This window comes from Telopea speciosissima, chromosome 5 (genome assembly GCF_018873765.1).
Source record: "Telopea speciosissima isolate NSW1024214 ecotype Mountain lineage chromosome 5, Tspe_v1, whole genome shotgun sequence".
NCBI lineage: Eukaryota > Viridiplantae > Streptophyta > Magnoliopsida > Proteales > Proteaceae > Telopea > Telopea speciosissima.
The window spans coordinates 58270260-58411227 of NC_057920.1; the positions used below are offsets into that span (position 1 = coordinate 58270260).

The 140968-nt window shown below is 38.8% G+C and overlaps 4 protein-coding genes, 2 long non-coding RNA genes and 1 pseudogene across 7 annotated transcripts; 2 read left to right on the plus strand and 5 right to left on the minus strand.

The window, feature by feature from the left end:
• Positions 1-4769: 4769 nt before the first annotated feature.
• On the minus strand, positions 4770-10730 carry LOC122661129 (protein NONRESPONDING TO OXYLIPINS 2, mitochondrial-like). 2 transcript variants are annotated; one of them, XM_043856449.1, is made up of 3 exons: positions 10563-10730; positions 10339-10457; positions 4770-4900 (listed from the first exon to the last, which is right to left on the minus strand). In XM_043856449.1, exons 1-3 carry the CDS (start codon positions 10706-10708, stop codon positions 4881-4883), a joined length of 285 nt encoding a protein of 94 aa, XP_043712384.1. In that variant the 5' UTR covers positions 10709-10730; the 3' UTR covers positions 4770-4880. The 2 variants fall into 2 exon arrangements, with proteins under 2 accessions (XP_043712384.1, XP_043712383.1); XM_043856448.1 differs by lacking the exon at positions 4770-4900 and adding an exon at positions 9867-10041 and having other exon boundaries at positions 10563-10729.
• Positions 10731-11690: 960 nt separating this feature from the next.
• LOC122662669 lies at positions 11691-12174 on the plus strand. Its single transcript, XR_006333071.1, has 2 exons — positions 11691-11722; positions 11857-12174. It is a non-coding gene; the product is annotated as an uncharacterized LOC122662669 (long non-coding RNA).
• A 14681-nt stretch (positions 12175-26855) lies between these two features.
• LOC122660889 lies at positions 26856-28285 on the minus strand. Its single transcript, XM_043856143.1, has one exon. It carries the CDS (start codon positions 28116-28118, stop codon positions 26883-26885), a length of 1236 nt encoding a protein of 411 aa, XP_043712078.1. The 5' UTR covers positions 28119-28285; the 3' UTR covers positions 26856-26882.
• Positions 28286-41244: 12959 nt separating this feature from the next.
• Positions 41245-83682, minus strand: LOC122661932 (annotated as a pseudogene).
• A 20744-nt stretch (positions 83683-104426) lies between these two features.
• LOC122662374 (O-fucosyltransferase 9-like) lies at positions 104427-120768 on the plus strand. Its single transcript, XM_043857994.1, has 10 exons — positions 104427-105001; positions 107930-108002; positions 111408-111484; positions 112578-112666; positions 114583-114780; positions 116122-116326; positions 116433-116600; positions 118287-118454; positions 118667-118857; positions 120405-120768. Exons 1-10 carry the CDS (start codon positions 104594-104596, stop codon positions 120565-120567), a joined length of 1740 nt encoding a protein of 579 aa, XP_043713929.1. The 5' UTR covers positions 104427-104593; the 3' UTR covers positions 120568-120768.
• On the minus strand, positions 119403-119718 carry LOC122662375. The gene is made up of 2 exons (XR_006333009.1): positions 119679-119718; positions 119403-119459 (listed from the first exon to the last, which is right to left on the minus strand). It is a non-coding gene; the product is annotated as an uncharacterized LOC122662375 (long non-coding RNA).
• An 11670-nt stretch (positions 120769-132438) lies between the features above and the next one.
• Positions 132439-135391, minus strand: LOC122663141. The gene is made up of 5 exons (XM_043858842.1): positions 135176-135391; positions 134762-135094; positions 134441-134629; positions 133326-134357; positions 132439-133056 (listed from the first exon to the last, which is right to left on the minus strand). The coding sequence occupies exons 1-5, from the start codon at positions 135389-135391 to the stop codon at positions 132439-132441; spliced, it is 2388 nt and encodes a 795-aa protein (XP_043714777.1).
• Between the last annotated feature and the right edge of the window lie 5577 nt (positions 135392-140968).

Here is a 140968-nt window from a genome sequence, read left to right on the forward strand (position 1 = left end):
CCCTTAGATACATGTAAGCAATTAATGGACTGTTGTAAGTAATTAATGAACTGGGGTTTTTTTTTTTTTTTTTTGATAGAAATGATTAACGAATATATTAAACCAAGGATAAGTCTGAGACGTACATCCTAGATCTATTACATCTGGGTTTTATAGCCATATCATTTGCATATTGAATAAAAGTCCTATTTTTGTTACAAATACAAAAAGGAAATCTAGAGTCCAAAATAGATTTAATGTCTCATAGATCTGTGAAGAGAGCCCAAGGCCAGTGTTTGGTGGGTTGAGTGATCCAGGTAACCAGGTCAATACAGTCAGTCCAAATGTTTAGAAATATGCCTTGCAAGGAACCTATTTGTTGCAGTCCGAGTAGAAGCCCTTTTGTTTCTGCTTCCTGTGCGGTTCCTGTATAACCAAAATCCGAACAAACACATAGAAATTCATTGTTAAGGATAATAAAAGCAGCCCACCCTGCTTCACCTGTTTCTTTTATAAAGCTACCATAACATATGATTGTCGCACTTTGGGGTGGAACCATCGTAAGGAATTCCTTTATATGGATAGGATCAACATTAGAGTGCATTGTTGCTGGTTCGATAACAGTTGGGATGGGCTGAAGTTCTTCTATCCATCTATTCACATTCTGGATTATAGAGATGGGATTGGGCTTTAAATGATTTGCCCAACAACGATTTCTTTCAACCCAAATAAAATAGCATGTGATGGATATGACTGAAAGTATATGTTTAATATTGCAAGAAGGCCATGGAGGAGTTGACAAAAAAGAATGTCAGAGGTTAGGGAGAGAATGGGCTTTGAGCTGTTCAGTTTTGAGTCCAAGGGGCCCATAGAGCCAAATGTGTTTGGAAATTTCACATGTTAAGAAAAGGTGCCAAGCTGTTTCTCTGTGAGAGCCACAAAGAGCACAAGATTCATCAATGTTGATGAAATGGGAGAGGGAAGTCCGGGTTGGAATTCCCTTATTTAGGATTTTCCAAAGGAAAAGTTTGAATTTTGGGTAAATAAGAAGAGTCCAAAGAATTTTCCAGATATTCTTTGATGGTTGATGGGGTTGTTGAGGTGGAGTAAGAGATTGTAAAGAAAGGAGGCGGGTTGCAGTTTTGGTTGTAAAAGTCCCATTTTTAGTAAAGGAGCAGATTAGGAGATCATCGTGTGGGGAATCGGAAAGAGGAATTTTAAGGATTTGTGTGGCAATGAGGGGTGGGAAAAGAGACATGATAAGGGATGAGTTCCATTCTCGGCCACACATGAGATCAGAGACGAAGGAGAAATGTGGTAGAAGATTCGAGAGGGTCAAAGTGTAAGGAGGTTGGAAGTCTGGAATCCATTGAAAATCCCAAAGAGGAATAGAGGTTCCTGTGCCAATCTTCCAAAGGGTAAATTTCCTGAGCATTGGGAGAATATGAGAGATATTGTTCCAAATTCATGATCCCTGGTTAGGTTTGAAGTTAATGCTTAAGGGTGAAGAATGTGGAAAATATTTAGCCTTGAGAACTGTGCTCCAAAGTGAAGCGGGATTTTTGATCATACGCCAACCAAGGCGAAGGAGGAGAGCTTCATTTTGGGTGGAGGACAGTCTAAAACCAAGGCCCCCAGACGATTTAAGTTGACCGATGGCTTTCCAAGGGATTAAGGATAATTTCCTAGCATTGAGTGTGGCGCCTTTCCAGAATCGACCATTGATTGAGTCAAGGGATGAGTGAAAAGATTTGGGTAGTAAGAAACATGACATGAGATAAGTGGGTATAGAACAGATCACAAACTTTGGAAGGATAGTCTTGCCAGCTTGGGACAGTAGAGATGCCTTCCAAGTAGAGAGTTTCCGATTGATTTTGGATAATAGGGAGGTGCAGTGAGAGCTTTCTTACGGGATGGGAAAGAGGAGTACCAAGGTAGATAGAACTGGATGCCATTTCTCTTAGATGGAGTCGATTGCAAAGTTGGGTACGGAGGTCTGAGGAGGTATTTCGGTTAAAGAAGACTTCACTCTTAGACCAGTTAATGGAAAGTCCAGAAAGATCTTCAAAGAGTTGAAAGATAGCTTGGATTGTGTCAATATCTTCCAAAGAAGCCCTACAGAAGATCATAGTATCATTAACAAAAGGAGGTGTGTGATTTTCGAGGCACCTGGCAATACGAATTCCTTTAAAGAGATTAAGTTCTCGATAGGTGACAAGTAATTGAGAAAGACCTTCTATGGCAAAGATAAAAAGATAGGGACTTAAGGGACATCCTTACCTAATACCTCTTGAAGGAGTACAGAAATCAAAAGCCCCCTTGTAGTTTGATGGAGTAGGAAACATAGGATAAGAGGTAGAGAATGATGTCGCACCATTTGCGAGGAAAGCCAAGGAAAGAGAAGAGAGAGTAGATATAGCCCCATTGCACTTGATCATATGCTTTAGACATGTCCAATTTAATTGTCACCTCATCCTTGATTACCTTTGCACTTTTTCATGTATTGAATAATTTCATGGGCAATGATGATGTTATCTTGTATTTGTCAGCTTTTAACAAAAACAGATTGGTAAGGGGAGATAATGGTATCAAGGTGAGTCCTAAGTCTGAATGCAAGGAGTTTAGCCAAAATTTTGTAGAAGATAGTACAAAGACTGATTGGTCTAAAATCCACAGGCAAAATGGCATTTTCCTTTTTTGGGATGAGATTGAGAAGGGTATGATTAGTTTTGGGGGGAAGAGTGCCTTGTAGAAAGAAAGACTCAACAAAAGATATGATGTCATTTTGAATCAGGACCCAAATTTTTTTTATTTTTTTGGAAAATAATTGCTGAAAGACCATCATGACTAGGAACTTTGTAAGGTCCGATACTAAAAACAGCATTCTTAATTTCTTCCAAGAATGGTGTGTCCACGAGACAGTGACCATCATTATCAGATAGAAATGAAGGGAAGAGGGGTTCAATGAAAGAATGATCAAGAGGATTGGATGAAATGAACATTGAGGAAAAATGGGAGGAGAAAACAGAGGCTATAGCATGTAAATCAATGACACTCTGACCATCAGAGTTCCTGATGGACTATTGGTATTCCCAACTTAGTGGATACATTGAACCTCACCCCCAAGAAAACTACATACTTGTTCTAAGACTTTGGAACTAGAAACAAGAAAAATAATAAATATGCCTAGGAATATGAAAAGCACAAAATAAAGCCAGCCTCTGTGGGGCCAGTTTGACAGCTCCAAATAATGCACGTTTTGGGCTGGTTGGGTCTAAAGTGAGACTTAATTCTTGCTAGGCCCAATAGGTAACTTGGGCTGGAATTTTTTGCTGGTCTGGGCCTTTGGCTGCTGCTGGGCTGTGGGCTTGGACTGGGCCTTTAGCCGAATATATTTTTTAGCAAAATTATGGTCTGGCCTCCTTGGTACTGATGGATCAGTAGGATGTTCTGCATCAACTCTCCCGAGTGAGAAACATTCGTCCCCGAATATAAAAATGACATTTATTGATCACAAAGATCCGAATCAATGCTCTTAAAATTATCGGCGTGGATCCATGTGAGAAATGTAGGTGGGTGAACCATCCATTTAATGAGAAACTGATGATAACCTCCACCATTGCGAGTCTTAACATACTTATCGTCCACAACATCTTCAATATGTTCTTTGGGAAGTGCTTTAAATTGTGGAAGTCGAAGAGATTGCTCGATAGCAGCTTCATTCAAGTGATGAACCGTGTAAAGTGTTAAATCAGCAACATTGAACACTTTCTAATCAAACAAGATCTCCTTCGCCTTTGCTACTCCGTCCTCTTCTAGAGGATATTGTGATGTTGTCTCCCATTTATAAAGCATTAAAACAAAAGAAGATCCACAACTGCTCACAAGTCCAAACAAGAATATATGAGTCTTCGTGTAAGGTATCTTCCCATTTTTAGTTTCTTGTAATTTCATTTATGTTCCAATGTAGCTAACTCCGGATTGGACTCCTCTCCTTGGAGCGCATGCCCAGTGAGGCATCCAACAGTTGGACTGTGCCTCACACCCAATCAGCCATCGGGATGTGTGGGCACACCTAAGGGCTCAGCCATTGAAAGCCTCATTGAGCAATCACTGGGCAATGCCCTCCAAGGAGAGGAGCCGAATCCGTTAACTCCCTAGCTATGAGTGCAGTACAGTCTAGCCCAATTCTGATCCATATATTATGGAGTTGTGTTCATCCATGAGCTTTTCACGTTGATTTCATAAAGCATCTTCTGAACACAGCCCACCACTTCCCCCCCCCCCCCCCCAAAATAAAAAAAACCCCTTGTTGTAACTTGTAAGGACAAGCAATTTTCTTCACGATGCACGGGAGGCTTATTTTTTTATAGAGCCATCTCTATTTTCGCTGACAATATTCATTAACAGCACCTTCTTGTGGACATGGCAAATTTATATCTGCACAGTTAATTAGCTTCAGTTGTTGGAACAAAGATTCCAAAGCTCAACTCTTTTTGTTTTTTTTTAACCGAACTAACAGTTCATCCAGTGATCTCTTCCCATCAAACATTCTACCAGAACATGTTTTTCAGTTCTGCTGGTGTCTTGACATTTTCTTGTAGCAGCAAACTTAGTTCAGGAATGATAACTAATCTAGCACCAAATATTATCAGAAATATCAAATACTTAAACAACACAATATAGAAGAACGTATTGAACCTGCCATAGTTCTTTCCTTTAATATGTATGGGGTGAAAGACCCTTAAACCAACATGTTCATTTCTGCGTTACCCATTATGCGAGAGAACAAATGCAAAACGGGAGAGAAATGAAGAAGTTTCAGGACTGACAGAAATTCAAATAGAAGCTTTCAGGAGCAAACCAATTTGGTTTCAAGTTACTATGGCCTTGGGTCTTCATCACCGAGGAACTGCAAAGCCTATGTAATAAACAGAATGAAATATAGAAAGAAAATCAGTACTAGAAAAAGTTTCACCTAATGACAGGATCAAAGTCCGAATACAGGTACCAAACAAGTTGGAAACATAAAGGCCAAGATGGGGACGACAATACAAAAATTCCAGGTGAAAATTAAGTCGGAAATCAAGAATACATCATGTACTAGCTACGATTTTTTGAAAATATTAGAACCAAAGTTGACTCTTAAAATGCACAAGAAGCCTGATTGTATTGTTCGACTGCAATTAGAAAGACAGGCCATGAATTTTACAAGTTCCTGCTACAGGAAAATACTTATCAATCAAATTAACTCCCAGTTTGCCAAGTAAAGAAATTAAAAGGTATGATGTGTTCAATCACTAGCTAATCTTCAGAAGCAAGTGGATAAAGATTTCTTGTTTCACAGTTGTGCCAAACATCAGTCATAGAAATAGATTATAGGTTGCTATTAAAAACGTCATCCTGGTGATGGAAATAAAAACGCGATAACAATATGAAATTCATTATGAAGGAACAAAAAGCACATGCAGTGCACATAGGAAGAGAGAGTAGCTTAATTAATTTGAAGCTGAACGGGTACAGGGGCTGTTCAATTTTCTATACGCAATGGGCTAGTGGCTTCTTTATTAGTTCAAACTACAGAGAAATGGAGCAAAGAAATTGAGTTGTAAGACTTCTCTATTTCAAACTCAAAATATTTCTATAGTATGATGTTTCTTCTTCCACATCGAACAAGTTCCTAATGAGTTATGAATTGGCAGTACATAAAATAAAGCCATGAATTTATGTGCCTAAAGGACACGCATTTGACCCAATCCTTCCCTGTGCTTTGGTATGAGCTGGATTCATTGGATCCTGATTATTATCACTAAGGAAATGGCAATCCTAAATATGAAGGAACATCCATAGAGTTGTACCTCCCCTCAACTAAGCTCCTGATTCAACTCACAAGTAGGCCTGTAAACGGATCGGATTCAGCTTGGTTACGGATCGGATGTAATCGGATTCGGATATTTCCTGGTCGAATACGGATACCTCTAAACGGATTCGGATGGATTCGGATGCGGATCAAATTTGGATTTTCGATCATCCGTTTACACCTCTGCCTTGTGTAACCTGAACCTTCCTCCCCCTAGTGGATACAATTCACTCTCAATTCATAGTTTTAGATCATGATTCTCTTCTCCTCATATTCTAGAACTTGTTGAATCTTCAAAAACCCTCTACGATCGTTATTTACTTAATTTTTTAAAATTAAGTATTCGGATTCGGATTTTTATCGGAGTATTCAAATTTTTTTCCAGATATCTCTAATCGAATACGGATGCCCCTAAACGGATACGGATGTGGATCGAATTCGGATTTTCGGTTATCCATTTACAGCCCTACTCACAAGTGCCGCCCCAACTGAACATCAATTAATTAATTAAAACTCTTCATCCTCATTTTAGAAAGCTCCTCATGCAACTCCTTAGAAATCCTTCCCCAACCCCCCACCCCCATTCCCCCCTCCCCAACCAAAAAAAACGGATAGATAAAGGATGGGCATTATTTGAGTAACTGGTAATTTTTTTCACTACTAAGGAAGAAGAGTACAAGGATGTCAGAGAAGCCAGAAAAGAGAGAACAGACAACAACAGACTTCAAGGTTTAACTCTTGAACATAGTAGTCAAAGCGTCGCCTAGGCACCACTTAGGTGTCTGGGTGGAAAATCTGGGCCAAGGCAAGCTGTCGCCTAACTGCCCAAGACATTTCGGTGTCGGCAGCACATGCTTACCCCTGCGACTCGACTCCCCCAGCCCCGATAAGAAGGAAAGAACAACAAAAACGCTGCCGCTCCCACCGCTAGCGCCATAGCAACAATAGCAGCAACGTAATAAGTAGAAGAAGATGAAGATTGAAGGAGGGGGTGGAGGATGAATAAGAAGATTGAAGAAGGAAGCAGTAGCAGTGGCAGCCACAACAATTGTCGCCGACGAAGACAATTTGCAGTGGCCACCGCCACGTCACCATTGCTACCATAAAAGGGAAGTAAAAAAAGAAGAAAGAGTAGGGAACATACATGTTTGAGTTCCAGCACTGCTGCCACTCCCTTCAATGTTAACGCAGCCTCATCGAGAACAGACAGCTACAAAGTTGCGATTCTTTCGACGTTGTGCAGAGAGCATGTTTCTAGGAGGACCAATGGTTTTTGCTCCGCAATTCAACCAGGATTTGATCTGAATAGGTGAATCAGTTAGGTCAAAATAGTGTTTTTGGTCAAATTAGGGTTAGGGTTTGATGTGTGGGTTATGTGAAGTTGGTGTAGGGGAGTCTATCAATGAAGGTCCTGAGATGTTTTGATGGATGGAAGTGTGTAAACTTGAATGGGCAGCAAACTAGGTTTAGGGTTTCGGGTGTTTTAAAAGTGGAAATTGAAGGGATCTAGGGCTTAGAGTGAGGGGATTGGAACCAGGTTTGGATCGAGTGTTCCCTAGGGGGAATACAACACTTGTCCAGCTTTGCGTGAGGTTCTGATAATTAAGATGGGCTGGGCAGAAATTAGCGTTTGGGGTTTTGATTTGAGAAGGTGAGATTTTGGATTGAGTGTTCCAAAGGGGTAGGGGAGTAATCGATGTAAGTATGGACAAATTCTGATGGTGGGTTTGGTCTGTGCAGGTTTTAAGTTACGGGAAACTTAAAAACTAAAGGGGGAATGCTAGGGTTGGGGCTGTAGAGGGTTAGGAGAAGAAGTGGGGGGGGGGGATGGGGAATGCTTCCAACTTACTTGTAGTTGCAGAAAGTTATTGGCAGCAGCTTGTTGTTGACGTAGATTGAATAAAAATTGAATCTTTCACTGAAACTAGAAAGTAGAACTTGAAGAGAACCACCCGGGCTTCACACTGCAAGGTGTTGATTGGATCAAACACCAATTCCACCAGCCTTGATCAAAGACAAGACAATCTTCAAAAGAAGAAGACAAGTAGCAGCAGCTTGCAAAGCAGATTTAATTTTCAATAGTGGAGTTGTGACTTGTGAGTGCTCCACGATTTTCCTTGCTTATATAATGGCCCAAGGGCCTTATTCCTATTCAGCCTAGGAGTATGAAAACTCCTAGCCAGCTAACACTACTCCACCTCCCTTTCTAAATTCGTGGGAGTATGGACCCAAAAGATAAAAAGAAAAATTACAATAATTAAAATGGTGACTTAAGTCACTTAAATTGAACCACTGATTCAACTAGGTTGCGCCGGTTCAATTTAAAAACAAAAAACACTTTAAACTACTACTACTTGGGCAGCAGCTTCTTGTTCCTCTTCTTGCGGATGTAGTGCTTCAGCTCTACATCACTAGTATTTGTGGAAAGATCCATCGAGAATGCCCTCAATGCCCCCTTTCTTTAATAAGATATTTGTTTACCTTATTTTAATATATTAATACTCTACTCTATTATAACCAAAAAGAACATGAGTAAAAACTAAAAACTTAATGTATAAGGCTTTCAAAGTCTTTTTCAACATTTTAAGATTACAATGATGCCAAATCTTACGAGAATACATTAGAAAATACTAAAACGCCTAGGGCACCTAGTCGTCTAAGCGCTTAGCTGGCCCTCGAACACCTTGGATCGCCTAGCTCTTTGACAACTATGACTCTCTGAGAAAAAGTAAACACAACTATTGACATCTTTGCAATTTAGCTAAAAAGTTGGCCACACGAAGCCCACTATTGGGTTAGGGTGTTCAGCCTGGCAGAAAGGAAGGAGCCTCTGTAAAGAAATATGAAAAATTCAAAGGGAGACCACCCAAACCCTGAATAATCATCTAACAATTATGGAAGAGGCTCCCTTACCTACAAAGCTGTAAAATGCCAGAGAAATGACTAATCCAACTCCAAGTAGAAGAGCAAGAACCCTAAATCTTTCCATTCTAACAGGCCCTGAGTAGACAAAAGCTCCCCTGCTCCCAAATTACCCCTCAATGCTCGCTTCAATGCCTAAATATTCAAGACTCTCCAGAAAGCACTATTAACATTTGGATTTAATGGAATTCAGTACAAGGGAAAACCTGGTATACTTCCATGGAATTGGTTCTAGAGACTTCATATTAGACCGTCATAATAATGTTTGCTGAAAAGCTCCAAAGGCCTGAACATCTTCATGGAAAAGTGTCAATGAACTACCCAGATTTTTTCAACTACCTCCTAAGTAGTGAAAAACTGTCCCTGAAAAGCCTAAAGGTTTTTAAATATGCCCCAGCACATTACCCCTTCAACAATTCTCATGATTCTGATATAGAAATCCTTCCATCATTTGGTAAAGCTCACAAGAAATTAACACAATATTTTGTATCACATAGACTTCATCTCATCAACCATTCCCAAACAACAACCAACTCCAAAAAAATTATGAAAATAAGTCACAAACTGAAGACTATCAAACCATATCCCACAGAGGGAGGTGAAGTGCAGTAACATAAAAGGAATCTTACCAAAGAATTATTGACCAGGAAAGATATCAATAATTTGTACAGACAATGGTAACGAGATAATTTCAAAACTTATTGCTGAATAAGAGATCAATGATGTATCTTGTAGCTATAAGCCTATAATGCATGTCATGGATATGGTTGAAAGAATAATACTTCATGAATTTGATTGTACCTTTTTTATATATATAAAAAAGCATTTAAACAAAAGAAGATCCACAACTATTCACAAGTCCTAACAAGAATATATGAGTATTCCTGTAAGATACTGAACTTAACCAAAATGCTAAAGAAATAAATTGTGCCTAATAAAAATATTAAAAGTAACTGTGGAAGTTGACATTATCATCTTCTAATAGTGTTCTTCACCATCTCCTCTCGAATATTACCAACAAAATACAACATGCCCAACAAAATCCAAGGGACAAACTAACAAAGGGAAAGGAAATCCCTGGAGAACTAAGAAATATTCCAAAAAAGAGTTGAACAGCAAATATTCTCTCAATAAAAGTAAGAGGCAATAGTTTCTTAATAAGATGTCCAGAAATCCTAGGCTTGATGGACTTTTTCCAATTCCAAATTGATTGAGAAAACTGAGATGCATTTATTGCCCAGATAGAACCAGAGGGCCTTGTCACAACGGCAATGCAAGTCCTATACCATGAAGTAGAAACAAACATGTCAGAATAACGAATTTGACATTAAGTAGGACGAATCCATTGTTTCTAAACATTAAAACACTAAATGATTGGCATTCCTCACACATCAATGTTATTGGAGAAACCCTATACGGTCAATTATTCTAGTTTTGAAAATTAATTGAAATTACTTCCATCAAATAAACACAGCAATTCAAAAAGCAACAGAAAACAAACAGTTAAACTGCTCCAAATATTCAGCATTGATTAGAAACCATAAAAGCATCAAACACATATAAGTTTTAGAAGATACCTTGAGAGAGCCAACTCCAGCAGCTTGAGTCAACGGCGATGATGGATACGAGACGAGTAGAAGCGATGGCACTGTGAAGTGGCATCAGAGACTCCACGCTTCCTAACGCCATAACCATCCTGAAAGTAATCGGCGAGGCAAAACATGGAAATTATTGACAACCGTAAAGAACACAATTAAACACATGCTTAGGGTTTTACAGTCGAAGGAAGCATCGAGTTTACCTTGAAGCACGAGGATTGGTTCCTATGGAAGGAAGGGAGGTGGAATTCATGGTAGGTTTGGGTGAAAGGGTTTTAGGGACTAAATTTCGGGAACGAAATGCAGCAGACCTAGCACCCGCCATCGCTGTTCTACAAAGCGAAGCCATCGCCTCACAGGATGAGAACTAACAGACGAGGGAGAGGCGCGACTAGCCGAAACTCCTTAAACCCCAAGGGCTTTGGTAGAGATGTAAACATTTTCCAAAACCAGACCCGGTTTAGTCTTTGATCGGTTAAACCACCGTTTTTTTTTTTGGTTATTGGGAGCTTTACATATATAGTTGATAGAAGGGGAGGGGGGGGGTCGAACCGGGGAGGGGATAAGATACCAGCAAAGAGACTCGAACTCGAGACCTCTTGGTGAACATGGGTATGAAACGCACCACGGCTCACCAATTGAGCTAAGCAGTTGTTGGTCGCACAGCGCACGCTGCCCTTGCACCAAGACACAGAAGCATGCGTAATGACCACCGCAAGTCCGCAACCCAGGAAAGATGGAAATGACCAGGGATGTGACGATCATTTCATGTGTCCCTTGGCGGTGTCGAGTGGTGTTCTCTTTCTCAAAAAGTTCAAAACAACTAAAATTTAGGAAACATAAAAAAATAAAGGGTAATTTACACATATCACCCCTAAGGTTTGACAAGGATAATTTTACCCCTTAGTTTTGAAAATTTCTACATACCCCCCTGAAGTTTACAAATAATAACAAATAAGCCCATTTCGTCAGTTCATGACTAATGGTGTTAAAAATAAAAGGTGAACTGACAAAATTACCCTTGCAAAAAAAGAAAAAGAAAAAAAAAAAACCTGCAACTCATCTTCCCCAATCTATTTGGGGAAGATGAGTTGCAGGTTTCAAAACCCTTTCAACCCTTAAGGAATTTAGGGTTTCAAGTTGGGGAAAAACCCCAAATCAAAACCCTTTTGTGTACCTGAGATACTCACTGCCATTGATTCCTCCCTCAGCAACGCAGGCTCACCAGCCCTGCTATCGACTTCCCCCGCCTTCTAGGCTGCAAAAAACCCCCACCGCTACACAAGGTCTTCCAATTGGCTTGCAACTGATAGGCCGTCCATGAGCTAAAGCTTCAATCTTGCGTTTGGCTTTTGCAGTGGAGGTACCACATCTTATTTGACTGAGATAATTTACGAGATGCTGTTTGTGAAACATTTTGTAACTTAACATTCCATCACTTCTTTTTTGCAATTGAAGAGCACACATTTAAGATATAGCATGTCCTTCAATTTTTAGGAGCTATCTGCAGATTCTAGGAAGCGGCCCTCTACCTTTTATGATATTCTGAAGGGGAATTAGAGCACTTTAGAACATTTATGCACTGTGCCAGTTTCCTCTCTGGAAGGTTGTCTCACATAATCATCATAAGTTTGAAGTATCTGGTCATTCTCCATCGGAGTGTGAGCACAAAGGCACTTGTATTTCACAAAGTTTGATATTATAAATGCTTGGATGATCCATTCCTCAGTGTGCTCTCAAATAATCTGTTTTCTGTTGAAAATTCTAGGATATGTCCTATAGAAAGTCAATAATTGATCCCTCTTTTGGGTTCTACAAGGTCGTGGCTTGGTGCAACAAGGGGAAGAGGGGCGCCTAGTCAGGGGATTAGGGGTGGACGATGGCAGCCAGTGGCGCAACTGGCTGCGGCACATCGGTACCCATTGATCGCTGAAGAGGGCCCGAGCGCTACTGCTCCCACTGGGGCTTTGGTCTCGGTGGGCCAGGTGGAGGGTGTGGTCCTTGAGGAAGGGGTGCTTGCTATGGGTGGTGGGGCTGCCCCCCTTCCCTTAGAAGAAGGGGAGATTCCTTGTGTAGAGGTGGGGGGTTTTTGCAGCCGAGAAGGCGGGGGAAGTCGATAGCAGGGCTGGTGAGCCTGCGTTGCTGAGGAATCAATGGCAGTGAGTATCTCAGGTGCGCAAATGGGTTTTGATTTGGGATTTTTTCCAATTTGAAACCCTAAATTCCTTAAGGGTTGAAAGGGTTTTGAAACCTGCAACTCATCTTCTCCAATCTATTTGGGGAAGATGAGTTGCAGGGTTTTTTTTCTCTTTTTTTGCAAGGGTAATTTTGTCAGTTCACCTCTTATTTTTAACACTGTTAGTAGTCATGAACTGATAGAATGGGCTTATTTGTTACTGTTTGCAAACCTCAGGGGGGTTACGCAGAATTTTTCAAAACTAGGGGGTAAAATTATCCTTTCGTCAAACCTCAGGGGTGGTATGTGTAAATTACCCAAAAATAAATTTGATGAAAAATTAGAAATTACTTGGGAGGAGGAGAACTGTGACATGTGGATCACGGTTTTAAGAATTGGGAATTGGATTGGTGGGATAAGATTGAATCGTTATCCCCTCCAATTCGTTGTTCCTCCAATTCCTCACATAGGGGCTGAAATGACCACCCTACCCCCTACCCGAAAACACTGCCCAAGGTGGGATACACTCCCCCCCTATTAGAGTAATTGGAGAAATTGGAGGTGCCCACGAATTGGAGGTGATAATTATTCGATAAGATTTGGATCAGAATTGATCGTGTGACGACTGATTTTTGGGTCAAAACCTTGGAAGTGGGTTTTCAAATCTAAGGACCAATTTTTTATTTTAGGGTTTTCAAAACAATTGCAGCCACCTTTGGTTTCTGATGAGCCATAATTTACCCCCAACCAGTCTCCAAGCAACACGTGTCATACCAGACCACATCCAACATGTTCACCCGGAACTCGGGTCGGGACATGACCTCAGGATAAATTAATCTCGCCAAGGAATGGTTAATTAACCTAACCCAACCATGGACCTCGGTCAGGTCAAAATCACACTTCCTGTGTGACTACAGTCATGATTTCGGCATGACCCTAGTTGATACACGTGTCAACGAGAGGTCGTGCCACCAAGGATTACATGAAATCAATACTATCGTCTAAGATCAAGAAAAGCTTGGATATCGTATATAATCCAGAACCTATAAATAGACACACCCAACCAAGGTAAGGGGACTGAATTCATTCTTTCTTGCTCAAGTTCTTTAACTTGAGATTCCTATCTGTTGCAAGCTCTGACTTAGGCATCGGAGTGTACTAACCGGCTCAGGCCGGCACTTCTTTGTCTTCTGTTGTTTACTTGTGCAGGACGACCCGACCAAGTATAGAGCAGCTCGAGTCAGAATCTATCGCAACAGTTTCAAATAGTCAAATTACAAATACAAGTAATTTAAAATAAAGTTTTCCTCCACCAATAGAGGACAGAACACCCACCATCTTAGGCTTCTCAAATCCCTCCTAAGATTTTGGTTTGTTCCAAAATATCCTCTCGATATCCATTCCTGCCCCTCGGTGAATGGGCTCGGTCCTTACAAAAATGCTATCCACTTTCATTGTAAGAATATAAGTTAATGATTAATTTTTTTTTGGTAACAAAGTTAATGATTAATTTACAACTATCTTACTTTGGAGTCACATTTTACTCACATGGTATGCTCATTTTCGTATTGAAATTTGACTACTCATATCATCATATGAGTAGAGAACTCACCAAATGTCTTAGCAATTAGTGTTATAATGGAGAACATGACAGTCTCATCATCAACAGTTTTGGAAAGTTAAGGAAGTGAACTCAATTAGTGTAAAAGTTAAAACACATAGGGTGAGTCATACGATTGAAAGACGCCACCAAAATAAAGATGCATGGTCCATTAGGGGCTCCTAGATCTATTTAACAGCTTACCAATAGAAAAGGTTCCCGGTAGAGGCATGATGGAAATTTTTTTTCCCTATATACATCTATATTTGTTGATACAAAGTATTCTGATGATCCCCATTATCCGAGTCCGAGCTGTTGAAATGGGAATAAGTTCAGTAGCAGACCACGAAACTAGACGATCTTCTCTATCTAATAAATGGAAAGTCCTCTTTGAAATCCCACATATTGTACCTATCCCCGGAGTATGTGTTTCAATAGGAATCAAACAAAGATAGATAAATACAACAGAAACCTATGGTAAAATGCCCGTCTGTAACCCAACAGATAAAGTACCATTGCCTCTCTTTTTTCTTTTTTCTTTTTTTTTTTTGGGGAGGGGGGGTTGTAAAAAGTATAATTTGGCATGGTCTCCACATAATGGCTATTTTTTTTTTACAAAAAGTTCATGGGTTTTCTGTTTTTCGATCTGGCCAGCCCACAGAGAATTGCACTTGTTTAAAAGAAATTAATGGGTGTTTTTGGTCGCCTAGCCCAAAAACAATGGCATCCTTTACAAATTAATGGGCTTCTATTTCTTTTGGATGGGCCCATCTTACATTTTAATCAATGTCGAGAATTTTATTGGTATAACTTCACCCTTTTTGAGTGAATCCCTTGGGTATATATATATTTTTTAAGTGATTCTGCCAACCGTAAAAAGATTCTTCAGTTTTTAGCTATTTCCAAGTAAAGTTTTGAAAAGGGGAAAGGTTTCATGCACGGTTGCACATGGTCATTGAAATCATTCGTCAAATGGGGGGAGGGGGATTTGGTTTTTTCGACTGCCTATGATCTCCATCTGACATTTTGTGTGTCACTGTGCACACAATCTTTGGCCTTTCGAAAATAAGAAAGGATAAAGTTTTCTTCCATTGTGGGTAAAGGAAAAGAACACCCATCCTGGTTCATTATTAATATACCCCCATTGTTCCGATGCCCATCCCAAGGCACCCACTCTTATTGGTGAAGGAATTCCTCCTTCGTCATGGGTGTAGGGAAACTACCTTCAATAAAAAGAAAGTTTTCCTTCACCAAGCGATGAAGGAATCATACAACCATCAATGGCTGGACTTCTTTGCCCCCCATCTACAAATGCTTAACATACCTTTGACTATTGCAGGATACCCTATGGACACTGATTGAAACATCGATCAAGAATTCTCCTTTGATCGTGGCTGAAGTTTTCTTTTGGTCCATAAAATAATAACATAGAAGCAACATATTCCATAGGATGCTTTGCTTTGCTTTGGTAAGGCCATCTACAAAGCTTATCATTTTGATCCAAATAAAGGCTGAGATATATGGTCAAACCAATTATTGATGGTGTGCATCCTTTAGATCAGTTACGTCAAATTTTGAGTCACATCTCATGTATAAAACGACTTTTTGACCCTTGTATTACTAGTGTTTAAATCCAAGGTCGTAAGTTGACTTTTCAACCACTTTTGAAATATACATCTCAGGCAACTACTATCATTCCTCTAGCCTATATTTACTAAAATTCTCTTACTTTAAACTTCTTTTCTAATACTCCCCTGCTTTTTAACTTTTATATCTCCTTCTCCCCTCATGTTTTTAAATACATGATAGTGTAAGGATTAAACATAATGGTGGAGTGGCCAGAGAATGTGTGGGATGGAGTTTGCAGATGGAGGGGGTGAGTTGAGCTACGGAGAACATGGTGGGGCGATGGCAGTGGCAGGAGGAAGAAGAAGACAGGGAAAGGTGTAAGGGCATTTTGGTCACAATAGGTATTTTACTCACACCATTAACAGATTGGGACTAAGTGAAACTAAGTTTGAAAAGTAAGGGAGGTTTGAGTAATTGTCAAAAATGTAGGGAAAGTTCATTGAATTGTTAGAAAGGTCAGGGGAGGTCAGAATAATTAACTCTAGTTTTTATAATGACAAAGTGATAAGTAGCTTTCAAATTCTTTTAAAAACTCTCATTTTTTTACTCGGCACTTAAAAAACTTTTGAACATAATACAAAGACAATCAAGAGAAGGTTACAAATCCATCCCTGGAAAGAACTCCAAGCTGTAACGGATCAGTCTACCGCTGGCGCCCCTCCCTTGAAATCCACCAAACTATTCTTACGCCTAGATTAGCTGGTTTCTCTAGTGGCCTGGGCGAGCGAGAAGAAGTTTATCCTCATCTATCTGATTTATTTCCAACTCCAAGAAAGCCTCAAAGAAATAAAAAGTCAACTAAGCACTCACTTAATACGTTTTGGGGAAGAAGAAGAGAATCACCCTCTCCCCGCCCGCTACAAGCAAATCGAATCAACATGAAAACGTTACCAATAAAGGTATCATTTAGACAATCCCTAACTACATAGAGCAAAATGTTGGTGGGCCTGGAATGAGAATGAGGGAAATATTAGCTCATTGATCCTAGGAATCATTTTCAGAGTAGCTCAAATTTGGGACAAGGCCCATTAAGGGTTTGAGTTTTGAAGTGAAACTCTCATGAAATCCAACCAAACTATTTAAACCATAACCAATAAATGAATTAATAATAGGTTCAATTTGATTTTGAACCACTTTGATAGGCACCCTAGGCAGGAATAGGCCTAAGTAGAGTGTCCTTTCCCTCCTCCATTAGGTATAACTTTGAGGGAACTAATAAAAGAGATGTGAAGAGCATATACTGATTCTCATTAGGTCTGCAATGGTTGTTGCAAGTCTCTATGGCGATATATATATATCTTCAATTAAGAAAGAAAGGAAAAACACAAAAGATTTTTATTCAATTCTTCTGTATTTCATATTAGTGGACTACAAAAGATCCAACAGAAGCAGGGGAAGATAGTACTGGAAATACAACAGTTGTCCTCTTCCCTCAATAATAAATTTCAATGGATGAGGACTGTTTCCAAAGATACAACATCAGAGTCCGGATCATCCACCCACATGGATAGAGAATTTTCCAGCCCTCATGCTTCTTTATGTGACATCTGTCTGTTCTAAAATAGAACCAAACGGAGTGGTTGAGGCACCGTTACCTCATTTTTTTCAAATATTTTTCTTTTCCTTTTTATTTTACTTTTTCCCGCTCTTACAAAAACGTGTCCAACACGGACTCCACGGTCTCCACTTCCATTCCTTCTCCCAATCTCTCTCTCTCTCTTCCCCTCTTTCTCCTTTGTGTCTCTGCAAATTTAAAGTCGGAGAAAGATAAAATCGCCGCTGCTACTACCGGGCTTAGATCAAGTCGTCTCTACAACTGTCATACTCAAAAAATTGAAACCTCTAGTGTCTTCACATACTAGAACCAACTTATTCATCTCTGTTTTAAGCTTAACGATTGTCACTTAATTTTTTTCTTTTCTTTTTCTCCCTTTTCAGCAAATCAATTAAACAAAAAACGGTTCAAAGAGGAAAACCCAAAAGGGCATCTCCACTTCATCTTTTGGCGAAACTATGACATTGATCAAGAATTCTCCGTCATCGCCAGTATGCTCTCAACAGTTGTTATTTACTTCTTTTTTTCCCTTTCTTTTTATCCCTTTTTAGCAAATCGATTAAACAGAAAACGATTCGAAGAGAAAACCCAGAAGGGCAACTCCATTTCGTCTTTAGCAAAACTCTGGCTTCGATTGATAATTCTCCGTCAAATGCGTTGAAAACCCTCGACATCTCTGTCATCTCGGAGTGCAACTCCACTGTTTCTAGGGATTCCATGAAGTGCACTGTCTCCATAATGCTTGGTTTGTTTCCTTCCGATTAGTTAGGAATGGTGACGAAGAACTAATGGTGAGCAATGCAATCCAGAGAGAATATATATGTTCTAAATAGCTTTCCCATTCTATGTTAATTCTCCATTCTAAGAATCGAAATGCATACCAAACAGAGCCTCAGTTTTACAAAGAAACTCTTTCACCATTCCCTGCCATAACAACTCCCTGAGTTGCTTGGATTAGCTCAAAACCAAAATGAGCACCAGATAAATTCAGTTCATCATTGGGATAAAAAAAAAACCCTTTGTTCATGATACTTGAAGCTTGTAGGAAGGATTGTGAGGTCTTGAGTTTCTGCTATAATCAATGAATATAAGATAATAGGCGAGTTTGAAGACCAACATTTTTAAATCTCTCTCTTTTGCATATAGGCGGATTCTAGGTTTTGTGCTACGAATTATTTTGACTGTCAAACCGATTTACTAAAAAGAGAAAAAAAAAAGGGGGTGGGGGGGGGGGGGTAACAACAATGACTGTTAAGCCCAGAACGGAGACAACATTAATGGAAGAATAATGAAGGTAGATGTTTAAATAAGGGAGCAACAGTTGATGCTCGAGGTTTTTCAGCATGTACAAAAACAAGTTGGTTCTAGAATGTGGAGGCACGCACAAGACAGGAGAAGTTTCAATTCTTCGAAACGGCAATTGCAACAACAACTCAATCTAAGTATAGCAGTTGCAATGGCGATTTTTATCCTCTCCCACTTTAGATGTACAGAGACATGGAGGAAAGAGATTTTTCGAGTATGAAAGTTAAAGAGATGACTTGATCTGAGTCCGGCAATAGCAGCGACGATTTTTATCTTTCTCCGACTTTAAATTTGCAGAGACAAGACGGAGAAAGCGGGGAAGAGAGAGAGAGAGAGATTGGGAAAAGGAACGAAAGTGGAGATAGTGGAGTTCGTGTTGGACACGTTTTCGTAAGTTAGCGGGAAAAAGTAAAATAAAAAGGAAAAAAAAATATTTGAAAAAATGAGGTAACAGTGCTTCATCCACTCCGTTTGGTTCTGTTTTAGAATGGACAAATGTCACATAAAGAAGCATGAGGGTTGGAAAATTCTCTATCATGTGGGTGGATGATTCGGACTCACAACATCATTCAATGAACATCTACAAGTTTACCAAAAAATCAAAAAACAAAATGAACATGTAAAAGTTGTATACTATACTTAATACTATCCCACACGTCACACAATCATGGAATGAGGTATCGGTATCGGATTGGTAGGATGGCGGACGATACTGATTAAGGATGTCAGTTGGTTCGATTCGATTCTTGTTATTTGGTCTGGTTTATATTTTGATAAGGTGAAATCAAAACCGAATTGGATAGAAAACAACAAAAATCAAAACCGTTTTGCATTCGATACGATTTTACTGGTGTTTATTCAGTTTTCATTATCTGCATGTGTAGTTTGTGGTGCCACTTTTAGGAAACGATAACGAAAATAAGTTAAATACTGATTCCTAGCTGATAAGGGTAATATTATTATATAAAAAAAAATAGATTTTTAATGAAAACTAGAGGTAAAATCGACAGGTTTGAGTCGATATAGATCGATCCAGATTGATATCAGTGGAGATCGATACTATCCCTGATACCAATCTCTAAAACCTTGTCACACACACACACACACACACACACACACACACACACCCACCCATGCATCCACCGAAACTATTAATGCCATGGGAACATGTTCTCTGTCAGGGAGTGTGGTCCTTACATTAGCACGATGACCAATGAGAGCCTACAAAAACATCAACAGGGACAAGATTTCCACCTTTCATAGGGGGTGGGGCGATAATTTAACCCCATGTAGTATTTAGATGCAGGTGCCACACTTTCAGACAAAATCCTGTCCCCTAATGCTATTCATAATACGATTATTTTTCCATGCCCTCCACCCACCCAATGTAATCTCCTCAAGAAAATAGATGATAGAGAGGGAGTGAGAGATGATCATATAACAATTTTACATTAATAATACATCTATGTGAGAATCACCTAAGAAAGAGGGTTACACATATCACTTGTATTGTCCCTCTTTGTGAAACAACACCCAATGGGGTGTATTACTCTATCTAAACTCTTGATTTGGACACTTTAATCAGTGATGACGTATGGCAACTCTAATAATTAGACACATGTCCCCAGATATCATGAATGAAACGAACAGAGATGACACATGTCACTCAGAAAATGCAACGCATTTCCCCAACTCCCAAGTGCTAGTGTCCTCTCTTGGACAGACAAGCGAGAACCCATAAGACCATGGCCCACAACCCATGACCCACGGCCCATGCCATCTCTAACAAAAAGACAAAGTAACCATCAAAGACACGGTCACCTTCAAAGACTTTAATGGTACAAGATTATAAGCAAGCAAAACTGATTAGTTTCTCATTTTGTTTTGAGATCTCTAGTGGCCCAGACATCATATATCGGGTCCAGAGTCCAGACCCGTTAGATTGACCGACCCAATAACCCCACTAACCATTACCATTAGTCATGGATCCAAGAAGTCAAATCTTTGCTAATGGGGAAAGAAAATGATCGTCAACGGTGGCCGTCTACCACGATAATGGGGGTGAAAGCCGAAAGGCACGTGAAAAACCGTCAGTGACGGTTCCGCATGTGGACGTTATTGACCGTTGAGGTTGTGGTGGTGGTGACCGTTGGAGCATTTGACTCTCAGTCAGATCTTAGTTAGCATATTCCAATGAATCAATTGGTGAATCGGGTTGGAGCAGCCGAATTCGGATCCTTTTCACTTCACTGATTGTTCCAATATCTAAATCGGGACCCACCAACCAGGCCCAGCCCGGCCCGGCCCGGACCAGCCAATCCTTTTATATCTACGGTCAGCAGAGGAAGAGCTGCAGAAGCCAGAAGATAAGATAACAAGATGTTCCTCTCCGAAAACGAGATATTGGGCTCTTAAAAAGAAGCCCACGCTCCATAGTAGCATGATACGTTCTGGTCGCAAAAGGGATAAGGTTCTCCATGCTGACAGCTTGGAAAGGAATCGCCAAAACTAATGAAATAATGAACCTCAGATGGGGAAGGAAGCATCTTAGGGATTGAGCTCCTCCTCTCCAGGGACTCCAGAGCCTAGGGAGTGCCCATGGGGCATCCAGCAGTTGGGTTATGTCGCACATATCCCGATGGTTGACTGGGCATGCGACACAGCCCAACCCTTGGATGCCCCCTAGGCACTCCCTGGGCACTGGGCTCCCTGGAGAGGAACCGAATCTACATCTTAGCCAATCATTACCACATTACTACAACCATGATTCATCGTCGCTCAAACTATGGATACTGATGTACATTTGTTTTTACTTTAATTAAGGTTTATGTTGTTCATAAAATAAAGATGTTATTTTTTGTATTTTATATTCCTCTCCATTAGATGTTGAATCAGAGTTTGAGCAATTTTTCTTACTTACTTTGGACTAAAATTTGGCCATTGAGATTTGTATATCACGTAAACTAAATCATGTATTACCAAGTGACGGATATTGAAGCGATATACTTCACTAAGTAGAGACACATAGAAAAACCTTATTGGAAAATTGAGACCTTAGATGTATGTATTTACCAATTGTATCTCTCAACCTAAGCTTGGCTTTTGGATTGGACTCCTCAACTAATGACATTGCAAAATGTCCCCACATATCGTGAAAGAGATATAAATAGAGTTGACACATGTCAACCTAGACAACACGACACATGTCCCCACACAATGATCCCTAGAACACAACATATGAGAAACACCAGTGAAACCCATCTCTGCAACAGCTTCCAGCAACCCTCAAAGTCCATCTCCCCCTCCCCTCTCCCTATCCGTTGTTCAACGTTCAACCGTGTGGTCTTATAACAGCGGCTTTCGTCCAGGCACAATCACATTAAATCGGACCCCCAAGTGCTACTGTCCTCCCTTGGCCAGACAAGGTAGCACCCACATAAGACCATGGCCCATGGCCCATGGCCCACATCCCAGTCCTTCCCAAGCCCAAGCAAAAGACAGAGAAACCATCAAATACTCTCAACCCCCAGAGAGAGAGGGTTTTAGTTCCTCATACCCGGTCTGGACCGGTCCAAACTCCAAACCCGAGAGCTTAAACCGCACACCCACCCCACCACCCACTCTAATGGGGAAGTAATAATGATCAACGATCTGTCAGCTCCGTCTATGGCGAGATAATTACAGAGGCGGTGACGGCCACGTGTAGAAATGGAGAGTCTGGAAATGCCAAAAACCGTCAGTAGCGGTGGTGGCATGTGGACATTGATTGAAATAACGGTCGGTTCAGGTAGTGGTGGGGGTGACCGTTGGAGGATTTGATTCCCATACTCTATTTATGATCCTCGACCCGATTATTCTGTTCCTGTCAAGTCGCAAGTTACCCAAAAAAAAAAATCATAAATTTTGAATGTTTTTTTAATCCAGTAATAAAATGAGGTTTGAGTTCTTCAAGTCTATTGAATAAAAAACAATTCTAAAAAAAATTTAAAATAAAACATAAATTTTGAAAAATCTTTGTTTCTTCTGATTTATATTTCAGAATTAATAAATGTCGAATCATTTTCAGTTTTGTATACTTGAATCAAGCCACTGGTGTGAATCAAATGAATCCAAACAAAAACCTTATGTTATGTGTCTAATAGGCTCGATCTAATATGCTCGATACAGTAAAAATCTTGATTTAACGGGTTACATCAGTTCTGTAACTGAAATTTTTACCGTTTTGATCAAGTGCCTACCAGCTTGACATTTGCCCATGATTCCCATTCAATAGATTTTGATTTGAAGGTTCATTTTTATTACATCATAGGTCTCATGAATTATGACTATTGACCGGACTTAACTAAGTCCATGGAATCTACATCACCTATGGAGAGAAGGGGACAGTGAGGTGGGACCCACTCTAATAGTTAACAGTTGATTGGACTCATTGGAATGTGAGGTGGGACCCAAAGCCCTGAACTGACCTGGCGTGGAGCGGCGGCCAATCCAATCATCAGAGGCAAAGCATCAGAAGAAGAAGAAGATAAGATAGTAAACATGTCCACTTTTAAAAGAGGAAAAGAAGGTAAAAGTGTTCTTTGTATGGGTTGCGGGATCCGAGTCTCAATAACGAGATATTGGGCCCTTCAAAGTTAAAACAGGCCCACACCACCCAAATTACAACTCTACTCTGGTAAGTAAGCAATGTTACCACCGTCTTACAAAGGTAAAATCTTTGATGGGTAAAGGAAACCGGGAAAAAGCACCAACAAAATTATTCAATGTTTGTCAGAAATGGTGGCCCACGTCTCCCATGAACCAACATGCATTATTGTAGAATTAGATTTTGGGCAAGGGATCTCTGTCTAGACTTGTACCACCTACAACAATGCAGGGCCAATGAGAAACCGTGCAGGGGAATCTATTTGATTGGGGAATTATTATTTCATTGAGGGTGAAACGTTATTTCATTGAGGGTAAAACGATAAAATCGCATGATCCTATGTCTGGAGCAGGAACCATGCGACCGATTAGTGTTCTTTTTCTCATTAGATTTTTAATTCATACTCCTCAAAACTGAGTGGTTCAAACAAATTTAAGATTGAGTCATTTGTTTTTCCTTTCTAATAATGCATTAAAGGGATAGGGGTGAAAATGCCAACAATTTTTGGTAAGTTAATGGCATACATCAATCACACGACTGGACACTAAAGGGCAAAGGATCTTTTCCAAACTGTTAGATATCCTTATTTTCCTCTCTCCCTCCTAAGGGGTAATTTTTGTAACTATATTCAAAGGATCCATTTTGGTTTCGGTTTCTATCGATTCCATAAAATCCTAACTTGAAACCAAACTGATATGGGAGCAATATTATTTGGATCATACTAATACTCTCTAGAACCAAATTGAACCCAGTTCGGACCGATTTACACCTTTACAAGGAAGAAGAGGGAAATAAGAAACAAGGATGTCTACCATCCGATGGGGGCAAAGTCAAACCAGCAACTTCTCCCTTAAACTTAGGTTAGTCATCAATGAATTCGATTCTCCTATAGCTGTGGTGGGAGCTGGAGGATCCAGCTCAACTAAAATAGGGGGGTCTTGGTCATTTCACAGGAGCTCACCTATCAAATGACCCAAATACCCTTATTTTTTGCTGGGTTGGATCCTCCAACTCTTTCCACGGATCTTTATCTCCTTCAATTCCCTGTCCAGCCTAATTCCTCAATTCCTTTAATATGGGAGGTTGAAAATGACCACCCTAACCCTGCTCGAACACTCTGCCTAAGTGAGGTCCACCACCCCCTGTTAGAGGAACTGGGGACCTGGGTCGGGCAAAAAACTCGAGGAAATAATTTTCCCTCCCTCCACGGCTGGAGAAGAGCCAGTTCAGTCATCAATGCCCTGTTTTAACACCCTTAGATCCGGATTCGGCTCCTGTCCCGCCGTGGCCAGAGCTGGATCGTCCAGCACCCCCCCACAGATCTTGCCACGTGGATAAGAGACAATCGAACGGTTTTTGCTTCTCTATGCCTTACTTAACCCATTTGTAATATTCGTCCTCTCTCACCCTGTTTAACCCGACCCGTTTAGTTTTGGAATTTTAGAAACCTAAACGAAGTAAAACCCCTTTCGTCTCCCACTTTTCGTTATTCCCTCTCTATTTTCTCCGTCCAACCTGGCGACGAACCCTAGCCAGCGGCGACACCTCATCTCTCTGCAACGAACGGCGGCGAGAGGCGAACGACGGAGAGCGACGAACGGCGGCGAACGACGAACGGCAGAGAGCGACGAATCCTAGCAGCGGCGAACACCTCTCATCTCGTTGCGATACAGGGGAGCTCCACTGCTTGAGCGACTAACGGCGGCGTGCAACGAGCGGCAGTGAAAGGTTCTTCACAGACAGAGGTATTCATCACAAGAGAGCTTGTTGTCCAGCCCTGGATTGTTTGGTCCTGACTATCGTAACAGATCCATCACAAATACAGAGTTCAGAATGATTTAAATACAGATGAATGGAGAATCTCATAAATTTTTAAAACCTTGTACAAACTCCTTTATCCTTTTGAGTTATTAAATAGAACAATGCATTGAGAGTTCATGTTTCAGGATTTGGCTGCATGTTGTTTGGTATTTCAAATCACTGCCTCATCAGAAATCAATTCCAAATGCTGAATGCAGAAGTTGCTTAATCAACCAGTAGATGTTCAGTCAGATGTTCTTGTTTCTACAGAATTAAGAATATACAATTTGAGGACACTGGCAGCAAATTTGATACAGAGACCTTATCTCAACACCCCTCTCCTTCAAAAAAAAATAATAATAAAAAGAGGCAAAAATGAGACCAAGAAAAAAAAAAAAAAAAAAAAAAGAAGAGAGCAAAATTCGTTTCTAGTAAGAGTCATATACAGAAAACTCCAGAGAGTGACCAATTGATTAGCTACCACATATTAGTTCTCTCCTGAAAGACATCTGATACTGTGAAGAGTGTGAAGCCCCTCTGCAGATATACTCCTTCTGACTCTACCCTTTTGCACCACACTACGGGGAGGTGGGTCTGAGTGGAAACATATTAACACGATTGTTAGATTGTCTGTTGCCCCACGCTTTATCGCCTCATCCACCATTTCCTTACAACACAGCTTCCCATCATTGTGCTCCTGGAGTCTCCTCCTAGTGAAGTCAACAGCATTTTGGTTTGAAAATACATCCCATACTCCATCACTACCGATGATCAAGAACTCAGGTTAGTGTAATCATTTTTAGTTCTGGTTCAGCACTCAAGGGTCCGCTTTGCTCACCAGTTTCCTTCATCCCTTGAAGGTGCCAATCCCCGAGAGCCCGGGTTAAACAGGGTGAGAGAGGACGAATATTACAAATGGGTTAAAGTAAGGCAAAGAGAAGCAAAAACCGTTCGATTGTCTCCTGTCCACGTGGCAAGATCTGTGGGAGGGTGCTGGACGATCCAGCTCCCGCCACGGCAGGACAGGAGCCGAATCCCGATCCATTAGAGAGATCGAAGAAATTCCAAAAACCCTTTTTCCCATTTTACACAGTTACGCAGTTGCACCTCGTTGTTATGTCTTTCCCAAACTTCCATAAACGACACACGCGGCCTCACCATTATTCGCTACCCGACATCACATAGAAACACTCCACCCCCTGACTCACCTTCTAGTTTCTCTGAAAATCTTCTCAAAAGCAGAGATTTTTCTTTTCACCTTCAGGTAATTTCGAGTTCAGACTTCAGATGTTCAGTTACCAATTTACCATTACAGTGTAAATCACTCAATCCCTCTTCCCCATAAGCGCAATTTAGCTACTATCATCAGCCAAAAGTATTCTGCTAATGTGGGTCCCCAATTAACGTGCCTTTTTAAAAAAAAAATCTGACAACACGTGCGTGCGGTATTGAAGGTCGCACCCATGGATTCCCCAACCCCACAGAGACGAAGAAGAAGAATACAGAAAAGAAAAGAGAAAAAATTGCAGAGAGTCTGAGATTTGTAAAGATCTTATAGTTTGTATTGAAAGGAATATTTATCTGTTACGATTTTACATATCCATTAATCTATATTTTCTTTCCTTAATGAAGACTCTTTACGGTTTCTTAGGATTACAATGCTTTTCCCAATTTTCTTCACTCCCAAAACGAGCGAAGCAGACACGAGGGGCTTTGATATATGGGGAGATTTAGATTATATCTAATAAAAAAAAGGTAAAATTAAGTAAAAAACCATAAAAGAATCTCGATGCGGGACCTCTGTAATCTTTGTTCATGATCGGGAAACTGACTCTGCCAATTTTCCGATCTTCTCTACTAGCTCCGGCGACAATTTCTTCAATGGTTTCTTCTCTTTTTCCGGCCGAAAATCGAAACCCAGAGCATCTGTTATCTCCTCAGAGTTCCACCCTGCTTTTCTGAGGGTATCCGAAAACCGGTCTGCCTTAAGAAGCAGAGCATCCAACACAGCTTGACTATCTAACAAAATCATATCCTCTTCGAAAAAACCAGAGGCCGATACCTGAACGATTTCTTCCACGTCAGTCTCATTCCACCCACCTTTCCTTAGAACAGTTCCGATCCGTTCCAAATACCCTTCTACCCATTTCGGCAGTTTCCCACGAAATATCGGCCGAGGAATCTCAAAGTACCGATCCGGTGATGAGGAAGACGAAGAAGAGGACGAATTCCTTCGTCTTCTATCGACGGCCGCGTCGCTCCAGAACTCAACCCATCTGGGTGTTCTTCCCCCTGCGGTGCTACCGGAATCTAGGCTTCTGCGGGAGCAATTTGAAGAAGATGAAGATGCTGATGATGATGAAACTGATGTCTTCTCGCTAACGGATCGTTGCCTCTTGAGGACGCAAGGATCATTGTCGCATCTGAACAGGGATTCACGTTCGAAGAAATCCGATAGATCTGATCCGCAGCAGAATACCCGATTCTCATCAACGAAGAAGATGGGGTTTCCTGCTAAAGAGGGGTTGCAAGGGATGTAGCAGTGATTGAAGAGAGGGATCAACAGTGGTGCCCTCTTGAGTGCATTTCGAGCTACACGAAGAGCCTTCTCTGGGTCGGAAGGACGTGAACCCCAAGACTTGGGCCATAGAGCGTTACGTGCAATCTGGAACGAAATCGCTGCGATTGGGAGGTCGAGAGATGCGCGGAGGTGAAGCCGTGATCCTGCGCTGGCACGCCAGTCCGGGAATCCGGGTCCAACCGGGAGCCCAGCAGAGAGAACGGCACGGAGATCAGGTGGGAAAACGAAGCCGAACTCGGCTTCTGCTAAGGCGAACTCGGCGTCAGACAGGCCTAGCTGTACCGAAATGCCGGAGCTCCGGAGGTGGGAAATGACCTTAACAGCGAGGGAAGAGAAAGAATCGAGACCAGTCCGGACGGGAGTGGAAGTGGTGGCAGTGGAAGCAGCTGCAGCACGGGCCGAGAGTCGGCGTAGACCGGCTACATGGCCCGGGTTTAAACTGGTCATTCTCCTTTCGACGTCGACCATGGTGGTCGGAAAGTTGAAGATCTGTGAAAGAATCAGCGGCAGCGCTCTCTTGTAGAGAACTTAAACGCGTCTCAGTCAGTCTCCTCTCTTGTGTATCTATTTCTTTTTCCGAGGGAAAAGGAAAGAGACAGTGGAGAGACAGAGAGAGAGAGAGAGAGAGAGAAAAAACGATGCTTCTACGGGTGGAGGTTTCAGAGAGGGTGAGAGGGTTTAAATGTGTTGGTTTTGTTGGGATGTGAACTGTGAACAAGAAAAGGGGTGAGGTTTTTCTTTTCTTTTATTTATGGGGAATATATATATAGCTGTGAAGGGTGGGACCCACTGGAGATCTTCAGTTGGAGACTTGTTTTTGGAGTGGGGCCGAGCATTTGGTGGAGGAGTTGGATTCCTCTCGCTATAAAAGGCATAATGAGTGAAGTGTTATTACCTATTTACCCTTAGCTTACTACCTGGGCTTACTACCTGGGCTTTTTTACGTTAATGGTTCCCATGTCACACTGCAGAATGCGCTGTGTCACTTCGTGGGCTTTTTTTTTATTTTTATTTTTTATATATATAACAATATTACCCTTTAGTCATACAAAAGTTAAGTCGGTCTATGAAGAAATAAGGACACTAGTTTGGTTTTAGGCTTTTTAGCATTGTTGGTGAAGTGAAGGACAGGGTACCGAGTACAGAGTGACCTTTTGGGTGAGTAGTGGGAAAATTAAGAGCCTTTGACGTGAAAGTAACGGTTAGAAACATTCAACAAAGATGGGGAGTAGTTATATGTGTTCCACTTTTTCAAGATTAATAATAATAATAATAATACGGGCGTTGTTCTCTGTGCCTACATGGGCCTGCCACTCAGGGGATAGGGAGGTCATTGTGCCCACCTAAGGATGTCAATTGGGACGGTTTTCGGTACTTGGGATGGGACGGTATCGGTACCGGTATCAAAAGTATCAATCCCAATATCGTCCCATTTACTTAACGGGACCAAACCTAGATCCCAGTACCGATTACTAGCAGGACGGGACGGTACCAGTTCCTAAACAGTTCTAGGCACTGTAGAAAAAGGAAAAAGTTTAATTGTTCCTAATGGAAAAATCCGATTGTGTTTTCCTTTTTGATTTCCCAAACAAAACCTTATTATCACACATGTTACTGTCACATGGTACTACTGAGTGGAAAAAAGAAAAACTTGGTACATGAAGTTGCTTGCAGGAAGATAGAGTAGCACTGAACCAGGATTTTGAGAGGCGAGACTTCAAGAGCTGCGGCTGTCCCATCCCTAATGCATCATAAATATAATTCTTATACCCTATTTTTTCTCCCCAAAAAAAAAAGATCTTATATATTTTTTCTTTTTTAAAGGGTACTAGTATGTCCGGTACCATTCCGGTACCTTATTGGTATTTTGGTACTGGTACCGTTGGGAATCCCGTCCCAAAACCGTCCCGTCCCATTTATCATTCGGTACCAAAATCAGATACCAGTACCGTCCCATTTACTAATGAGACGGTACGGTACCGGATTTTAGCGGGATGGTTCCCGGTTCCGGTCCCAAATTGACACCCTTATGCCCACCCCATGTGTTTGGGCACAGTTTGCACCCCCAGCACAGAAAACATTCTCCCTAATAATAATAATAGGAAAAATGTTCTCTGTGCTATAGTGCAGCCTGCGCCTAGGCACATGGGCAGCCTGTGCAGGGGGGTAGGGTGGTCATTGCGCCCACCCCCATGTGCCTGGGTGCAAGCTGTGCTGTAGCATAGAGAACAGCACCCCATAATAATAATAATAAGGGATAAAGAATGCCACCCTCGCATAGTCCACACTGCCCCTACGTCCAACACAAGGGCACGCAAAATGATCGTCACACCCTCCAGAAAGATGGAAATGACAAGCGAAGCAGCGGTCATTTTGCGCGCCCATGTGTCTGAACGCAAGGGCATGTGCTACGCAACCAGGTGGCGTTCTTTCTCCCTAACAATAATAAGGGAGAAAGCACACCACCCGTTTGCACTAGACACACCGCCCCTACATCCTGATCGTCGACCCCTGGTCATTTTTGGGGTTCTAGGGGGTGCGACGGTCATTTTCACTTGCCCATGTGTCAAGGTGTAGGAGTGACGTGCACTGTGCGACCAGGTGGAGTTCTCTTTCCCTAATAATAATAATTATTATATGGGCAAGAGATTGTTGTATGGGCCTCTAAAGCCAGCATGCCCACGATAGCCAATGGAAACGTGCACGCAAGCATCGACCTAGGTGAAATTTTTGCATTTCCATGAGGATAGGGTGGTACTTTCCATAGAGGCAGGGCGGTACTGACATACTGTGTCTAGGGTGCAGGAGCCACGCTAGCCACATGGTCTTTGAGAAGCTATTTCTTCTCTCTTTATTTAATAATGTGGTCTTCTTTGTATACAAATTAACATCTATCGAAATTCATCTCTTCCTCTTCGCAAACATGATGTCAGTATAAAAGGGTTGCATATCGATTCTTTTCCTTTATTTTATGAGTAGGGGATCGTTGCTAGGTCGCATAGCCTTTGGGTCCAAACACAAGGAGGGTGAAATGACCACCCTGATCCCATGAACCCATCCCTATTAGATGCATGTGCATGCACTCCTAGCGAGGGGCCACGTGACCTGACAACCTTCCTTTTCCCTTATTTTACTTATGGATGAGAATGTATTTTTCCACCAGATTATCACTTTTGGAGGAATTGAATGAGATACAATAATTAATCTAAAGGTATTTCGAACATTTCATATTACCATATTACATAAGAGTATTTATTAGTCCATTTAGTCTAAACTATTGACTCTCTCCTTTGCTAAGCATAGCAGAAAACTTGTCTAATTTTGTTTTACATTTTCTTAGTAAGAATCCCAAGGGACAATGAGAGGTAGAATAGTCAATTCAATTTATTTTGGATTACTCATCATGGGCTGTTTGACAGAATGATTTTCCAAAGACTTTTCAACTCATCATAATCACCATTTTTTTTTATTTTTTTTATTTTTTACAATGCAAAGTACTACCGGCAAACATGGGATTCTGTTAAAATGTTGGGTCTCAACCCCATCTAAATGCCACGTCATCTCCTTATTATTGATAATTATGAATTCTATCATCTTCAATCCAACTTCAATGGTAGATTTTTGTACTCTTTTTTACTAATTTTTTTTTACCTGTTGTGGTTGTGGGTGGTAAAAAGGTAACATTGTACTTTGGTGAATGTAAAAATATTATTCCAAGAAGGAATAAAATCTAAGGAAAAAAACGTCCACTGTTGGATCCTTCACCGTTGGTGCCATCATCATTCGATGGGACCTCAGGGTTTTTTTTACGTCTTATCAAACATATCCGGTCCGTTCTCTACCCCTTCGCATTGACCCCGAGTGAACCATTGGTTGACGGCTGCTTCTTGTATCAAAATCAAGAAAGTATTGGTCTGATCTGGTCTGATTCTGGTTCTGATTTAAAAAAGAGGTTACTTACGTCCCACGTGCCTGGTGCATGATGCTGTAGCACGATTTTGACCAATTGGTGTTGGGACTTAGGAGTTGGCTACACTCCAAAAGGAGGTGAATTCAAAGTCATTTTAATCAGCCTTTACTCACATGGAAAGTCTCCCTTTCATATTCTTATAATAAGGAACACCTACAGAGGGCTCTACCATACCTCCAACTGGGCCCTGAGGACAGGGACATGGTGGAATTTGAAATGAAGGTTTAAAAAAGCTCGGTAATTGGGTATGAGATCAGTCTCCAATAGGGTTTGAAAAATCAGACTGGATCAGCTAGGCTGATCAGGATCGGAGTAGACTTTGAGGGGATTCTCCGATGCTTAAGGTTAATTCTTTAAACAACAATACAAATTGGCATAGCGATATGCATAAGAGATAAAGATTGATCGATCCCCTTAGATTCAAGAGGCAATCCTAAGAATCGGTGTTGAGAGACTAATAATAGGAGGGAATTTAGGGAAGGAAGTTGAATCATTGTAAGAGTTTAATATGAAAGGAGATTATCGTTGAGAGCTCCTAAGGGAAAGTCCTGATATAGCACGATACCTCGGCGAGCCAGATAGAAAGTTTCCATATAACATGACAACCTAGCATATCCCGCGATCAAACCGATCTTGTATGGAAACTAGGTTTTGGAGGGGGAGAAGTTGTAGATTTCCACTGATACTGGTCAGGATGGATTAGGATCCTGATTCCTATTTTTCAAACCCTAGTCTCTACCGATTTCAATTCAAATTGAATAAACCTGAAATTGATCAATAATTGATCAAACTTGGTGGAACTTGGCCTAACTGATCGGCTGAAGGTACTGTTTACATAAAATCGGGTTAATCAAATCAGCCGATTCAGCCAATTTTGGTCCAAGTTAGAAAACCATGCTTGGAAGTGTACACATCGCAGGAACGATTATTCCTCTAATTGTGAATTTGTGATTGGGGAAAAGGCTAGACACACTTCCCACATATTGTGAGCTAAAGTCCGTTGTGTCTATCTCTCTATTCCCCCTTTGAAATGATCTCTACCCTTCTTGTATGATACCTTGTTCCACACCCTCATTGGTGCCATCCTCTAGCTTACTGTAAGGAAGTGGTGTGTCTATCCCTCTCCCTTGTGATAATTAGATATAAGAAACTCTTCTGCCACTGCACATAGATTCTAAAGCCGTTTGTTTAGGAGAAGGTGGGATAAGATTGTTGGGAAGATGGAACCCACATGTTGGTGGGGCTTTTTAAAGGTGAAAATATTGAGGTAAAATTACTTTTCTCATGAACAAAGGAGTAGGATTTTGAAGTGTCACATCAACAGACAAAATAATTTATGATGCCCCTTTAGCTTTTGTAAGTTCATCCCCCCAAATTAAGAAGTATCGGGTGGAATTTTAAAATGCCACATCAATAGTTCTCACCCCAATTCTCCATCTCATGAAAGTCCCCTCTAAACAATCGGGGCCTAATAGATGAGAAGAGGGAGAAAGGGCCAAAGGCAGAGGAGCCCATGCCCACCCACCAAAAATAATAGTGAAAGGTCGCTGTCCTTGTTCATACACCCTCATGCCTCAATACACTAAAGTACAGAACACCCCCAATTGTCCCACCACCTCTTATTCAATCCTTGGCACTCATAACAAGGGTACTACACTATTGCCCTTGCCCACCTCTTCCTCTATTTGGTCATTTCATTCACACTAAGCTACTATCCATTTGAATCCAAACACAAAGGGTTCCTTACTGAAATTTTATTTAAAAAATCACTAAAGTGAAGCTTACATGATAATTCTTGATTCTTAAGTACTATACCTTTACTTAAATTAACACTAATAGTTGAAATCTTCTTAAGCTTGAGATTTGAAATTGGGGACTTTGCTTGATTCTTTTGACTTTTGGGACTTAGGGATCAAGAAAGAAGATTATCATGTGAACCCTTGTGTCTTGAACCTCGTTCCTCATTTAAGACTAATTCCCTTGATTTAATTTTTAATTTTTAAATTAGAACCATGGTTAGGGGCTTATAATCATTTGGTTGGTTGGTTGGTAAATTAGTGGTCAACGACTTCATTTTTTTAATTGATTAGTTAATAAAACTCTTTTTTACTTCATAAGCTTACGTATGCGCGTTATTATCATATAGATTATATAATATAATTAAGGCTTCTACCCAAAAAAAAAAAAATTAAGGTGGAAATTTTCGTCAGGATGGAGAGAGAGAGAGAGGGTACAGATGAGTTTCTCCACCACACCAATCTACTCTCCTTTAGCTATAGAAATTTAAGTCAAATTCAATATTTCAATTTGCTAGGGTTAAGGGTCAATCCTCCAAAATTAAACATCTTCGAATCCATATGATGAAGGAAATCAATGGTCAAAAATATCGACTCTCCTACTGTATGAAATCGATCGTTCTCCTAAAAATCCGATCCAACAATAAAGAAGGTAGGGTATCCTTTCACCATTGGTGAAGGGAAACTCGGTCCTTTTTTGGCTCTCACTCCCCTAATTGGTTATTGAGGGAGCAAATTAAAAGATGAGTTTTGGAACCCATAGGAATATGAATATGAATATGAATGAGAGAAAGAGGGGATTGGATTTGTAGGACATTAATATTGAGGAGTACATGGGCCATGGAGGCAATTAGGAAGCTTGTCTTAGCTTAAATGTCCTACAAATCCAAATCCAAATCCAATCTAGGAAACATCAACAAAGGTGGAACCTTTGGGATCCCCTAATGGATGATGGAGAGGACACTGGGACATGGTTGTCCATGGGAGGAGTGGGCAAAGTTGGGTTCCACTCCCACCAAGAGAACCAATGGAGATAAGTTACAAGCCCAAAGGTATGAAATGGAAGGGTACCCAAGTCTTCTCAAGTGGTAGTGGTTGCCAACACCATTGCTCCCTTGTCTTCTATACCTCTGCCAACAAACAAACATATAGAGTCATTTTTATCAATCCTAATGAAAATAACAGATTTGGGTAAGTCCCAATCCCAACACCCCATAGGACCTCCTCCCTCTTATGAGATGGTTGATAGGCTCTCTCTCTCTCTCTCTCTCTCTCTCTCTCTCTAATGCTATTAAGAATTTTAGTATTAAATTAGTTAGGTTGGGTAGCCAAAGATTTTGAGAGAAGAGGGTTTTCACCATACCAATACTTGAGCCTTAGTTTCCAAAGTACCACACAAAGATTTCACAGTCAGAGACAGTGACCAACCTAATATATAGTAAAGACAGTGTTAAAGCAGATCATAAATTTAAAGAAAAAACCAGAGATGTCTGGTCCTATATAAAGCTGATCATCCATCATAGTTATTGCAAAACAACATCTCCATGAAATATAGACATTCATGCACATTGAAATAATTTGGGATCCTTTGTACTTTTATGTTCCCTATTAATGTTGTGGAAGAGTATTGGTAGGGGTAGCTAGAAGTATCTCTAATCTAGGGCTAGATTCATAAATAAAGATTTATAAATACTTTTAAGATTTGGTTTTGTTTTAATGAGCTTATGAGAATGATTTATTATTTTGAGCCACACGGTAGGATGATGTGGACAAATTTATCCATTTGGTAGATAAGCTAAGATTTAAATTTAGCCCATGTCAAATTCCAAGATCAAATTTAACCAAATACCCTATAATTTATTTTGGGAAAAAGAATTCTGTCTGGGAGTGTGGCCTAGGCCAATAGTCTCATGAGTCTATCTTTCTCATCCCTATATGAAAAGACATCTATGCCCCCTTTGTTTTGATGAGGAGAGAGTTAGACACATGGGAGTGTTGGCGTGGCCACAAACACTTATGTATATTCTCAGCCATCTATGTCCCAAACAGAAAACTACATCTCATTTAATTTTATGCATCCATGTATATTCTCAGCCATCTGTATATATCCATGCACCTCTCACTCAGTCACGTCTTTTTTACTTGGCCAACTCTGTTTGTGCTGAAACTTAACATGTGTTAATATGCCTAGTAAAGTAAAACACTTTACTATTTGCCATTTGACAGAACATGGATTAGTCCATTTGATAGAGGACACCACATACATCTTAATGGACAAATTTTTTAATCCAAAGTAAGCTAGGAGAGGTACTCAAACTCTGATTAAGTTTTAATAAAATTACCAAAATGCCATCTAATGGAGATGAATATAAAATACAAAATGGCCAATTTTATAATTGTAGCTACTCCCTCCACTCTTTTTAAGCTAAAATTGTACCAATCAGATGCTTACATGGTCCTCTATCACATGGATTAACCCATGTAGTGTCATGTAGAAAATAGTAAAGTGTTATACTTCATTAGGCATAGTAATAGAGAAAAAAAAAATTCCATATATATGTATGGACCAAGTTTTCCTTTACCCACGGTGAATGGGATCCCATTCACCGTGGGGCGGTAGAGGGTGAGAATGGGTATCAAGACGGCATTTTGGAACATACAAAAATCCTAAGTGGGTTTTGTGAACCCTAGGATGGTAGGTGAACCATCTTGGGTGGAGGGAAGCTTAATCCTATATATATACCTTTTTTTTATTTTTGATAGCAAGAGAATTCATTGCAACAACGAGTCAGTACAAACAATGGCTTCTGCTTCGGACAAACGGAGAAGCCAAGGAGTGGTGAGAGGCCAAATAATCAGGGACTCAACTGAAAAGGCCAACCTGACGAAGGAATCGGCCACAAAATTGACAAACCTTGGAATAAAAAATAAAAGAACAGTCATCAAAAGATTTTAAAAGATGAATAATATCATGAACTAAACTATCAAAAGCAATATCCGGATCCGAATAATCCTATATGTATACAGTTGCAATACGATTTGTCAGAAATTGGACAAGAAAATTAATTATACCTACCAAGTTTTCTATAAAAAAAATTCAGATTCCAAGTTGAAGTAGATGGGATGAGATAGTGACTTGTTATTTGACAGCAGGTACTCAAAACCTCAAACACAACTAGACGACAAAGATAGAGAAACTAATTAATATATAGCCATTAAGTATCATGGACATCATTTGAATGCTAAACCCCCTCTCCCCCCCCCCCCCCTTTCCCTTCCCAAAAAAAAATCTTTCACTCATCATAAAACTACCTCTCTAGCTACCATTAGTGATGAATCCTATTCCTAATTGGAAACACATAGGTATAAGCATTGATGTTCCTTTAGGGCTAAAGTTAAAAGCCAAATTAAATTACACCTTACCTTTCCCTTTATAGGCATTTAAAATCTAAGCTTACCTAGCCGTCCTATCTTTCCTCTTTTAGATGTCAATACGTTGACCACTTATTACTCCGTGTAATTTTAATGCTATTTAACTCTAGGTGAGGGAAATCAAAGATCATAATCATCCCCCCCCTCAAAATATAAAAGGTTGTCTTTTCTTCCGGGAGTGTCCACTCGAAAGCGCTGATCCTGTATCTGATGAGAATAGCTTGATGTGAAAACTTATAAGAATTTAGGCACTCTCTCCTTAACGGCTGACTTTTAAGCATGAGTTCTTCTGAAGTCTCAACAAGTGGTATATGATATACTTGAACACTCACTCCTTCCTCCTCCTAACAAATCTTGCTATGAACCTTAAATGTTAGTTCTTCACACCTAAATGATCTTTAATTATTAGTTTTTCACGATATGCATATAACAGTGACGTCAGTTGTGATGAAGTACTACACTAAATATGCATATTAAGCACATAATACAAGGTTTAAATATATTAAGTGTACGCATGCTGAGAAGAAAGGAATAAAATTGTTTTGTAATTTGTAGGGTAGAGCCTTTGGCTGCTCTAAGTCCAATATAGTTTTTTGTTAACACTTGTGGATTATTTTAAGGTCTTCTTCTAAATTAACTTTTTAAGCTTAAATTAATTAAAGATGTAACTCAACAACCCATGTGCTTCTACAATGTTCCATAACATTTTCAAAAGAACAAAAAAAAAAAAAAAAAGAGTGATTCTTTACTTAAGAGGTTGTTAGCTAACTAGGGTTTGTAAGTTGTTTCCATAGGGAATAATAATTGGGAGTGTTTAAAGGGTTATTATAAAAGTGAATTTGGAAAAGAAAAGGTATCATAGCTGCATTAAAATAAAAGATCAAAAAAGTTGATAAAGAGATGGATAAGGTTCTGATCTATAAGTTTGAAACAAATAAGAGGAAAGCAGCTTTGTTATATACACATAAATCAGCTATATAAGGATTAGGGAAAGGCTTTTCTTCTTTTTTAAAAACACTTAAAGATGGATGGATCAATCGATCAGATAAAGTGATAGGTATGGAAGGTTGAGAGATAATCACTCGTGTGGGGGACATAGCTTTTGAATGGAAAGAAAGAAAGAGAATATAAATATTTATGTATCATTCTTTTTCATGAGACGCGTGCGTGTGATGGTGATGGAATAAAGGGGTTGGTTTGGATGTTAAACTTCTATGTTGGTTTTGCTTTGATATGAACTTTAGAGCATATGATATAAGCAGTAGAGATCCCGTGTAGTTTAAGGGATTCAAAGTAGAGATGGAAAGAGACCCACAACCCCAAAAAGAAGAAGTAAAAAAAGGCAGCAAGAATATAGGGCAAACAAGTTGAATATATATAATTTTCATCAATAGAAGTTCAGTAAAAAAAAACTCACCTCCCACCCTACCCCCCACCCCCCCAAAAAAAAAAGTGATTACCATTGGGGGGGGAGGTAGAAGTGCAACTGAAGATCACTGTAGTGAGAGAAGGGCTCAAGCATAAATTAGTCTTTCTTTTGCTTCAGATTCATCACTTTCATGTTTCTGGGTGTCAAAAAAAAATACATCACATCGATTACCTAATAAAGCAGAGTGGAATCACGATCTGGTATGGTTACGAGCCTCACGAATTTTGGTTAGGTTTCTCTACAGGAGGGTCCACACCACAAAACCTTGGGAGACAATGGATTCCCATAGAGAACACAAAAATAACAAAGAAGTAACGTAAAGAACAAGACTGAGAGTGAGCGAGCAAGATTTCAACTTAGGTTAGGAGGGCTTATGATACATGTATGTATAGCAACACCCCCCCCCCTTCTCTTAGAACCCTGGTGGGAATACAACAAGCGGGCGGGAAAGGCCACCCGACATCCTCAAGCAAGCGGGTCGCTGCCCGCACACGGGTGGCCGTCCAAACTGTGTCTAACCCGGTTCGATTACACTGGGACTTGAAACCAATTAATAATCGATTTCTATCAATTACAACATCAATTGAATCGACCCATTTAAACTGAATGGGAGTCAGAGTTACAATGTATTTGTCACCATGTGTTGTGACAACAAGATTTTCCCATGGTTGCTATATGAGAATTTGCTCAAAATTTGGTGCACAGGTGGAGGAACAATGATCCTTTATTTTGCCTATCAAATTTTCAACCCCAAAGGTTTATTGTACGTATAACAAACTTAGTAAAATGACTGATGTCCACACATCTACAGGATTAGAAGGCCGAAGTTTGAACCCTAAACCGACCTGAGTCTCAAAAAAGAACTCATTTCAAAGAAAAGACATGAAGATCTTTTCCCACTTGTGCTGATAATTTCTGAATATCTTGAGACCTTGCCATCTATGAAGCTATTAAGTGATCATTAAACTAATCAACAAAGACAACCAAACCAGAACCCAACCCCCCCTAGAACCAGCTTCCCTATTAATTGGAAGCAATACAAGCTATCAAGCCCTTCTTTTCCTGGGGTTAAGAAAAGGAAACCACCCCTGTTATCTATTCCTTGCAATTTTCTTAAAGATAATAACAATTCATGGCAAATTTTCATTTTGATGACCTAGTCCATTTTGAGCTTGTGAGCAGCTGTTTTGGCTAACTAACCATTAGATGAGTTGCAGACTATTATGGATTGCCCATGTATCAAATTTGGTTCCCCAACTTAGTCATATGATCCACTATGTATTAAACTTTAACTACCATATTTTCAATTGTCAAAACACATTGTTAAAGTCGAAATTTTAACTAATTCTCAAAGCTTTAAATAAAATTTAAAAATGAAAAAGAAATAAGGGATAATGGTGTCGATTACAATTAGAGGAAACTTTTTCATCCCCCTCCCCCCCCCCCCACCGGCCTCCATTGCATCCACACACACCAACACCACCACATATACTGTGAATATGAAATAGACCTTGCGCGAAACATTCTTCATTGTGCCTAAGAATGTAGAAGATAAATGATAAATCAAAGCTAGCTCACCTACTTGACCAAGAACCACAAAATAGCAGCTGTACTGAAACACCAAAGTTGTGTTTGGCATGCATTTCGATACCTGGTAATAAAGAAAAATCAAATTTCAGAATACATTCTAGACCAAGAATTTATTCTGGTAATGCCAACCAAACACACCCGAAATTTGAATAAATTTTAGGTATAATGCTACTGCTAGAAGAGCAGCTACTCCTGCAACCAAGTCCAGTTCAATTACAAATGATGAAAGCTGCTACACTATTATGAGGCCTGCGAATATGAGACCCAATGTGCAGGTTTCATTAACAACACAGATGGAGAAGCATTAGCGGAAAAAGAGAGTTATCAATTAGCCATAGCGATGTCTTGGGATTGGGGCATTATTGCAGGTGTGCTGCTGGTTTTCATCTAACCAGTAGAGGTCTTGTAAACAAGAAAAAGAATTCCCAATTGCCAAAAGATCATTCCATGGAGACAAAACAGTGATAATTTTTTCACAACAATTGCCAAATATTACAATGGAGCTGACCCTCTTAAAAGTATCACATATGCAATTAACTCAAAACATGGGCAACCGGATTTCTCTAAGAGTAGGAGATCTTTCAGGGCAAAAACCTAGTTTGTTATCTCTCAACTTTGACATAGTTATTATCTGTAGAATGGTGGCACTTAAATATTGTACAGCCAAAGTCATAAAATAAATAGCTGGATCTTAAAGGAAAAATCACCTTGATTGTACGCAGGCTTTGGCAGTATCAAATATAACCTCTAATAGAATTTACTAGAGGACAAGGATCCATATAACCGACCACATTTAGTTGGGACAAGGCTAAATTGTTGTTGTTGTAGTGGAAAGATGGTGGAAAAATGGGAACAGATGTTTCCAGATGTTATCGTAAACCTTCACAACTTGAATCCATGAGGCGAAACAATGCTTATTCGATTAGCTGTTGCCAAGCCAATGGTACATAATCCTTTTTTGTGAAGACAATTCAGGCAAGTATCATGTGCCTGCAGTCCACAATAGTATCATTGTACCTCTTGCCCCCAATAGAGTATAATAAACGGCAATATCAAATAAGACCGGTCTAATGCAATCCAAATTATTATCCCATTTCTGTTCTGTTTTTAACATTCAGTGGATGATGGGCTAGTCTCTGTGGAAAAAATGACTTTTTGGTCCAGTTTCGGCCTGATACTGACCAGTATGGATCGGTATCAGTATCGGTATTGGCAGTGACTGATACCAGCCCTGATACTGTGAATTAAAACCCTGATTAATATTAACACAAGGTCAACTTTGGGGTTTTGGTGACCTGAGAAATTATGAGATCACATCCCTCCCAATTTGGCCCATCTTAACCATCGAAGCTAAACAATTTCGTTGCAAATATATAGGTTTGAAGAACTCTCTTCACATACAGCACTAACATTGAACAATGGACAATATTTGTTTTTGCAACAGACAAAAAATATAAGGGCATCCTACTAACCTACAAAAAATATAGGATTATATCCACCTCACGCCTTTACATGCCAAAACATCTCAGTATCTGGAGCGGCTCCTTACCCTGCAATAATGCCACACCATATTAGTCTTCATTACAAGTAGGCACACCACACATGCACGTGCGCGTGTGCATGCAAACGATTGTTCCAGTACACTATAAATCAATTAGCCAAGGCATATGAAGAAAAATTAACAAGTTACATTACCTTGGTGTTCCAGTATACTATAAATCAATTAGCCAAGGAATATGAAGAAAAATTAACAAGTTACGTTACCCTGGTGATTGGGAATGTTAGCGAGAAGAGGAACGGGAGCGTGAATAATACCTCCGCGGGCTACTTCTGCTTCGGCTTCTGCTACGGTGGTATCTTCTGCATCAAGAAACAAGATTCAAATTAATCGTACAGTATTTTTATTTTTATTTTTATTTTCGACAGATACAAACTATTTTTGACATTTGGATGATTCCTCATATATTGATGCATAGTTACTATTAAAGATAACAGATGGCATACCAACTTCATACAATATTGACGCTCTTCCCGACCCAATCCATTAACAGAGTGTAACATGTGTTGTTATTCCTCAAAAATCTTGGATTGAATAAGTCCTTGGAATGCAGGATTGACATTGATCTCATATAATCTCAGATTGGAAATGAATCACCGCAGGTCTGAGGGGGTTAGAAGATCACAAATCATAATTTTCATATCAGTTCTACGTGATTTGGCTGATATTGGTTGTAAACTGAAGGGCTCGATCTCTTATGTGGGAGATTTGGAATGTGTCAATCGGTTGAGATTAACTGAGACCAAAATCTCCTCATCAGCCTGTTGAAACTTTTTGGTGCAAACCAGAATCTCCCTGGATCACCCATTGTCTCAGAGAGAGTAGCCCCATTGTGGATTACCTCTCCAAGGAAGCTGCAAAAACTGGGACCTCCTCTTTAGTTGAGGATTTTCCTTCCCATATTAAGGAGGAAAATTAGAAGAGATTGCCTTGTTTTACCTAGATACCGATTTGGTAGATAAGTTTATTTCTGTCGGAGGTGGGCTATCCCTGCTGATGGCAATGCCAAAGATGGCGAACCCTCCCTCTCGTCTTTGTATCCCCCCTGGAAATGCCCAGGATTCTTTGAATCAAGAACCTCGGCGAGTTTCAGTCTACAAAACGTCAGGAACTGGTGCTTTTCCAAAAATATGGAGGTATTTCACCTGAGTTCAGTTTCTGCACCTCTTACAAGAACTCCATATCAAAAACTGCGATCTCACTGCTGAGATTCTGCAGAGTTCGAGCTTTCTAACCATAAAGCTACTCTGTGGTTCAACAAAACTCCATGCAGATTTCAGTCTCTCTTACGAAGACTAGGGATGAGGCCTATGATTCCAAGTCGCAAAACGGGCTACTTCTTCGTTCAAAGATTCCTCTTTCATGTTTTTACTTTGTATGTTTGTTTTGTTCTATCAGAAACAAACTCTCTCCAGTCTTAGTATCAAATGTGAAAAATAATGGAAGGGACCTTCTTTGAATTGAACAGGAAAAACAGGGCACTCACCATTCTCCTCTGCAAAACTCTACGGTCTACTGTGGACCAATGAGATTTCGTTGTTAGGAAGATTAATGGAGATCCTCAATTTTGATTTGTGAACTTCTGTTAATTGGAAGCATGATCACGATTGTTTGAGAAGTGGGGAAGTAGGGGAGAATGTGTTTCAGTATTGATGCGATCCCGGGGTCAAAATACCCTATTTGGCTTCGCTATGGGCCCACCCAAATATATAATAGCCAACAGTAGAGAGAAAATGACAGTCCTAGTAAATATAACAAAGGTTGCAAAAGGGGAGTGGCAAACTGGTAATAAACCAGAATTTTAAAGGCATACTTGGAAGGCAAAGAAGAAAGGACAGAGGAGGGATTACGAATTAAAGGAGAGGGACAAACTAGACATTAGCTTAAGGAGGGTATTCCTCGAAATAAAGTTGAAGGCTTGTGTTATATCATGGGAGAGGTTGTCTTCAACCTCTAGAACACCGTCCACCATAAAGGAGACCAACTTGCGAGGGTCTCAGCTTTCCACACAAGAGTCCAGCCAAGCCAGGATTTAGGAGTGATTAATCAACTCTAAAGCCTCCTGATTCCAGTCAATCACAGCCCTGCAGGTCGAAAGATAAGGGATAGAAAATTTCTGCAACCTAGGTCTGGCAGTAAAACTAGGGAAGTTCTAAATTTGGATCTCTCACAACAGTAGAGGACTTCCAGAGTGAGATTCAAGGGCTTGAATCACCTTAGGGAGGACCGTTATGGCGTTATTGCCCCAAATCTCAGGTTGATTGGGCTTGTAACCAGGGAGTTTTAACGATTTCTTCCCAGTCCAAAGGTGCTACCAATCACAGGGAAAGGGAAAAGAACAGTAGCAGAAATCAAAAGTAGAGGGAGGAAAAGGCAAAGAACAAGAGGAAAGAAAATAATGGAGGAATAAAAGAGAACAGAGAAACCACACAGGAAGAAAAGAAGAAGAAGAAGGCCACTGGCCTCGCACCATACTCACAAACCGTCAGACAATCTCAAACTCAAATTTCATCAAATCTGTCCATCATGCTCCATTGCATTTTACAGTTTACACACACACAATATTATATATATATAAACTCTTAACTAAGAAACTGAGAACAACTCAAACTGGGAAATCAAATATCCTATGTATCTAAACTACCAAAATAAGAAGATTATATATAATCCTAAAAAAGAAAATAAATATCTAATTATCCTACTAGACCCAAATCCCAATTCAAGCCCGGTTCTCAGTCAGGGCTCTCCAGCAAGTTCAGCCCAGTCCAAGGAAGTGTCTCTGCATCAAGTATGCTCTTGGAACGATAATTTTGCTCAGATATCCCCCATGGCCCATCGTACTTTGAGACCATCTTGATCTCCTAATCAAAGATAACAGATTTCTCAGACTAGGGACAGCAATAGGGCATGGAGAACATGACCGCATTGAAAGTCGCAAGTCAAATTGGGCTTCCGAGTGCCCAGTTGACCATTTTGATGGATGACTGGTCCGTTGGTGGTGAGTTCTTTGGGCTGAGGTTTCAGGTTGCAACTTCCTGAACCTCCTGATGACGACTTTGGTATTTGAATGCCTCCTCAATGGCCAGTATAGTCTCGAGCAGAGGCGACGGAGTTAATGGCTGAGGATGCTTAGCATTTGAAAGAGTTGGGTATTGCAGGAAATCCCTCGAGTCCCTCTTAATTGCTTAAGAAGAAGAAGAATGAGGGAGATTTTTTTTTTTGCATATTATCTATGTTTTGTCGGACATGGATTACACGGGAAAGTAAGCTCAGTTTAGTTTGATCGATCATGATTGGAAAGAAGAGAGCAGACAAAGGAGTCTTCTGAGAAATAAGGCTGGTCGACATTGTCACACAAAGAAGGGTTGAAAAGGGGAGGTGGGGTTTTCTGAGAACTTGCGGAAGAGATAGAAAAGGAGTCATAGAGAGAAAGGACAGAGATCCCAACTGCTCAGAGGAGTGAGGTGGATGTTTACTGGACAGTAAAGAAACGTCGTGTGTGAGTAATCCTGCTGCATCTGGAATCTAAGTCCACATCCTCTTAATCTCCAGAGGAAGGAGAGAGAGAGAGAAGGATTCGACTCATGATCGAAACAGAGGGAGGAAGAAAAGAGCATGAGCGATGGAATGGGCAAATGGGAGGTACAGAAAATGAAAAAAAAAAATGTCTACAGTGCTATTTTTAAATTACATCATGTGCCCATCAATCTAAGTAAAAACACTTTATGTTAGGGGCAGAGAAAATAAGGTTACAAAAAGATGGACCCTAACAAAAAAAGAAATCATCCCCAAAATTTTGATACGTAAAACAGCCTTAAGGACAACTAAATCTTTGGCAGGCCTGATCGCACATAAATGTTAGGAGCAATTACTATCACTCCCCTATACTCACCCTATATTTACTCAAAGTCCCCTACCCTGAACTTTTTTTTCTGATACTCCCCTGTAAGTAAAGTTCTACCTCTCCTTTCCCCTGATATTCTAAAATACCTAAATTGCCTCTCTGTCCAAGTAACCCTGTCTCTCCTGAGCGGCTTGCCCCATCACCCCCCCCCCCTCCCTGCAACTCCAGCCCCACGCCCTTTCCTCCCATATCCCCCTCCTGCAGTTCATCCTCAATCTGCCACCACCCCCTGCCCACCTCCGTTCCTCTATACAGAGGTTAACAAAGAGAAGCACGTACTCCCCCCCCCTCCCTTCCTCAGATGACATGAGGAAAATCGTCTCATATTTGCTCGTCTCAGAATTCTGATTCTCCCCTGATGGCACCATGTTCACCAGAATCACTTGCTCCTTAGGAACGGCAGATGATCCGTAGGTGCTACTGTTTCAATGGGTCAGCCCACTGAGGGGCCTGTACGCAGATCTCTCGTGGATTAGATATCTTTCAATATGGATTAGAGGTGGTGGTAATTCATGTTGGCGTGACACCAACTCTTTTCCAAACTTCATAATGAATATGCTCTGTGATATCCCTTTTGATCAGCATTAACCACTGCACTGTTTTCTCAAAATGTAATGCTTTTTTTCTCACACTAATTAAGCACTGGAATCCCTCTTCCATTTTATACGAAACTTGAAAGAGGATAAAGGGGTCAAGATTCTCTTAAGAAAAAAAGTTTTTTGCAAACAAAATCACCAACAGCTGTTTTTTCACTTACCCTGCCTGTGAATTTGTCACACTGGTTTTCCTAGGTTGGAATGGAGTTTTGATATCTATGATAATTGATAGTATCCTTTCGAGATCAACTGTGTTTGATATGAAGCAGAAGCAGGAAACCATTCATGTGGAATTAATTGCTGCTCCTAATTCCTACCAACATGAATAAAGGTGGGTTATGGTTGTTGTCAAAATGGGTCCTGATATTTATGCATACCAGGGGACGAAGATGGGGATGGAATGCAGTCTATAATTGCGCATCCCCATGTCCTATTTGGTCCATTATCAATCATCATTTTCATCTGTGATGCAGAAGAGGAACGGTTAGGTACCCAGACATTGTTTTTATGTGTCCATCTGTAGGGTGAAGCATGATGGAGGTCCTGGAGGGGGTAGTGGCGGATTGGGGATGAGCTGCAGGGAGTGAGGGAGTGACGGCTATCTGAAATCTGAATGAGGGTGATGGGGCAAGCCGGTTAGGAGAAATAGAGTTACCTGGTGATGTAGATAAGTCACTCGGGTCTTATTTTAGTGGAAATAAGCTTTGGGAATTTGATCCCATGGGTTTACTTTGTAATTGGCTAATTTAATGAGCCTAAAATATGGGTAGAAAGTAGGAAAACGGGATTTACTTCATTAGTTTAGTTAGAGTCTTATTTTGATTCTGTTTTCTTTATTATTTCACTTTCCTAGTCAATTTAGATTACCTTATTAGTTAAGGATAGGGTTAGGCCGTCCTTTTAATGTCCAAGTCTATTTTTGGGTCTTCTATATAAGTTTGTAAGGGAGGCCAGCATTGTACACGAATTTTTATTAATGAACATTGGCTTGAGCCTTTGTGAAAATCCTGAGATAGGATGGGTGAGATGCCCAGGCTGAGACAGCCATCCCCAACCCCATTCCATTGATCCCCATTCAAGCTCTAGTTCTGCCCTAGCCGATCTCTTGAAGATACATACTCAGCTGCCGGAAATTCTTTGCAAGGGTCAAGAATACTTTCAGACAAGAAGTAAGTAAATCATCCCCAACCCAAACCCTTCTTCTTCTAATCCTCTAAACTAAACCCTAGCATCCCCTCCATCTCTGAACATCCCATAACCCAAATTCTGCCCAGACCAAACCAACCATCAGAAACAGCCCAAACTTGGACCGAACCTCCCTCTCACCCTTAGGGAAACTCGATCCAAGCCCCTGCCCTAAACTCCCATCCTAAACCCTAGAATTCCCCATTATTCTCTTTTCAAAAACCCAAAAAAACTAAACCTAACCTGCTGTCCATTCAAGTTTGCATACCTAACTCCATCAAAATATCTCAGGACCTTCACTGGAAGACTCCCCTACATCAACTTACCCTAATCCTACCATCAAACCCTAACCCTAATTTTACACGTTCACCTATTTTAGCCTTATCCGAACTACCTGTTCAGATCAGATCCTGGTTATTTGGCTTCTAGTTGGTCTCCTACCAATCTAGAACTACATTACCTGGACAAAGGGGTAATTTAGGAATTTTAAAATAACAGGTAAGAAGAAAAGGTATAACTTTACTTATAGGGGAGTATCAGAAAAGAAATTTAAGGTAGGGAACTTTGAGCAAATATAGGGTGAGTATAGGGGAGTGATAGTAATTGCCCCTAAATATTACAAGCTAGATAACAGACTAGTAATATAATTAAGATATGTACTGTGGAACTTGCTGCTTTAGTGATGGTGTTGGTAGTGTTGGGATCAGCCATCATGCAGCAGCAGTAACCGAAGATGAAGAAAAAAACTTTAAATCACCCAGAAATTGGGTGAAATATAGTCGCAACAAAATTTGAAGTCAGATAACCTCCATATTTGGATCGAATGATCCTCAATAACAAGGGAACAATGTCCTACAATTGCAACCGGATCTGATATACAGATTTATAAAAACTGAAGTAACCGACTTAATGAATAACAACCCAAAAAACATAGTACCACAGGCTGTTATGGAGAAAACTGATTATCACCAATCAGAAGCTCTGATTAGCTACAAAATAGGATCGAGTGGGCTATTGATGAAGGGCAACAATGCCTCAAAAAATAACAGAAGTCTGCTGGACAGATTAGAATTAATTTCAGATTCAACAGATCTGAAAAATTACCCTAAAACAGGTATCACATGGAGTGAGATATAACCTCAATTTCAAAGGATTACCAAGGCCTATCAGCATCAAAACATGGACCAAGTGCTCTTCTGGAAGGGTAAATCAACTCTAAAAACCTCATGTAGAATCAATGGACTGATATCAACAAAATAAATCTCCAGACACTGCCGTCAGTCTTGTAGATGCAATTAAATTGTCTTCAGTGGATTAATCACTCAAAAGAGACCCTGGTTTGTCATCATATCACCATTAACTAGGATCTGATATAAATATTGTGCAGCCCAAGTTGCTGCAACACATGAACAAGAAACTCCTTAGACTATCAAAACCAGATTTGATAATACAGTCTGACTATTGAGAAAGCTCCAATACCATGAGACAAAACCTAGCCTAACAAACCAGGACCTGTAGAGGAAGAAGAAGAGACCAGAGAGAGAGAGAAAATTATGTGCTTCCTATTGTGAGCTTCATCCATTATTTATAAAATACTAAGTAGACTCTTTGTAGGAACCTACTAAGAGTCCACACCAAATAAAAATCTAATTATAGAAAAATACAGAAACAATAAACAAAACTCACTCTAGCATAGCTAAGCCTTAACTTAGATCACAATAGGGACACTCCCCCCTATCGTGATCAACATCCTACACTACCAACACCATCACTGAAACAGCAAGTACCACAGTACATATCTTAACAGATATCATGAACAACCAATATGAAAATAGAAACATCTCATTCGTACATAGTAAATACCTCTGTGGAGAACAACTGTGGCTTCTACTATGGCTACGGCGTCCATGTCGACCTAATCGACTTGTTTCTGCAAGTTTCTCCAGCCTTTGTCGCTCTTGTGCTCGTTTCTTAGCCATCTCAACAGCAGTGTCTTTCTTAACTGCAAAAAACATCAATTACACAACCATGCATGCAACACATCAGAAATATGTATCCCAAAACATAACAAATACGGTAAGATAATCCAAGTCAATATCTATCTCTGCAGTGCAGAGATAGTAATTTTTTCAGATCAACTATTGAAGTGACAATATGCACATCGTTCAGACCATAGTCACCATACTCTGTTTGTTCAACTGTTTGCTCATAATCCTTTTAAGGCGCTCTTGGGGAGTTTCCTTCTTCTCACCATGTTGTACTTTTAAGGGCCCACCTGGAACCGTTGATTTGCTTAGTTTTGCCAATGCTGATGATGTGCTACCAATAACAACAGAACATTTCATTAAGTTAAAGAAAAATCCAAAGAAAGACTCAAACAGGACCCAGATATTAAAATAGATACCTAATTGATGGTTTCAACACTTTAGTATTCTTTTCCTGGTCAAGAGATACAGCAGATGCAGGATCAGTACGTAGTGCCTCAAGTATGTGACCAGATGATGGCCTGCAGAGAATCAGAAGCATTAGAGATAGACACCCATAGAATAATTCAATCCCTCAAAGCTCAGCACTTGGAACCAGTTATACAATATTTCACAAAATAGGGTATATTTTTAAGAGGGGGGGGGGGGGGGGAACTCCTCCTAGTCAGTCATGCTGATAAACCTAGGCCTCATGTAACCTAAACCCCAGAAATTTCTGCCTCAGGTAACCAGACTGTGAGAATAAGCTGCAGCAGAGAAAACATTGTCCAATCTATCTTTGCAAGAATTAAAGGTCGAGTGCTCCGACCGGTTCAGCACATCAACTTGGGATGGAGGTGATGATGGTGGAGAGTATCCTTCAAGCTTTGATTCACTAGGAGAGCCCCCGAATTCAGTAATATATTCTATTTTAGCAGTCCTTGATTTGCTTCTATGACCATTATAAGAATGCATGCCACGATCATAGCGTCTTGAGGATGGGGAGTGTGATCGCGATCTGGATCTTGATCTGTCCACATCAAGCTTTCTCAGGGTAAGAATCTAATAAGTAACTACCTAGATCAATAGAAATCACAAAGCACATCAGTTTGATTAGGTATACAATAAAAATTACCTTCTAGAACGGGAATAAGCTTCATAAGTGGGACTCCGTCGTGGTTCCCTGAAAATCATGGACAAAATAGCAGGAAAGGCATGAATAGCAGAAAACGATGTGTCACTAACATGCATCACAAGGATTGATCCACAAATTATAGAATTACATGTAACCCATCACCACCGTAAAAAGAGAGAGAGAGAGAAAAGAAAATCCCGATAAGGATCATGATGTAAAGCTCGGGATCCTGTTATACGTGCAGCTTCCCTTTCTCTCTCCCTTTCCATCTGAGAAGCCTTCCTTCTCTCTTTGCGAGTCAGCTTCCTCTGCAGATTAAGAATGTGAATTGCCATGTAGACAAACCATGCAAAAATTCAAATAAAAGTTGACTTTAGATGTGCTCGCGGTAAACTTACTATTGCAGGATCCCCTCGAACCACCTCCTTTTGCCGTTTCTCTTCCTGTTTGGCTCTTTTATCCACATGAACCAGCCAGCTATACCTCTTCACTCCAAATTCTTTTGCAATTGCATCCATTCCTTCATCATTGCTGTCATCACTGTTTATATCCTCATCATCGTCATCATCTCGTTATCATCATCATCACTCTCCAAGACATGGGATTCCTCTTTCCCATCCCCATCATAGGAAAATCCCACCTGTGAATAAGACCCCTTGCTTGCAGGAGGTTGTGCAGGATGTGATCTATACCGAATGAATAACAAAAATAGACGATAAGAAACACCAAACTGATGCACAACAGGATTACAACTGAAGAAAATACAAACACGATATTGAAAACCTACTCAATGTAGAGAACGAAGGATGGGCATCTGCCTACAGAAAAGGGAACACCATTTTCTTAAATTTAGCTATGATGAATACTCTTTTGTATCTAAAATTTTCTTACATGTATTAAATATCTCTGCCTCAGCTAGTTTCTCTCATTGCATGCTTTCAAAATACATACAAGCTCTTCTATGACCCCAAGTATTTTGGAATCAGGCTTTAGAGAGTTCAGTTCTCTCTCATCAATCAGAGGATCTGCTTGTGGTGGGTCTTTTTTTCTACGATAGAAGCAAAGAGGCTACTAGCAATGGAGTCGCAAGGATAGGGGAAAAATGGAATCGCAAGTATGGGGGAAAGGAAGAAGTCGTGGAACGTGAGAAGAGAGGAAAGACACCTCAGCCACTGTTATGTATCCAGTATATTCTGATTTGAATAATGTAAGTAGTTAGTTTGGACTAGGAGTCATTTAAGTGAATTATGTATATCGGTTGTGGGTAGTTACTTGGAGAGAGGGGTTATTCGTAATGGAGGTAAGAGTAGTTAATTAGTAGAGACAGAGTTATTATAGAAATTGATTAAGTGGGTAGTTAAGTGGTTATTATTGTACGACTATTTATTCATGAATTTGGAAGAAGGAAACTTTTGGATCCTAAAATCTCTCTATGAGATGAGGTAGGCTTCCTCACCCAAGCCAAGACGTCCGCCTTCGTCCATAAAGCCAAACCCAATCCTATTTTCTCTCTTTCTCTCCCTATTATTTTTCTCTTATTCTTATTTTATTTTCAGATTATCTTTGCATGTATCCAATGGCATTAGAGCCAGACACGGCAGAGGAAATCGGCTGTCCCGGGTCTATACGGGAATATCCTCCTCTGTTTAACGGCTTAAAACAAGGGTGGTTGGAAGAGATTTGTTCAGCAGGGATTGACCGTCCCAGGTCCGTACGGGATTTTCATCAGGTTCTTCAAGCATTGTTGGACTGACGAGTTCGTGGGCGTAACATCCAATTCATATCCATTGGCAAACAACGGAAGCAACTTGGGAATTACCCCAACAAGATTTGGGATCCTGGCGGAATTATTGTTTAATTTTTATTTGCAATTTAGTGATCTTGAGGACAAGACCAAATTTTAGGGGGATGGATTGTCATGTGTCTAGTATATTCTGCTTTGAATAATGTAAGTAGTTAGTTTAGCTTAGGAGTCATTAAGTGAATTAAGTAAATCAGTTGGGTCAATGGGATTATGTTAATTGGTTGTGCGTAGTTACTTGGAGGGAGAGACGGAGTTATGGTAGAAAGTGATTAAGTGGGTAGTTAAGTGGTTATTATTGTACGACTATTTATTCATAAATTTGGAAGAAAAAAGGAGACATTTGAATCCTAAAATTTCTCTATGACATGGGCTTCCTCACCCAAGCCAAGACATCCCGGGCTCCCGGCTTCATCCGTAAAGCCAAACCCCTATCCTATTTTCTCTCTTTCTCGCTCTTTCTCTCCCTATTATTTCTCTCTTTTCCTTGTTTTATTTTCAGATTATATTTGAAGTATCAGCTACCAAGAATATTCCAAAATACCAAACTAATCCATCCATTTATTTAATCAACTCTGTCATAAAAAGGGGGTTGCTACATATAAAGATCAAAAATAGTAGTCGACTCCAATAATGACTCTTATACTTCCTAATAAGTTTAAACTAACTTGAGCTGATATAAAACACTTGACTTAAAAGGACTTTTTCTTGATCTGACTACTTATGGACCCACACAACCTAATCATATATTTAATCCCATGTACAGAATTAAGAACCCAAATATGGGCTTATTTAAGAAGCCCACTACATCAATAAACTCAAAAATAAGAATCCCAGGTCTATAGAACCCAACCAATGGTGCAAATAAAGCCTTTTGAGGCTCGATTGGCCGGCCCAACTGAAAAATCTTAACTGCATTAATTCTCATTTCTTTGAAAAAACTCACCCTCGAGTTTCGTAGAACGATCTAAATAACAACACTTGGAGAGGTGCTTGCAGCTCTTTGTCTTCAAATAGAACAAAATTCAGAATATGAAGCTTTGACCACATGTTCTTATCTTGAAACATATGAAGAAGATCAAATTCATAGTATGGAACAAGATCTTTCACAAGTTCGTTTTCTGTTGCAAGTAATTTCAGGCTACGTATGGAACAAACCCAACCCCAAACAATACCCACAATACAATAAAACCGGCCTCAACACAATAGGCCCACAAATAGCAGCACTGTTAAGAGTGTTGTATGTCAGAATTAAACACTACCAACCAGAAAATTAGCAACCTCAGAAATAATGGATACGATCACTGGATGGACATAAACTTGTAACCACGGAGAGGTCTAATAGGAGGGATGAATCCCTAAAAATCTTACACCAAACTAACGGTCGGCTGTAGAGATATCAATAGCTCACCAAATTAGAAACTAAATTCAGAATTAGAAGTTTAGTGAATAAATACCAAACCAGCCAGCAGATCAACTCTATATTTGGATCGAGTGGAGAGGATATTGACAGGGATTGTGCTCCAAAAATTAGCTAATTTAATGTCTAGATGTAGAGTTGTTGAAGCCTAACGTTGCAGCAGCAGTGTCTTGAAGAACAAAGCAATCGGCAGCACTGGTGGAAAACTTTTAACAGCTCTCAGCTCTGTGGTCAGGTGATCCACAAATACAGATCGAGTGGCCCTTCTATTGAGGAGTTTCAGATCTCCAAGTATCAGTGGAAGAAGCACTTTGGTTGCAGGATTAACTAGACTAGAACCAGCAGTAAGGGAATTAGAAACAACCCAGCCACAGGCTCCAGAATTCAGCCTCAGATCAGCAACTCATTATCAGTACTTGGGAGGACTTTAGAAATGAAGAATAGCACCTAAATACGGCTCGCTTGCTCTGTTTTAATCTCAGAAATCAAACAGAAAAAGAGAAGAGGAATCGGATAGGCAGAAAAGGGATGGGGATAGATGGCTATCTCAGCCTGGGCATCTCACCCTCACAGCCTCTCTCAGGACAATAACTTGCACAAAGCAATAATCTCTTCTTCATTCAAAATCATGGGGAGACCTCCTTGGGCCTATTACAATATATAGGACCAAGTTTCTAAAAATAGAACAAGGAAAAACTCGCTCTCTAAGTAACTCTAACTTGGTAACAACCATATCAAGGACAATAATGACTTAATGAAAATAAAAATCTAACTGGGTCACTAAGCAACTAATACAATAGACAAAATTTAGAAGGTAACAATTAGGGTTTTGAGTGAGCCCCACAACACCCAGCACATAGTGAGTGGGTCCAGCAATGCTGCTTGGCTCTATGGCCCCTTGGGTTAGTCCAACATTGGAGTGTTGAAACAGCCCTTAGATTGATTCCTGCGGCTGTAGTGAAGCCCATGGAATCGATCTACATCAGCAAGGGGCTGAACGTCCTCCATAGGCTCAGTAGAGACAACAAGTTCTTCTTGTTTGGCTTTTTTCAACTCCTTTACGGCTGCACTATTGATGCTTCAATCAGCTTTAAAGAGCTATCCCATTGCAACTCTTTCAAGAAATAGTTTATTGAAGATGAGAGGTGCCTTTTTATGCATCAAACGAGGTCTCGCCGAGATATCTCGGTTTTTTGAAGGTCCGAGACGAGACAGAGGATGAGTTAAGGAAACAGCATCGACTCAAGATCTCAGAATTATCTCGGTATTATCTCGATAATATCTTGGTATTATCTCGGTATTTTATATTAATTGTATGCTTTCTACTACTAAATTATGGGTAGAATAGGGCCTATTAGTACGTCGTAGCCTACCAACCTAGGGTCCAACGTCAAACTCTTATTTGGGCTTTGATATTTCAAAATCTGATAGTACCATTGTGTTTAAATGGCCCAAAATAAGCTGTATACCAAATTTCATGATCTAACTAGGTCAAAAACCCACCGAAACCTAGCTTCGAGCCTTCGAAAAAAAAAAAAAAATGCACCAACTCACCGACGGCCAAACTCGGTTTTCTGCATGGCCGAAAGCATGTCCGAAACCGAGACCTCGAACCATGCTTTCACATACATGTGTTCCCTTCACGATCGAAGATTGTCTTCCATTCTTGTATCCATGATTGACAAACTATGATGACATGTTTGGAAGAAGAAAAGACACGTCCTCTAGCACCATCAAAATAGGAAGAAACTAAAAATTCGACGAAAACATCACCGTAGATTCAATGAGAATCTCATTCGTCTTGGATAAAATCCCTACCACAAACTGCGCAACGAAATTCTCACGCCCTTCATCTATGAATAGAATAACAATTCTTCTATTGGACAAGAAAACTCTTCCGACCAAGGTGAAAACTCCTCAGTAACCATCACAAGCTAGGCTGGGCAGGATTTGTGTTTTCTGGCTCCAAGATGAGGTCAATGTCCAGGTTATTAACTCCACAGACCAATTGATTACTTGCAATGCTAGCCCTAATTCGGCTAATGATAATTTCACTGTTACTTTTGTATATGCTGCCAACTCTACGTTTGAGCGGGAAGCCCTCTGGTTGGATCTTAGAAGCACTTCTGCCACCACCCTCGGAGCTTGGACTATTATGGGAGACTTCAACTCAATCCTCAACCTCGCTGAGAAAGAGGGAGGTACACCCGTCCATTTCCACTCTACTAAAGCTTTTTCAGAATGTGTCTGGGATACAGGTATCCAAGATCTAAAGTGGATTGGATTCAAGTTCACCTGGAGCAATAACTCTGTTGGTTGTAACCGTATCTCCTGCAAGTTGGATCATGTTCTCGTTAACAACACCTGTCTAGATCAATTCCCAACTTCCAACGCCTCCTTCCTCGCCCCTGGTATTTCAGACCACTCCCCCACGGTGGTCTCTGGTCTCCACTAGCACTCCTCCAACTAGCACAGGCAAATCTTTCAAGTTCTTTAACCACTGGGTACACAACCAGGAATTCATCCCTCTGATTCGTGAAGCCTGGCAACACTCTGTTGATGGCACCCCCATGTTCCAGCTTGTTTGCAAGATGAAAAAGGTCAAAGAAAAGCTCAAATCCTAGAGTAAATCTTTACTTCATGATTCAGATAGCCAGATAAAAGACTGCCAAGCCCAAGTGGAGAACCTTCAAGCCTAGCAACAAGGGAACCACTCCGACGCTGCCCTGGCAGCCAAGGAGCGTGAAGTCGTTAGTAGTCTTAAATCCCTAACTACAGCTAGAGAGTCTGAGCTTCGTCAGCAATCTCGGGCGCGCTGGTTCACCCTTGGAGATGGGAACTCCAGTTTCTTCCATCGTGCGCTTTCCAACCACAGATGCTTCAACAGAATTAGTACTACCATCCAGCATTAGACAAGAAGCAGCAAACTACTTCGGTCAAATCTTCAAAGGAACCCCGCAAATCCTATCCTCCCCAGTTTGCCCGCCTTCTCACAGAATTCTGAACAACAACTCTGCTAACATGGCTAGGCCGTTCTCAGTTCAAGAAATCAAAGTCGTTGTTTTTGGCTACGATGATGACTCAGCCCCAGGGATAGATGGCTTCAGTCCAAAATTTTTTAAATCTACTTGGGAAACACCGGTCCTGATCTTTGCAATGTAGTGCTCGACTTCTTCCAGCATAAAACCCTCCTCCAGGAGCTCAAGATTCCGCGTATGGTCCTCATTCCCAAATCAGAGTCAGCAAGTCATTTTAGGGACTTCAGGCCTATATCTGTTAGCTCAATAATTTACCGGTACATTGCTAAACTTCTGAGTAACCGGATCCAACTCGTCCTTGGCAAGCTAGTAGATTACAACAAGAAGGCTTTCATTAAAGGGCGGAACATATCAGACACCATCCTTCTATGCCAACAACACCTCCCCAAAGGAATGCCAAGATTCTCAGCAAAGCTCAACATCAGGAAGGCCTTTGACTCTATTCAATGGAGTTTGCTTTTCACTCTCCTCCATAGCCTCAATTTCCACCCTACATTTATCTCTTGGCTTGTTGAGTGCATCACTCAGCCTAGTTTTGTGGTTCACATTAACGGTTCCAAATCCCCCCCAATTCTGGAGCAAACGTGATCTACGTCAAGGCTGCCCCCTCTCCCCTCTCCTCTTCCTCATTGCAATGCAGCATCTAAATGACCTATTTGCTGAGGCAATGGAGTCCAATTCGATTCAGCTTCACCAAGACTGCACCCACCTAAACCTGGTAAATCTTTGCTTTGCTGATGACCTCTTTCTTTTCAGTCGTGCAACAACCCAGTCTGCAACTGGTATTCTCCAGGTCCTTCACTCCTTCGCCTCCAATTCTGGCCTTACAATCAATCACCAAAAGTCTGCCCTGTTCTTCTCTAAGTGTGACCCCACTCTTCAAAACCGAATATGTGACATCCTTCAAATAAAGGCTAGCTCCCTACCCATCCGCTACCTAGGTATTCCTCTCTGTTCTAAGAGATTAGTCCATGAAGATTACTCTCCCCTGTTATCAAGTCTCTCAAAGCGCCTGGCTTCTTGGAAAGGAAAACTTCTTTCCTTTGCAGGCCGACTTCAACTCATTAAGTCAGTTATGATGGGAATCATATCTTATTGGATTCAAGTGCTTCCGTTTCCCCATTCCATCATCCATGAGGTTGAAAGGCTTCTATCAAAATTCCTTTGGTTTGGGCATGGAAACAAAGGAGTCTACTAAGTGGTCTGGAAGGAGGTTTGTATGCCCTATGATGAAGAAGGTCTGGGCATTAAGCATATTGCTGATGCTAATTCAGCCGCTCTGTTTAAGCACCTATGGGATCTGATCACCGAGAAGCCCTCCCTTTGGGCTACGTGGGTTAGGCACAAATGGCTTGCTCGAGACTCAGTTTGGACCATCCATTCCCCGCCCTCAGCTTCTCCAACGATGAAAGCCATTCTCCTCGACCGTCCTCTGGCCATGCCCCACATATCTGGTTCAATCCCTGGCTTAAGCACCAGCCTGGAATCCTCATCTCCTCAGCTCTGGGAAGATCAAAAGAGGATAAAGTCTCATCACTAATTGAAGATATGTCTTGGCTAAGGCATGGCCCTAGAGATCCTTTGATAGGTCATTATTGGAATCATATCACCAAAATCAAGATCCACCATAGCATTCCCTACGATACTCCAATCTGGAAGCATACTCCTAAAGGTCAATACTCCAGGGCTTCAGGCTGGGAGTGCATCCGGCAGAGATCCGCCCAGGTTCGATGGCACAGCCTGGTTTGCCTTAAGCATCGCATGCCGCGTTACAGATTTGTTACTTGGCTTGCAGTGCGTGGAGCTCTCAGCACCAAAGACAAGCTCTTTAAATGGGGAGTCACACCTGACCAATCTTGTACATTCTGCCAAGTGCCGATCAAGTCATTTGACCATCTTATATGCTCCTGCCCCTTTGGGTCAGCTACATGGACAGAAATTCTGAAACTCAATGGCTATCTGAGAACCCCAGAGGTTTGTTGGCAGAACGAAATCACCTGGCTCTTTAAACTTTTCAAAGGCACCCAACCTTCCTAGTCGGTGAAGAAGTTCAGCCTGTGTGCCACCATATAGAAGTTAGTTTTTATGAATGGAAAGATTCAAGCACTAGAACCAGATTTACAGCAAAGGGAAGAGGAAGAAGAGAACAGAAGAGGAGAAGAAGGAGAGAGTTTTGGGGAGAATCGAATCGATTATATGTGATGAGTGATTCTCAACACACATATTCACTTCATTAATCACTTCTAAGAATTACATAGACCTCCCTAGGGAGATAAATAGAAATAAAGAAGAAATAACAAAATACAACTTAGCCATATCTAATAATAAGACAATGACAGAACAACCCTTATACAACTATTCTAATAACTCTAACACTCCCCCTCAAGCTGGAGAATAAATGTCATACATTCCCAGCCTGCACAATAAGGTACTAAATAGACTAGGAATGAGACCCTTGGTGAAGATATCTGCTACTTGATCACCTGTCTTCACAAAGGGAGTACAAATGCACCTAGAATCCAGCTTCTCTTTGATGAAGTGTCGATCAACCTCAATATGTTTGGTTCGATCATGCTGAACCGGATTATGGGCAATGCTTATAGCAGCTTTGTTGTCACAATAAAGTCTCATTGGCCCTTCAGTTTCAAAACTTAAGTCTTGAAGTAGTCTCTTTAGCCATATAAGCTTACACACTCCATAAGCTATGGCCCTAAACTCAGCCTCTGCACTGGATCTAGTTACAACTGGTTGTTTCTTGCTCCTCCAGGTAACTAGATTACCACCGACAAAAGTACAATACCCAGAAGTAGATCTCCTGTCAGAGACTGAACCAGCCCAATCAGCATCTGTGTAGCCTCCAATCTACAAATGATCATGCCTGGCAAATAGAAGACCTTTTCCTGAACAGGATTTCAAGTATCTAATGATGTGATACACCGCATCCAGATATCCACTCCTGGGAGCATGCATGAACTGACTCACCACACCAACTGCATACGAGATGTCTGGTCAAATCAAGGAGAGCTAGATTAGTTTCCCAACCAATCTTTGGTACTTGCTTGCATCTATAAGAGAAGAACCACATTCATCACCAAGCTTATGATTCGGATCAATTGGGGAAGTTGCTGGTTTGTACCCCATCATGCATGTCTCTTTCAGAAGATCCAAGACAAATTTCCTCTGGCAGATGTTGATTCCCTTCCTTGATCTAGATACTTCAATACCTAAGAAGTATTCAAGAGTCCAAGGTCTTTGATCTCAAACTGTTTAGCCAGATAAGACTTCAATCTGTTTATCTCAGGAAACATCATTCCCATTTACCACAATGTCATCAACATAGACAATGAGAGCTATAACTGTACCATTACCTCTTCTGATAAACAAGGTGTGGTCAGCTTGACTCTGATAATACCCATTCTTCAGGATGGCTTGTCTAAATCTCTCAAACCAAGCCTTAGGAGACTGCTTGAGGCCATAGAGAGCTATCTTCAAGAGACACTTTCCCTTCACTGAGGGACACTTAAAACCAGGTGGAGGCTGCATGTACACTTCTTCTGCTAAATCTCCATGAAGAAATGCATTCTTCACATCTAATTGGTACATTAGCCAATCTTTATTGGCTGCCACTGAAAGAAGAACCCTGATTGAGTTACGCTTGGCTACAGGGGCAAAAGTCTTCTGGTAGTCAATGCCATACACTTGACTATACCCTTTGCATCCAGCCTAGCTTTGTATCTTTCCACTGTACCATTGGATCTATACTGGATGGTATAAACCCATCTGCATCAAACTAGAGTTCTCCTCCTGGGAAGATCAACTAGTGTCCAAGTATTGTTCTTTTCCACAGCCACCATTTCCTCATACATTGCTTGCATCCATTTTGGACCGGATAAGGCCTCTATGACATTTTTGGGAATGGAAGAAGACTCAAGGGCAGTGGAAAAGGCAATACCTGCAGGAGAAATAGAGTCATAGGAAACAAACTGGACTATGGGGTTCGTACAAGCTCTCTTCCCCTTTCTCATAGCATTGGGAAGATCTAATTTAAAAGGAGAAGTATTACCTGACTGAGGAGGATGAGACTGAGGATGTGGAACCAAAGAGGGGTTTTAGCAGGGTTGCTTTCCCTGCAACGCATACCAGGGTTGCTTTCCTTTTCCCTTCAACAAGCATTCACCTCTTGTGAATACAACATCTTTGAATCTTATTCCCTTGTATTCTTGTTTTTTTGCTAACATCACCACCACTACTAGCATCAATATCAACAACACCATCAGCATCAACAACATCAACTTCTTTGTATTTTCCAATATCAAATAGGAATGGGGAAATGGAGGTAGGCAAGGGAGATAGAAAAGGAATGACATCAGCATCCTGTTCATTTCTAGTACTCTCTCCCTGAAGAGGATGCTGAGGAAAAAAAAAGTAAGGAATAGACTCAAAGAAGGTGACATCTTTGGAAAGAAGTCACCTTCGGGAAGGAGGATGGTAGCACTTATACCCTTTGGTTGAATCAGAGTAGCCAAGAAGATGCACTTGAGAGCTTTGAGATCAAGCTTGGTGCGGGCTGATTTGTTAACATGAACATAACAAACAAAACCAAAGATTTTTGGAGGCAAGGAGAAGACTGAGGATTGAGGAGAAAGAAGAGCCAAGGGAGATTTGGAGCTAAGGAGTGGAGTTGGCATCCGGTTAATAAGAAAGGCAACGGTAAGAAGTGCATCAGACCAAAAAGTCTTAGGCACATGCATACCAAAGAGAAGACCTCTGGTGAATTCCAACAAGTGGCGGTTTTTTCTCTCAGCCACCCCATTTTGTTGAGGGGGGTCAACACAGGCCAGTTGATGGATGATGCCATTATCAGTAAGGAACTGTTGGAGCCCCCCATACATGTACTCACCACCCCTTATCAGACCTAACAATTTGGAGTCGAATACCAAACTGAGTACTAATAAGTTGATAAAAATCCTTGAAAGCATCACAAGCATCACCTCTTTTGTTTCAACAAAACAGTCCAAGTAGATCTAGGATAGTCATCCACAAATGAAACAAAGCAACGAAATCCAAACAAAGAAGTAGTAAGAGAAGGCCCCCAAACATCAGTATGAACAAGAGAAGGTGCAGTAGATCTATTGCCACGATAAGGATAAGATGTGCGACAATGTTTAGCAAAAATACAAGATTCACACTGAAAAACAAAAGAAGGAAAAGAAGTAAACAAATGGGGTAACTGTCTCCTCATAACAACAAAAGAGGGATGACCCAAACGTTGATGCCAAAGCATTACAGACTCCAGAGTACTACAGTCACTCTAACCACAAACATAAGCTGCAGCAGTAGATTGATCAGGTAACCATGGTTCAAGAAGGTAGAGTCCTCCTTTTTCAATCCCATTGCTAATAACCCTCTTTATCTCCAAATCCTGAAAAAGACAATAGGAAGGAAAGAAAGTGACACAACAATTTAAGGATTTGGTTAGGTGACTCACTGATAATAGGTTGGTAGCAAAATCAAGAACATGAAGGACAGACTCAAGGGAAATAGAAGGAGTAACTCTCACATTACCCTTACCAGAGACAGAAGAAAGGGAACCATCAGCAACCCTTACCTTGTCCCGGCCAGAGCAAATGGAGTAGGAATCATAATACTATGACATACCAGTTATGTGAACAAAGGCTCCAGAGTCAATAATCCAGGTGGGTGCAGTAGAAGGAGCAGATGAGACCTGCAGAGCTGAGGCAAAAGTAGTTGACCCTCCAAGGTTAGACATCAGCCGGCGGAGGGCTGCAATATCATCCTGTGAAAGGGAATCAGGAGCAGGCTGGGGTCCAGATGTCTCAAACTGAGATGTCACAGAGTGAGCCCTAGCTCCCCCTCGCTTGCCTCCACGGGCACTAGATGAACCACCACACATACCAAGGGGCTGCCCATGAAGATCCCAACACCTGTACTTGGTGTGTCCAAGCTTTCCACAGTGATCACATTTAAATCTCTCACGAAGATCTTCATGAGTTGGCCCTTGGCCTTTCCCCCCACTTTTCCAGTCTCTGTGGGAACTAGAAACAAGAGCAGATCTCTCTGTTGATGGAGCAATATCCATAGTTGTTCTACTGGTTTCCTCACTTTGCAAGTAACTACATACTTCATCTAAGGATGGAAAGGGAGACTTCCCTAGGATCTGCAGACGAATGGGCTCATACTTTGGATTGAGCCAACCAAGTAGAGAAAAGATCCTTTCAACTTCTTGATTCTTGTAAACCTTGGCTTCATCCTCAGAGTTGGACAATCGAAGATACCTGTAGTGATCATATTCCTACCACAAGCTAATAATAGTGTTGTAGTATTCGAGATGCTCCTATCACCTGCTTCATATTGGTGACCTTTGGTGGATTTGGTACACCTTTGCATAGTCACCAACTCGATCAAAGTCCAACACCCCTACATCTCCTTAGAAGTTTCCTAGTCCATAAACCTCCTACCGAGATATCATGGATCGAATGGCAAGCTCCTTAATAGAGCTAGTAATATATCCCAACTTTCCCCTACTTTGGAGACATCTTCCGACGGACCAATCCAAGTAGTTGGTATTGTCCAACTTACAAGAGATTTGGGTGTTAGGGTTATCAAAAGAAGCCATAGTAGGAAACCACCACTTAAACTACTAGTGGGCTGGTCCACGACCTCAGTACTACTCCCAGATATGGTAGACAGAGTCCCAAAAACTTAACCAATCAGCCAAGAGCCTGGCAACACACAACAGGGATTAAATCCAGCAAACAAAGGGCAAATAATCTGCCCCAAACAGTTGCAGCAACACACAAGAAGGATTAAATCTTTGATAAATACCTTGTACACAAATTTAGCCAACAAGAAAAAACTTGCACAACAACTCAGCCAACGAAGGAGAACAAATCAACAAGCAGCTGTCCAGCTAACAAGTAACCCGAGGGCACATCCTTGATGAAAAATTGCAACTAACACTCAACATGAGCCTTGATTCCATTCCACGATAACCAAAGCACTCAAATAGATGATAAAAAAGAGACTATTCCACTCATTACATCCAACAAAGCACTCAAAAGAAAGAAGAACCAGAATCCGCGGATACCTGGAGAGTACCACTGATTGGAGTTATACTCCTCAATCAGCTCCTCTTAGGAACTAAGCTGTTGGGGGTCTGAAAGAGGACCATCAGGCGATTCAGAGGCTGCAGTCCTCATCCCAATAGGTGAAGAGATGTGAGAGAGATGAACAGAAGACTCTACAGCTGGCGGTAATGTTCTGTCCAGCTCCTAGTGCTTCAAATGTGCTTCGTGAGCTAGGAATCTTCCTCCATTGCTGTTGGTTTGAAAGAAACAGCTCCAAAGAATAAGTTATGTGAGGCATTTCACATGGTATATCCTCTAATGGAACCCTCTACCTTTCTAGGGTTCCAAGAAGAGGTGAAGAGAACAGCCAAGACTTATTCGACTCTCAAACCAATGAAGGAATTTCTCTGATACCGAGTTAGTTTTTATGAATGGAAAGATTCAAGCACTAGAAGCAGATTTATAGCAAAGGGAAGAGGAAGAAGAGAAGAGGAGAGGAGAAGGAGAGAGTTTTGGGGAGAATCGATTATGTGTGATGAGTGATTCTCAACACACATATTCACTTCCTTAATCACTTCTAAGAATTACATAGACCTCCCTAGGGAGGTAAATAGAAATAAAGAAGAAAATAACAAAAATACAACTTAGCCATGTCTAATAATAAGACAATGACAGAACAACCCTTATACAACTATTCTAATAACTCTAACAATAAAATATGGGCAGAGCGAAACAGTAGAATCCACTCCGGGAAGCATGAGCAGCAACAGGGGATTATCGCGTGAATTATCCAAGACACCAGATTGAAGTTCAACCTTCTTAATTAAAAGGTGACTGATAACGCCGAAATAGGCAATTCTTCAGCTCTTGGAAAATTCAAATCTCCTTCATTCCCAAGCGGCAGACCTTGCATAAATGGATCTCTCCCCCTCCTAACATTCTTGCCATCAACTGTGACAGCTCCTTCAAAGGTGGCCTCGGGGGATTTGGTCCTATCGGACAAACGCATGAAGGCTCAATTATCTTTGCCAAGGCAGGGGCAATCCAATCCATTTCCATCTACCAATCTGAGTTCAACGCCATCTTAGGTTGTCTCCATGTAGCTAAGGCTAAGGGCTACCACAATGCTATCATATACTCTGACTCTAAATCTGTGATTCATCATTGATAACTCCTCGGTTCCTTGGCAAGCGTGGGACATCATTCATCAGATTAAGTATATAGCTAGCACCCTTCGATCTACTTCCTTCAATTTTTGTTATAGGGAAGGAAATCACTGTGCAGATTGGCTAGCAAATTTTGCTCAGTCTCCTATGGATATAGATTTTTGTATAGACACTTTACCCCACCCCCTTCGGAATCTCATTTATAGAGATACCGCGGGCCACTTGTACCAAAGGATGTAAATTCCCCCTTATTTCAATATATTAATTCTTTCTTTTTCCAAAAAAAAAATAAAGTATCCATGGCTAGGTTAGACTAAGTTCTGATACCATATAATGTAAATTGATCAAGGGATCTGTTGGTGGTGAGTTTTTTCTAAGACAGAAGGAAAAAGACTGCTAGAAATGAGGTGCAAGGATAGGGAAGAAAGGAAATCACAAGGATGAGGGGAAGGGAGAAGTCGTGGGTAAGAGATAGGAGAGAGAAGAGATAATGTAGACTAGTCACAAATGATAACCAGTCCACAAGAAGATCGCAAACTTCATGTACAATAACAGTAAATACTTCAATCGGTTCTCAGATTTACAGGAAATTTCAAAACAATAAATAAAAAACAAGAAATCAAAGAAGGGAAGAAGAAAAAAGGGTAGTCTCTCTAAGACTCAGGCCTCTCACCCATAGCCTCTCACCGTATTTTGGTCTCTCACCATACTCTCTCATAAAGCAAAGCACAAAGCTATGTATTTTTTTCTCAATCTCATTAATCAAATTCGTGTACAAGGCTATAGCCCCTTACAAGCTTATATAGAAGACTAAAAAACAGACTCAAACACTAAAAAGGAAAGGCCTAACCAAATCCTTAACTAATAACTTAACTAAAAACTGACTAAGAAACTAAAATAATGAAAGAAACTGAATAAAAAACTGGACTCTAACTAAACTAACGAAGTAAATCCCGTTTTCCTACTTTCAACCCATAATTTAGGCCCATTACAAAGAAAACTCATGGGATAAAAGGTCCAAGACCAACTCATGGGATAAAAGGTCCAAGACCTAACCCAACCCAAGGCTTATTTCCAATAAAACAAGCCCTCTTGGTGAGTTATCTGCATCAGTTCTCCACTTCTCAGTTCTCCACTTCTTGAAAAAAAAAATATAACTCATCCACGAGTTTGGTACAGATGTGAGATGTGGAATCAGACTTGCATGATCATCCTTCAACGGGAAGTAGAATTCAGCAACCTTTGACTCCATCTACCATCCCTCCATGTCTCTGATACCAAATAATGTAGACTAGTCACAAAAGATAATCAGTTCACAAGAAAATCGCAAACCTCGGGTCCAACAACAGTAAATACTTCAATCGGTTCTCAGATTTGTAGGAAATTTCAAAACAAGAAATCGAAGAAGGGAAGAAAAAGATAGGGTAATCTCTCTAACCCAGGTCTCTCACCCACGGCCTCTCACCGTATATTGGTCTGGCATCTCACCATACTCTCTCACAGAGCAAAGCACAAAGCTATGTTTTTTTCTTTCTCAATCTCGTTAATCAAATTCGTGTACAAGGCTATAGCCCCTTACAAATTTATATAGAAGACTATAAAACAGACTCAAACACTAAAAAGAAAAGGCCTAACCCTATCCTTAACTAACAAGGTAACAAAAACTGACTATGAAATTAAAATAATGAAAGAAAGTGATTCAAAACAGGACTCTTAACTAAACTAACAAAATAAATCCCGTTTTCATACTTTCTACCCATATTTTAGGCCCATTAAAGTATCCCATTACAAAGAAAACCCATGGGATCAAAGGCCCCACACCTACATAACCCAACCCAAGGCTTATTTCTAATAAAATACGCCCTCTAGGTGACTTATCTGCATCAAGAGAGAAGTCATAAGAGAGAGAGGAGAGAGAAGTCATATAAGAGGAGAGAGGAGAGAGAGAGAGAGAGAATAACGTGACAGGGGGAGAGAAGACACCTCCCCACTAAGGCAATTTCCAAAATACCAACCTAATCCATCCATTCATTTAATCAACTCTATCGTAAAAGGGGGTTGTTACATATATAAAGACCAAAAACCAATAATTGACTCCACTAATGACTATTATCGTTCCTAGTAAGTTTAAACTAACTTAAGCTGATATAAAACAGACTGAAAATGACTCTTTTTAGATTTGACTACTTAAGGACTCACACAACCTCATCTGTATAATTAATCTTGTGTACAGAATTAAGACCCCTAATATGGGCTTATAAAAGAGGCCTATTATATCAATAAACCTAAAAATAAGAAGCCCAAGGTCTATAGAACCCAACCAATGGCTAAAATAGTCTTTTGAGCATAGTTGTTAAGGCAGCGCCTAGGCATCTAGGCGGATTTCTAGGTGCCTAGGCGGCTGCCGCCTTATTGTAGGGTGCCTTGCACTGGTTTAATTAAAGTCAATTCAAGTTTTGGCACTTATTTATGTCAAATATCATTTAAGTAAATGTTTTATATTTTTTATTTCATTTACTTAAGATATTATTCATAAGTAAGTGTCTTGCACTGGTTTAATTGACCACCTCTTCTTTGCTTGTCCCTTTACCTCTACCATATGGGAAGAGAAGCCCTTACGTTTATTTGGCCTCGTAGTAGGAGACCCCTCCCCTTTGCTAGAGAGTGGCTCTGGTTGGTCATGACTTACCTTGGCTGCTCTATTTGCGACATTGTTGGCAAGCTCGTGTTTGGCGCCGCCCTTTACCACATTTGGATGGAGAGGAATCTTAGGAGATGGACCTCCAATTCTCGGTCTTTCGACTTGATTTGGAAAGCCATCTCTTTTGATGTCTCCTCGAAGCTCAGCTTTCTCCCTCATAAGCCCATTTTTTACTCCCAAAGGAATAGGCATATTGTTATTTCCTGGGGATTGATGTTTCTATTTTACGGCCCCATACCCCCTCTTAGTTTGGTCTGGGGTTTGTATTGTTTCCTCCCCCCCTCTCTTTCCTCGTTATATTCCCCCCTCCTCGCTTTTCTCGGTATATTCCCCCCTCTCTTTCCTCTGTATATTCCCCCCCCCATCTTTTTCCCCCGTCCCCCTCGAGCTTTGGTAATGCATTTTTTATTCATAAAAAAAAAATCCAATAAAAATAGTTGAAAAATCAAATTCCAAAAGGATAAAAAGTCAACCCCCAGCTCAAGAACACAAACTAGATTTTTGGTGGAAGATGAAATTTTCAACTTTCTAATGCTGAGGTTTTTCTCAAATCTACAAATTCCATAAATATTAATATGGTAAAACATTGCTAAAAACCAAAAGTGCGGTAAAATATTCATTTCTTTTGATATTTTTATTCAAAGCGATTTTGATAGCATTCGCACACACTAAATATTGTTTGACCTGAACATAACTTCTTCAAAATAAATCAGATTTAAGCAATCTTAGATTTGTTGGAAAGTTGGTTTTGTGCTCTACCTAATACAAAAGTCTCATGTAAAAATAAAATCATTTGATCAATCAAAGAGAACAAGAACATTTCTCTAAACCAAATGATAAGATCATATTTTCTACGAATAGTATAAACCAAATGTGAGACTAGGTATACTTGAAAATGACCAATTCCAAGAACATATAAACCAAATGTATGTTTTGATTGTTTCGAACTTCCAATAGCTTGCTTCTTCAGTTCTCTCTCTCTCTCTCTAATGAACATTAATGTAGTTTCATCCTTATGGAAATTGGAACTTTGAAACGTAAGAATCCAAGTACTAACATCGGTTGATCAATCAAGAGAGGTAGGAATAAACCAATACTATCTAACTAACCGATACAGGCTCGCTGAGACCTCTGCTACTGACTAGCAAACCCTACCCAAATAGGATCCCCTACAAGAAAAGGAACTATACGAGTCCCAATGAGTTCCTCTTCCTCGGATTCATCTTGTTTTATCCAGACTGGTCGCCTACTTAAGTACGCAAGCCTTTGGCACATTTCACCGCTGAAGAGACCTATGGGTCACTGCTAACCGCATCTGGTCCCAAAGATTCGGGCTTGCTATTTCCGGTGGTTACATCTCTGAATATTTTTTGCGCCAGTGACCAGTTTATGGATGAGTGCTCTGCCCATCCAATTCTCGTTTGTCCATTCCTACCTAGTTCTTCTCTTCAACGAGGGGTAGAGCAGCTTGGTAGCTCGCAAGGCTCATAACCTTGAGGTCACGGGTTCAAATCCTGTATTAAAAAAAATGTACATACGCTAACAATATTTTGTAATTTGTAGGTTCTTAAAGTGTCGAGTAAGTTTTTGGCTTTTAAAAGACTGATACCAAGCACATCATACATACGTACTTCAAGACAAACATACATACGCACTTCAAGACAAACATACATGCGCGTACATCTACTTGTACACATGCTTTACAACTTTGGAGCTTTTCAAATTTGCGTCTGGAACTATGGAGCATATCATCACACATGCATGTTCGATCAATCATCAAAAGTCAACTCTTTTCAGATAATTCTTGCTTTAGGCATTAAGATTGATGGAAACTAATTAGCTATGCATGTTCTGCTAAGCTTCCGGTTGTCAACATGCCCAACTTCATATGGTTTTATGAAAGGTCAACTCTCACTAGATCCAAAGAAACACAATATTACATGCAGGAAAGATAAATCCAAGAAATGTAAAAATTATCTATGAAACTTACACATGTATAAATAATATGTAAAGAACATAGACCTTCAATACTTCTTATTCAAGTAATTACAAGGAAATTATACAGTACAGGCAACAACAAAGAATTCAAACCTGTCCGATGTAAACAGAGCCACAGTCTTTGCCTCCATTTCTTCATAAGCATGCCGTAAACCATCTTCATCAGTTACTGTTAATAGACAGAACTTGGCTCGTAAAAATTGACATCAACAATTCCATCCTATATTGATTTTTTTTTTTTTAAAAACAATAACAAACGAATGGAGGGAGGGGAGATGCAGGGTCCTAGACATGGTCTGAATGGTAATTGACAAGAAAAAGCATAACAGTACAGATAGAAGAAAAAAAAAAAGGCTTATCGGTTTTAATACAAGTACAGAAAAAAAAACACAAAAAAGTACCGACATCCTCTACGGCGATGCTTAATTAAATCCCGATAACGCTCAAAATTAACAAACTCTTCGAGTTTTTCTTCTTCCACCGTTTTTTCCTGGACCCGAGAATGTCTGGAATCAGATTCTCGGATGAAATCAAGAAGAGCACAACCATCAAATCTGTTTTACAGAGACGAGAGAGTTAGTTAAGATTGCTTGGCCAACAATACATGAATAACTCCAAATATGCAAAGAATTCACCTGTCAATCAATATATTCTGTTTCCCATTCCATGGAATCCTGAAATGGATAAATCAAACAAATAAATACTTATTAAGACAAACTAGATGTCCAAGCACAACAATGAGATTCAAAATACAAAAACGGAACTCTCTTATACTATCTCCACTGATATGACATGCCATACAAACAAATATTCTAATCTTTTCCTTGGAAAAGAAAATTAATAAACAAAGAAGTGGCAATAAATTTATCGGAACTGCACATATCAATGGCAGGGAAGAGTTTGAGAAGATCACAGAGATCATTGCAGTACAGTAGTGAAAAAGAGCCTGCAAGGGGTGCACAAATGAAAGACTCCTATTTCCACAATAGAGCTACTGCATCAGTATTGCAATGGGGCCGTGAAAGTAGAGTCTGGATCAACTGCACATACGTGAAGGGTAGTCAGTCTTCACATAAGTTGCTGAGCTGATACATCTCACACCAGTGACGGTCTCTCTCTCTCTCTCTCTCTCTCTCTCTCTCTCCCTCTCCCTCCCTGTGTGTGTGTGTGTGTGTGTGTGTGCAAGGGGCACCACCACTAGCAGCGGTGACCAGCACTTGCAGTGAGAGTGAGTGTGACAATCGGCACTTGCAGCATTCCGATTTGCACTCAAAAGACACAGAGACCATGAGAGAGAAGAAAGAAAGAGGGAGAGATTGATTGATTGAAAGAAGGAAACGTGATTACGGAAGAGAGAGGAAGTTAATGTATTAAAAAACTTCCTTACCTGACGAGAGAGAGAGAGAGAGAGGATGGGAAATAATAATAAGAAGAAAAATGAAAAATTAGATGATGGGGTGACATTCTCTTCGTTATTGATAGGACAAGTGTCAATGTAGCAGCAAACGTGAAAAATAATTACTCTACACATGTGTGCAGCTGATCATGACTCGTGAAGTACTAGACAAAGAATAAGACTACCCAAATTGTAAGTGTTCCACGCATGTGCTTGGCTCCAAACAAAATCTCATTTCATTGGTCTTCACTGTGTCCTACATAAAAGGCGTACCCAGTTCACGAGGCTCCTGCCGCTGCAGGGTCTGGGGAGGGTCATAGTGTATGCAGCTACCCCCACTATGCAGAGAGGCTGTTTCCCAATTCGAAGCCGTGACCACTAGGTTGCAATGGAGAAAACTTACCGCGTTCACTGTGTCTTACATAATCGACACTAAAGACACCAAGTGAAACTCTAAGACTCAACTCAAACATAATTTAATTTAGAACTCAAAAAACTTGGTTCTCACGCAAACCAAACTCCTGGTCTGACTAAAAACCAGAAACCTGCTAAAAGTAGTAAAATCAGACACTATAAATAGTGAGCTTGATTTAAGGAGAAAAAACAAAATTTGCTACAAATAATACGCTTTGTAATCACTGAGAAAATAGTACAAATGAATTTAATAAAAGATACTAAATTAACAAGAAACCAAACCCCAGAAGTTGCAATGTTTATCCTTGAAAAATATGCAATCATCCACCATGTCATCACAAGTTAAAAGAACAAAAGAATAGGTCTAAAAAAACTGAATCTTTAGTTGGTCTGGTTCCTCATTGATGCCAATTGATAGAGTCCATGCAGTAATCAAGAAATTTCTTTTTTCTTCTTGGTATCCAAGCAGGTTGGGAGAAATACAAAGTCAATTCCATCAGGAGGCTCCAGGTGATGTAGTACAGCAAGGCAGTGTCCCACAAGTAGCAGGCCCAAATACTAAATAAATAGAGAAGAAGAAGTGAAATAGATATTTAGATAAGCAACAATTTATCTAGGGTCTAGTACAAGCTAGAACTCAAAGGGCACCAACCACATATTCACATAACCAGCAAAAAAGAGCAGCGACTCAACTTAGATTTGATAAAGCAAATAACAATCCAAACATATAGCTTAGCAAGCCTCTTTCTTTTATATGGTAGCTAAAATTCTTTGGCAAATAGAAAACCTTCACTTACTAATTCACAGAAACATGTTGATTCCCTCTTTCAACAAAAGGAAATCATCCAGTCCTTTTAAAAACTTTGACTTACTAGAACCCAAGGGCTAATACTACTTTCTAACTCTTTAAGCTACTTTATAATTTTGAGATGCATGAACTCAAGTGCACCCCAAAAAGGAAGCAATTTAGGAAGGACTAAGCATGGGTTTCTTCATATGGAGGGACGACATGGCAGATTCAGCCTGTCCATCATAAAAGAGACAGCTCTGGATTAGCCATGCATACAACATCCTGACCATTTCAACTCCATATCCTACCATGCAATTATCTTGAATCTCTTTTAACATATAAGGCTTTTAAATGACTTTTCAACCACCTTCCAAAAGACTAACGAAATGAAACTTCCCACGTGGAAATAAGAAGATCCAGAGATAGATATTCTAACACATTATTCCCATGTGCTGGAACCACTAACAGGAGAATGCCATGACCAAACTGTATCACCATCACGCAAAACCTCTTACTAATAATATTATCTAAGCTAACAACATTGAGTGACTCCTGCTTGCAACCCCCACCAACAGCCTCCCTGGCTTACAAACACCTGGTATAAATTAGTTCAATGACGCAGTCTATGGGGTTTGCAGAAGCATAAGTAAGAAGAAAGTATGCAAATTAGGAATGTAACAGGTTGAAGAATGGTTAAAAGTGGCAAGCCAAAGTATGGCAGGAATAAGAATTTTAGAAAAGATGAGAAGGTGTAATGCAAAAGTCAACCTCGAACCAGAGAAACCAGCGGGAGATCAATTGTAGCCAGGATTGATACAATGAAAAGAACAAATTAAAAACTGCAACTCTTTTTTTTTTTAATTGCTACTTTTCTGTTACATATGAAGAAGAACATAAAAAGGATAAGAAGAAGAAGAAGAAAAGGATACAGAAGAGAAGGCGGGGTACGAGAATTGCTCTCTCACCCACAGCAATCCCAACTATTGAAACATGGAAATCCTCCCATAACCGATGGCAAGCTTGGCCACAAATTCTATTCTGCAAATCTGTTTTTATTACAAGAGGGGCTGCCTATTTAATGGAATAGGTCAGCTTACAAAATTAGAAACTTAAGAAATAGTAACTTCTAAAAGAAATAGCAACTTCTAAAAATAGAAACTAGGCTTTATAATTCAGCCAACATGCAAGGAACAAAATTAGAAACTAGTAAATATAATAACTACTACAAAGAAAGAAACAAAATTAGAAACTACTAGATACCTAGACTTAATAACAAAGAAACTATTAAAAAAATAGAAACTTAATTAATAGCAGCTTCTAATAGAATATTCCACCAACATCCAGCAGCTAATCTTCACACCAACTGTCCATATCAGCCCCCAAATCACTGTTCACGTGAACAGTAACTCAGGTTGTAATACCCGTGCCCAAAATACAAGGGTAGTTTGGACTTTTCACTTTTACTGCAGATTTTGTGCCGGCAACTGATTGAGGATCTTAAATTTTGATGCGTGATCACTTTAATTTGAGGTAAGATGATTAACTTTGTCAAGTATTTATTTTGTTGGACTTTATGCATAAGCTAGCAACTAGCTTAGTGGTTGACAATTAACCTAATTAGTGAGGTCAGAGGTTCAAGACCCCGTATGTGCATTAAGGAAATTTTATTTAAGTTATATTTTAAATCCTAGTCATAGGTGGGCCCCTCTTGATTAACAAATTTTAAATTAAAAGGGATTTACACATATGGAGGGGAAGATTCCTTATCAAGACGATATTTTGGAAGTGGAGAAAAAATAGGAAAGTATCTAAAATCGTGGGGATTGAGGGGATTTAAAAGGGACGAAATAAAGAAATAAGCAAATAAATTAGAAAAAAAAAAAAACAAATTAGGAGAGAATCCAAACCGTGGGGGCAAAGCGAGAAAAGGAGAAAATAGAGGGGTAGAGATTCCCCACGTTTGAGAGGGGAACTGCTCAGTAATTTAAAAAACAAATAAATAAATAAATATGAAAGGAAGAAGTTAGAGAAGTAAGAAGGATAGATTGAGTTAAGGTTGGAATCTAAGAGAGAGAGTGTGATTGAATTGTGATAGGAAAGAGGGAGAGATATAAGGGGACAGAGGGCTAGACGATTGGGGCTATATTCTGCCCAAATCGTGAAAGAGTGGGAGAAAAATCGTCTCACCTTAAATCGGCCAAGGAAGAGGGAAAAAAAAAAAAAAAGGGGAATCGTGAGAGAGAAAAATAAGAAGAAAAGAACAAAAAGAGGAGAGAGTTCTCAGTTTTAGAGGATTTACTTTGATGGCATTTTAAAAGAAGACAAGGAACAGACTATTGTCTTTTTGCCCATCCTCTTCCTTGGAGTTTTAGATTGCACATTCTTTGAAGATTTGAGAAGAGAGAAAGACGAGCACTTTGCTGCTGCTACTGCGACTTTGTTCCACAGATTCGTCTTGAAGAAATTATATAAAAGTGAAGAAGTTCAGCAAACTTACTCAAGTTTGAATTCAGAAAAATCAGGTTAGTGCATTCAACGTTATATTTGGATTAAGTTCCATATTATCGTGGGATCGATTTCAAAATCTGAATTAGAATAAGGATTTTACTATTGAAAGGTCAAGGTCTCAAGAGTAAGGAGGGTAGGAGTGGTCCGAGTGGAGTTGGATCTTCCAAACGAGGTATGGTGAACTACACCATGTTCCAACTAAATTTTTCAGACCATGAAACAACTTCTAACTATGGTTAAAAGATTTCGGACTACTATTTTATCCAACCCAGAAATACTTTTCACACGCAAAAATCTCATTTTCTCTCTCATCACTTCCCAAATCCGAATTTGAATGCTTTGAAATCATGATTCAAACTTATGAGACTACAAATATACTTATCAAATCATGATCAATGTGTGTATTCATCCATAGAAAATTCTTAATACAACCTTAAGCATCAAACCCTAGTCTTGATAATTGGCTATAAGCGGATAGCTAATCCCTCTTTCAACAAGAGTTGCGGACCCTCTCTTACTCTTAGTGTTGTGCAAGCCTCGGTTTGGTCCTTCTTTCGACGATCTATCTATCCTAAAAGAGGAGGAGGAGGAGCTAGCTTAACGCTAAACTAATTCATAGAGTACTTACCGATGATCAACTGGATCAGCAAATGCTTGGTCTTGGAACATGGTGTAGTTCAACATACCTCTTTTGGAAGATCCAACTCCACTCCTACCATTCTTCTTGCTTTTGAGACCTTGACCTTTCAATAGAAAAATCTTTATTCTAATTCAGATTTTGAAATTGATCTCATGACAATATGGAACTTAATCCAAATATAACGTTGAACGCACTAACCTGATTTTTCTGAATTCAAACTTGAGTAAGCTTGCTGAACTTCTTCTCTTTCATATAATTTCTTCAAGACGACTCTGTGGAACAAAGTTTTAGTAGCAGCAGCAAAGTGCTCCTCTTTCTCTCTTCTCAAATCTTCAAAGAATGTGCTATCTAAAACTCCACGAAAGAAGATGCGGCAAAATGACAATAGTCCCTTTTCTTCTTTTAAAATGCCATCAAAGTAAAACCTCTAAAACCAAGAACTCTCTCCTCTTTTTGTTCTTTTCTTCTCCTTTTTCTTCTTCCTCTTGTTTCTCTCTCACGATTCCCTTTTTTTCCTTTTTTTCTTCCTTGGCCGATTTAAGGTGAGACGATTTTCTCCCACTCTCTCACGATTTGGGCAGAATATAGCCCCAACCATCTAGCCCTCTCTCCCCATATATCTCCTCCTCTTTCCTATTACATCCCAATCACACACTCTCTCTTAGATTCCAACCTTAACTCAATCTCTCCTTCTTACTTCTCTAACTTCTTTCTTTCATATTTATTTATTTTTTAAACTGCCAAGCAGTTCTCCTCTTAAACGTGGGGAATCTCCACCCCTCTATTTTCTCTTTTTCTGGCTTTCCCCCCACGGTTTGGAGTCTCTCCCAATATGTTTTTTTTTTTTTTCTAATTTATTTGCTTATTTCCTTCTTTCCTTAATTTGTCCCTTTTAAATTCCTTCAATCCCCACAATTTTAGATACTTTCCTATTTTTTCTCAACTTCCAAAATATCACCTTGACAAGGAATCTTCCCCTCCATACATGAACATCCCTTTTAATTTAAAATTTGTTAATCAAGAGGGGCCCACCTATGACTAGGATTTAAAATATAACTTAAATAAAACTTCCTTAATGCACATACGGGGTCTTCAACCTCTGACCACACTACAAACAACAACAACAACAAACTAAGCCTTATCCCAACTTAATGGGGTCGGCTACATGGATCCAAACAAAACAAAATAGAGAAAACAAAGATATACTAAAAAGGACAAATGAAAAATGAGGAATAAATAGAAAGATGAAAGATAGTAGGAAGAAAAAGGCTACAATTAATACATAAGGATTTTAACTATTGAAAGGTCAATGGTCTCAAGAGTAAGGACATGGATCCTTGGATCCTCCAATAGGCTCTACACCGAGGTTCCAATTAAATTTTTGGGACCAAACCTAGACATAAAAGATTTCGGACTACTATTTTATCCAACCGAGAAATACTTTTCACACGCAAAAATCTCATTTTCTCTCTCATCACTTCCCAAATCCGAATTTGAATGCTTTGAAATCATGATTCAAACTTATGAGACTACAAATATACTTATCAAATCATGATCAATGTGTGCATTCATCCATAGAAAATTCTTAATACAACCTTAAGCATCAAACCCTAGTCTTGATAATTGGATATAAGCGGATAGCTAATCCCTCTTTCAACAAGAGTTGCGGACCCTCACTTACTCTTAGTGTTGTGCAAGCCTCGGTTTGGTCCTTCTTTCGACGATCTATCTATCCTAAAAGAGGAGGAGGAGGAGGAGCTAGCTTAAAGCTAAACTAATTCATAGAGTACTTACCGATGATCAACTGAATCAGCAAATGCTTGGTCTTAGAACATGGTGTAGTTCAACATACCTCTTTCGGAAGATCCAACTCCACTCCTACCCTTCTTCTTGCTTTTGAGACCTTGACCTTTCACTAGAAAAATCCTTATTCTAATTCAGATTTTGAAATCGATCTCACGACAATATGGAACTTAATCCAAATATAACGTTGAACGCACTAACCTGATTTTTCTGAATTCAAACTTGAGTAAGCTTGCTGAACTTCTTCTCTTTCATATAATTTCTCCAAGACGACTCTGTGGAACAAAGTTTTAGTAGCAGCAGCAAAGTGCTCCTCCTTCTTTTTTCTCAAATCTTCAAAGAATGTGCTATGTAAAACTCCATGAAAGAAGATGCGGCAAAATGACAATAGTCCCTTTTCTTCTTTTAAAATGCCATCAAAGTAAAACCTCTAAAACCAAGAACTCTCTCCTCTTTTGGTTCTTTTCTTCTTCTTTTTCTTCTTCTTCTTGTTTCTCTCTCACGATTCCCTTTTTTTCCTTTTTTTCTTCCTTGGCCGATTTAAGGTGAGACAATTTTCTCCCACTCTCTCACGATTTGGGCAGAATATAGCCCCAACCATCTAGCCCTCTCTCCCCATATATCTCCTCCTCTTTCCTATTACATCTCAATCACACACACTCTCTTAGATTCCAACCTTAACTCAATCTCTCATTCTTACTTCTCTAACTTCTTTCTTTCATATTTATTTATTTTTTAAACTGCCAAGCAGTTCCCCTCCTAAACGTGGGGAATCTCCACCCCTCTATTTTCTCCTTTTCTCGCTTTCCCCCCACGGTTTGGAGTCTCTCCCAATTTGTTTTTTTTTTTTTTCTAATTTATTTGCTTATTTCCTTCTTTCTTTAATTTGTCCCTTTTAAATCCCTTCAATCCCCACAATTTTAGATACTTTCCTATTTTTTCTCAACTTCCAAAATATCACCTTGACAAGGAATCTTCCCCTCCATACGTGAACATCCCTTTTAATTTAAAATTTGTTAATCAAGAGGGGCCCACCTATGACTAGGATTTAAAATATAACTTAAATAAAACTTCCTTAATGCACATACGGGTCTTCAACCTCGACCACACTACAAACAACAACAACAAACTAAGCCTTATCCCAACTTAATGGGGTCGGCTACATGGATCCAAACAAAACAAAATAGAGAAAACAAAGATATACTAAAAGGACAAATGGATAATGAGGAATAAATAGAAAGATGAAAGATAGTAGGAAGAAAAAGGCACAACCCAATATGTCGGGATAATCTCGGCTAAATGGGGTTAGCGACATGGATCCTTGCCCTCTAATAGGCTTGTCCAGAGGCCAGATTTGGGACCAAACCTAGACTATGCATGTTCTTCCTCACCACTTCTCCTATGGTAATTTTAGGTCTGCCCTAGCTCTTTTAGCCCCTTCAAACGGAATCATATCACTCCTCCTTCTTGGGCGTCCCTAGGTCTCCGTTGAATATGACCATACCACCTTAAACAACTCTCTCGGAGCTTGCCATTGATCAGGGCAACTCCCAAGTCCGCTCTTATATGTTCATTACGCACTTATCCTTCCTTGTTTTTCCACACATCCAACGTAACATCCTCATCTCAGCTACACAAAGCTTATTAATATGACACTTCTTAACTGCCCAACATTCTGCCCCATACATCATGGTCGAGCGAACAACAGTCCTATAGAACTTTCCTTTAAGTTTTAGAGGAATACGTTGGTCACACAGTACTACGGACGCACCTCTCCACTTCATCCAACCCACTTTAATTCTCTGTGTAACATCATCCTCTATGTTACCTTCTTTACTTATTATTGATCCCAGATATCTAAAAAAGTCACTTTGTGGTATCTCTCTTTCCTCAATTCGCACCATATTAGTATCCATTAAGGTGTGACTAAAATTACACATCATGCACTCCGTTTTCGTTCGATTAATCTTAAATCCTCTTGTTTCCAAAGTTGACCTCCAGAGCTCTAACTCAGTGTTAATCCCTTCTTTTGTCTAATCCACCAAAACGATATCATCAGCAAAGAGCATACACTATGGAACCTCGTCTTGAATGCTCTTAGTTCCATAATAAGTGCAAAAAGGTAAGGGATTAAGGCTAAACCCTGTTGTAATCCAATCGTAAATGGGAATTCCTTCCCTGACCTCCCACAGATCTCACTCTAGTCACCACGCCCTCATACATATCTTTAATGACATCCACATATATACTTGACACCCCCCTCTTCACTAGAACATGTTGGATTAGATCTCTAGGGACTCGGTCATAGGTTTTTTCTAGGTCGATGAAGACCATATGGAGATCCTTCTTGCTATCTCTATATCTTTCCATAAGCCTCCTCAATAAGTAGATAGCTTTAGTTATGGATTTACCTGACATAAAGCCAAACTGGTTCATCGAGATAAGAGTCTCTCTTCTCAACCAGGCTTCAATAACCTTCTCCCAAAGTTTCATTGCATGACTCATTAGCTTTATGGTTCTGTAGTTATTGCAACTTTGGATATCACCTTTATTTTTATAGACCGGGACTACAATACTTCTCCTTCATTCATCTGGCATCTTCCTTGTGGTCATAATCCCGTTAAACAGTTTGGTTAGCTAATTAGGTTTAATGTCAACCACTATGCTAGTTTCCAGCTTATGTACAAAGTCCAACAAAATAAATACTTAACAAAGTTAATCATCTTACCTCAAATTAAAGTGATCACGCATCAAAATTTAAGATCCCCAATCAGTTGTAGGCACAGAATCTACGGCAAAAGTGAAAAGTCCAAATTACCCCTATATTTTGGGCACAAGTATTACATCCTTCCCCCACCTTATAAAAATTCCGTCCTCGAAATTTACATATTTGAATCTCTAAACAATTGTAGATACTTGGACCATATATCTTCATCTTTTCTCATGAAGCCTCTTGAATATCTTGATTCGTCCAAAGAATCGTTACAAATGAAATGGTGTGGTTTCGTAGGACTTGTTCCATATGATTCAAAATTCAAATAGACATTTCCTAAAAATCTGAATCACCCTCACTGACTGCCCATCCGTCTGTGGGTGAAATGTTATATGCAGCTCTCCCTCACCTCTTTGTGTTTTTTTTTTTTTTTTTTTTTTTTATTTTAAAACTCTAAAGTTATACTGCCAACTTTATATATACTGGCAAAATCCTTCTCCTATTACATCTCCTTATCTTTTTCCTTCTTAAAATTCTTCTCATCCAATGCTCTTTATGGCTGACCGAAACTCCATCTCCTTATTGGCCAAAATATATCAAAACCTAATGGAATTTCCTAATAACTCGGCATATGCTAACACAACCTTGCTGGAAGAAACTATTACCAATAAGCTTTACCGACAAGACATTATGTCCAAAATCCTAACCTATTTACTAAATCAGAATTCCAAAATTCAACTTTGATCAGACTAAATCTGCCCGAATTAAATAATATCCAACATGGTCTACTTTAATATACCAGAAATTAACTTGGTTCACAACGATTTAACCTGTATCCATCTTGAACCACGCAAGCTCGAACCATTCAAATTCTTGTGTGTACCATACACAGTCATGTATCACATAATCTCGCATACATGCACCTCACATTATAAGTTAAATCGTTTTTTTTTTTCACCTTAAAATGTACTACCAATAAGGTTTCCAAAAATTTTCAAGGTATTACATCCTCCCCTCCTTAAAAAATTTCGTCCTCGAAATTATACGTACCTCAATCTTGGGGGAACCCATAAATCTAAGGCTTGACTTTCTCTTCTTACCAAACATCGTTATTCTCACTCCACAGCTCAAGTTCACAACAAAATGCTAAAGAGTTTCATCCTAGTTATTTCAGTACAAACCTAAGTGTAATGTCTCTAAGTTCTCAGAATCCTATGCCACCAGTTTCTCGTTCATACTCTACTCTAAAACTCCTCTCTGGGCTGGGGCTGCCTTAGGTGATGTTCCATCGAACCAACAAAAACTTTCCACATCATCAAACCAGGCTGCTTCTTACAGAAATCGAATCCACAACCTTGTTGGGCTGGTTTTGGGGCTTGTTTCTTGCGGGTACATATGGACTTGTGATCAACATCAAGGTGTCATTGTAGCTTGCTCAAGTAGCTATGAAATCCCTTCTCAGCAAGCTAACTTGACCCTTAGACTCACGTTAACTCTTTAAACAGCATACCGAGACATATATATCCCTTATTACTCAAATGACTCACTGAAAACCAGTTCCAACTACTTCTAATCATTTAAGGCTTGCCAAAAAATGAAGTAAAACTCCCCCCTGACAGGTAAGCAGCCTAATATTTTTAGCCTAAAATGGAGATGGCTCCCATGGCAATGACCAGGAAACAAATAGGTAACAAGGCAAAAACAGCCAAAAGTTAATTGTTGTAATGACCTTTTATTTTCTACAAAATCTCCTCATTACCTTAGAAGATAATAATTACAAATTGCATCCTAAGGATCAACAATGATTCATCTTCCCAAAAGTTGATGCACATCTAATCTGAATTCACAAAACATTGCATTGACAGTTAATATTTCTATCAGTAACCAACCTCAGAATCTAATATAACTGAAAAACCAATCAAGAGAGAGAGGACTTGCGGTGGCATCCGATGCTGTAGGTTTTTAAGACTTGCTTAAGATTTCTTGGTGGCTGCTTTGGCTTGTCACAAGTGGCTGAAAGTTCTATTTTTCACATCTTGTTAATGGTTTTTCATAAAGTTGAAATATTGGTCTTGCTCTATGATCCATGTAAAAAGAGATTGGCTAAAGTTTTTATCGTGCCGGTTGCTGACCTGACGCACCAACTATCCCCCTTTATCTGGGCTTATGACCAGCAGCAAAACACTGATCTGTGGTTTATCTTGGTTAACCAAGCACAAGGGAAATGATAGATGAATGGAGGAGAGCAGTGTGGTTCCGATTTATAAAAGTAAAGGTGATATACAGACCTGCAAATCTGCAATAAATATAGAGGAATAAAACTAATGAATCATACTATGAAACTGGGAGAGAGTTATTGAAACTAGCCAAAACCCAATTTGGTTTCATTCTAGGAGGATCCATGACAAAAGCTATTTACTTAGGAGACTCATAGAAAGATTTAGAGATTGCAAGAAGTATCTCCATATGGTCTTTATTGACCTAGAAAAAGCTTATGATAAGTCCCAAGAGAGTTAATTTGGCAAGTAGTAGAGAAGAGAAGTGTTTCAACCAAATATGTGGACATAGTTAAAGATATGTATAATAGTACAGTTACGTAAGATCTATGGGGGTTCAAGGAAGTGAATTCCCAATTACAATTGAATTAGATCAAAGATTAGCTTTAAGCCCTTAGTTGCTTGTGCTTATCATAGACGATTTAACCAGAGACATTCAAGATCAGGTCCTTCGAGTATGCTTTTTGTTGATGATATTGTTTTAGTGGATGAAACAAAAGTAGGGATTAATGTCAAATTGGAATTATGGAGTTCAATCTTGGGATCAAAAGGTTCTAAGATAAGTAGAACAAAAACAGAGTATATGGGTGTGTAACTTTAGTTAAACTAGGACACATAATGAGGTGGTGAATACTGATTAAACAAAGATTCCACAAAGTGATTATTTTATGGAGATACTTCTTGCAATCTCTAAATCTTTACACCACCGCCTATGAGATGGTGTAACCTTTTTTTTTTCTTTTTTTTTCTTTTTTTGGCTCTGTTCTCACAGCCCAGTTCATTCCGCAGGAACACAAACCGGTATTGCCAAATGTATTTCTGCTGTTCTTGCCTTCCTGCGGGACAGAAGAAAGCCGGAAACATTCTGTCAGAGCATTACCAAAGTTGGGTTGGACCTGAGTGAACAAGGTTTTGTAACGCGCTCATACAGAAGTCTTCCCACTCGAGGTAAGATACTGATGTTGACATCCCTTTCTAAAATTGAGAAATGTATCACAATGGGAATTAGTACTACTAATTTACAGAAATGCATCAATGTCTCACCATAAATTTACAATACAATCAATCATCATTGCTTGTTTCGATCAGTAATTAAACAGCTTATCATAGTTTCCATCGGGATATTTCCAAACCTCTCCCAACAAATACGATAATTAACAGCAGAGCGCGAAACCCTCAAAAGTAAGAAACCGAAAAGAGAGAGCGACTATTTAAATGAATAGAAAAAATTGAAATATAAGTAGGAATAGAAGGATGGGAGAAAGAGAGAAACGAACCCGAGACCAACAGACCATCATCATAATGAAAGGATTACTTTTTTGGGGTTTTTCTTCTGTTCATTTCTTTCGCCATTAAAGAAGCATTGGGGAGATGGAAATCCTTACAGGCCTTGCTGATCTTCTGTGGCTTGATAGAGGCCATCGTCGCGGTACATACGACACCTAGATCCGACTACTGAAGTGATTGTTGAGGATCACCACGCCTTTTCGCCAGAAACACAGCTCGTCTCTGAGCTCGCTTCCGAGCAGCGTCCATCAGATCATGAACTTTCCTCTCCGACCGTCTCGCCTCGTGCCACATCTCTTATTCTCACCGTACTCCCGCGTACAAAATTTATTTCGATTGTTGCAGATGAAACCTTATACTATAATAATTTCGAATCTTCTGACGAGAATTGCAGACCATCAAATCTCCGGTGATGAAGCTTGGAAGCTCAAATTTGCCCTGTGGGGTTGGGTACCATTGTACCAAACTAAAGGTAAAAGAAAATTTAGGATCAAAACTGGAAATCGGAACCGATCTGGACCGACAAGAACTGAAATCGGACCACCCAATAGTTTATTGGGACGGATCTGATCCTAGTGTTATACTATTGGTCCGGGCTGGTTCTGATCCGGGTCTCCCAACAATTCCAAAATCGATAGCCCATTAAGGACCCAATAGTACCGGAACCATTAGAACCGAATGATATGTGATCAAATTGAATTAGAAATTAGAAATGTGAAACCCTAATCTATTAATAGCATTACACTACTTGGGACTTTTAAGTGATGTTCTTTAACTCATCTGTATATGAGTTGAGTTTGAAATGTATTACGTCAAGAAATCGTCGGGTGGTCCTTCGGGTGCCGCAACCTGCAAAAGGACGTCAGGGACAAGGTAGAACCGGTGTGGTTCCGGCCTAGGACTCTCCGATGCCTAAGTTAGATCTCTCTCAACAACAAATGAATCACTAGAATTCAATATGGGTTCATGGGGGGGAGAATACCTAAGTATTTATAACGAAGTATGGCGATGTGGAGAGTCCAAGTAGTTAGTGATAGGCCTCCTTGGTAGTAGAATCCATCACGTAGTAGATCATCTCCTCTTTGGAGGTTCAGTCTGGATAAGGAAGGTGTTCCCTCGCAGATAGACATGCGTGCTCTTCAAGTATTGGATAAGATCCACGAGAGTCGTGCACGAGCAAGGTGCATCTCCTTTGGGATAAGATCCCTTTGCCAGTAGGATGATGTAAATCCGGGTGGTGATGTCATTGCCAACTTGTGTAGTGACCTTGGTGGCTTGGTCCTTGAGTGACCTATTGGGTCTCTTCCTCTTAAGTCTGGCGGATGAGTCTTGATGTAGCCGAGTCTGGGTCGTCTTCTCTTCATGCCATGCCACGTGGTAGATCGAGGTTGGCCCCCCGAGTATTTATGGTTTATCAAAATGGAAATTTTGAACTCTTAAAACTGTCTCCTTATTTATATATGCATTGATGTCTTTATTTTTTGGCTCTACAAGACTATACCTATGCATGATGAAGCTCCCGTTTTCCTAGAGAAACTCTCATTGTCCTTGTTTTGGGCCCAATAATGTTTGGAACCAGACCACCCATTAGTTAACGGTCCTGGGTCTCAAATTTGGATCCGGTAAACTTATTGGTCTGGTTATGGTCTTAACACCTTAGAGCCGGAACTGCTAAGGATCTAGACCGATAGCCCAAAACCGGACCAATTGACACCCCTATCTAAATCTATTTATTTTATAATTAATTTTTTATATTGTATATCTAAGAAATAATCCCAAACAAAAATATTAATAGCACGTCTAATTATTTAAACTCTAAAGGTTCTATCTCCGGCTATCTTATGCCCTTCTTTTTATTTTTGACTGCGAAGTTGTGTGGCACCTACAAACACAAGAAGGGTGAAATGACTACCCCACCCTCTGTGAAATGAAAATCCATTCTTAGTGGATGCCCGGCCCCATGCGCTCTCACTGACCACAAACTTCATTAATTTAAGTTTTACTTATGCCTCTCTCTCTCTCTCTCTCTCTCTCTCTCTCTCTCTCTCTTTATTAATCTAGTTACAAACATTATTGGTGTTTGTAATAATTAATTGATGAAATTTTATTGCTGATTTAAGTTTTAGTTGGTGTCTAATAAATCCCATAGTTTTGAGTTTTGGGTTTGGTATATGCATTCTTGAGACAACAAAATTGTTGTAGTTATTTTTGTTTAGTGTAGTTCTTCTGGTTTGAGCTACCTTGTATTAAATTTTATTTTATTTTTTTGTCATTTTTTCTTGTCATGTGTAATGAACTATACTATATACTGTCTTAGCTGAATCTATCGTAGTTGATGTATTATCTACTAAGCAACCCCTTGTCACTGCGTAGATCGTTGAGGACTCAATAAGATTAAATAGCATGCAACAAACATAAAATGCAATGACTATCAAAGCTTGACTAAATAAAATTTCTCGATGGAATGAATACTCTATTGAAGGATGAGAAGTTTTCCATTCAAATACTGTCCTGGAGGAACCAAAATTCTTTGTAGGAGGATGAGAGCAAATTAAATTGTGATTAAAGAAGTTTTTTTGGGATGAAATCCGTGAAGTTCTGTGAAGTTAGTAAATGTTTAGAAACGTATTTATCTTGGGAACTCATCCTTGTAGTTTGCATTTATTTTTACTACAAGACACAAGCAACCAACTTTGTGTTCGATTTGTACAAATCATTTTGTTGTAAGTTTGTAGTCTAGGTTTATCTTAATATTCAACTGAAAATAAATTAGTGCTAGGTTTTTTTATCAACTGAAGTTTGGTGAAGTTAATAAACCTATTGCAATCAAGGAAATAAACTCACATGGCTCCTTGAAAAGGTCACGTGCTAATTTGGTAAAGCATAGCGAGGTGGTTTAGTTACCAAAAAAAAAGAAGAGATTAAGGAAGTGAAGAAATCAGGTCATGGAGTTGTGTTTGAAACATATATTATTTACCATCTACGGACTTCAATTAAAAAACAAGCATTATTTTAACGAATCTAAATTCTAAGTAGGGCATGTTATGTTTAATATGTTATCTTTAGGGCTATGGCATGTGGGTGGATTCAATCTAAGCACTTATAACTGAACTTGATTTGATACAAACCTATGATAGCCAAATTCAATAAATGAGTTATTGGATATGAAGTTATTAGTTTTGACCTTAGATTCAGACAGGACTCTTATATTTCTAATGAATACAAACTGATATGAATATATAGACATTCTTCATCTATTCATTCACCTTATGTCCAAAGCTAAAAGTTACGGTTTATTGGTTTATTGGACCAATCAATAAACGATCTAGATGATACCCATTACAACTTATATAGGAAACTAATCCAAATGGTCTTGAGAACCATAAATGAGGGCAAAATGGCAGTTATCTTTGAACTGACTTTAATTTGAATCCAAATGATTTTGATTCATGGCCTAATTACCTTAATTTTGGATTTAGCATCGAATATGTTGACAATAAATCAACAATGCAAGGGGCAAATAAATCAACAAATGTTCACATTCATTGGCTACTTAATTGTAACATCTCTGTGGATGTTTATATCTAACTTTAAACTCACTTTCTGTTTGTTAACTCCTTTTGGGTTATGATCTTTTTCCTTTGGATACAATATTTGATTCATTTAATTTGATTTGTACAAGTGATATGATTAGTGAAAGCTAGTTGTATGGGCTAAGTTTTTTTGGGTAAAGACTTAAAGGTAATACAATCAATAAGAATGATAAGTTCAAAGTGGTAGAATTCCTTTTTTCTCCAACTAATAGAAGTAGACTTACCCTTATACTATGAATGAACTCTTTTTGTTTTAATGTGATTTCTCTTTGATTCTTCTGCAAGACCTCGATGCTCAATGTGCATCTTGTTATTAAGGCATATTCAGTATGCGAAGGGGCTCTACAGATGTTTTACAAAATGATTCTTGTTTGAGTAGGTATGCTTTTTTTTTCTTTAATTATATGATATATGATTGCACGCCTACTTTATACTGAAGATTAATAAATGCATTCTTGCATTTAAGTACATTGTTTCAAGTTTAAAGGTGCATTGCATTGGAATTAGAAGATAAACAAGTAGATATAGGGGATCCAAGGAAAACTGACTTCATAGGGTGTCTTCCAAAAAAAAATCTGAAGAGAAACAACAAAAGGGAGTTCTCCATCCACAAATGCAGAAAAAAACTGAGTTAAGTTGTTCCAAGACTGATGGTACATGCACTGAAATTAGAGAATAAACAAGTCTTCAAGTAGGAAAACCAAAAAAAAAACTTGTTAAGTTGCATTCTTAAAAAAAAAGTGCATATTCAACACCAAAAAATAGGGAGTATCTCTGCCCACACCTGTAAAGTAGCATAAAAAACGATAGTATTAGTAGATCTTTATAAAATCCAATTAAGTACAAAATTAGTAAAAAACACAAAACTAAGTATGCATTGCATTCCTTAAGAGATAAAGATATCTTATCATCAAACATATCCAATCAAGATGTAAGGTCTTCAATGACCCTTATCACAACCCTTAACAAGTCTGTAATAGAGTGTATGAGACAGTAAAGATAATCGTGAAACATCCATGCAGGCTCATTCATTGTTGGCCAAGGGTTGACATCGCTACCTGCTGCTAGAAGGTCTACAACAACCTTATGTATTGCACGGTAAAAGTCAGCATAAGAAAATAAACTAGTCTTGACATCTTCATAAACTATCTTGATTTCTTGGGTGATATCTTGACTATGGGTCAAATTGCTAGGAGGTCGTGTGGGATGATTTCGTCCGGGATAGGAATAGGCATACTAAGAAGGTCATATGTTTCTCTCTTTTGTGGTTGAAGCACACAGGTGGAGGATGGTGTAATTGGTTGAGTATCATCAACCAATCTCCACCCGTTGCTTCTTCTTGCCCTTGACAATGGTGGGACTTGAAGAACTAGCTCTCTTTTTCATTGCTCTCCTATCTCATAAAAAAGTAGATACTTAATCAAAATCGTATTCACCAAAAAAACAAAAAAAAACAAAAAATAAAAATAAAAATAAATAAATATTGTATGTCTCCCTTCAAAGAATTCCCTCCAAATTAACCTTTTAGGCAATATTCATCTGTTTCATTGGAAAAGATATTCAAGTCACGACAACATATCAATTTCAATGAAGAAAAAGAAGCATACAAACATGATATTCCCAATTAGTTCCAATGGGTAGGCTCTCCTTGTTGTCCTCCTCTCAAATCCGATTCATCTATTAATTGGTTCCACATTGCTCGGACATATTTATGATTTTCTAATTTTCATGTGATTATTTTGTTAGTTACTATTTGATAAGGATGGAAGCTCAATAGAAAAATCTATATCCAAATTAGTTGTTCCGTTACTATCTCTGTTAGCTAGTATGGTATGAAGGTGTTGGGCTCATGTCAACTATAGAATTTCTTTACTTTATTGAATACCTAAAAAAGAAACATGAACTCTAACAATCTTTTTGAAGATACATGTAATCACTCAATTACATAAAATATTGTGGTCTTAATTTGAATTCATAATCATGTGCAAGACTGGGAAGCAAGGGATTAAGTATTTAAAATAACTAAATGTTGCAAATGTCCACACTGCTTTGTTGAAAAATAGCTAAAATCGTATCATGAAGGCTTCTCTTACTCTCATTCGCAAGAAGGCAAAACTTAATGTTTAATTTAATTTGTTCAACCTAATATACTATTATCTCCACAAACCTTTCATCTTTTAACTTGTGGAGTCACATGTAACAGATTATTGACTGTGGTTTTTTTTTTTTTGCAGTTTATGTCAATTATATTATGACATGTTATTTCAAATTAATTGTTGTCTAGGGATAAGTGATGTGTTGTAATGAAAAATTATATTTGAAGAACTATTGCAGATAGAATGTAAAGAAAATTTTAATGTACTTTAGTCTTGTTCACTCTCTTTCCATATCTGATAGTCAATGACTAATAATTAATAATGCTTTTGAGATGTCAGAGTCCATAATATGTTAGTTTAAATATCATGCATGCTTACCAATAGACCCTTAGTTTAAATAACTTGCAATCCTTTAGAGACTATCTCATTAAACTTATAGTTTATTATTTACAATGCTTTAGAGATGTGATTGTTAATTTTATTTTTTTTTTTGGGTAGAAAGAGGGCTATTCATTCATGCGCACCCAACGCCAGAAAAACACGAAACATAAACTGGATAGATAGCATGACAAGCACAAGGACCCTGTACACAGTACCCGGGACCAAGGAGTGGAAATCAACCCGGTCACACATGCTATTGATCGGATCATCCAAACTAGGGGATGGGTAACAACCACTTCCCTAGGAAATTTGCTATTAACATAGCTTACATAATAAAGCGCATGCACTGACGTGCCATATAGATAGACTCCATCTTTTATAACACATGCTAGACAAAACACTGGAATCTTGGTTACCCATAGCAGACAGACAGCTGGCACAAAGGTAGGAAGCCAGTAAGGGTCACAGGTAGCATGCGGTAGGTTCGTGATGGGCCTTGCAATGGTTCCAGGGTGAAAATCTTCACCTTCGTCAGCGACGGTGACGGCAGCGCCGTAGTCGGTAGAACCTGCATCATCACAGTGATGGCTGACGGCATCAACAATGGGCATGAGTCCCTGTTGTTGGATGACCTGCTCCTTCTGCGTCAGAAGATCAGCGGCGTTGGAAACTCAAAACGCAGCGATGAGATCATTGGTCGAAGACTTTGAGATCTCACAGAGCGGCAGCGACGACAAACCATCTGCGATAAACAATAAGCATCTCGTCCCACAGCGGGGCTTGAGTCTGATCAGTCCCATATGATTCCGGCTCGGTAAGCATCGAATCGGCTGCAGCACCAGCATCAGAGTAGCCGTCGGCAACACAATCTTTGTTACCGAGGCCTGTTCATCTTTGAGGCGGAGGTGAAGGCAAGGCGTCCAAGGATTTGAAATGCTGCCCAGTAGAACCTGAATGAAGACCAAACCGAACCAAAGATCAGAATGTGTAGCAACAACATCAAGGATCTCAATGCGCACAAGGATCTGAATGCACAGCAGCAACATTAGATTAGCCACTTGGAATGATCGGAGAATAAGAGAGGTAGATGAGGGTGCGTTGGTATTGAGGCGGAGAATGACGCCGATGGAGATGCAGATCTCTACGGCATCTGCAACGACAAAATCCCCGCTAGTGCTGATTCCGTTCCCCCTACCTGTGAAGTCTCCATCACCTCACACCAAGGGAAAACTGCCAAAAACCGACATAAGAGCCAATAACGAACACAGAGCTGAAATGAAGCGAGAAGGAGAAGGAAACCGAGATCTGGTTAAAGAAGGGGAAGAAAAGGAAAGGGAAGAGAAAGGGAAAGAGGGGAAAATAGGAAAAGGGAAACACGCCACTAGGGGCGGAGAATATCACGCCACTGTGGCGGAGAAGATCACACCACAAAGGGCGGAAAGGCTACATCGTGAAACGGCGAGCATGCGAACGTCGATGGTTGCTCAAGAAGAGTGACCTCTGCAAGTAAATGTGGCATTTGATTTTCGTCAGAAGAGGAGAGGTTTCCTTCAACCCCAGATTTGCACGCTTTGAATCCTGTAGCGCTTGCTTATTAGATGTGATTGTTAATAATCTCTTAGCTTTCAATAACATGCATGCTTACCAAGTGTATGGATATAACATCAATAGTATATGATAAAAGAAAACAACCATTAAAAAGGAAAGTGATAAAACAAAGTAGAAAAAACTTCTGTAAAGATTAACCAACAGTAAACAAAAATAACTTGACATGGCTTAAAAAAGGGTTTGAAAATGCAAAAGATCCCAAAGACATGCATATATAGGAGCAACTCAATTTTACATACATTGATGGATTGAATGCAAATAAATGAGGGTAACTCTATGAAACCAGCTTTCTATACAAAATATATCTTCATGCATTAAAGGTTGGCCATGAGGAAATATGTTATCAACCAACTATGGGTATGTATTAAAATATGACTCGTTTACTATGAAATGAGGAAAGTGGTCTTCAAATGAAGAAAAGAAAAAACTTTGGAGGATTAATACTTTTTTGTCGTACCTTTGCACAACCTCTCCACACTCCAAAAAACTCTCTCTTACTAATGAAATGTTGCAGAACTTGGTTTGGAAGATATTACACTGCTTCTAACCATGTGAAAGATTAAATTCTTTCAAGAATTGAAGCAATGGATTGAGCACTTGCAAAGAAATTCATTCAGGAAAGAGAAGTTTGAAGGTTGGGACTTGAAAACAATGGGTGAAAATCTTGAAGAGGTCCATGCCATTGTAATAGTTGTGATCCTTTCTCAAATTTATTGATTATGTATTTGACATCTACAGATTCTATCTTTTCACCAATACTACTATAATACGGCAAAAGTTCTATAGAACATTAGATTACTGTTGTTGACATCCTGATTTTGTGCTTGAACATTTAATGCTTAGCACTTGTTTGGCTAGGTTTCCTAGAATACCTGTTGTTACAGCAAAAATCTATAGAATATTGGATTATTGTTGTTGATATCCTGATTTTGTGTTTGGATATTTAATGTATTGCAATTGTTTGGTTAGGCTTCCTAAAATACTTGTTACAACAAAAATTTATAGAATATTGGATTACTGTTGCTGATATCCTGATTTTATGTATTGATATTTAATGCGTAGCAGTTGTGAATAACATTAAAAATAGTTTAGTACCTAAATGCATTTTATAGATTGTAGAATTTTGATACAAGAAATTGTTCTTGTGACGTAATAGAAAATGATAATACCTAATACATCTGCCTTAAAAAATAATTAATAATACATGTTTCTTATGGATGCAGTCAGTGATATGATTAATTAATGTTGAATTTTTTATTATATGAATATAGTCAATTCAAATTTAGGAAACATTTTATTTGGGTGATTAAGAATGATTTTTCACATATATTTAAAGTTTAAACCAAAGGGGAAGTAGTTTTATATTCTTTATCCCTTAAACTAATTATGATGAGAAGTTTTTGAAGGAGTTTGACCATGTGTGAGAATCAAACAATCAAGTTTTGAAGTTACCAGGTAAAATGCAGAGCTCTTGGTTCAGATGTTCTTATAAGGTATCTCTGAGTGCTTAATCAAATATACTTTTCAGCACTTGTAATGCTCAATGTTGATCCTTACAATCTAGACAAGTGTTTCTTCTACTGTGGAGTCACTTTGGTGGTTGATTTGTTGCCTTAGGTTTACGGACATAACAACCCTTTATGAACTATACTTCAGAATACTGATTGTTACGGTAAAATTCTATACAATATTGGATTACTATTGCTGATATCCTGATTTTGTGTTTGGACATTTAATGTGTAGTTGTTTTGCCTAGGTTTCGTATTATTGCTTTTACAATACTAGTAATATAATACTCAACACGAATTTCTATAAAGCTTTGATGTAGTATTAATGATATCTCCATTTTGAGCTAAGATATTTAATGCCTAGATTGTGTATAGAGGAAGATATGCAAGTAGTCAAATTCTACTTTACTTTTCAATAGTAGTAGAAAGTAAGCATTTTTTTTTCGCATTTCAACATCCCCTTTTTTTCTTCATCAATGTTTGTTGTCTGCTGAAATATACTAACCAGCAAGTTTCTCAGCCCCTAGTTTGTCAGGAAAATAGCTTAGATCTAAGCATGTGTTGCAGTCAATCGATTTGTTAACTCTTAGTCTAGGATGTAGGTTTGGTTGATCGCATCATTCTGTCATTTGTACTGTTAATAGCACCACTAATTTTTACTATTTGATGATTAATAAACAAAATTCTATCAAGAAGATGGTGAAATTGGAGAATGAATACATTAGTACAAAGATTAATATTTATTCTTTTTAAATCAACAAGTATATAGTCTGCATCAACAGATTTTCTTCATAAATAATATACAATCACCAATGATATTTGGTCTGCATCAACAAATTTCTTGTCTTTTGGGTAGACAAAAAAGATTAAATTGGTGGACCCAACTTTCACCTCCCGTATAATTAGTGTTCACCTTACTGCAAAATGTTGGAATTTAAGTGCTGCCATCCTCCCGATGACAAGTATAGAATATACTAATGTCCATTCTTGCTTATCTGGACAAAGGTACTAGGAAAGGATTCTAATGCCGAATTTCTTTTCTGAACCTTTACTTGATGTCAGGAAGAAGTGTGGCTCCAAATATTTTTTAATTGTGGCTCAAGAATAATTTTGAACCTGTTCCACATTACAGAGTGAACTTACGAGGATAAAAATAAATGATTTTGAAAAACCTTAACTATGGTTGAATAATGGATGATTCACCGATAAATAATTTAGTGTAGATGCCCATGTATTTACTACAAGAAATATGTCATGTTTAGCATAAAATATGAATAGAACTATAGAGAATGTTTCAATCGAATTAATAAATGTATAAGACAGAGAAAAAAGAATCAAATATGATAACATTAAGAAATCAGTCAAAATGTTGACATTCATCATTTTGTCAACTTTTACAAGGAATAGACTTCATCTACATGCATCGTAAGTGTCATACAGACAACCACCCTAAACCTTCAATAAAGAAAATCACATGCCATGGAGAGGCTATACTATCAAGTCATTAGATGGAAGGGTTAGCTTTTCCTTCCTCCACGAAATCAACCGTATCATCATGACGGTCTTAACATCACAACCTCAAGCACAACCACATCCTTATCATGCTTAATGGTTTTTTTTTCCTTCCATTAAACATGATCTTTGTGTTATATGAAACACGGAATTCATTTCTGAAACAACGAAATCATTTGGTGTTCTCCACAATGGTAGCATGCACAAGAAAGTTGTGTTCTTCTCCAATCGCTTTCGCCAGAACAATGATTGAGCTGCCGGATGAGCCATCCAATCGAATGACACGTGCTAATCCACTATCAATGTATTTTTCAGACAATTTATAGCAGGGCTCGAGAGATGATTTCTCATCAATGGGGGATGAGTTGTGCCTCTTGCTTTTTACGTTGATGGTTAAACGTTTACGTTTTTGTGGAATAACATCCATTAAAGAAATATAGGTAGTGAAAAATGATAATAAGGTGGGTGGAGTAATCTAGAAATGACTAAATGGAGCCATTTAATTTCTTAAAATTAAATTTTGATATAAAGATGACCAAATATCCCCATGAATAATTTATGATTTACAATTTTCAAGTTTTAGGCGTAAGGAGAGAGGACTAATCTAACAATGACTATTCTACGAATAAGTAGAGGGTGTCTATACCATGGTATTAGTGTAAGGTATCCGATCAAAAATCAACCATCTGCTCAAAATATTTTTTTTGACTATTTTACCCTTTGTATGTACCATATCACCAAAATAGGGCTTCATTACGGTATCGATATTTGTCACATTCAAAACTGTATAGTATCAGTTATGTCGGGCGATTCAATACCAATACCTCAAACATGGTCTATATTAAGAGGTAACAACCTCTCCGTATAGTTAGACATAACTCAATATCAAATTCTATATTAAATAAAACGTCCAAACTATGTAGACAACATTCCATTATGCCTAACTATCAGTAGCACTCCTAGAAATGACTCAATATCAATTTCTATAGTAGACGAATAATCCAACTTCTATACTGTATATTAGATGAAGTATTTCTTCATTAATGTATCTCAACACAATGTTGAGTTTATATAGATTACAAGCATGAGATCGATCTAGATGTCTATACAAGAGAATTGACTAATAGAATAAGAAAGTCATTGGAGAAATAGAAGTCTTGAGTCACATGTGATATAAGGTGATCAACAACTCTAAGGAAGTCATGAATCCTAGATAGGTCTCAATACTTTAGTGAACCGATTATAGATGTCTCTTACAATAGGAAGACTCCTATATCGGTTGATACTACATTGTTTGAGTTACCTCGATTTTGATAATTTTTTCTTTATAAAAAATTTTCACATGACAGTAAGTTGTATTTTTCTCTTTCTTTATGTTATTATTTTGGACGTTCTATGCCATTTGTTTCTGTTGTTAGTTTAATTTGAAAGGATTTTTTCTTTTTCAAGAATATGATAGTCTTAACAGCCATCTAGGTTCAGAAAATTGTATTGAGATGCAACTAACTCAACATGAGCTACCTACCAAAAGAATAGATCAAGTACACCTCTTAGAGTTCCCCCTAAACAATCTAAAGATGATAAATCCCATTTATAGAATAGGAGCAATAGAACGCGTTATTTTTTGTAAACAAATACAGAATTGAGAAGACATTATGGTGAAAGCCGAGCTGAGATTGATTTGAATTTTTGGGCAAACATTTTGGCCATCATGACAATGAGAAGTAAAAACATATTTTAGATGGTAAACCCATTTCTAGAATAGCATATAGAAGAAACTGTCAGGGCAAAGAATTTTCAAATTCCAAATGACAAATTATCGAGGTATAATTCATCATTAGATAATTAAACTCCTATTGTTAAGTTAGTATTTAAAGGGAGAGCAACAAAATAGAACAAACTCAGTACCAATAGACAGAAATTCGTTCTTTGTTGTTACAAAAATTGACTCAAGTTCTTAAACATGCAAACAATTGATTCTCGGTTTGTATGGATAGCTCTGATACCAATTGATAGAAACTCCTTGAGTTTTGTAAAACCCTAATCCATCTCCATACAGTGAACTAGAATACGATTGAATAAAGAGAATTGAAAAAATAATGTGTATCTTGCACCCCTGTATGTTAGAGAAGAACAATATAGAATAATCCATAAGCCTTTATGTCACCATCCTTTGCGAATGAAGCCTTGGTCAGGATCTTCACCAATCTTCTTGTCTCACACACCTCTCACATTCTTGGTGGGAAGAACAGAGAATGAGATTAAGTGACTACAGGGACCCCAACCTTGTATTTATAATACAAAATCCTAATCCTTGTCCACCCCCCCATAATGAAAAAGACTAAAATACACCCATTAACCTTAAAGTGGTCTCAAGCCGAGTTTTATGCCCATGGACCCACAACAATAGCTAGGATATGATTAATTAAGCCCAATATAGTATTTGAAAATATCTTATAGTGGATTGGTGAAGTTAGTGCCTGCGGCCTTGCGATAATGTCTTTCCATACTGTAATGCCTTTCTCATTTTTGAACTTGCATGCACAAAAAAAAGACAGAAGAAATAGATGTTGAGAGTAGAAGAGATGATAACATCAAGCTAAAGAATAAGAAACATTGGTAATGGCAAGTGAAGCTTATGGGAAGAAGACAAAGTTGACAGCAATTTCACAATATAGGATGGCATGTTGTCATAGAGAGATAGATAGAGAGAGAGAGAGAGAGAAAGATAGAAGTTAAGTTTGCTGTCACAATCTTACTCTGGTACAGTAGGAGATGATGTGTTGTCATCAAAAGAGAAGCTGAGGTACAAGTTCAGCTTGGAGAATTTGAGGGATAAAGACCCAGCCGGTTCCTATGCCTCTATTCTTGATACTGCCTTGCAGTAGTATAGTATCCGTATATGCCTATACTAAACCTTACATCCAGCGGCCTTTATAAAAAAGGCAAGATCCAATGGCTACTATTATGGTTGCATGGGAGATTCCTTGCAAAACTCCCGCACAGAAAAAATTCTCCCTTATTTTTATTACAAAAGGTCTGTTATTTTTTCAAATGTCACAAGGCATCCATCTCTCATGTGGATAGATGATATATCTATTCTGACCATTGGATAGAAAGGGACATGATCTAGATTAGCCACATGTCAAATTTCAAAGTCTAAGTTTGGCTCTCTTTGGTATGATTTCAAGAATTACTTTAGGGGTTATTTCAATTTCAAAAGGTGTTTGTTATGATTTTTACACCTTATTTTTGTGAAATTGAAATCAATTTCAATCGAAATCTAGAAAACGATGATGAGTTATTTCTTATATTTTGTATGACTTGATTTTAACTATTTCATGCTAAACACTTTAATGAACATATGCTTATAACGAGGGTAAAAATGTCATTTGACATTTCTAATCAGAATGAAACCAAAACAAGACTCTCTCTCTCTCTCTCTAAACCTCCCTCTCTTTCCGCAATCCCTGCCCCACCCTTGAAATAATAAAAATAAAAATAATACTATTATAAAGAGTAAATTACTTGTACGTACCTCCCCTGTAAGCAACCCGAATACCATATAACCCCTATGTTTTGAAAAAATTACAACCACACCCAGTTTGAGTAACAATGTTAACTTAAAAAATTTGGGGAACACCCATATACCGTTGAAGGTCTACAAACAACGTTGAACCCTTTAAGATCTGCAACACCATCGTTCTCCCCTACTGGCGACTTGAGCAATGAAGGCAAGAATCCAATATCTCCCTCTTCTCTATGTTCTTTCCCTCAATTCTCTGTGCTTTCCCTTTTTTATCGGTTCAAAACATTTTAGAGTGCAAAGAGTGAGTGAATGGTATTCTCATGAACTCCACTGTAGAAATTACATTTTTTCACATGGAAGAAGCAAAAAAGAAAAGGTTAGGGGGATGGGTTCCTAAAGTCCTTTATTTTTCTTTCTCATTTGTTTAATCATGTTATGTTATACAAAGACATATATCTCTCACACCAGTACTCAACTATAGGGGGTTTGGTCCCTCTGCTTGGCTACTTAAAGAATTTTCATTCTGGCAATGACTATCGTAGCTAACCTTTTTGGAATAGTGAAGGAAGTGTGTGAGAGACCAGGTCGGACTTCCAACTACCACCGACGCTGAACTATCTGTCTTCCATAACCATTACTTTTCCTGCAGATAAAATTGAAGTAACGTAAACAAGTTAATAGCTCCTACAAATATGATGATGATACGGGCACGCAAGGGAAGATGAGAGAAAATAGATAAATGGAATGAAATAATATGAAAATAGAAATGATAAGAGGTAAAATAGGGAAAATGATAAAAGCTTTACGGACCAAGCTTGGGGTCTTGGCTTATGAAGGAAGCCTACATTAACTCAAAGAGTTTAATTTGATCCAAAGTCCCTTTTCTATTTGTTAATTCAACTATATAAGATTTACAATAATAGTAGTTATCCATAACTATTCAACTCTCCCCTAACTTCACTCTAACTATCCTCACTTCTTTCCGCTACTCTTAATCTTTTTGAGCTTAGATAACTACTTCTACTCTTGCACATGACACGTGACTACGCTTTTCGATTTTCAATCATACTTTTCAAATCTTCAGCCTATAACTTAACCAGAGGATGAAGATGGCCGGACTTTAGTGGTTAATCTAAGGATAACATGGAAGATGGGGACTTTGGGGTGTTGCGTGGCCCTATGCATTCCTGACCTGCCTACACCATTCAGATGGATGAGTTGAGTTTGTGAGGCATGGAATTGTCTAGAAAATAAGAAGAAAACCAAAAGATATGGGATGGGTTATATGGAGATAGTACAGGTTAACAGGAGACACAGTCCTACTTCACAACTCTCACTTGCTCTATGCACCCAGACATCAATCAACTTTCTTCAGCTCTCACCAAACTCACTTCTCTACTAGAGAGACTATGAACCTCATGTTGGGATATGTGTGTCCATCAAACCCGGTTCGTACTGGTTCGACCCGGTTTACTTTGTATTACACATTTCATACATTTTGGTTTAATATGATCACAAATGATATAAACTTTTTGAGCAATGTATGTCCATAAATTACACTTTTAAATTGGTAGTCACGACTAGGGTTTGGGCTGGATACCCTTATCATATGGTCGTCAAGTCGGGTACACCTAGACATGTTGATGTCAAGGTACGAATGCGAGTACATATATGGGTGTGTATTGGTAAAGAATCTTATTTTGTCGATTCCCTCATGTATTATTGTCAAATGTAGGTTTAGGATAGACATGTGTCATCGAGACCCAGTACCTGAGAGGGCATTGTCACTGCATAATGTGAACATATTCTTTGGTTCAACAGTGACTGAAGTTCAAGAGAACAAAACCCGATATTCTGGGAATGCGTAAATGATCAGGGGTGCAATGGTCATTTTGTGTGCCCCTGTGTCAGGGCACAAGGGTGGTGTGTCTTGCGCAACTAGGTGACGTTCTAGTGTTACCAAGTGTCAAAATCAAACTGGAACCGAATACCAAATCTGAAACCGAACCGAATAAATTCGGTTTTGCTTTCGAGTCTGCTATATGAGTACTTAATTCAGTTCGGGTTCGGGTATGATTTTAGTTCAAAACCAGTCCGTTTGAACTGAAACCGAACCGAATAACCCACTTAAATCCAAAACCTTATATCACTGTATGACCTTTCATATTTCACTATTTCCTCTTTACTATTTTATGGTTTTACTTTTACTTCAAGTTAGTCTCTCTCAATTCTCAACTTCCACAGGGGCCGTGGTCCCACACTAATATCACAATGCAAAACTAAATATCAAGACCAAGGGGCATAGATAAACAATCAACAACATCAAACATAATATGATGTCAATAACAGCAATCACGATGCATCTAATATCAATAAGCCCAAGTTGAGAGAGGAAATAGTGTCCCATATTGTCAGTTCCATCAGCTTCAAAGACACCATTGACACGTAAAGCAAATTATTGTTGCAGGGGCATAAGATACTATTACAAGATGGGCATTTGTATGATTTTTAGCAACAGATGTTATTGGGAATTTAAAACCAAACATTAGAACAATTTAGAAATCAAATAGAAATCGAGTTGTATAACTTAATTTAAACCGGATTTAGACCCGAAGTGGGAGCGTATTGGAGAACCGAATTGGAATTGTAACCAAACCGAACGGAATAGGTTCGAATTCGGTATCAAATTATAGAATCGACGCAGTTCTTGGTCGGTTTCGGGTCACACCATCAATCCATGGAACCAAATCGAAATGAGCCGAATGACCTGAAACCAAACCGATTGACACCCCTAGTTACCAATAAGTTTTAAAATTCGGAATCAACAATCGTATTGATTGGACCAATCAATTCCAATTCTGATACTAATCAGTTGATTTGATTGATCTAATTTTTATTTTTTAAAACCCTAATTACCAAGGTTTTAAACAACCAATAGGATAGCATTAGCTTCTCTAAGACTCTATATCAAAATGTTCTTAAAAAGCGTTTCTAGTGTTTTTCCATATATATATATTTTTTAACAGAAACGGGGGAAAAACTGTATGGTATGTCTGGTTTGATTTTTCTTCTTCTTTGAAACGAATCGGATACTTGACACACTTTTGAGCCCCCCTATTTGAAAAACACTAAAATCATCTCACATTACAAAAATATTTTAACCAATTTTCGGAGAAACATTATGCCAACTTAAGTTAACGAGGATGATATTAAATTTCCAAGAAAAACATAACATAGGTGATGTTTTGCCCTAAAACCTCACAATCTTTCTTCACTCGCAAGAATACCTTAACCTTTCTCGCGTGACCTCTGCAATTCTCCATCTTTGGCTCGAACTCTGGTGCTCTCTACGTGGTAAACCTCTGCAACTCTCCAGCTTTGGTTCAAACTCTGGTGCTCTCTTGGCGATAAACCTCTGCAACTCTCCGGCTTTGGCTCGAACTCTGGTGCTCTCTTCACCGTCGACCTCTACAACTCTCTGTGGCGCTCAACCTCTGGTGCTCTTCCTTTTTCGCACTCAACCTCTACCACTCTCTTTTTTTTTTTTTTTACCATTTCCACCTACTGATTTCCCTTGCATTCCATGGTGTTTTTATTCATGCTCTTGAACTATCTACTGTTCGAAAAGAGTTCTATTTCACAACATATTAGACCTAATTGTTTTTAGCATGAGAAATTTTAAGTATTTTTTGAAATTTTGTGTGCTTCCTTTGATTTTTGTGTGGTAATTTACAGATACAGAGCCTTGCTAATTTCATATTTCAGACTTGAGATGATCTCTATGATGTGACCTTCTTGTAATCGTTCCACCTTCTTCTTTACCCTGCTATTTGGACGTGTGCACTTGTAATAACTACTGGGATACTCATTTCCTTTTACCTGTTTCTGACCATACTTCCTCCAGTTATAACCATCTTCATATATGGAACCACCAACAACCACTGAATTTTGCTTGCTTACTTTGTCTCAATGAAAATTTTAATGCTTTGCAGTTAGGCATCCATCATTGTTTGGGTTTGGAGAGTTTGATCTCATTAGTTACTTGACATATCTGAGCTATTTGGGTAAATGGATTGAAAAGATTTAGAATACCCTATCTTGTGCAATGACCTGATCTCATTCCAAATAGAATTCAGTAAAAATAATATGTTTTTTTTATGATGTCATAAATCTTGACCAGGTTGAGGAGAATGCTATTTTTTTTTGGAGCTTTGAAATTTGTCATGAAACATTGATGGCAAGGATCACCAGTATACTAAAATGCAGAGTTTTATACATATTGACTTTGACCTCCCCTGACCTTTAGTAAAATTTAAAATCAATTGAAAATAAAAATAATAGTAACACATAAAACTGTGCCGGACCTAAAAACACTCAAAAAACACAGAAACGTTGCCATACAGAGCCTAAAAATGTGTACTAAACAAGGGATCTGAAAATAGCTACAGGTAATGGATTAAGGAAATGTTATAAGGGGTGCGACTCAGGCAGGCTGGGCCTACTTTTTATGCCAGCCTTAGCTCGGCCCAGCTTGACCCGCAGCTAATATACCTTAACCATCAAGCCCCAGCCCATCCCTGCCCAACCAAAACATGCCTGGGACAATTAGCGGTCACTGGTGGGTGGACATAAAAGTTTGATTCCTACTCTTTATTTGTACTTTAGACATGTATATTACATGGAATGAAATTGTACATATAGCCAAATGCCTCAACACTAATCGATCATGGCTCAACCTTGGGCTAGGATTTCTTCAACCATAGCCTAGCCCACGGGCTGGAAATCCCAACCCCAAGCTTGGAAGAAAATGGGTCCGGCTAGGGCTTTTGGAGCTCAACTTGCAACACTAGTAAAGGTATACCTCTTTTAGCTTACTTCTATCACATGGTATATTCAATGGAGTTGATATATTGAGGAAAAGAAACCCAAAAAGTCCTCTATTCATGTGTCATGTTAAGTTCAAATTATGTTTGTCGACGCCAAATAAAAAAAGGCTGCCAGATTGCGTGGTGTCTATGCTAAGACACAAGAAAGGCAAAACAACCACTCTGCTCTCATGAAATGAAAAATCTTACCCTTGTTGGATGTCTCTATGCGTGCTCTTATTGACCCACATGTGCAGGGTCACGTAATCTGGCAACAATCCCTCTACCATAAAAAAAAATTATAGGCTACCATGAGAGTGATTGGACATTGAAGGGTATGAGTGACATTATATGGTGTGATTGAATTTGATTGTGAAATTTTACGGGTAACCAACCAAAATCATTCCTTAGACATCTACTGGCCAAATAACATCCTTCATGTGATCGAAGCCGTAGAACTAGGGTGGATATTCTTTTGGTGTTGGACTGAGTTAGGAACATAGTGTTGGATTTTTAATTGTTTTTAAAATTAAAGATTCAAAATGTGATTTTGTTGGAGGGTTGTGTCCTTTCCTAATAGACACTTAAATTGCCAATGGGTGCCTATTGGAAGACTTGTTTGAATGGCTAACAAATTAACCTTATTGAAAAAGACACATGTTTTGGGGTCATATCTCTTGGAGACATCCCTTAGTGGTGTCTCCTCCTCTCCTATATAAAGAGAGGAGGTCTTGTTAATTCTCTAACAATTGGTTTTGAAAACATTTTTAGAAGCATTTCTAGTTTATATTTTCTTTCCCACCGTAGTCGGTTAGTGTGGATGAATTAGTGAATATAGCCTCTGGACACCCTTTGTAATCACATTTGGAACTGCAACCTATATGATTAGAGAGTTGTTTTATCTTGGAGTTATAGGTGCACCTCTGAACTCTACCGTCTTATACTCAATCTAAAAACCTTAAGGAGAATATTGTTTGATGCGACTCAACTCTACCATTTATTGTTCGGGTTACATAAGAAGACGTGTATTGTTGATGCAGTGCAATACTATCTGCCATACCAATCAGATAAGTCTTGTATTTGCTTGTTTATTGTATTTCTAGTCATATACTTGCAACCCATGATATTTGATTCTTACACATAGTTAGCTACAATGGGAATAGAATGTGTTTAAAATGACCCAAAAAAAAAACTGGTCAATACAATGTGTTTAAAATAACGCAAAATTCAAACAAAACGTCAAATATTTTGAGAATGGCAACAAAAAACGATAATATACACATATAAATTGTGAGACTAACTTTTATCATATTAATTGAAATATTAATATTTAGTATATGGGTCATAAACTTTTTAATATTAAATTAAATTATCTAAAAAATAAAATAAATTTTTTAAAAATTCATTTTTTCACTTAAAAAACGGCAAATGCATTTTAAACCTTTTATTGTTTTACAATTGAAATCAATTTGGAAAATGATAAAAATAAAAAGCAAAAATTGATACAGCGAAAAAGAAGAGTTCAAAATGCGGTTTAACTAACTATTGTTAGAAATAACCACCTCTGGTTCAATGGTCCGACCATACCTAATGATGTCCACCTCTCTTTTAAGCAAAAGTGAATAAACGACACATCCCACATTTAACGGTCTTATCGATCATTAGAATCCAACACGTGTGAGCCGCCCTATCAAGTCCCCTAAATCACCGATCCCACAATTCTGCGAGTTTCTCCAGCTGGCAACCTGTGACTGGTGGAAAAGCTCTCTCTCTCTTGTCTCCTTCACTACTCTTGTTACACTCACCCTGAGTCTCTCTCTCCAACTCTCAAGAATCAAAAATAAATGTAAAGACTCATTCATTCCATCCATCGCTCTATGCGTTCCCAGCTCCTCGAATCGATCAAATACCCACACACGCGAAGCTTCTATCCTCTGTATCTGTAATTAATTAACTTCTTTAGTGGTTTAGCTTCCTTGTTCCGTGTCTGAAGTGAAACTCTGAGCTTCTCTGTGAGCTGAACTTGGTTTCTTATTCTGTTATAGCCATTGCTGCTGTGACTGATTCTTTTACTTCTTTCTGGATACTGGGTTCAATGGAGAGCACTTTGTTTCGTTTCTTTTAGTTCTTAAAAATGTGGGTTTTGTTTGATTGGTGGTTGTGGTGGAAGAATTGGAGAAAGAATCATCAGAACCAGATCTCTGTGATTTTTGCTTAGTTTTTAGGACTCAGAAGAGCCTCCCCACCAGCAACATGCATGGGTACAGCAATCTTGGCAACGGGAGGGCTTCTTTGCCGGTGTCTTCTCCGACACAGACCTCCACAGCGTCTCCTACGTGGTCAAGATTCCGCCATTGCCACAACAAGAACACTGGATTTGGTACTCGTAGCCCGAAGATGCAGAGGTCATTTTGGGGGTGGTCGGGTTACATTTTTCTTTCCACGGTTCTTCGCAGACGAGGCATTCTGCTTTTTGCTCCGTTTGGGTACATTTCATTTATGTTATTGTATATGGGCTCTTTGAGTTTTGAAGCTTCAAGTATTTGGGGGGTTGTGGTTGATCAGTCTCCGCCGCCTCCTGGTTCAACTTATCGTAGTCCTCAGGTTTTTGAGAAGCTCTGGCCGTTTATGCAGCTTGATGGCAACATTAGCTCCAATGCGGTAACCATTTTACTTCTTCTTAATTATTTTCTTCCTGTGTAACGTGATGCTGTAATGGGTCTTACGCATTCAAGATTATTTGGTACGGAATGTTTTTCTTTCTTCTTTTTTTTTTTTGGCGTTTCAAGATGGCCTAGCTTTTGGAGAATTACTTTTATAGGTGAGAAGATTTTTATGGAGTAGAAAGGGATATAGTACAGAGAAGTAGCTTAATTCATGTATCTTAGCCTATGGTTAAAAAAAGGATTGTGAAGCATCCTACGTGAACAACCTTTGTGAATTCCAGTTCTTTTTTCATCCAAATGAACTACAGAGACTCTCTTTTGGTCTTAACCTTTGACTCTTGCCATTTCTTGTTATTGCTAATGTGTCAAGATTGCTGGGTTTTCATCTATTGAGGATTACTAGTTGATATAATTTTTTCCTTCTCTGCTTTTGGGTATGTTTTTGAACTGACGGATTGGTTAATTTTACTCATCAAATAGAAGAGGGATTCCTGGGACCTGTGTGGGAGATAAGTTTGTGATAGGTATCCTATATTAAGAAAATGATGTTAATATGATGCGAGGAAGTTGTGGAATTGACATGTCTGGTGAATAATCTTTGTTTCCCATCAACAGTAATAGGAAGTATATGGCTAGTGATACTATTTAACAAAATAAAAAAAAAAATAAAATAAAATATGGCTAGTGATACTAGGAGAAATCAAATTAAGGAGATAAAAATCAGACACCTAAATAATCAGTTAACATGAAGGTGGTAGAGGTTAACTATTTCAACTCCTGCCTTTTCAGAGACAATCGAGGGTGCTGCTGACTCCCTTCCTCCCATCCTCCCCTCCCCCCCTAGGAAATTGTTCTCAGCACTAATTCCCAATCAGTGATGAATTAATCCACAAAGTTGCACAGATCATGTTGATACAAGATTGATTTTTGGAAGCTCTCCTGAGGGCAGAGTGTTTCTATGAGGACCATCTTTGGGTAGATTACTTCCTCTTTTCAAAAGGAAGAATTCAAAGCTGGCCATCCACTGCTATTTATGTTACTGGAGGATTGAATTGCAGATGTTCCTAATAATATCTGGAATTATTATTGGGACTACTTGGATTTATTGTGGAACCAGCTCGACTGAAACTGAACTCTACTAGGCTTGTGATAGGAAATCCATCCTCTGAGATATTAAACGAGGCCTTTGGAAGAAAGTAATGGAATTCTTATCTAATGATGAGTCAAGAGCTCTGTCCAGAATATGTGCTGGCATTTTATATAATTATGCTTATATTCAACATAGAAGCCATATCATGCAATATGATATAATTATGCTAGTAATGACCTAATATGAGAAAGTCAACTTATGATAAGCAAAGCATAAGAAATAATATTAGCATTTTCATAAAAAACAAAGCAATAAATAGAAATCAACGTGAACTCGTAAAGTGTCAACAAGGCGTTCTGTCACCTTGGACCCAAGAAAGAGCCTTGACTCCTATGCGGCGCTTTGAAAACAATGGGGGCAAATCAAATGGACTTGAATATGGAGATAATGGTTTGGGTCTTGAAGGTAAGAAGAAATTTTAATGAGTTAGTTCATTCACTTTTCAGTCTGCTTGCTTCTTTGGGGATATACTTCAGCCTACCATGAAAGTTCATAGTTTGTGGCGTAGGAATTCTGCATGTATGTATTTGGTATATTTATTTTCTCAATTTCGTGAGGATTATCTAACTCGTCACTTCAAACTTTGAAGTTATGGATATTGAATGTTCTCAGGAATGTCCCCTCTGTCTTTTGTGCAAAGGTGCCTTGATAAGATAACTATATGTTGTCTATTTCATCCATATGAGCAGATGACTTACCTTTGCTTGTTTTCAAAGAAGAAGAGAATCAGTAGATTACCCTTGTTACCCATTGCTTGTTATCAGGGGAGGGGGAGGGGTAGTGGGTAGGTCCTACATTGTGCTAAGTATACAACAGAAATTGGAGGATCAGACATAATCTGAGGATATCACCACATACTGTATGTTGTTGTGTTTGGAAAGAGAGGAAGAGTAGGATTTTTATTATGCGTTTGCAAATATTGCTTGAGCCATTGTTAGAGTGGTTAATTTCTTTGCTTGGATATCAGTCTCAGTAGATAAAAGGGGGGGGGGGGGGAAATGAATAGCTCTGTTTGGGTCTTTTGGCCTGTTGGGTGTTGTCATATCTTGGGCTATTCCAGCCATCTGTATTGTTTTGTTCCATAAAAAAATATTTATCAAGCCATTTGTGGTAAGTAAAGAACGTGTTCCTGATATATATTCCACCCCCCCCCCACAAAAAAAAAAAAAAAAAAAAAAAGAAAAGAAAAAAGAAGAAAAAAACAAGAGAACACATTCCTGGTAAAAGGCATTCAAGCTGATTGTTGAACATATTTGTGGGCAGCTATGAGTGATAAGTTGAAGCAAAGTCGGTTGAATCAGATTAAATAACCAGGGGAGTAGACATGGATGGCCTCGGTTTACGACAAATATTACTAATTTGAATGCAGAACCAGGATTCCTATAGCTTGACTCTGCATAGTTGGTAAAAGACTTGTGGTTGACTAATCCAGTCATGGACCAAGGTCAAACAGTATGGTTCACTAATTGACAATATTATTAAAAGATGACATTGAGTCTAAAATTCTAATTAAAATTTCTCTTATTGTCCCCCATATCAGTAAATTATAAAAAATAAGTGCTATCAAATGCCAAAGTTTTTCTTTATTGAAAATGGTCCCATCAATCGCTTAGATTACTAATTTTGAATCTTATGTTTTGGGTTATGCTGTCTGCTTTACTATTGTTCTGACTCTGAGTTCCTCAGGTGAATCATCATTACATGAATAGTTTTTCTTTTAGTTCCTAATGCTCAAATGAAGAAGGAATTGAAACTATCATCGAAATTGTGCAGTTAATGACGATATGGCATCAAAAACCACACCAAAGTTGGAAACCGTGTGTCAACAGAAGTTTTTCTCAAACAGGTTTGACTCTCACATCTAATATTTGGAGTTAACCTCTTATTTTCATTTATTGAAAAGGATGGCATATGGATATGAATCTTGGACACAAAAACTAAACCACTTTTTTTTTATTTTTATTTATTAGTACTGTTAGTGTTTGTTAACTATGTCAGTTTATTCCTTGGTGGTTGCATGATTTTGCACTCCAATTTTTTCTGGTATGCTGAATTTATAGCTGCGTACATAAATGTTTACTTGTTGGGCATTTATGAATGGTTTGGTGGGCTGCAGGCCTACTCATGGATTTTAGGTCTGTGGAGGCCGGGCTTCGGCGCAACGGTAAGGTTGCTTCATGGTTTGGGTCAGGAAGCAACCTCCGCGAAATGAGGGTAAAACTGCGTACATTATGACCCTCCCCAGACCTCGCAGTGGTGGGAGCCTCGTACACTGGGTACACCCATTTAGTGAGAGTGGTGTCTGTAAATACTGGATAAACTCTGGATGTGGTTGTATGATTAGACTTTCAGCCAAGGGCAACTAGAGAAAGGAATTGGGTTATCTGAAAGTTGTATGACTACATTCTGGATTCAGTTAACGAAGCTAGAAGGATTTGGAGAAAAACTATCAGTACCTTTACCAGTTCATTTTGTTACGAATTTCTTGCTGAAGATTTGGAAGGCAGCGGTATACCTATGAAATTTACGGAACAGCAGGTCCAACAAAAGTCAAATTTTTGAAGGGGTTGTGGCACTGGAAAAGGTACTGATGTAGGACCACCAGGCACCAACACCGAAGAGATTCTAAATTGGGAGATGTTTGCATCTGATTTAAAGAGTGATAATGGATTGTCTGAAACTCTGACCTACTGGTTAACTGGCCTCATTTAGCTCTCACTGTTAGTAGATAGCACTCACAAACAATAAATTCTAAAGTTCAGCAAACAAGAAAATCCAAATCTATAAACCCCCCCTCCAAAAAAAAAAAGAAGCCCATGAGTCGGCTTCAGTCAAACTGGACCAGACGCTTCAACTTGCAACATTATTACTTGAAACTTTGCAGGATAACTAGACTTCTACATTCTTTTTTGTTGTTGTTGGGGGGCGGGAGGGAGCAATCTTAATATGCTGAAAACTGACAAGATGTGAGATCCAAGTCATCAAAGAAGTCAGGACTACTAAATTCCACCATTGAGTTCAACTCAACTCAGCCTTATCACAATTAAATGGGGTCGGCTACATTGACCCTTTTGCTCCAATCAGCTCTATTCAAAGCCATACTTGTTACTAGTCCTTAGCTATGCATGTCTTTCCTCACCACTTCTCCTTGAGTCATTTGAGGCTTACTCTTGACTCTTTTAGCTCTTTCAATCTGAATTGAATCTCTCCTACGTACTGGAGCATTCAAAGGCCTCTGTTGCACATGTCCATGCCATCTCAAACGAGTTTTTCGCAACTTGTCATGAATCATATTTACTCCTTAATTAGGTCTAATATGTTCATTCCTTATTTTATCTTCTCCAGTTTTACCACTCATCCATCTTGTAGTAGTATTAGATCATCAAACAATCTATGGGAGTAAGGGTGAAGAAGAGAAGAAGAGAAGAGAAAGTGGAGAAGAAGAGATCGATGGAGAGAAGTAAACCAGAAACTCACGCTAGGCTTAATAATTTTAGCGTGAGCAGCATCTTTATTTATAAGGCCAAAATAATGAAAAGGCAAGATTACCCAATGTTAGTATAAAATAGGATCATACTAACCTTAACTAAAACATAAAGAAACAAACTCCATAATACCCTCAACACGCTTATCGGTAGGAGAGAAATTACAATAGATTTAGCACATCTCAACATCCTCATTTCAGCTACACTAAGTTTGTTTATTCCATACATCATTACTGGCCATATACTGTCCTATAAAATTTTCCTTTGAGTTTTAAAAGAATACGTCTATCACACAACACTCCACACACATCTCTCCACTTCATCCACCCTATTGTAATTCTTTGTGATACATCATCACTATTTCTCTTTCTGTGATTAGACCTAGGTACCTAACATTTTCACTTTGCATTCACCACCCCACTTTCAATCCTATTGTTATGTTACACACCATATACTCTATTTTTGGTCTGCTAATCTTCTAACCTTTTGATTTCAAGGTTGATCTCTATAATTCTCATCATTATTTTTTATAATCGGAACCACAATGCTTCTCCTCCATTCATTTGGTATTTTTCTTGTGCTCATAATCTTATTAAAAAACTAAGTGAATCAAGTTATTCCACTGATTCCTAAGCTCTTCCACACCTCTATTGGAATACTATATGGACCTAGTGCTTTACCTATTTTCATATTTTTTAAAGTTTTCTTTACTGCAGACACCCTAATTTCTGTATTTATCTAAGTTTATGGTTTCTTGCTGCTTATTACAACGATACAACCTTATAAAACATTATTACTTTGTATTGTTTCCGTAGTCCCATCACTGAGCTGATGAATAAAAATTGATCAAGTAGAAAGTAGATTAATTCTGCATGATCTGAAATTTTAGCGTGTTATACTCTTGTAAGGGCTTCATAAGAGTATGATGGGGCACATCAAATTTGGTACCAAATCGATAAGCCTAATTAGGTCTATGATGGGGTTACATCAAACTGTTTCATTTCTTTTTTCTTTTTTTTTTAACCAGAAAACTTTAGAATTTTTCCAAAATCAACTAGGCATCCAACAATCATGGAACTTAAGGGTTTGGTATGAGACTCATAGAACAACTAATTCTCAAAAGTTTCTGCTCGATCATGTATTTTTCTCTGGGGTTTTTAGAATCTCAAACACGACTACTCAGGGTCCTGATCTTCCCCTACACCCTGTATACCTCGTTAATTGTGATTGTAATTGCAGAAACTGAGATTTTTTTTTAGAAACAATTAGTTTGGTTGGTTCTTACCACAATAGTTCACTAACAGCTGTAACTAACTTAGTTTCAGTAATTAGAGCCAAATGACAAAGCAGTAACTAGCGGAACTGGTTGCCAAAATCTATAGTGGCGGTATAGTAGCAGGGAAACTTAATCGAGAATCATTGAAATTCTCTATTTCTCTACCTCTCTAGGCATAATACTAGTCACTGCTCTAAAATTAGTGAAAATTTTTGAAAAGCATAGACAAAGGCAAATTTGTCTCCCATATTCACATCCCATCAGTTATAAAAGTTCAACTCCTCAAGCTCATTGTGAGGATTTCTCTGCAGGATATGAATGGAAATTATGATTTTGCAGCACGTAGTTTGTAGTAGTGGCTGGAATATTTATTGCAACTGTAATTGACATTCATGCTCCTGAATAGCCACACTTTATTTTTACCAAGTCCAATAGTTATTTTTGTTTCATTCTCTTAATTCTTAATGAATATTTATTTTTCTGCTTTTAGGTTTCTCAGAATTGCCAATATCAAATGGCTTCCTCATTATTGAAGCAAATGGTGGTTTGAATCAACAACGCCTATCTGTATGTTCTACTTTTAATAATAATATTGGTGTTTGGATTTTGATATTCAGTTACTCTGTTTCTAGTTTTTAACTGTCCCCTTTTCTGGTTTTCGTTTTGAAGATTTTTATGTTTTCCATTATATGGTTTGATTTATAACATTACTTTTTCAGTACACAGGGTCATACACAAACTGCAGGGGAGTACTAAAAATTCCTGCCAGGTTGTGTTTTGATCATGGTCTAGAATTTCCATTTTCAGCAAATACGATGCTTTTCTGTTTTTCATAACCACAGGGTTTTGAGCATAGTTCAAAACTTTGGTTTCGAACTGGGTTTTGGCCCATGTCGAAACCAAAATATTTCAGATTTAGGTTGAATTTCGACCAAAATCTTGTATGTTTCAGCTGAATGTTTTGGTTGGCTATTTCAGTAGTAAGAAATGGCCATATTTTGGTCTAGAATTTCAGGGAAACCCTAATTAAGCATCTCTAAACATATTTTAACCTTTAGATTTAAAAAAAAAAGCACACCCCCAAAATGGTGGCTTGGCTTTGACCCAAGGTTTTTACTGTATGTTGTAGCCTACTTTATCATTTGTCTAATATTACCTATTCTACACATAATTTAGTACTAGAAAACACAACATTTAATAAATGCAATTGGAATATGTATATGAATAAAAACCATTTAATAGTACACAATGTCAAAAGTGTAATCATAGACGCTTAAACCCTATGCCTATGTCAGTACAAAACTACAAATACTATTGTTGACACCCCTACGCCTATGTCATTATCACGTAGAGTTCCAGGGAGCCTTAAATCCTCTAGTCCAACACAACATCTTGATAGGTGTCAACTTCAACATACTCTAGGCTCTGGAGGATGTGACTAAGTCACTGAAGCAACATTCAGCATTTTTGAGTGGGAAGTGAAAGGTGCATGTTAGTCCTAAAGCCACTTGAATTGGTGCATAGAAGTTAAATATCTGAAAATTTGTTGAAATAAAGTCAGCCTTCTGGCCAATACTGATTTTCTGATACATATGAGTGTCCAAAATGGATATTATCCAAGAGCATCAAGTTCATTGAACATGTGTTGTGTTTGATACAGATATGTGATGCAGTGGCTGTGGCGGGGTTACTGAATGCTACACTTGTTACTCCAATGTTTCATTTGAATAGTGTTTGGCAGGATTCCAGGTGGGACTTAATGCTAGTTTTGTTTTGTATTTTTTTTTTTTGCACTTGTTTTATGCTTGTCTTTTTTACAGTAGGCATATTTTGACTAGACCACAATGTATTTTGCTGAAGATTGGGATCTGCTTGCTCTACCCATATTCCAACATATGTTTCCGTTGTATACAGGCTGATACATTGAAATTTTACTTATTGATTGCTAACATGTGGCGAGATTGCATTTTTGATATTCATAATATCTAGAAATTCTATTGTCATCTAGTTGATATTGTCAAAAGTCAAAACCATTCAATTTCAAAACATTGGCTTATTTGTTTGTTGCTTATTGATGGAACTGGAAGGGGGCTAGGGTTGGTCAATTTAGCAGAAGTTCCAGCCTGGTTCAAATTGGTAGAGATATCATATCATTTTAGCTACCTATGATGTGGAAAGCACATTCTGTTATATCTTTCTATTTATTGTTTTGGATTGGTTTGGAAAAGAGGAGATAAGTTACTTCTCTAGCTTCTATCCCTTCCTAATATATCTCCTTGTGAACAATCTATGTCCCTTTTGAATGCCAAATGTCACAGAAAACAACTCTCTCTCTCTCTCCCTCCCCCCCGCCTGCAGCTCTGACAAGTACTTTTGAGAGTATATACCTTTTGGGTGTGGACTGTTGAGAGGGCTGCATCCTAGTAATTCATCAGGATTTGACAATTAGTGATAGGAATTAAAATGATCAATGAGTTATAATTGAATCATGGGCATGGTTAAAGGGATCGGTATCGGATATGTTATTGGTCTCAGCCAATCCGATACCGATCTGGATCGGCCTGTATCGATCCGGATCGGACAGATTTGCCACTGCTTTTCTTTAAAAATAATTTTTTCCCACTTTTTTATCCTTGGTCCGTACCGATACACTGATACGGGATTGGTCAGGAATTTGTATCGGCTGATCCGATACCGATTACTAAAACCATGATCATGTGTACTCCAGACCTCGCAAACTGCTGAAACAGACTGCCTGCAACATATACCATCTAGGATTTTTCATCTGGTACCCGATGTGTTGTTTGATGCGGTGCTACGCCATTTTCTTTACTGTGACTTCGCTGCATGCTGAACAACCTGTAGTTGCTTCTATTGAGACCAACATATGCCATCTAATATTTAGCATTTGGTATCCTATAGGACATACATATGGATTTAAAGTTCGGTATCGTAGCCTGGATTGTTCACCGGCAATCACAATGATCCAGACCAGTGGGTTGGGCGATCCAGACAGGAAAGAAAAAATAATTAGATAATGTGGATTGCTAATCCAGTCCCATCTCAAATCAGGATCCTTCTGGAGCGATATAAATTCCGGATCTGGTGAACTGAACAATCTAATACTGACAGTTGGAAACACGATCCTGTAGGTGGTTTGATTGATTGCTAGTCCATAATTTCCAGTGGGTTTCTGGATTGCTTTTAAAGTGATTTGTTTCTGTGTCCGAGTAAGGTCTAACAACAATGAGACACATTTTGCAACATTTGTAAGATTTATACAGTAAGCATACTTTTTGGTAAATAGAGAAAGGTACTAGATTTAATGATACTACATATTATTTTAGTTTCAACATCTCGTCTTTTTTTCTGCAATTCCACTGTAGTGCTTTTAGTTTGAAATTTTTTTTACAATGTGATACAGTATAGTTTTCTTTTTGAGTAATACCCTGAGATTGTTAGGTCAGTTTGTCTTCTTTTTCCTTGTTAGGCATGTCAAAGACAAACTAGTCAGTTGCTTTTGTTCTTTGTCAAGATCTAATGCACAAGAAACAATGCATTCCTTTTTAATCTCTGGAAAATTTACTGTCATATTTCTACTGCTAAGTTTAGAAACAACAAAACATAAACAATAGCATATTTTTTTTAATTACAATTTTCTGCAGTAAGTTCGGGGACATATTCGATGAAGAGTTCTTTATATATGCACTCAGAAATCATGTGAAGGTTCTCAAAGAGGTCCCAGAAGATATACTTCAGCGGTTTGACAATAATATAAGCAACATTGTCAATTTGAGAGTTAAAGGATGGTCTAGTCCAACCTACTATCTGCAAAAGGTCCTTCCAAAGTTGTTGCAGATAGGGTATAATATTCATTCCTTTCATTCTCATCAATGTTTCTTGATTCATTGAAACTTGACTTCATCTTGTAACAAATGATACTGGAAGTCATTGTAGCCAGCTCTAACCAACTGGCATCTTGATTTTATTTGAATTTTCTAACAAGTGTTATTTTTTTTGGTTATTTAAAAATCAACTAATTTTAATGACATCTTTAACACCATATGGACATTAATGTCATTCGACTCTTTATTATCGAATTAGGGTTCAATACTCTTCATAATTTATCCTGAGGGGAAATGAGTTTTTTCTTGCCCTTCTTCATCTTTATTCCATTTTTACCCATTACATGCTTTATTGTCTACTCTGTTTAAGTGTACAGTCCTAGGGTTCAGTACTGTTAGATTATATTCTTGTGAAGCTTTTGTTTTGGTCCACATTGTGAATGTATTTGTCTCCATTTTTCATCCTGTGTCGCTCCTAACATATTTATTTTTTGGGTTAATGGAACATAATTAAGGGAAAAAGCAGTGTACAAAGACGGACCCAGAAGGCAGCACAAATATGAGACCCCTATCTAATCTCACGAAAAACAACCGTAATGGATGATACATAAAAAAACAGGGATTGGAGAAACCATCAATCAAAGGATGATACATCAAAATCCAGGGAGGGGTAAAACATCAATAAAAGATGATACACCAAAAGCCAGGGTGGGGGCAGAAACACCAATAAAAAGATGATACATCAAAATGCTGGGGATGGGGGAGAAATGAGTGGAAGTTCTCAACAAGAAGCAAGATTCATATTTCTTATTGTGTCTGGGCTCTTTGAACTAATGGGAAGTAGTTTATTTCTGATTTCAAAAGAGATGGCTTCCCATATCTGTTCTATAGTACACGAGAGAAGAAAAGAAACGAGAAATTTTATGATGTGTTGCAACTCTTATTTAAGGGATTTATTTTTTCCTGTGAATACATGTAAACCTTAATGAGCCATCTCTAATATCAAGTTTGATTGCTGAAGCTGCGTCCTTTATTTTTAACCTTGAGTTTGGTCGAGTAAGTTTTTGGTTCCTTCCATTATTTTATTTTCTAGGTTTCTCTTCTCTGATGACTACTCGAAATGCTTGTTGCACATATTGATCATTGTGAAGATTAGCCTTGTTTTTATCATGTGTTTCTTTGTACATCAAATAAGATATTTCAGCTATCCAAATTACTAATTGAAGAGTTTTATTGTGATTAATGTATTTTATTCTAATATGGGTAGACAAATTTTGATTTCATATTTCCTTTGTTCATAAGTTTGTATTATTTTGCTTCTATATAACTGCTATATGATTTTGATATTTTATGGTACAGGGCAGTACGTATTGCTCCCTTCTCCAATAGATTGGCTCGTTCAGTTCCATCGAGTATCCAGGGCCTTAGATGTTTGGCGAATTATGAAGCATTAATGTTTTCAGAACCAATAAGAGCTTTGGCAGAAAATATGGTTGACCGGATGGTTAAGAATAGCTCCATTAGTGGTGGAAAGTACATTTCAGTTCATCTCCGGTTTGAAAAGGTGTTATTTGTCTAGTTGACTTTAGAATAAATATGTTCTATCTTGAATTCTTAGTTGAAGTCACCTCTCATATTATGTCTGAATGTGAATCTTTTATTTATTAAAGGACATGGTTGCATTTTCATGCTGTAATTATGACGGTGGTGCGGAAGAGAAATATGAAATGGATATTGCCAGAGAAAAAGGTTGGAGAGGAAAATTTAATAAAACTGGTCGAATAATAAATCCAGGTGCTATTCGGATGGATGGGAAATGCCCATTAACTCCTCTAGAGGTACACTTATATTCAAATATGGTTCTTATGGATATCAACATCAATCTTAAGTTGTTATTTCTTAGACCGTCAATTGTTTAATGAATTGCATTTAATTCAAAATTCTCATTTTTAAGGGTCAATTTCAAATGTTTATTCTAAGAGAGATCTAGAATCCATATAAACAGAGTCCAGTTCAGTTCATCGTCTTTTTAATGTTATGGCATTTGATTAAGATATTTTGCTGCTTGAATGCCTGTAGTAATGTTGAACACAATGCTCCTGTTCTAGTAGACACTTCTTCCTTTGCAAGTTAATTTTGGTCAAATCCCACCCCCCTCCCAAAAGGGGGAAGAAAAAAGAAGATAAACCTGGGGAATGAGAACTGCTTCAAATTGTGAAGCATGATCACAATGCTAAGGAAAATGGGGAAAGTTAAATATTATACCAGTCCATACTTTCTGTCGGGAGCCGAAACAAATTTTTATAGAATATCTAACTCCTTTCACAGTTCTTGCTGCATTTCTCCTTTTCCTCAAATCTTTTAAGAACTTAATGACATAAACTCTACCCCCTTGGAGAAAGACACATTTTTACTAATTTTGTGTTCAAACTCAACCCTTCTCTATATTTTAAAATCACCTATTTGCTTGTGCTCATTTTCTATAGAATCCTTTTGCATGTAATTTTTGCTTCCTGCCCTGCTCAAGCCACTCATCTTCCTCATCCTACATAATCCAGGATGCAGACTCAAAGGTAATATTAAAGTATCAATCACCACACCCCATTCTTGATCGCTTTTGTTCAAACAAAATATTGCCAGTATTGCTTATTAAATAAGTACCCCCCCCCAACAAATGCTCTCTTTTAGTGCCATCATTTTAGACATCAAAATTGTGTCAGAAAATTTAGCTACACTGTCAATTAGAATAGGGATAACTGTTATTTCTTAGACTTGATGCCCCCAGTACGGAGGCCCGTAGATGCCTCAATATGGAGGAGTGAGTTGATTCAGATTGAGGGAACCAAAAGAGTCCGGGGCAGACATAAAATTACCATAGGTAAAGTGGTGAGGAAAGACATGCTTAGCCTAAGCCTTGTATCATGTATGACATCCAATAGAACTGTTTGAAGAGCCAGGATCCATGCGACCGACCTCATTTTATTGGAATAAGGCTATGATGATGTTGTTGTTGTAGACTTTATTACTTCAGCCTCAGATGGACAGGTGATTCTTGTCTTCTTTCTAGAATATTGTTCTATTGTTTGTTTGGATGGAGAGGATTTATTAACTTCAATGGGGTAGGAGAATTAGGGTAGCTTTATATTCCGGATCCTTTTAATATATTTGGATTTCTCCATGCAAGATCAATTAAACAAATAATATTTAATTGGTTGTGTAAGATTATTAAGACGATCATTATTGACTGAATACACTTACTGCAAATGAAAAGGGGATGTAGCATTTCTATGCTTAACCTCTCTACATGCAAATATTCTTTGCAAGAAATTTTCCCACTTTTCATTCTTTTAACTGTTCTTTCCTCTCCAAAGAAAAGGTACATCAGCATCTTGTTTGTGTCAACCAGTTATCGTGCTCTAAGTACCTAAACTCATTATCAGAATCAAAGCCAATGGTTTATAACTAAGACTGATCTCTCTGTCCAATATTCAATTCTTACTGAATCAATTTTCTTGTAATTGAAGGTGGGAATGATGCTTAGGGGCATGGGTTTCAACAATAATGCCCCAGTGTATGTAGCTGCTGGAAAAATCTACAAGGCAGAAAAGTATATGGCCCCCCTTCGACAGATGTTTCCACATTTAGAAATGAAGGAAACTCTAGCCTCACCCGATGAACTTGCCCCATTTCAGGTATTGTGTTTGCCGTGATATACGATGTGGCTTCCACATCAAGTGTTTGAATTTTTTTATATCTGATGGATTGGTCACATTGGGGGCAGAGCCACATTTCTAGCACTACTAGTTATGTAAAATTCTTCACATTGTTCCCTCTTTGCAGAACCTTGAATGATTTAACATGGAACAGGTAGATGTTTTGTAATATTTTGGAGTTTGTGATGCAGGGCCATTCATCAAGGCTAGCCGCTCTTGATTACACACTGTGCCTTCATAGTGAAGTATTTGTCACAACTCAAGGTGGAAACTTTCCTCACTTCCTGATGGGTCACAGGCGCTACCTCTATGGTGGACATGCAAAGACAATCAAACCTGATAAGACAAAGTTAGCTCTGCTGTTTGACAGCCCAAATATCAGGTTAGATTTTATCATAACATGCGGTGTGACTCTTTCTCATTTCATTTGATTCAATTTTGATGGAATGCTTTGACTCTTTCATGATTACTGAGCTAGTTTGTTTTCTCTCAAAAAATATTTTGTAGATGCTAGTTTTACTGAACATTTGAGTTAATCACATTTACATTTGAAAATTTCTGGACAACCATCTTCTTGGTTTGGTTTTTTTCTATCTTACGTGTTATTTTATTATTGTAAGTATCTAATCACTCAAGTTTCCCCTCCCCTTTCATTTTGGATAAAATTTGAGGCGGGTGCGAGATCCTGTAATAAAAAGAAAAAAACATTATTACTATAAATGGCCTGCAAACCAACAACTCCTGCACCCTCAACCAATAAAATTGCTCAAATGATCATTTATGCTTTAGGCCAAATCTCATGACAACCCATGTCTTTAAATTCTTGACAGTTAAGCCCAAAGTAGACCAGCTCCTTAGAATTGGCCGCTGGCGTGTGTGCTCTCTCAGCATGGTTTTCTGAAACCCTTGTCAACCATAAGTTCAAGTTGTTGGGAGAATAGTCCCATATCGGTTACCCCTGAGACCTTCTGTCCCCTCATATACCTGTGAGTCCCTCCACCATCCAATAGTTCGAGCTTTTTGGTTGGATATTTACATGGTATCAAAGTGGGATTTCTCCAATACTGCTGCAGGTGTCTCCAGACCTGCCTCTGTTCATCTGTGCACGTGTACCTAGTACTGTCCTGCCTACACATGAGAGGGGGATTGTTTGGAGAATCGTCCCACATCGGTTACACTTGAGACCTTCTGCCCCTCATATACCTGTGAATCCCTCCACCCAATAGTTCAAGATTTTGGGTTGGTGGATATTTACACAAGTGATTCCTGTTAAGCAGAGAGCCCTTGATTTTGCAATCCTCATAATCTAAGGTTGAGGTCACACAACTGCAAACAATCAATTCAAAACTTTGGTCATCACCCAATTTAGGTCCACAATTCTTGTATGTACCTAAGACACATAAGGACAATAGATTAAGTAGTGCACTGATTAAGAAACAGAAAAGTGCAAGTGTCCATTGATGACAGTGTTCCTATAGCATGAAGCTGTGACCAAAATAGAACAGAAGTAAAAAGTGCACTTTTCCTTGTAACTGGTCAGGGATTACTTTCTTTGCGTTGATTGGGAGGATAATTTCCATGATAAGAGAGAAGGAAAAGGAAATATCAAGGCCAACAAAGAGGTAAAATCTTTCAAAGGAGTGAAATTAGGTGCGAAGAGCCCTATTGTGTTCTTGAATAAAGTTTAGGCAGAAATGGAGTACCATGTGTAAACATGTAAATTTGAACCTAACCTTCTAAAGATCTAATTTTCTGTTACGGACCAACGGTGATTCCTGACCTTACTCTTCAGTATACGCCATTATACTAATGTATTTTTTCCATGCCTATTGTTGCTTTCACTTAGCACTATTAGCACTTAAATTTTTGTTCTCTTGTACTAAACAACTTATGACCTGCAAGAAAAGCTCAACTTAGATCTTGTGGCAGATGGGAAAACTTCAAGAGCCAGATGCAAGAAATGATACATCATAGTGATATGAAGGGCAGTGATGTGAGAAAATCCAGTGGCTCACTGTATACCTTCCCTATGCCAGATTGTATGTATAGTGTAGGAACAAGAACCATGGAAAGCAACACGACAATTTTTTAAATCGGAAGATATCCATCAAACTATGTCCAGATTTCTTTATCGGTGTGAGTTTGTAGCATCCATCTGCTCCATTTGGTTGTCCAATTCTTTATTTTTTTTTTCACTTTTCCCTTTGTCTTTGCAATTGAAAGAGGAAGCGATGTTAAGGTTTTCATTCTCTTATCTTTGGATATTGTAATTTGATAATTCATTGTATATGATATAGCACAAAATCCATTTTACCATTGTAGTCACAGCAGGTCTTTCCATTGATTTAAGAACTGACCCAATTCCATTCCTGTTAAAAGCCTTGAATAAGTCTTGGGTTGGATCAGTATTTACTGCTGATCTCTTCCCTTACAGCAAAAGAAGCGACATTGAAAAAACTGATGGTCCATTGTCTCAATACCTGATGATGTCGAGATCATTGTTGCCTGGAGAAATGTCGTAGTTAGTAATGCTTGGGAGAGGGCACAAGAAGATATGAAATTGTGCTTAAGAATGCTTGTTTGGAAGCCAAACCAACGATGCCCATGGAACCATGGAATGCCTTGAACGGACTAACTCCCAAGCAGAGGCAAATGAGAACCTACCCGACTGAGTGGCCATTTAACTAAGTCACTACTACGATGGGACCTCCTTCTTATGGAAGGGAAGGCTACCCAAGCAGCCTGAAGAAGAAGGGACAGGGCCAGGGCCAGGATTCCACAAACCATCAGTCATAATCAACGACCCAAATGCCATACGGTCAGTCCTTGTATTGTATATCATTCATGGTTTTAGGTTTTAGTGCACGTTATCGGTGACCTACAAAACCGATATGGTATCGGCCTGAATCAGCTGTATCGGACAGCTTTGCTCCTGATTTTCTTTTAAAATTGAGTTTTTGATACTTTTACCCCTTGTGTGTACTGTGCTACCGATACAGCATCGGTATCGGTGACTATCAAAACCGTTATGTATCATCCGATACAGGCGATACGAAACCGATACCAATACCGATACCTCAAACCATGATCTCATTCGGTCATTGTAAGAATGAAAGAGCACTCCATGAGACTGCCTATCAAGCCAAAGATGTGTGGATATATCATCATCGATACCGGATGTGATCACAACCCTCACAAGGTGATTGAGTTTCACCATCTACTTCCACATTCAAGAGGAATAGCGGCACTCGGGTAATGGTCCATATTGAATATTTCTTGAAAATCATTTGAGTTGATCATATTTACATTTGAAAATTTCTAAACAACCGTCTTCTTGGTTTGATTTTTTACGAAAATTAATTGTTACTTACAGACAAGAGAATACTAATCGGTCATGTAGCACTTGTACCAACGATGGGCCAATAAGGAGCATGTGCAGAATCATTTAAGTAAATGAGATTTCTTTTAGTTCACTGGGGGGCTAAACAGTAAATTTGCATACCCCTACCCATTCAACGCGGACAAAATTTGAGGCAGTTGCCTCTAAATTCTTGACAATTAAGTCAAAAGTGGAGTTGACTCCTTATAATGAGCATTGGCTGCTGGCCTGTGAGCTGTCATATATATATATATATCTATATATATATATAACTTTTTAGTTTTCTCAACCAACGGTGCCTCCTCACTCTTCATAATAAGTTTCCATTGCCTATTCTTGCTTTTCCTTAGCAAGCATTAAGAAATATTGTTTCGCCATTAGTAGTACTTTGAAGAAGGGCAGTGACGCGAGGAAACTGAGTAGCACAGTCTATGCCTTGCCGATGCCGGATTGCATGTGTAAAATAGGAACAAGAACAACCTACAATATGAGGGAGGGAGGCCACTCATCGATCTCCTATTTTATACATACAATCTGGCATCAGGAAGGTGCAGATTTTCTAATTTATTGGTTTAACTTTGTAGCATTCATCAGGTACCCCCATTTCTACGTTTCTCAAAAACCATTCTTAGGATGTTCCTTCTTTTGTTTTAGATATATTATTTTAATTTTATACAGGGTTTTAAAACATGGAATCAGAGATGGAATAGATCATTTTCGATTTCGATCCGGATCGCATTCAAATCGGATCGAAATTGATCTGAATCAATGCTCAAGAACATTAGAATTGATCCTTAAATCTAAAAACAGAAAAATTTCTAAGGTTTTGGATGTGAATTGACCCCGTCTTTCGAACGATTCCAATCTGAATTCACCGATTCACCGAACCGATTCTTGGTTCTTAAAACCTTGATTGTATATCATACAACAACAGATTAATATGATAAAAATTCTTTGTAATGTTTACTCCATAAAATAATGAAAAGAACAACTCATGTCCATTCCATTAAAGAAGAAGCCTAGCAGACGTCGTCCTTAAATCTTTGCTGCAAGATATTCACATAATCAACTAGTCAATGTCATAATGTAATTTTAATTTGTTGTATAAGACTATTTTTTGTGTGAGAGATAAAATTGATTAGCATTCCGGATGATATTCTTGACTGAGAATAATTCTACTAATTAGGCCAGATTTGGTATGATTTCTATTTCAATTTTGGATTGATTTCATAAAATAGTCAATCAATAGATTTTTGGTCAAGAGATTGAAATTATTTTGATTGGATCAATCTGAAATATTTTAAGAATAAAAAATCTATTAGGTAGTTTAATTTTTGAGACTAGTTTATTTATATTTTTGTGCAATCTCTGGTTGTAAAGAGGAAAATTATTCTATTGCAATTCCATATCCGGTCCAATTCCCTAGTGCTTGTAATAAGATGGGGGTACGTGGATTCCACCCGAGCAGAGTGTTTGGACAGGGGTGGAATGATCATTGTGCCCCATTTGTTAGGGGTACTTAGGGGAACTGGACTGGGTAGGAAATTGTAGGGATAAAGATCCGTGTTAAGATCTGGTCTTCGTAGCTAGGCGTAATCCAGTTTATCTTTATGAAATTAAGGAATTGGTTATGAAGTCCTATCATAATATATTGCCACAACCTCTTCTGTGTCTGATTGGGAATGGAGCCCAGTAACATTTACTAGTGGTGAAAACCTCAGAGTCCTTTGTGTTTTTATTTTGGGCAATCTGATTCCATATATGCTTATCTTCTTCAATCCGGAAGCTTTGTAGGTGATTGACCAGACCAATGCCGCCTGCTCAATATTCCATCATTTCAGACATCAAAATTTTGTTGAAAAATTAAGCTACACTGTCAATTAGAATAGGGATCACAGGATTGTGACGGATCGCCAAAGCGATGCCAATTTCACTTATGAGGCTGCAATCACGAGCCGCAATTTCTCTCAGAAAATCACATTTGGATGAAAGAGAAAGAAGAGATCGCTCCGAAATGAAATGATTTCCTGATACATCAATTCTGCAGAGTCTCTGAAGCTTCAAGGACAACATCGCAATCCTTACATCAGACACAGTACCTGGTTCTTGAACCGAAACCTGATACTGTATAATCATCCTCCGCAGAGTCTTTCTCCAAATAGAGGTTTGATCTTAGGGTTCATCTTCCCCAAATGGTTTAGGGTTTGATTTTCAGTTTCAAACCTTAAACCATTTGGAGAAGTTGAGGGTATTTTGGTCATTTTATTTTTAAATTTTGATAGATTTTTATCAGAAAGGTATTTTGGTCATTAGATACCCTGAACTAACATATAACGTTCCAAATTAACGGTAGGGATCAAAAGGTTACATTGTTTTGAAAATAAAAGGGAATTTACAATTAGAAAAATTATAGGGGGCATTTAGATAAATAGACATTTGGGGGGGGGGGGTATTTGTCAAAAACCCTATTTTTTTTTTTGTCCCTTTTCTACAAATAAATGCAGATCTATTAATTAAATGGATGAATGGCCCATTGTTATGTAGGGTTTTAGTAATAGGTATAGAGGTTGATACCGATCCGGATTGGCCGTATCTGTCTGGATCGGCTCTCTTTTCACTAAAGAAATAGTTTTTTTCCCATACTTACCCCTGTCTGTACCGATCCATTGATACGGAATCGGTATCTTAGACCGATACTGAAACGAATCGTCCGGAATACCGATTCGTCAAACCATGTTATGGGGTTATTCAACGAATTCAACCAACAGGATTGGCAGTCACTCCAATCAATTTTGTTAGGTTGAGGTGGCTGCTCTGGAAACTAATAAATCGACAACCTCTTTATTCTCACATTAGTTAGAGAATTCTAAATGGCTCTCACATTTAATGTCTCAAATTATTTTCCGATATCCATCTTGTGATCCTTTCAGTTGTGGGGCCTTGTATCTTGGCAAAACAGTGCCCTCTCTTGTGCTTATACCCTGGTATGGTCCTTAAATTTTCTTCGTAATCAGCCCAACAGATTCAAATGTTTTCACAAACATTAAAACGGTTGCACCCAATTTTGAGTCTCATTTAGAACTCACAGTAATGTTGATCTCCACATTCCCATGTTGTTGCCGCCCTCTCTACGTCCCTAACTGCTTCTACTGTTCTAGAACTGTTTTTACATGGTCAAGTTCACATACAAGGAATCCCCCAAGTAACCTATAATGGATTAAATGTTTTGTATTGGTGAACCACCTTATTATTGCCAAATGGTAGCATAAAAAATAACCCTAATCTCAGCTGTCAAATTCAACTTCAATTTTTTTGCCATGCTAGATGAATCAAATTAAAAAAAGCAAAACACAATGATGGCTAGACCAAGAAGGTAGCATATAGATTTGTTTGACAATAGGACTAGAACCATAAATATTCAAGAACAATTCATTCAGAACTCAGACTTTGCTAATATGACAATCATAGGGTCAGTATTAGAAATGCTAGTTGCAAGGCTTATAGTAGTGCTACTGCAACTGCTACTGCTACCACCAGGACTGCTGCAAGGGGTACTAGAAGTTCAGCTATTGGAAAGGCTACTGGAACTTCAGGTACTGCAAAGTCTAGTGTGAAGTCAGTTGGTGAAAAGGTTAAGAGTATATCTGATGCCTCTGCTAGTGGAAGTGGGGCTAGTAGTAGATCTAATGCATCTGCCAATACAAGTGGCAATTCTGAGAACACTTCACCTGTTGCAAAGACTACTAGCAAGAGTATTGCAACAAATAAGGAGACAACAGATGGTGCAAGAACAACGAGGGCAGCTTGCAAGAGTTATACTGTATGTGAACCTGTAGAAATTGCCGATAGTAGTGATGATGATGGATGGGTGGATGAAATTGATTGCAGTGACATTGGTACTGATTTTGATGATGATGAACATGTGTCTGATGTTGAAGAAGAGAGAGATGGGGACAGGGCAGAGGATAGTCATGATGAGTTGTCTGATCATCATCTTGACTAGACCCATAAACCCAATCCTCAGTTTAGTTTAGGAAGAGATCAGTAAAGGTTAGATGTGAAATTTGTAAATAGGTTGGACATAATAGGAGGAAATGCCAAAAAGCTCCAATAAAAGAAAATGGGGCATCATCTAGTCGCACAACCGGTACTAAGGTATTACGTTCCAAACATCTTTTAAACTCTATCCATTCTTAAATATTTGTATTATATTTATTCTATGTATAAATACTCATTCAATTTGTTTCATGTTTATGTAGAGAAATAGAAGAAATGAGCAGCAAATGGATATCAGCACATCTCAGAGAGTGAAAGATGTAGTATCTGTTAATGAAGAAAGAGATGTAAAATAATGAATTGTATTTTATGGGTTGTGAGCAACTGTATTATTGACCCATGTTGTGAACTAGTTTTAAAACAATGTTTTGTATTTTTATAGTTTTTATGAGTATGGATGGGACGGGATGGGATGGGTTGTGAACAACTTGACAGTAGTAGCCTTGATTGATATAGGTTTCAGTTGTGTGGATGAGTTTTTTGCTTTTTTTGGGTCAAAAGGATAAAACTTTCATTAAAGGAAGGCTTCCGGGAGAATCGCTTGAAAACAACAAAACTAGAATTTACAATGAAAACAGGTGGACTGAACTGCCCCCCCAAACTTTTGATAATCTAAGCCTAGATGACCCAGATGCAAGGAAGTTAGCAAAAGTATTATTTGATCTGTGGATGTAACGAAGGGTGACGGATGCGAAGCCTTGACACAACTTCAGGATTGCTGCTGCAAGATTGCTACTTGCACAATCAATGGAGGTCGTAAGACCATTTAGAGCTGCAATTGCCATGTAACAGTCTGAATAGATGGTAATGTGATGCAGATTTAGAGTGGATGTTAGTCGAATTCCATCTCGGATTGCTTCAAGTTCCATTGAAGATGTGGAGAAGCCCGATCCATGAGTACATTTGGCTGCAACAAAAAGGTCTCTTGGGTCCCAAATGATACAACCTCTTCCACCCAAATATTTTCCCGAATGCCAAGCACCATCAGAAAGAATAGAGTAAGATGTGGAGTTTTTGCAATTGAAGCCGAGAGGGGAAGTGGAATGTGATCTTTAGGAGGGGCACCTGGGTGACTTGCGAGGGAGGTCTCTGAAATGCTATGTCTGAAAGCAGCCATAATGTCTATGAGACTTGCATTTGAGAAGTTGAAAGAAGCTTGGTTTCTTGATTTCCAAATTTGCCATAGGAGGGTACACCAAATAGTATCCAGATCTTGTGAGAGCTCTGTATTCTTAAAGCGAGAGCGGATGAAAAACATCCATTCTTGGATGTTGTTGCCCATGAACTCCAAAGTGTTTAATCGAAGGGGTGAAACCTTCCAGCATTCACTTGCATGATTGCATTGAATAAGCGTCATGACAAACTGATTCTTCCTCCTCATTCATTACAGATTGGGCAGATTGGAGAGGGCTTGATATCTCGATCAAAGAGGGCTTTGTTTACAGCCAATGCATTATGGCCACACCGCCATAAGAAAATTTTAATCTTGGGAATCACCTTCATCTTCCAGATTGAGGACCAGAAATGATTAGGAGCACTAGTAATTCGCCCTGTTGGTAATGTAGGAATCCATGGATCTTGAAAGATGGATGTGGATGATTTGTTGATGATAACAATTTGACAATAGTGACCTTGATATGAGTCTTACTTAATGCTGCAATTTCAGTTTGTTTGGGTATATGTGGAATTAGAATTTTTTTTATTGACATTTCAGTTTTAATGGATGTGAGATTTTTCAGATTGTGAATGAAATGATATTTAAATTCTTTTAATTGCGATGATATCCTTGGTCACAAGTTGTACATTTGTTGTTTTAAGGGAAATGCTGTCCGTTTGAAAATTTTGATGAATAAATTAGTGGGCTGCCATGGGATCATATCAAGTCCTTTGAATAAACATGCAATATTGTCATGAACTTCTTGGAAGGTCTAAATATATTTAGTATCCATAATTAATTAAGATGATGACATAACACAACTACAATGCTTGATAAAAGAAACCCATTTCGTTACTATGAGTAGTTTTATTTCATAATTGTTTTTACAATAAACGCCACCAAAAAATAAAATAAAAATTTAGGTTCTTTTTGTATGCTTTATATTTATGTTTATTTGACACAAACATAAATAGAAGTACTTTGTATGATTTATTGGACTTGTTTCTATTTGATATAAATTAAAATAAACTAAAATCCATAAAAAAAGTGAGGAGGTGGTAATGATTTATTGGCATAATGTATTTATTGTTGTTTATGCGCTACAGGTTAATGAATACTTTATATAGATTTAACCCCAAAAAGAAAGAAAAAAGAACACTTTATGTAGATCATTGAGTAACTCAAGCCTTCGCTTTACGACTCCCCATGCCCGCTCTCAACTGCAACTCCAACTTCAGCCTCACCCTCACCTTCACCTTCACCGTCACCTTCGTGTCCAACTGTACCACCAACGGTAACCCCTCCCTTCCTCAAATCCGATTTCAATGACACCATTGGTGTGTCCAGATCTTCATTGTCACTCAACATCGTCACCTTCAGAACCCTCGTATTCTTGGTGACGAGTAGGACGAGAGCAATGCCTTTTTTTTTTTTTTTGATAAAAACGAGAGCGATGACGAGGGGCATCATCCAGAGGCAATAGATGTAGTAGCAACTACGGTGGGGGCCCCTGGGCTTCTACTGCAGATGGTAGGTGGGTCGGTTGTAGGGCTGATCCTTGGTGGCCGGGAAGATGGTTTGGCGTTGCCATTTAGTATTTGGGGAGGGTTTGAAGTGGGTTTCGACAGTTAGCTCGTCTATTATCTCTTCAAAAACTCTCAGTCTCCCAGGCTTCTCTTCTTGGGAATTGAGGCGTGGAATTTTGATTTATTAAGAGGAGGAATCAAGATGCTTGATGCAGCAGTAATGTAATTGGGTTTTTATGCTGAGCCCCAGAAGAAAGCAACAAAATTGTGGAAGCAAATGGAACTGAATAAGTGGGGGGTTGCAACCCCACAGAAAACCGAATTACCCTACCTGGTCTCTTAATTGTTGTTTCAAGAACTGAATCTAGTGAACTTCCTTCTTGAACTCTTAAAAGTTCTACTACTAGGGCATGAGGTTTTTTTCTTTTTTATGAAAAGAAAATATATTAGATAAAGAAAGAAGAATTTACAGTATCCTTTGAGTACCGCAAAGTTTTATGACCTTGAATTGCCTGATGAGCAATTTTAGTCAACCAAATAATTAGGGAGCTGTCCTGGGTTAGTGTTGCGTCAAGAAATCTCCACTAGCTATCTTCCTGCACTACGACCTACACAGAAGAGTAGAGTAAACACCAGAGAGCCGATTTGTATCAGCGGAAGACTCTTGGATGCCTAAGTCAGATATCTCTAGGCAACAATTGAGAACAAGCAAGATGGTTTTTATGTGGTTATACCTGAGTATATATTGTGTTCCTGGTTGATAGAGGCGATGGAGCCGAGAGTCCCAACATGGTTGGTTTTATTTGTGATAAGAATATCACTGATAGAGTCTCTTTAGAAGTGTGATCCCTAATTAATTCATAGGGATCATGGGTCTGTAATAGTTTCCTTATAGGAGTAGGTTGACACAAGGAAAGATTAATCCATGCCTACGTGGCGTGTTGCACCATTTTTTGGTAGGTTCTTTGTTAGAACAAGCTACGGAAGTGATCCGTTGAATCCTTGACTATTAAGGGGCTGCAATACTCTGATGACGAGGCACGATTTAGTCGGATGGTTATATTTGGGTATAACAGTTAGCAAAAAATATATGTTATCCTGAATAAGAGTATTAATTTCCAGAAACATAGGGAGTAAAGTCCACGACCAAGCATCCTGGGTAGGCTGAGGGACATAGTGCAGTAAGCCTTTGTTTGAAACCCAGATTTCCTTTAACCGAATTCCCATTGCTTTTGCTTGCTTAATACCTTTGGTAATCACAATTACTTCTGGTTCCAAAATATAAGTTGAGTAGTATCCTGTAGTAGCCAAAACGAAACGTCCTTGTGACAAAGTACAAAAAGCCCAGGCTGAGGAGTCTATACCTGGTTTAAAGATTCCTGCACATATTAAAACATGATAGTGAGAATATGATAAGTTATCAACATTAATTTGAGAAGATTTAACCATAGAAATAGGATCAGGATCATCAAAGTACATAATTGAAGGAGGTGAAACTTTCATATTGCTAATCCAACGATTAATTAACAACACAGTTTTCAAAGGGTCGGCCTTAGGCTTACCAAATAAAACCTTGTTTCTTGTATCCCAAATATAATAACAAGTAATAATAAACACAGAGAAAAAAAAAAAAAAAACTAGAGATTGTTTATCAAGGTGACTTTGGCTTAGAAAGGTTGTGCAGAAATTATCCAAGGAGAGAAGCTCCGTTCTCAGCCCTAAAAGACCAGCAACCCAGATATGTTTAGCCTAGGTACAAGAAAGAAATATGTGCCAGGTAGATTCCACAAAAGATCCACAAAGTACACAATTAGGGTTGACTGAGATCCATTTTGAAAGAGTTCCTCTGATCGGAATCCCTGTATTTTAGACACGCCAAAAAAATATTTTAAATTTTGGATGAATGGAGAGTTTCCAAAAGAAATTCCACCAAGTGGTACACCTAGAATCCAAATGAAATTCATTGAGAGTAAGATAATTAGCTGCACGTCTTGTGGAAAATTTACCATCCTTGGCAAATGTGCACCACCAACGGTCATCATAAGTAGATAAATGAATATTAATGATTCTATGAACAACACAATCAGGAAGAAAAGACGAAAATAAAGAGGGATCCCATTGATTCGAGGGACAAAAAAAACTTACAGTATCATGTTGCAAATTTAAATTGAGACAATGAGAAATAGAAAATTCCTTAACTGCTGGAATCCAAGGGTCATCCCTAAAGGCAATATTCTTACCATTTCCTCATTTGCTGAAAACAATACATTTGAGAGTGGGGATGGCAATGGCAATACTATTCCAGGACCATGACCCACATTTAGTCATTACCTCGGGATTGAAGATGGAGTTGTTGGGAAAATATTTAGCTTTTAAAACCTTTGCCCAGAGTGCATGAGGTTGAGTAATTAAACACCAACCCAATTTAAGGTTCAAGGCAGAGTCATTAATCGAAGCCTTTTGAATACCCAATCCTCCAAAACTTCAAGGGGTGCAAATCTTATCCCAAGCAATGAGGGTCATTTTCCTAGAGGAAGTAGTTCTACCATTCCAAAAGTTTAGGCAAATAGAGTCCAAAGATCTACAAATTTTGAGAGGGAATGAGAAGCACGATATGAGGTAGGAGGGGATGGAAGAGAGGACCGATTGTATCATCACACAACAAACTGCATAAGATAAAAAAATTAGTCTTCCAAGAAGCAAGTTTGTTGCTCACCCGATTCACAATAAACTTAGAATATATTAAACCCAGTTCGGAGGACTAGGTGGTGCCCCAATAATCAGTTGGAATAACCTTTGTGTTTGTCCCCAATGGAGATTTGAGTTTATTGTTATGTTCATCATTTTTTTTTTCCTATTTTTTTCTTTGGTCACCAAAGGGGTAGATTCTCCTTTTTCATGGGTAATGATTGAATTGTAAGAAAATAAAGGGAGAAAGAACGCTACCTGATCATGCGTTACTTGGTGAGTTTGGAAATGACCGCCTTGATATTAAAAATATTAAAAAACTACAACCAAAATACATACAGTTTTATATTAAAAAAATATTTATAAATTTATATATAAAAAATTACAACCAAAATACTTTTTTGTTATAATTTTTACCAACAAATGCACTAGAATTCATAAGTCATAACATGACTGGTGTAGATCTCACTAAGATCTACAACTCTCATGTTAAGGTCATGATCTAATTAAGCATTTTATTTAATATTTTATATTATTTCAAAGACAAAAACATGAATAATATCATATTAAAAAAATAAATGCAAACAAATCACTTGACACATGTATTAACACCAAGCTATCATGTTTTTTTTTTTTCCATCAAGAGATCATGTTGAACTTCATATTTTGTGCAATTAAAATCATGGAACTAGAGTTTTATCATGGATAATAACTGTAATTTTTTAGTTTTGACCTTTTGAGGAATCCACCAGAAGAGGAGAACGATTCACAAATTTAGCCGTTCAACTATCTTGTTCGAATGTTGGATATGAAGAACTACTCAAAAAGGTACTGCCCTTACATTATTTTGATAATTAGATACATATCTTGGGAAATTAGGGGGGGGGGTTGGGAAGATCACCAAAATTGCAAAAATGGAATTTGATTTCAAGACCTCTATTTCAAACTTCGGTGTTTGGTTTTGCTTTTGCACGGTGCAAGAGAAGAAGAAGCAAAGATTGATGTTAAGCTTCAGTCTTCAAGGAATCCATTGAGCATAATTTTTTTTTATATTATGGAAAGAAAAAAATAATATTAAATATGAAAGATGTTTACATTGTTTCCTGAAGTAACAAAATTGAGGTGACCCTTTGTTTTTTTTTTTGGTAAACGGGGAATTTATTGATGAGAGGGGGGAGTACAACCAGCAGCTTCAGTATCACAAAGATCCTGAAGCCACCGAATGGAATGTGTCAAGCACCCAAGAGACAGGGCCTTCCTGGTTAGGGCATCTGAAACACCATTCATATCCGTAGAAACAAAGGAAAAAACAACAGAATCAAAAGATGGTATCAATCTAATCACATCAGCAACTAGATTCTCCACTTCCCAAACCGGGGTCTTCTTTCCTTCAATACACAAGATAGCATCCATGCTATCAGACTCCACCGCAAGCTTGACATACCCAAGCTCCAAAGCATAAATCAGCGCACCTCGGATAGCCAGTAACTCCCCTTGGATGATCGAGCCAAACAACTGAGGGAGGGATCGAGCATTTAGCAACCTCCTAGTATGGTCTCTAAAGACCATACCCAAGCCACCTTTCACTGCATCCTTCGTGAGCGTTGCATCACAATTAACCTTAATACTGCCCACAGGGGGGGGAGACCAATGAAGGCAATCACGAGGGGAACTTCTATCAAAATTAATAGGACGATCCATAGGCTTAAGCACAGAACTGAAGAACTCCTCATAAGCCTTATCGACCATTTGAAGAACCTCAGAAGGAGTCCAAGCCTACCCATTGAGAGCCAACTCATTACGAGCTCTCCAAAGGTACCAACATATGAATGAGGCTTTAGAGAGAGCAATACGAGCAAGACACTTGTCCTGCTTAAACCAAACATCCCAGCTCCGAATCCACTCTACCAGTAAGGCCTATCAGGGGGAGAGAATTGCAGAGAACTACCAAACCAAACATTTTTGGCAAAGGAGTAGTAAAAAAGAATGTGATCTCTAGATTCAGGGGAGGCACCGCACCTGCAACAACTTGGGTCTACATTAACCTTTCTCAATTGTAAACTAGCGCCTGAAGCAATAGCTTCGTTACACACTCGCCACAAGAAGGCTTTAATCTTTGGTAAAGTTTGGATGGACCAGATCCGGTTCCAAACCACATCCGGAGTAAGCTCCCACTGCCGAGATCTAGAAGACGACGCCCTGGCAGAGATAACCTCATCTTCCTTCTTGGCAAGAAAATGATAAGCTGACTTAACAAAAAAAAGACCATTCTTTGAAGCTCCCCAACATCTCTTATCAACACCGAGGTAAAGACTTAGGGGGATTTTAAGAATAGCATTCCTATCAGTAGGGTCGAAAACTGAATGTAGAAGTTTGAGATTCCATCTTCTATTGGACTGGTCGATAAGATCCGCCACCATCTCTATATTACACCCTTCCAGTCTAGGGCATTGTAATTTCCAATTCGGTAGAGTTGGAACCCAACTATCACCCCAAATTCTGATCCTTGTACCATCACCTATCTTCCAAATAAACCCTTCAAGAATAACATCGCGACCCACCAAGATACTTCTCCAGCCCCTCGAGGGACGATTACCCACTCTAGCCTCCAAGAAGTCACAGTGAGGGAAATAAATAGACTTAAAAAATTTTGCCCAATGGGAGTTCGGACTAGACCAAAGCCGCCAAGCAGCTTTTGCAAGGAGAGCTCGGTTTTGCAGCTTGGAATCCTTAAAGCCCAAACCTCCTCTAGACTTTGGTCTACACAGGCGCTGCCAAGACATCCAGTGAATATTCTTCTTCTCCTCAGAATCACCCCAATAGAAGCTCGCAGATGCTTTCCTCACCGAGTCATGAAAAGAGGTAGGGAGCTTGAAATGGGAGCTAGCATAGTTTGCCATAGGAGCCACTGCAGATTTAATCAAAGCTTCTTTCCCTGCATGAGACAGTAATTTCTCCTTCCACCCCTGAAGCTTATTAAGAGTTTTCTCCTTGATGTCATTGAAAATCTCCTTCTTAGAAACACCAAAATGCGTAGGCAAGCCTAAGTACTTGCTCGGCCCATCACCATACTCAACCTTGAGAATCCTAGAGAACCATCTTTTAATCCTATCATGAGTGTTAAACTAAAAGTGAGGCTGGATTTCTGAAGATTAATAGCCTGCCCAGTAGCTTTGCAATAGATATCCAAGCAATCCTTTAGAGCATTGACCTCCTGCAGGTTAACTTTAGCAAATAACAGGCAGTCATCTGCAAAAAGTAAATGAGTAACAGGAACACCTCTATGCCAAACTCTAACCCCCTTAAGATCACCAGTCAACTCAGCCTTTCTAATAGTAGCAGTAAGAGCCTGAGAGCAGAAAATAAAAATAGCAGGCGAGATAGGGTCCCCCTGGCGGATTCCCCAAGAGGGGGAAATGGCACCCTTAATACACCTATTAATCAGAAGATTATAAGACACCGAGGTAATACAAGCCATTACCAACTGAACCCAAGTGCTCCTAAAGCCAAGCTTAAGAAGCATACCTTCGATAAAGCTCCACTCCAGTCTGTCATATGCCTTTCGCATATCTAACTTTAGGTCAAAGTACCTCTCCTTTCCTTTCCTCAGCTTCTTGATGTAATGAAACAATTCGTGAGCCACCAAAATGTTGTCTGAAATAAGTCTATTTGGGATAAAGGCCGACTGAGAAGGGGAGATAATCTGATCCAAAGCCCCACTAAGCCGATCAGCAATGAGCTTGGTTACAATCTTGAAAGCAATGTTACACAAGCTAATAGGCCGGAATTGGTCAGCACTTTCAGGGGCATCCACCTTAGGAATAAGGCAAATGAAGGTTTAATTCAAATCTGTAGGGATCTGACCAGTTCTAAAAATCTCTCTCACAAGAGCTACCAAGTCATCCTTCACCACCTCCCAACACTTCTGATAGAACACAGGGGGAAAGCCATCCGGCCCTGGGGATTTCAATGGAGCCATTCTAAATAAGGCACCCTGGATTTCCTCCTCATAGGGAGTAGAGCATAAAGCATCATTTAACTCATCAGGAACTACAGATTGCACTGCATCCAAGACCGAAACTAGAGCATCATTATTGAGATGACCCTTCATAACTCTATATATAAGCTAACTGTCCGACATACAAAAAATAAGTTGGATCATTAATAAAAAAATAAGGCGCAGCGTAGTTGGCAAGGGAGGAGACCTAAGGAAGCTGAAGGTCCTGAGTTTGACTCCGCCTCCCCCCTTGGGGCCACCCGCCTGAGAGGAAACTCCCTAGTGAACATGGGGCCCCCAATATCTCCTGGTTCATGTGTGTTGCGGGGTCCGTATATGAGCCCTGGGGGAATTAGTCGGCCAAAGGCCGGACACCTCCAGTTCCAAAAAAAAAAAAAAAAAAGTTGGATCATTAATACAAAAAGTAATATTGTTCATAAGAGAGTTAATTTGAAGAAAGCTAGAGACAAGGTGCAAAGGCCATGAGTGATGAGAAGGCGTGGGAATAAACTTCATCAGCTCTTAATTAAAGCTCCAGACCTCCTTAATCAACTATCCCTTCTATGCCGCATGGTCGAGTCAAAAGAATGCCCTGTACCTCAACATCCAATTGCTGTCCTATATCCAAAAACCCTACAACAACCAAAATGAAATGTCCGTCAAACAAAATGCAAGAAGCCCATCCAAAAGTGTTTAGATCTGAGTCAGTGATTCTTGCGCAAATAAGTATAGTATACTTTAGCACAGGTAGAATAGTAGAATCAATACAAGGGGAACAAGTATCAACATACGGGACTACACAAGGAGACAAGGGATGGACAGAACAAGTGGGAGAGATCTTAAAGTCAATAATCTAGCGAGAGATTTTGAGGAGAACTAGGGATGGATCAGGCTTAGTCAACTCTTGAACAACCTTGTTTTTAAATCCCCAAATAAAATAACAGGTGATAATAAAGATAGAAAACAGCCACATGAGAGAAGGTTTATCAAAGGAACGATTATTAAGAAAAGAAATACAAAGATCAGTGATAGACGAACTAGAGAAGAACTCAGTTTTCATCCCCAAAGGACCTGCAACCCAGATTTGTTTAGACCAATTGCAAGATAGAAGAAGATGCCATAAAAACTCAACACCTATTCCACAAAGGACATAGGTGGTATCGATGGAGATCCATTTCAAGAGAACACCCTTGACTGGAATTCTTGCATGTAAGATACAACAAAAAAATATTTAAATTTTGAATGTAACTTAAGCTTCCAAAAGTATCACCACCATTTAGTAATGCTAGCATTTTGAGAAGAACAAAGAGCGGAGGGTTTTAAACCTCCCATCTTTAGAAAGAGAGAAAATCCAATAGTCTTCCAAACCTGTAAGAGAAACTCTAGTAACATGATTAACAATTTCATGAGGAATGAAACAACTTAGTGAGGGATGATTCCAACTACCATCAACTAAGAAATCTTTAACAACCTAGTCAGGCGCATCGATACTTGTATCATAAGGTATCACATGATCAGGGAGGGATGGGATCCAAAGATTCCACCAGAAAAAGATGCAGCACCATTCCCTATAAAACAAATCACCATCTTCTTAAGAGAGGGTAAAATATGGGCTCAGCTATTCCATGTTCTTGACCCTCTCTTAGCCAAAACTTTGGGATGGAAAATGGATTTATTTGCAAAATAGTTGGCCTTTAAGACTTGGGCCCATAATGTTGAGGTCTTAGTGTTTAATCTCCAACCTAATTTTAGAAGTAAGGCTTAATTATGGTGAGAGGCCTTACGAAGTCCTAGGCCACCAATAGAACAAGGTCTACAAATAGACTCCTAAGAACCCAAATGAAGACAAATAGAATCCATACTTCAACAAATTTTAGCAGGCAAGGCGAAACAAGATATCAAATAAGCAGGCTAGAAGAAAGAATAGACTAAATCATCACTTTTTGACCAACAAAAGAAAGAAAATTTGATTTCCAAGATGACAAACGACCTTGCACTCTTTTGATAATAGGGTCAAAATTTTTAATTCTAAATCTAGAATGGAAAAGGATTAGTGCCTAGATAACCACTGTCATGGGACATCTCCCTAATCCCTAGGAGGGAGCAAAGACTAAATCTCTCCCCGAGGGGAATATTCCTACTATAACAGATCCCACTCTTATCCAAATTGATTTCTTGTCCTGACAGACCAGAAAAGAGGTCAAGAACAGCTTTAATAGTAAGAAGGTCATCCCTAGTAGTGCGGCAGAAAATAAAGGTATCATATGCGAACAAAATATGGAAAATCTTAGGGGCATTATGAGGAACCTTGATACCCCTGAATATACTTAGTTCACGGTAAGTTGACAAAAGCCGAGACAACACCTCCATGGCAGAGATAAACAAATAAGGGCTTAAGGGACATCTTTGTCTAATTCCACGTGAAGCATCGAAAAACCCAAAAGAACTACCCTCAAGCTTGATAGAGAAAGAGGTGGAAGATATAGGGTTATAAATTAAGTTACCCCAGGTCTCATCAAAACCCAAGAAAGAGAAAGCAACCTGAATAATACTCCATTCAAGCCTATCATAGGCCTTAGACATGTCAAGATTAATTGCGACATGTCCCATTTTACCTGATTTTTTATGGGATAGAAAGTGAAATTTTTTTCGAACAATAATATTATTATCAGATATTTGGCGCCTAAGAATAAAAACTGCTTGAAAAGGGGAAATGAAAGAAGAGAGATAACCTTTGAATAGATTGGCAAAAATCTTAGCGAATATCTTAGAAGAGACCTTGCACAAACTGATTGGTTTAAAATCAGAGAGGTACACCGCTTCCTTTTTTTTAGGGATAACACATATAAGAGTATGATTAGAACCAAATGGAAGAGAGCAAGAGGAGAAGAAATTTTTAACAAAAGAGAGAAGATCAAAACAGATATGATCCCATAACTTTTGGTTAAATATTGCTTGAAAACCATCAGCCCCTGGGGCTTTGAAAGCACCCAAAGAAAAAGCAACCCTTTTGATTTCCTCTATTTTGGGGCAAGAAACAAGGCTAGAAACAAAATTTGGTTGGAAAACAGGATAACAAAGACATTCCACAAAAGAGGGAACAAGAGGATTAGAAGTAGAGAAAATATTCTTCAAATGGTCGACAAAGAGAAGGGCCATACTACGAGGATCCTCAATCGCCTCTTCTAAAGGTTCTGCCTAGCCACCGTATGATAATAGTGAGTTTTTCTGTCCCATCAAAATTATGGAGATGCCTAGATTTTTGTAACCAGAAAGATTCCTCTGTCTAAAAAATCCATTGGAGATGGGAGGAAATAAGAGGCAGCTCAGATGCAATCCTCTCAGCAGGGATCACATCTTTAAGACATAAATATTTCTCAAAATAGGTAGATCAAAGAGATCAATATGCCCAAAGACCTCCCTATTCCAAACCGCAAGAATTTTAATGAGGTTGGGCAATTTAGATATGAAGTTGTTACTACCATTGGGCATAGTTGACATGAGACATTTGACATGATTTTTTTTTTTGTTATTGTCTCACAAGGTCACAAACATGGTTCTAATGGAGGATCAGAATTATCTCCAGGGAGACCAACGCCCAGGGTGCTACCAATGGGCATCCAACTGCTGAGCTGTGCCGCACACATCTCAACGCATGCCTAGGGATGTGTGCGGCACAACCCAACGGCTGGCAGCACCCTGGGCATGCTGGGCTCCCTGGAGACGAGCTAAATTCTCTAATGGATTCCTTGAGCACAACACACATGACATGATGACACAACACATAAGTGAAGAGGAGTGCTAGAGTGGAGAAGTGTGCCATGGCATGGAGGAGTGCTAGAGTGGAGCTGTGCTGTGGAGGATGTTTGATACACGAATTGGTAGAATGGTTGATCCCATAGTTACCGCACGATACTAGATCCCATCCCTAAAAGCGTTTTAGGATCAACAGAGTGCAAAATCGTATCGGGCGATCCGATACCGATACTTAGAATCATGTAATTGATTGAACACTGTTAGACCATTACCATGGGCTAACAATCTTCATAGGCAATATAGGGCTTTTTCTTCTTACTTGTTTCCCTATATATATGATGTGCTAGAAGTGATTGTAATTTAAGACAGATTAGAATTTTGAAAACAATTTTTATCAGATAATATTTGGAATTTGTTGGATTATGGTTATTTTGGAAGATGTTGGATTATGATTATTTGCATTTTTATTCATTCTTCTAAGATTAGAAACTTGAAAAATGATTTAAACTTTAAACAAATAACATTTTCATAATTAAATTTGGAAAAATTGGAGTGATTCTAGCAATTGCATACCAAACGATGATTCTGTTCTGAATGTACTTTAAAATCAATTCCAACAAAAATTTACATTTTTTTTTGGTCATTGGCTATCAAGCAAGGTTCGTAACCTCGGTATCGACTGAATTGGATCGAGTCGAATTGGCCGATAAGGATTGGATCGCCAAAACTCGGGCAATTATAACAATTTTCACACTGTTTTTTTTTTTTTTTTATATAAAAACTTATTTTTTTATACCTTTTTACCCTTATCCGGACAGTTAGATTGGATCGGTATCGGGATCGATCACGACCGATACCGATCTGATCCGAGATTTCGACAATCCGGAATCAAGCAAGTGCGCGTTTGGTAACGCTCCCAAGATGATCTTTTATGTTTTTTATTCCATGGAACAAAAGAAGGAATCTATCGTTTGGTAAAAATCTCCCATGTTTACCCAAGTTTAGCTTGAAGGAGGTCATTTCTGCTAGTTTGAAGGTCGTCGATGCAAAGTTAAATTGCCGCTGCAAAGGGAAGTCTCCACTGCAAAGAGAAGGTCTGCAGAATCTTCTCTCTCTCTCTCTCTCTCTCTCTCTCTCTTTCTATTGTTCACGCTGCTGCAAATTTGACTCAGGGATATCTGCTCGCTGCTCATTTAGCCGGTGTTAGTGACTGCAACGACTCACAGGTAAGCATTTGGTTCAATTGATTGTGGATTATTTTGCCATTTTTGGCTTCTTTCTTTTCTCCCACAGAAACCCTAAATCATTTTTTCATGTTTGGTCTCTGCGACATTCTAACTCTGAGACCTTCAAGCTCTCATTTTATTTGGTGTGAATGTTAACCGAAAGTTCAGTCTTGTCTGATTTATGGATAATTGACGAGGACGGAGATGTGATTCGAGTTTTTATGGTGAAATTTTTGCTGCCTGTTTGTTCATCTATTTTGCATTGATGATGGAGCACTAAAACAGATAGTGGTAGACAAGTGTAGAATGAAATTTATAGATAATCAATGGCGGAAAATTGTAGGATAAAATATATAGATGATATATAATTTTCCTGAAATATATTTTACTTTGAAAGAAACGGAGCCTTTAGTCTAGTATTTCAATTCAGATACTACTCCTTTACCATCTGTGAGTGTGCTTTAGCTTTCCTAGTTAAAATGAGATTTAGTTTCCTATTCTATCTTCCTAGTTCTATTTGGTAGTTCTATTTGGATCAGGAATTCTGGTTTCTACTTCACACAGTTGAAAATCTTAGAGAAAACTGAACATGTGTTACCAAACACCATTTGGTTAAAGAATGATCCTGAGGACAGTTCCAAAACAGGTTTACCAAACGCCTAATAGTAGGTAAAGAATGATCTTTCAATGAAGAAACGACAAAAGATGA

Coding starts and splice junctions, on each gene's coding strand:
- LOC122661129 (XM_043856449.1), bottom strand. CDS start 10,708: ATGGCTTCGCTTTGTAGAACAGCGATGGCGGGTGCTAGGTCTGCTGCA. Junction 10,458..10,562: donor ACCAATCCTCGTGCTTCAAG/GTAAACTCGATG, acceptor GATTACTTTCAG/GATGGTTATGGCGTTAGGAA. Junction 4,901..10,338: donor CTGGAGTTGGCTCTCTCAAG/GTATCTTCTAAA, acceptor TTTATTACATAG/GCTTTGCAGTTCCTCGGTGA.
- LOC122660889 (XM_043856143.1), bottom strand. CDS start 28,118: ATGGTCGACGTCGAAAGGAGAATGACCAGTTTAAACCCGGGCCATGTA.
- LOC122662374 (XM_043857994.1), top strand. CDS start 104,594: ATGCATGGGTACAGCAATCTTGGCAACGGGAGGGCTTCTTTGCCGGTG. Junction 111,485..112,577: donor TGAATCAACAACGCCTATCT/GTATGTTCTACT, acceptor TGTTTGATACAG/ATATGTGATGCAGTGGCTGT. Junction 116,327..116,432: donor TTCATCTCCGGTTTGAAAAG/GTGTTATTTGTC, acceptor TATTTATTAAAG/GACATGGTTGCATTTTCATG.
- LOC122663141 (XM_043858842.1), bottom strand. CDS start 135,391: ATGAAGGGTCATCTCAATAATGATGCTCTAGTTTCGGTCTTGGATGCA. Junction 135,095..135,175: donor AGGTGGTGAAGGATGACTTG/GTAGCTCTTGTG, acceptor CTTATTCCTAAG/GTGGATGCCCCTGAAAGTGC. Junction 134,630..134,761: donor GGAGCACTTGGGTTCAGTTG/GTAATGGCTTGT, acceptor TTCTGCTCTCAG/GCTCTTACTGCTACTATTAG.